The following is a 144179-nucleotide window of genomic DNA, read 5'->3' as shown; positions in this document are numbered from 1 at the left end:
GCTTTTATTATTCTGAGAGCTAGAAAGTGTTGACTGCTCTGAATATAAATGGGGATATTATATCATTAACTTGCTCCAAAAGCAGGGCCATTCACTCTGTAAATCACATGCAAGGCACCTAGTGGAGACACAATAAACCATAATGTCTTGAGAAAGAAAGCAACGGAATGGATAAGGAGATAAAAATTTAAGGCATTGTTAAAGAAGGGTAATCTTCGAAATCCTATTTGATTCTTTCAAACTAGCATTTGTTGATAATACAACCTCTACATTAGAAACTTTTTTAACTTCATAAAAAAAGCTTTGGGGGGAGGCAGCATCATATGGAATGCTATCACTAATAGGATTGCATAGAAACACAATCACTAACCTTCTATGGGTTGTCTAGGTTAGAAGAGCATTTCAGAAGTACCAGGGCTAATCTTTCAGCGATGTCTACTCTGCTTTGGCAAATACAGTCTTACCCAACCCGGGTGTACTTAAACAAGATGAACAAATGACCAAATGCTCTCAGCATTTCCAGATGTTGAAAGGTGAACAGTTTAGAATCTGGTTGTAAATTTCCAAGGAAGTAATCAGCAGCGAATTAAGGCAGAACTGTGACCACATGTGGCTGCCCAATGGTCTGGGGTTACATGCTCTGCTTAGTCCCCACTAGGTTGGCCTCATTGAAAGTTAATCCTCAGCTATTTAAGTGGAAAGTTTCAGAAAAATCTATTTTCAGAGCAAATGTTACGTGAGAGCTTCAGTGAGCCACTGCCCTCTGTTTGACAGAATATCCGACGGCCTGTTCATTTATCAGCGTGTCCGATTCCTCCACCATGCAGCAGCTGGGAGCCAGGCCTTGGAAAGGAACTCGGCTGACACGCTGCCTGAAGCAGGGTGGCCGGAGGCATCACCTGACTCTCAGGGCTGAAATGTGTGACACGAAAGAGCCCGTCGTGAGGACAGCTGGGAACAGGAGGAGTAAGCTCCTCTCGGCCGTGACGTCAAGCAGGATGTGCTTTCTGCTCCCACTTTCCTCCCAAATTCCGGGTGAGCTGACAAAGCCTAGAGTGTGAGTGCTATTTCTGTCTCCCCCGATCCTCAAACTTCCCCCACACCTCCCCAGCTGCTACATATAAACGCATGCCTGCATGCATGCTAAGTCACAGTCGTGTCCAACTCTTTGCGACCCTATGGATTGTAACCCACCAGGTTCCTCTTTCCATGGGATTTTCCAGGCAATAGTACTGGAATGGGTTGTCATGCCCTCCTCCAGGGAATCTTCTCCACCCATGGATCAAACCCTGAACCTGGAGAATATCCAAGTCTTTTGCAGCTCCTGTGTTATGGGCAAATTACTGCTGAGCCACTGGGAAGCTCTTATAAATGCATAGAACAGTCTCTTTTCTCTTAACTGAACAATCATATATTTAAAACACCTCTATTACTTTTTACTTTCCTACCTGATTTATTTCATTATTTAAAAAATTAGACAATAATCAGATCATTATAATAATCTTTGTAAATAAACAAACTTTTTCAAGCCCCTCCCTAATAGACCACCTACTTCAGCCATCATTTTTCTGATTATTATTTTTTATTGGAGCATAATTGCTTTAGAAACTAACATAACTTCGTAAAATACCTCTTTAGGTCTAGATTGCCCTTTAATTAGAGAATCCTGTATTATTCTTAAATAAAATGCTTGAAAACAAAGCACATATATGGAGGATAGTCTGATCTTTTCAATGATCCCATATTTACACATGTTTTCTCTGGAAAGACACTGCAATAGGTTTCTTGTAACATGATGCTGGGGCTGAGGGTGGGCCACCCCAAAATATGCTACAATGGCGTATTAATTATTTTGAATTGAAGCTGCTTCAGAAGCAGTGAACCCAAGAGGAAAATTCTGACCCTCTTCTGTCTCTCTGAAAAGCAGGAAATACATCTCTCATGTGAAAAGTGCACTCCCAGGGACTTCCCTGGCAGCCCGGTGGTTAAGAATCCACCTTCTGATGCAGGGGACATGGGTTCAATCCCTGCTCGGGGAACTGAGATCCCATGTGCCACATGGCAACTAAGCGTACGGGCCACAACTAGAGAGCCTGCATGCCACAGTGAGAATCCAGCACAGCCAAAAAAAAGTGCATTTCCTGCATCTGAAAGTAAGAGTCTTACAGCGGAGACAGAGAATTATAGCCAGGAAGCCTCCTGTTACTTTTTTTATTTACTACCCCAAACCCAAACTCTGTTTAGATTCTTTACAAATTACAGATGCCAAATCTAAGTTTCTTTATCCTGTCAATTCCTCTAATTGTTTCTTTGACAGCTCATACAACTCAATATCAAAAAAAAAAAAAAAAATCAAAAAATGGGCAGAAGAACTAAATAGACATTTCTACAAAGAAGACATACAGATGGCCAACAGGCACCTGAAAGGTGCTCAACACCAGGAATTATTAGAGAAATGCGAATCAAAACCATAATGAAACATCACCTCACATAGGTCAGAATGGCCATCATCAAAAAATCTACAAATAGTAACTGCTAGAGAGGGTGTGAAGAAAAGGGAACCCTCCTGTTCCAATGAAGAGAATGTAAACTGGAGTTGCTACTATGGAAAACAGTACAGAGGTTCCTTAAAAAATTGAAAACAGACTTGTCATATGATCCAGTGATCTAACTCCTGGGCATATGTCCAAAAAACATAAAAACACTAATTCAAAAAGATACATGCACCTCAATGCTCATAGCAGCACTGCATACAATAACCAAGACATGGAAGCAACCTAAGTGTCTATCAATCAATGAATGGATAAAGAAGATGAGGTATATTTATAAAATGTAATGTTACTCAGCCATACAAAAGAATGAAATATTGTCATTGGCAGTAACATGGATGGACCTGGAGTAAATCAGACAGAAAAAGACAAATATTATACTGCATCACTTATATATGGAATATAAAAAGATAATACAAATGAATTTATTTATAAAACAGAATGGACTCACAAACATAGAAAACAAACTAAAAGTTACCAAAAAGCAAAGGGAGTGAGGAAGGATAATGAGGAGTGTGGATTAAAAGGTACACACTATTATACATAAAATAGATAAGCAACAAAGATTTACCATGTAGCACAGGGAAATAAATGCAATATCTCATAATAACATATGCTAGAAGCTAATCTGACAAAATATATGTAACTGCATCACTTTGCTGTATGCCCGAAACTAACACAGCATTATAAATCAACTATACTTCAATTTTAAAAAAATATTGTTTCTTTGTTGCCACTTCTTAGGTCTCATTTCTATAAGACCTCCGTGGGCATGAGTTAAAATTTATTCCTCCTATGAATCTGTCTTGTGTCAATTTTATTATTAGTCCTGCCAGAAGAACTCAAGGGGCAGAAGGGCAAATTTCCCTTTCCTTGACATTGAATATGTTTCATTTATTTGTTTATATATAAAATAAAATTTAACTGGATATTATTTTAGACAGTTTAGGAGGTCCATTCTTAAAAATTGTTAAAATTAGTGAAAAGGCAAAATAAATATCCTAAACATAAAAGCTAAAATTATAAAGCTTCTACAAGAGAGTATTGGAGAATATGTTCATGACTCATGAGTCAAGATTTCTTAGTTCACACAAAGCAATAACCATAAAAGAAGACAAAAACAGACTTCATCAAAATTAAAAACTTTTGTTCATCAAAAGACACCATTCAGAAAATGAATAGGCAATCCACAGACTTGGAGGAAACACTGGCAGAACGTATATCTGACAAAGGATTATTATCCAGTGTATACAAAGAACCATGGCACTTCAACAATAGAAGACAGAAAACTAACTAAAAATCGGCAAAAGATTTGAAGAATCAAAAGCATATATGCCTGAAGGGCCAATAAACACATGAAAGAAATGGTCAACCTCATTTGTTCTCCAAAAATGCAAATTAAAACCACAAGGAGACAAGACTACACACCCACTGGAATGGCTACAGTCAAAGAAGCTGACACCAGCCATCAATGGAAGTGGGGATGGAGCTCCTGAATCAACGCTGTCCACGGAAGGGTAACTGACACGACTGCGCTTGGAACCAGTCGGGCAGCTTCTTCTGAAACGAAGCATATATGCGCCCTACAGCCAGCACTTCCACTGAGGCACTTATCCAATATAAATGAAAATTGACGTTCACAAAAAATACTTGTGACGTTTACAGTGGCTTTACTCGTACTGCCAATAACTAGAAAGTTTCATAGCGCCCATCAACAGAAAACTAGATGCTTACACGGTGGTAAGCAATGAAACTAGCAACACAAAAGAACAAATGACTGACACATGAAAGAATATGGGTAACTCTCACGAACAATATGCACAGTGAAAGAAGTCTTGTACACCAAAGAGTATACGTCATATAATCTCATTGACAGGGTGCCATAATATACAAAACTAATCTACAGTGGAAAACATTCAGAACAGGGGTTACCACTGGGCCTTGAAGGAGAGATTCACTAGGAATAGGAGTGAGAGAACTCTCTGTGTTCTGTGTCTTGCTAGCTTATATGTGTATATATGTTTGTCAAAATGCAATGAACATACTCTTAAGATGGTGCATTTCACTGTAGATTTTAAATGCTAATATTAATAATATGCCTCAAAAGTATTTAGGGGAAGTATACTGATGTCTTTGATTTACTTTGAAGTAATCACAAATAATAAGATGGGTTAATGCATTGATAACTATGTAATAAAGCAAGTCCAGTAATGCTAATAGTAGAATCTAGGAGCTGGGTATGACGGTGTCCCACAGCAAAATTCTCACACTGTTGCTACTTGCTTGAAAATTTTCACATCAAAATGCTAGAAAACATGAAAAAACATAACTATGAACTACAATACACACAAGAGTAACTTCTTATTTGGTCATTTATTAAGTTTCAAATTAAAATTATAGAAAACGGCTAATTTGTTCAAGTCCTAAAGACACAAGCTAGCAAAGTAATGCTCAAAATTCTACAAGCCAGACTTCTACAGTATGTGAACCATGAACCTACATATTTTCAAGCTGGATTTAGAAAAGGTAGAGGAACTAGAGATCAAATTACCAACATCCGTTGGATCATCAAAAAAGCAAGAGAATTTCAGAAAAACATCTACTTCTGCTTTATTGACTACACCAAAGCCTTTGACTGTGTGAATCACAACAAACCATGAAAAATTCTTCAAGAGATGGGAATACCAGACCACCTTACCTGCCTCCTAAGAAATCTGTGTGCAGGTCAAGAAGCAACAGTTAGAACTGGACCTGGAACAACAGACTGGTTCCAAATCGGGAAAGAAGTACACCAAAGTTATATATTGTCACCCTGCTTATTTAACTTAAATGTAGAGTACATCATGTGAAATGCCAGGCTGGATGAAGCACAAGCTGAAATCGAGATTGCCAGGAGAAATATCAATAACCTCAGATATGCAGATGACACCACCCTTACAGCAGAAAGTGGAAAAGAACTAAAGAGCCTCTTGATGAAAGTGAAAGAGGAAAGTGAAGCAATTGGCTTAAAACTCAACATTCAGAAAATTAAGATCATGGCATCCGGTCCCATCACTTCATGGCAAATTGATGGGGAACAAGGGAAACAGTGAGAGATTTTATTTTCTTGGTCTCCAAAATCACTGCAGATGGCAACTTCAGCCATGAAATTAAAAGATGCTTGCTCCTTGGAAGAAAAGCTATGACCAACCTAGATAGCATATTAAGAAGCAGAGACATTACTTTGCCTACATTACTTTGCCTACAAGTTCCATCTAGTCGAAGTTATGATTTTTCCAGTAGTTGTGTATGGATGTGAGAGTTGGACTATAAAGAAAGCTGAGCACTGAAGAATTGATGTTTTTGAACTGTGGTGTTGGAGAAGACTCTTGCGAGTCCCTTGGACTGCAAGGAGATCCAACCAGTCCATCCTAAAGCAAATCAGTCCTGAATATTCATTGGAAGGACTGATGCTGAAGCTGAAATTTCAATACTTTGGCCACCTGATACGAAGAACTGACTCCTTGGAAAAGACTCTGATGCTGGGAAAGATTGAAGGCGGGAGAAGGGGATGACAGAAGATGAGATGGTTGGATGGCATTACTGACTCGATGGACATGAGTCTGAGCAAACTCTGGGAGTTGGTGATGGACAGGGAAGCCTGGTGTGCTGCAGTCCATGGGGTCACAACGAGTAGGACATGACTGAACAACTGAACTGAACTGAAGACACACAAACAAGTTTAACTTTATTAAGCTCCACAAAGCAAGGCTCTTTGCCTGTTTAACTGATTAGAAGTACCCAGTCTGGCTGGCATATGAAAGAAAGAAAAAAAGTGAGAGTGTTAGTGGCTTAGTTGTGTCTGACTCTTTGCAACTCCATGGACTGTAGCCCACCAGGCTCCTCTGTCCATCAGATTCTCCAGGCAAGAATACTAGAGTGGGTTGCCATTTTCTCCTCCAGGGGATCTTCCCAACCCAGGGATTGAGCCTACATCTCCTGCATTGACAGGTGGATTCTTTACCACTGAGCCACCTGGGAAGTCCCACATAAAATAGACCACTGACTAAAAATAGAGATGTATCTACAGCTACCAATTGTCCGCCCTTACTTTTCCCATTAAATGAAAATGCCCATTTGGCACTCTCTTCATGCCCCATCTATGATTAGTCACTTCTATGCTGTTGGAACATAGCTCGAAAATGTAAAATGCCTCTATCAATGATTAATGATGCTCTTACCCATTGCGTGCAACTACTCAAGTGAGGAGATGCTGCTTCGCCTGACATTCACAGAAGGTCACCAGTGGCATTTAGGAACAAATACAGGTAAAGTAGTTGATGGTTCGTGGGTGCTGCAATTTCCCAGGATGGTACTCTGATAATCAGACAAAACCTCCTGTCACCATCAAGGCTTTGTTTATTTTCTTGGCTTCTAGCTCCCTCATACGTTTTAATCTATTCAGATCCTTGGAGCCACAAAGACACTTGTATGGTGTGTGAAAGAGTCTCTGGTTCCAGAATTAACTTTGTCTGTCCATAAGTGGAGGTAGTTAAGATCCCTATCCTAAAATGATGTCCCATTATGATGTGCAAAAGTCCAGTTATCAGCCATTCATAGTGGAAAACCATAGGACGAAGAAAAGAATCTGGCTTTGGAATCAGAAAAACGAAACCTGGCTCTGTTTTCCTGGGTTGTTTTGGGCATGGCATCTAAGAAGTGGGGAGAACTATTACTCCCCACTGTTTTCATGATGGAAGTCAGTGTATATAAAGTACTTGGCACAGTGCCTGACACACAGGTAACTCATTAACATTATTATTATCACCATTACGTTTATTGCTAGAGTTGCCATTTCCCTGGGTTCTATCTTCATATATTACTCACACTCAGAGCAGTGACATTTGAAGTCCACACTGTCTTTGTTTGATGGGGTTTCTTTCCTCTTTGGGGCCCAGGCAGCAATGATGGCATGAATCCCTTCTGTAGGAAGGACACTTCAAAAGAGGGAGTGGGTTGGCAGAAAGGCACCTGGCCTGTTTCACAGCTGTGTCTAAGGCTATCCATCCCAAATAGTTAACATTCCCCATACAGCAATTTTGTCCTTGCCAAGTGCCATATTGAAACAAACAAACAAAAAGTCTGTCCAAATGTAAAAAGGCAGTAAGAAGCAATGCAATGAAGCAAGCGCTGTATATGAAGGTTATTTAAAATGTGACATAATTTTTTACATCTGTTTCAAACTTCTAACCACCCTTCGTGCTTATACCTGCCAAAAGCCTGAGATAACAGCTGATGGCACCTTCGGGACCACTTCCAGGCCTCTCCTGCCTTCTCGTTCCTCATTTGCAGAGATGTGTAAAGGATTACGTGGGTCCACATCTCACTTGAAAGTTCAAATCATATTCACTTGCTTTTAGATCATCCCTTTGTTCATTTATAGAGCCAGGGAATGTTTCCAGGTTCCAAACAGGGAAACAGGGGCTATTAGGCAACATACCTATCAAACAACTACAACTTTATAGTCCCTGTAGCATAGTTACTAGAGAAACACAGCAAGACCAGGAAATGTCTTTAGCTATCAAGGTTATACTTTTATACAAGGTAATTGACACATAGATAAATAGATAATCTCTAAGAGCCTGCATAACCCAGCCTCATAAAATACACCAAAAATAAAACCACTAGGCCACACAAATATTTTATTAGCAGGTTTTCACAGCTCTGATGAGGTTTTCACTGATGACATCTATATTTTCTCATCTCAAGACATCAGAGACAAATTCAACAGTAATGGCACATTTCCATGATAGCAAGTTAAACAGTAGAGTTTCTAGAACAGCACAGGGTGTCTCCCACTGAAATTACAACATACCTCCACACACCAATGCTCAGTTGCCGACCTGTTAATCTTTGTTGGTCTGTAAAAATCCCTGGGACTCACTGAAATCCAAGGGTCTGAATTAGAAAGCCCACAGAGCATTCTTAAAAGTCAAGAGATGTTGAGTAGCTATTTGCTTACAGCCTATCTCATCCATCTAGAGATTGATCTCTGCCAAATTCTCCTCGATTCTGTTACTCTGTTATTTATGAGGACTGTGGCATCATGTTTCAGAAATTACCAACCAGTCAGCACTGATGGGTATGTATTTTTCTTGCTCACTCAGTGGCAAAACACATATATAATGAATTCTTACGAACTTTATCTCTTTCAGGGAAAGTCAAAATAACTGCTGACTCAATGATCTGCCACACAACATATTCCTGGATAAAAGAGAGGTTCCCCCCCCCCACCGCCACCCCATTCTTTACTGAAGTATTTCAAAACTTCAGCATTTCCAACAAGAACAGAGAAGTACCAAAGATTAGCAAAACAAGAAACTATGGTCCATGACTGAGAAATTGTTTATGAATATTTTTATACCATTTTAAATTTCCTCTCAATGGAAAGACAGCAACAGATTAATTGCCCACATGTCCGTTTGATAAAAAGAATTTTTTTAAACAAACTTATTTTACTTTTATGGCTGCAGATAGGAGTTATTAACCATCTGCCTTTGCATTATTTAAACATTATACAAGTAAACCTTTTTTTTTTTTACAGCCAGAAAACAGTTGTTCATAGAATTGTACATTTATTCCCCAATAATTCTTCTTTGCCACTTTAATAAGGGCTTAAAGTTACCATCATGTCAACTCTTTTTAAAATTCATTACCTATAATACTAAGAAAAACAGATGACAATACAATTATTTCATTGCAAATAAAGAAGGCTTAAAAGAGATTGTTTTAAAAACTGTATGAGCCGTAGGGAATTCCCTGGCAGTCCAGTGATCAGGACTCTGTGCTTTTACTACCAAGGTCCTTCCTGGGTTCAATCCCTGGTCAGGGAACTAAGACCCCATAAGTTGTGCAGCACACACATACACACACAAAAAAACCACTAGCAGTATCAATTATCTCCTCTTGAGAAAACAGTTACGAGGGGGAAATGACAATCTAAGTTATAACTCACACTGTTAAAGGAAATGAGGGTGACCAGTTGAAAGTTGCACTAATAGTCTTACATAGGCAAGGACCCTGCCGCACAGTAACAAAATACGGCTAAACAAATCAACATTTTACCTCTCTGCTTCTAGGAAACACAGGAGTGAGTAGGCCTGCAGAATCAGACACTATGTCATATGGAAAGACAATTCTTTGGTCTCAGACTTCTAGTTTCAGAATTCTGAGAAAATACATTTCTGTTGTTTAAGCTACCCAATCTGTGGTATTTTGTTATGGCTGTCGTATAGCAAACTAATGCAGAAAAGCTATTAATATCTTCATGATCCATGTAGCATGTACTGAAATAGCATTAATAATCATTTTAACAGTTTTATTAAAATTTATTCCAGATGTTTAAAAAAAAAAACAGTTCTTTGCTATATAAGGCAAGGAAATAGAGGAAAATAGGGGTAAAGAGAGGTGGAGAGATAAGGCTTAAGATCTCCCTTCAGATTTATTAAGATTACAGAAACACCCTGAGGCTTCCCTGGTGGTCCAGGGGCTAAGACTACATGCTGTCGAAACCTGGTCAGGGAACTATATCCCACCCGCCACAACTGAGAGATCCCACGTGCCACAACTTAAAAAGGGGGAAAAAAAGAACCCGTGTGCTTCAGCTAAGACTCAGAACATCCCCCAAAAATGTATTTATATATGTATGTATATATTTTTATTTAAATATCACTTTTTTAATAAAAAGGGGAAACACCCTAAGGAACAGAAATCAGAATAAACTAGCCAAAGCCAAATCTACACCGGAGACAAACTCTGAACGAGAGAGGGCGGCTCAGAGCTCTGCAGAGCGCAGAGGCCCTCCAGGCCCTCCGCTGAGGCTGAGCAGGGAATGCAGGGGAGGAAGCGGCTCAGGCCAAGAGAAGAACCACCTTCCGCACACGAGGTGATGGTGCGAAGCCAAGAGCAGTGCTTGTTCACAAAGCCAGGCTGGAAAACCTCATGACCCGCAGGGCACTTGACTAAGTACACCAGCGGGCTTTTCTGCAGCAAGGGGGACTAATTACTCCTAAAATCGGCACGTTCCAGCTGGGCTTAACAAATCTGAAAAGCAAGAATGGAAAGGAACAAACTGTTTACAATAACTTAACTGTGCCCCAGGAAAAGGGCTCAAGACCAAATACATGAATGAAAATATCCAGCACCCAACAAAGTAAAAGTTATATTGTCTAGTATTCAACTAAAAAATTGCCAAGCCTGTACAGAAACTAGAAAATGGGACCCATCATTAGGAGAAAAATTTATCAATTGAAACTAACCAAGAACTGACACAGAAAAAGGAGACGAGTGCTTTTAAAAAGCCATTCTATTTTCTGTATGTTCAAAATAACAAGCAAAGATATGAAAAATATTTAAAAGATGGAAATTAAACTAAATTTAAATTACAATGTAAAATATGAGAAATACATTATATGGGATTAACAGCAGGTTAGAAACTACAGAAAAGAGATCGCTGAATCTGGAAGACAGAAAAGAGAATTTTTAAAAATGAATGGAGCAGCAGTGAGCTATGATAAAAAAAATTTTAAGTATACCACATACATGCAAAGGAAGTCCCCCAAAGAAAAAGAGGGAAATAAAAAAATTATTTGAAGTAATAATGGTAATAATAAATAATAATTACTTTGAAAAATAATTGTTCAAAGTAATAATGGTTGAAAATTTTCCAGATGTGATGAAAATAATAAACTCACAAATCCAAGAACAATAATAACTCTAAGCACACGAAACATGAAGAAAACTACACACAACCACATGGTAATCAAATTGCTCAAAATTAGTAATAAAGAAACCAGTAAAAAGCACTCAGAGAAAGACATGTTATACAGAGGGATAATAAGGACAGGAGATATCTCACTGGAAACAAGCAAATTAGACCACAATGAAGCAACATCTTTCAAATACTAAAAAAGACAGACAATAACAGGTATTGAATGAAACTGGAACCCTGATATATTGCTGGGAGGAAAGTCAAATGGTCTAGCCATTTGGGAAACTTTTGTGAATTCCTTGAAAAGTTAAACACAGAGTTACTATATGATATAGTAATTCTACTCTTAGGTATATAGCCAAGAAAAACAAAATGAAAACATTTGCCTACACAAAAACTTGTACATGAATGTTTATAGAAGCATTATTCACAATAGCAAAAAAACCTGGAAATAACCCAATAATGAACCAACTAATGAATGAATAAATAAAATGTGATATACTAATACAATGAGAAACTATTTAACCATAAAAAAGAAACAACTATGGCATCTGCTACAATATGGATGGATCTTGAAAGCAAGCCAGATACTAAAAGTCACCTATTGTAAGATCCTATTGAGAAGAAATGTCCAGAATAGGCAAATTCTACATGGAAGAGTTTATTAATGTTTGCCAGGGGCTTGGAGAAGGTGGGCGTGGAGAGATTGTTAATAGGTAAAAAGTTTCTTTGGAAGGGGTGATGAAAATATTCTAGAATTACATAGTATTGATAAATGGGTTTCCCTGGGAGTTCAATGGTGAAGAATCTACCTGCCAATATAAGAGACATGGGTTCCGTCCCTGGGTTGGGAGGATCCCCTGGAGAAGGAAATGACAATCCACTCCAATATTCTTGCCTGGGAAATATCATGGACAGAGGAGCCTGGTGGGCTACAGTCCATGGGGTTACAAAAGATTTGAACACAACTCAGCAACTAAATTAAAACAACAACATGAATGCATAACTCTATAAAAACCTCTGAACTGTACATTTTAAAACAGTAACCTTTATGGTATGTGAATTATATATCAACAAAACCATCAAAATAAAAGAAATGGTAGAAATATATTATTATAGAAGATACATAAAAGCTGAGAGATAGGGTTACATCTGAAATGCTGTGTACAAATACTATTCATAAAAAATAAACTATGAAGAAATTTCAAAAAATAAATAAAAGGCAGAGATTGCAACATCAGATAAGAAATTAAGACCCAACCATATGCAGCCTACAAGAATTACAACTTAAAGACAGAAGTAGATTAAAAGGTAGGATAAGATACACCATGGGCTTCCCTGGTAGCTCAGTTTTTAAAGAATCCATCTGCAATGAGGAGATACAAGGAACATGGGTTTGATCTCCGGGTTGGGAAAAACCTCTGGAGTGGGAAATGAAAACCCACTCCAGTATTCCTGACACTTTATTACTATACATTAACATTAAGCCCAATTTGTGGTGATTTGTTATGTGGCAATATAAAACTAATATGCCCTTTCTTGGTAAGTAAAAAATACACACAGAAAATCAGTAAGAACATGGAAGATTTGAACAACACTATTAACCAACCTGATGCAGTTGACATTTATATAATACCTCACCAGACAACAGCAGAACATGCCTTCTTTTTCAGTGATCAAGGAATACTTACCAACATAGACCCTATTTTAGGCCATATTATAAATCCCAATAAATTTAAAAGGAGACAAGTCATGCAAAATATGTGCTATGACCAAGTAGAATTAAGTTAAAAATCAGTTAACAGAAAGATTTCAAAAATCTCCTAATATTAGGATCCTAAGTAACATTCGAGCTTCCCTGGTGCCTCAGCGGTAAACAATATCCCTGCAATGCGGGAGATGCCAGAGACTCGGGTGCTGTCTCTGAATAGGTAAGATCCCCTGGAGGAGGGCATGGCAACCCACTCCAGGATTCTTGCCTGGAGAATCCCTTGGACAGAGGAGCCTGGCGGGCTACAGTCCATGGGGTTGCACAGCGTCAGACACGGCTGAAGTGACTTAGCACGCACGCATGCAAGAAACATATATCTATTAATCAGTAATCCATGAGTCAAAGAAAAAAATTAAGAGGAAATGATCCTATAAAAAAGATTACAAATCTCTACAAAGACTGAGCAACTAGAGTATTACAAAGTTTTAGGTAAATGAACGACCAAATGTAGACTTAATTATTGCACTTAAATATTTTAACATGCAACTTCTATAGAAGATAATGAGCTTCTATCACAGGTGTAGATACAGGATTGTTATACTAGCAAGTATTTTTCCTATAGGCTGACAAAAAGAAGGTGTCTCTTAGCCTGATGGCAATGAAAGACAGAAGATAAATCATTGTTGTGCAAACCAATTTATTTAGTCACTTTAGACTGCCGTTATTTATGACTTGTCAGCACATGCTGTTAGTTCAATTAAATACAAAAATCTTAAGTTCTCTTTTTTCCCCACTGCCATTTCTTTTTTAAAAAAGACACAAAATTAAAGCATTAAAAGAATACTTTAAATGTGTTTCTATTATTTTACTCAGGCATTGTTTATTAAACATCTTGCAACAAAGGAAAGACTTACTCATTGCTTTGACTAGTTAAATTTAAACATTTACAGGGTCTGGATATGGAAACATAACTTGGAAGCTCTCCTTTCAGGGTAATACAAAAACAAAAATTTAAAACAAGGCCCTCAGAGAAAGTGTATGTTGCAACAAGCACTGAATTGCCAGGAAGCTAGAGATGGCAAACTCACAGCTATTAAAAAGTTGGATTTCTTGACTTGATATATTTCAGATAGATTATATATTCATACTTGTTACATACACAGTATGTGATATTTCACTTTGACTATATCACAGAGTTCTCATTATTTAACTACAATCAAACACTTTTTAAAAATCTTACTTATATCAAATACCAGACATATGGGGGCACATGTTGCCGTGGAAAAGCATGATATTTAGAGAGTCTGTCAAGAGAGTAATATCAAGCACTGTATATTAAATATATGTACCGCCTACCCCGGCCAGGCATAAAAGCCTGTTATTCCTAATTACGTTCCTCACTGAGTTTATACTTTTAAAGAAAAAAAAACACAGGCCACTAGTTCTGGGGCTAATTTCAGTTTTCAGTGAAACCATGTCTCAAGCTTCAAATGACATTATGTGGCCATCCGCCAAGGAATACACAAGTCCATTTTCTTTATTCTGTTGTTTCAGTGAACAGAAACTATATATATTCTGACAAACTTAAGAGAGTTTGACTGAAACTAGGGCTCAAAGCAGATATAAGAGAACATAACAGGGTGTTTTCAAATAGTTGCCTAAAGACAATGCCTCATTTATCCAATAAATCAAGAAAAGATAGCATCATCTATTCAATGGACAGTAATTTGACCAAACTCCAGAAGATAGTGAAGGACAGGAGAGCCTGGCTGCCCAATACATAAATATGTATTCTTTTTACACACAAACATCTGCTTTTTACACATTTTTACAACAAAAATTTGCAACCACCACCACATGAACTTCATTTCTTACAGACTCAGATTCATCATCAGAAACCTCAATTTTCACACTATAGTGATACTAAGGGCAAACGACACCTCCTGAGTGAGACTGTTTGCCCTGCACCAAATGGTCTCCAAGGACCACATAACCAGAGCGCCTTCACTTCTTTCATCATGAGTTGTCATTTCTCCCAGTGGACGGGCTTTCTCTGTACATCCCCAGCGCTCCCTCGCTCCCCTCCAATATTCTCTGAGCTTTAGGAATCAGCAGCTACACTTTACACACAATTCTACGATACTGACACTTTATAATTTCTCGATTATATGTACTAATCTTTTTTTTTTTTTTTACTGAAGTATTGTTGTTGTTGTTCAGTTGCTAAGTTGTATCCAACTCTTTGGCCCCATGGATTGCAGCACGCCAGGTACCCCGTCCTTCACTATCTTCTGGAGTTTGTGCAAGTTCATGGCCATTGAGTCGGTGATGCCATCTAACCCTCTCATCCCCTGCTGCCCCCTTCTCCTTTTGCCTTCAATCTTTCTCAGCATCAGGGTCTTTCCCAATGAGTCAGCTCTTTGTACTAGGTGGCCAAAATACTGGAGCTTCAACTTCCGCATCAGTCCTTCCAGTGAACATTCAGGACTGATTTATTCCTTGAAGTATAGTTGCTTTACAATGTTGTGAGTCAGCTATATGTGTACATACGTCCCCTCCCTCTTGGACCTCCCCCTCACCCCACCCCCATCCCACTCCTGTAGGTCATCACAGAGCACCAAGCTGAGCTCCCTGGGGTCTACAGGAGCTTCCCACCAGCTGTTTTACACATGATAGTGTATATACATCAATCCCAATTTATCCCATCCCCACACGGGTCCACAGGTCTGTTCTCTGCATCTGCGTCTCTATTCCTGCCCTGCAAATAGGTTCATCTGTACCATTTTTCTAGATTCTACATGTATGTTCTAATATATATTTGTTTTTCTCTGACTTCATTTTGTATGATAATCTATAGGTCCATCCACACCTCTACAAGTGACCCAATTTCGTTCCTTTTAATGACTGAGTAATATTCCATTGAATATATGTATTGATACCACATCTTCTTTATCCATTCCTCTGTTAATGGATTGCTTCCAGTTCTGGCTATTGTAAATAATGCTGCAATGAACATTGGGGTGCATGTCTTCTCAAATTACTATTTTCTCATGCTATATACCCCTTAGAGGGACTGCTAGGTCATTTTAGTTTTTTAAGGAATTTCCTTACTGTTCTTCCTATCAATTTACATTTCCACCAACAGTACAAGAGGGTTCTCTCTTTCTTAAGGATATCAACTCTGTGGCTTCGATTTATACACATGCCCTTTTTCCTCCACACTGCATGCCTTTTATCCTTTAACTCCTGATGCAAATAGTTCCCAACTTACGATGGTTTGACTTTGGACTTTTCAACTTTTACGATGATGTGAAAGCAATACATGCATTCAGTAGGAACCATACTTTGAATTTTGATCTTCCAGGCTAGTGGTGGGTGGGATGACACTCTTGCATGATGCTGGGCAGCAGTGGGGAGCTACAGTTCCCCGTCAGTAACACGATCATAAGGGTAAACAACCAATACCTTTACAACCATTTTGTACCCAGCCAGCCATCCTGTTTTCCACCCTCAGTACAGTATTCAGGATTACATAAGATATTCAACACTTGGTTATGAAATAGGCTTTGTGTGAGATTGATGTTGCCCAACTATAAACCAGTCTAAGTGTTTCGAGCATGTTTAAGTAAGCGAGATTAAACTCTGACGTTCAGTAGGTTAGGTGTATTATTAATAAGTGAACTTTCAGCTTACAGTATATTCAGATTATAATGAGTTTATTAGGATATAACCTCATCATAAGTCAAGGAAACTCTGTACTCTTGACAATACTGAGTATCTTATGTGTATTATTAATTTGATCAATAAACAATGATTTTGAATGTTTGAGAACAAGGCAAAACACCCACTAGACTACATCTAGTCAGTAAAATTCCTCTCTGTACTTCTTTTGTTCAAGTTATCTGCAATAAAGTTCTAATGCTGCAGATGAGAAATTAGGAAACAGAGCTTTAAAAAAATAAAGCTTTGAACTTAAAAACATCCAGTGTTCATATACTTTTGATAATTTAAATGGAAAATGTGGGAAAAGACAGGAGGAAGATAATATTTAAGTGTCAAGGGTAATGAAATGATTGTGGGGAATGGGCTCAAAAACTTTAATCTTTTCTTATAATGGAAAAACATTAATTCAAAAGTGTAATTTTTTGAAAATCATATACAAAAAATAGGCATTTGTTGCTATTTTGTATTAGATCTTCAATATCCCATCAAGTCAAAAATTGTTTCTCTGATTCTCTATGATTATAGAATTCTCAATTACCCAAAGAAAATCAGGTTTCTAGAACATACTTCTTTTTCCTTTTCAAATTTTTTGTTAATATGGCGCATAAGGATCTTTGTTCCCCGACTAGTGATCAAACCCACGCCTGCTACAATGGAAGCTCAGAGTCTTAACTGCTGGACTGCCAGGGAAGTCCTTAAACAGAGTTTTGACATGAATTTTCTTTTAACATATAGGTTGAGAACACAGCAAAGGATTTAAAAAACCGTCTGAAATGATCATCAGTTTAAGGTAGAGCAGGAAAATGACAAAAGAGCAAAGGAAAGAGTTAATAGTAAGGTGGAAGGAAAAGGGAAGAGGGACAGAGAGGTATACTAAAACACTGGTCAGGTGGAGCTGGTAGAAAACAAACCCACAAACCAAGCTAATGTGGGTAGCTGTAGCCCATGGTCTCCTAACCATCTTTTAGATCCATAAATTCTAAATATAAAGTTCCTTCTCTTACCAAAACCATTTTCTGGTGATAGCAAATAAAGACAAATAATTTCAAAGTAATTCACAATAAAATGTGCTTAAGATCAACAACTCACGATATTTACGTACTTGGAGGAAAAGGTACAATTTAAAAGTTTCTGAATTCCAAATCAATGCATCTAATAATATTTCATTTTGGAGATTAAAAAAGAAAAGCTACGAGTGAATTATTTATCCTTCACTAAAGACTAGCAGGCTTTTTCTTTTTAAAAAATCAATTAACTTAATATATAAGTGGAAATACAAAAACAAAGTTCTTACAGTTGTCACATGTTGATGTAAACATGTCCCATACTGGCAGGGACTGATTTTATTTACTCAACACAGAAAACAATAAGTATTTATGTGAGACTGACTTTTATCAGAGGTTAAAATTCACACCAGTTTCTGACAAAAGAGTCTAAAGATTAGATAGAAAAAATGATATGTGAAGGTATATTTAAAAGAGAATAGTGAATTGTATGAACATAATTTTTTAAAAAAAGGAATACTATTTGTCCTACACAGTTTCATAAAGGTATGGCATTAATAGTTATCACCTTTGGTTCTTTCTCATGTGACAACAGCAGCCGTTTGTTTAGCCGAGTGCAGCAAAAACCTTTCTGCAGGCTTCAGAATGAATACGAATTCCATTCATACACTTAAATGTTAATAAAAAAGAACTAAAAAACATGAAACTCAATAAACAATGCAGCATTTTAAACTTTAAATCTGTTTGTAAACAAGATAGACATAATAAACATTTTTTCTCTTTTTATATATTGCATATTTGATGCAGGCATATATATGAAGAGTTATATAATTGTGAATAAGTGAAGACAATTAGATTTTAATTTGATACTTTAAGTGTTCTTGATATAGTCTCTTTTTCCACTTTACTAACAGGAAAATTCCACAAGTAAGCTATTACACAGATATTTAATACCAAAACAGTTGTGTTGTAGCAATCAACCACATCAAGATATCTTTTAAAGTAAAAGAGAGAAAAATTTTATATTGTAATGGTAATGGATACTTTCTGAATCTCTTTTCAAGCAGAGTTATTTTGGTTTTTGAGATCATGTTATAATAGGTTGGTTGATAAACATATAATATCACCAATTTTCCATTAATATAGTGATTTTAAATATCATACTAAAAATAGAATCTTATTTAAAAAGCCTACACCAAATGTATTTAGATGAGAAAAAAAATCAGTTGCTAAAACTTGTAGGTCTCTTTTGGACTATGAGAAAATATGTGCCAGGCAGAGATGCTATACAGAAGAGTAAATATGAATAAATATTAATTATTCAAAGAATTAAAAAAATTATCTTTTAGAAGCGACACAGTGACTTCAATTCTCTTCCCCCCAAATTTCACATTAGAATATTGGTTCTCTTAATCTATAATGTCATATCTTTTTATTTTTATACAAATGACTTTCAATCTTAAGAGGGTAACAAAAATCTCTCAACTGACAATTACTACTATAAGAATATACCTAATAAAGTTAATTCCCTTGCTATTAAGGGGCAGTGCAAATGCGTTTTACATTCTAGCTAACAACTGCTTCTACCAAACAAGATAACAAGCTGTGGTTTTAAAATAAAAAATAACTTTGTCAAAATTAACAAGATAATTTTAAGAATACTTTGAAATAAATCAGTAAAATATTTCACATATATATCAGCTCTCCTGGATATACAGTACTTTGTTATTTGTACATAATGAAGACAGCCTACATATCCTAAAACAAAAACACAGGAGTATCCTGGGAAGATAATGGTGACAAAAGCAAAAGTTTTTGCATCTCTACATAAAACCAGGCAGAACAACAAAAAGAAAAACGAAAAACGATGGACAACATTTAAAACAAGACTAAGCAGAGGTATGACACCGCCTCAAAATACAAGCAAGTAGAACAAACCACTGACAAGTCTTAAGACCTTCATAATATCAGCACTTCAGAAGGAGAAAATAAAGGGAAGCCAGGAGACGCCCAAAATAAGGTGATGTCAGGTGAGACAACTTGAGACAGCAAGTGAAGGTGGAGGGGTTTTGCCTCTAATAACAGCAGGTGAGTTCGAGGAGAATAATGTCTCAAAGGAGCAGTTAGATCCTAAGCACTTTGGAAAGGAACCAGCCAGGGCTCCCTTCTAGGAGCCTGCGTGTTCAGCCGCTTATTCGTATCAGACTCTGTGACCCTATGGACTGTAGCCCACCAGGCTCCTCTGTCCATGGGAGTTCCCAGGCACAAATACTGGAGTGGGTTATCATTTCCTCTTCCAGGGGATCTTTCCCACCCAGGGATCAAACCCATGTCTCCTGCATCTTCTGCACTGGCAGGCAGACGTTTTTTTTGTTTTTTGTTTTTTGTTTTTTTAACCGCTGAGCCACCTGGGAAGCCCCCCTTCTAGGAGAGAGGTCCACTCAAAAGAATCACTTGGTTGTAGAATCAAAAGTGATCAGGACAGAGAAAATCAACAGACGGAAAAGAGAAGTTCAGGAAAACGTGTAAGAGAGGGGAATAGATCTAGGAACTCTCTGAAAACAAGGCACCATAATTCTGAACATCATTAGAGAACAAAAAATAGACAACAGAATATGAAGATAGAAAAGCTAAACTGAACTAGGTTTTTTGTGAAAGTTCAGAAAAATAAGTCCCACTATGACAAACATATCAAGGTCAAACCTATGCTATAGTGTTATAAATACAACAGAGAGATAAAGACTAAAGAACACAATAACCCCTCCAGACAATAACACTATACCAGAAAGACCCATGGAGCTTATCAAAACTATTACCTTATATTGTAAAATGAGATTAGTCATTAAGAAAATTATATTAATACAAGTCATAAAAGAAAATATGAATCAGAATTAGTTATGAGGGGACGGAATTCAGGGAAGAATTAAAAGGGAAAATATCACTGCAGAAATGAAAATGAAAATTGAAGAAACATAGGCGTGAATAAACAGATAATGCCTAAGAGAAATAGGTAAAAAGGGAAAATTTTTTAACTCAAAATGAGGATTAAAGAAAGGTTAGGAAATAACATATTGAAGATAAACAAAGACACATGACGAATAACAAGAAATCCAGAAGAAAACCAAAAGCAAGGGCAAGAGAATACTACAATAATTCAAGCAAATATTTGTAAAATTAAAAAGAATGTGAAATTACATGACAGAAGAATACACAGCATATTTGAAACTATCATCATAATAACTAACACCAACACATACTCTACCAAAAATTACTGGAGTGAAAGAAGGAAGAAAAACACATGATGATGGATATAAGCCAGCCTCAGGTATCACTGATTATAAACTGCCCTCACCCTTGTCTACTTTCTTTCACACTTTTCCACCTGTAATCAATTAGCCTAAACTCACACAGCAAAAACAAAAAAAGACGTAAGAGTTGAAAAAAGCAAAGACAAGTTAAAAATGCAAGTAATATCTGCTTAGAAGGACACTGAACACCACATTTGCCACTGCTCTCTCATGAAAGTCCACCGAAATGACAAGAAAATTTTGAAAGCTGAAGCACAAATAAGTGAGTGGAATTGACTTATTGGGTGAAGGTTGCAACTTAAAGGCCTGTAGAAAACTAAGAAGCAACTTGATTCTAAGCAGAAACCCAAGTAATGCTTGGTAATGAAGATCCCAGTTTCCTCCGAAGACAGTGCAAAGGAGAAAACATGAGAGCTGGTCTCACAAATAGGCAAACATTCGTTCACCAACGCCACAGAAGACTGGCAAAGCTCAAGCATGAGATTCCACACTCAGGCGTACCAGGCAGAGCTAAGGGCACGGTGAACCTACAGAAACAGGAGCGTTCATGAAAAGCCGAATCCCACCGATTAACGAGCCTCCCCCCTAAACAGGGCTTCCAATCAGCTTTTTAGTGTCTAACTTATGAAAGCAGGTAAACATCAACACAGGTTTAAGGAAATTTGAAAAAACATCAGATAGCAAAACAAACAAGAAAAATATTTAAATTGAAGGAACTAGAAGGCAAAAAGTAGAAGAAAACTTGAAAACAACAATTAAAATTAACATCCTCAGAGAGGTAAAATGTTACATCCACGAAGCCATCAAGCACAAGGGCCAAGCGAAACTAGACAGATTTAGCAGTTAAAGAAAAACAGTAAAGTCTCTTTAAACTCAGGCAGCTTATTACTTACACAGTGAAACACAGTAGTCAAAGGTGCCAAGCCGCCACGGCCCTTGGGTAGACTAAAAGTGAGAGTCGCTCAGTCGTGTCTGACTCTTTGTGACCCCGTGGGCTGTACCCTACCAGGCTCCCCCATCCCTGGGATTCTCCAGGCAAGAACACTGGAGTGGGTTGCCATTTCCTTCTCCAGTGCATGAAAGTGAAAAGTGAAAATGAAGGCGCTCAGTCATGTCCGACACTTCGAGACCCCATGGACCGCAGCCCACCAGGCTCCTCCGTCCATGGGATTTCCCAGGCAAGAGTACTGGAGTGGGGTGCCATTGCCTTCTCCCTTTATAGCCTACAGCTGTGCCCTAAGTGGGGCGGGATAGTCTCAGGTCTCCAAGAAACCAGGGAGGCAGATGGGAAAACTGCCTCAAGACATCCATTCACAAAATAGAGGACTTCCCTCAAGAAAAGGCAGATAGGAAAATGTTCTTGTGATGGCTCCTCACAAGACTGTCTGACCACACTCCAGGAGGATCGCACACACAGCACTGCTCCAAGACTTAGGCCAGGAGGTTCACGCTCTGACTGCACTGCTCACCAGGATACAGGCAAGTTCACCAGGACACTAGGGTGGAGCCATGGCTCTACAGACCCAACGTACTACTGCTTTTAAAAGGGAATATTCAGAGGGGGGAAGAAAATCTTCCAGATGTTAAAAATGATAGGAGAAAAAGTTTACATCAATGGAAGAACTGGAAGAGAATATTGAGAAAATATATGAGAAAGCAGAAGATGGAAAAGAGACAGTGAGAAATAAGAATTTAAAAATTAGGCCTAGATAAGCCACATCTTGGGAGCTTCCTCAGTGGCTCAGCAGTGAAGAATCTGCCAGCAATACAGAAGACTTGCAGGAGATGTGGGTTCCATCCCTGGGCTGAGAAGATACCCTGGAGGAGGGAATGGCAACCCACTCCAGTGTTCTTGCCTGGAGAATCCCATGGACAGAGGAGCCTGGCGGGCTCAGGCTCACGGGGTTGCAAAGAGTTGGACGTGTCTGAAACAACTGGGCACACATCCACATCTTAACAAAAGGAGTTCTAAAAATACAGATTAGAAAAAGTTAGCGGGAAGGCGCTTATCCAAGAAGTAGTATTAAAAAACTTCCCAGAACTGAATGATATGAATTCCCCCTTTAAAGAGCCTCTCAGTGATCAACTTGAGAATGAAAAAAGATCCATCCTATAACACATTATCAAGAAATTTCAGAATATTGGGAATAAAGATAAGACCCCAAGAGCTTTCAAAACAAGCAGGACACACATTAAGTATCAAGGTTCAAAATTACAAATGACTTCTCATTACCTCAGACGGTAAAGAATCTTCCTGTGATGCCGGAGACCTGGGTTCAATCCCTGGGTGGGGAAGATTCCCTGGAGAAGGGAATGGCTAACCACTCCAGTATTCTTGCCTGGGAAATCCCATGATCAGAGGAACCTGGTGCGCTACAGTCCATGGGATCGCAGAGTCGGACACAACTGACACTTCACTTTCTCAGTAGCTTCAGTGGAAGCTTCTCTGGAGGCTCAGCAGTAAAGAATCCGCCTGGAACGTAAGAGATGCGGGTTCTATCCCTGGGTCGGAAAGATCCCTTGGAGAAGAAAATGATAACCCACTCCAGTATTTTCGCCTGGGAAATTCTGTGGACTGAGGAGCCTGGCAGGCTACAGTCCATGGGTTGAAGTTAAAAGGCACTGTGCAATGCTGTAAAATGAAAGGGACAATGACTTCCAGCCTAATGCCAACACTCACATAATGCTTCATTTGAGGATATGGATAGAATTGAGACATGCTGAGTCACACCAATGAATCAAAACAACTGACTGTTCATGCAGTTTTTCACAGGAAGCTATTGGAAGAGGTACATCACCAATCTGAAGGGATAAACGAAAGAAGAAAGACAGGACTCAGTAAGTGGGATACTCAGCATGAGAGAGGTGAAGACCAACCGATCCAGAGTAGCGTAGGACAGGGAGTCCCAGGAGGAATGTTTTTAAAGGAAAAAAAAAAGATTATATGATATGTTTGAACCTACTAACAAAGTTAAGCTCCTGGACGGAGTCAGGGTATAATTAAAAGCTACTATAGAGAACACTGAGCAAAAGAAGGAATAAGGTCATTATAAAAGAATTCCAAAAAGCCAAAAACAAAAACTGGAACAAAAAAGGAAATCTAATGACAGGTACCACACAACCCAGCTGTGAATAATATTTACACAGTCTAAATAGTATAAATACTGAATGCTAATTTAACCAAAACCATCATGTATTGGGCTGGCCAAAAAGTCCGTTGGGGATTTTCCATGTTACAGAAAAAACTCAAAAGAACTTTTTGGCCAACCCAATAACTGCACTGTATTGTGAGGATGAGAGAGGAAGCTACATTTTTAGGGAACAGAAAGAGGGAATATAGCTTAATTTTCATATTCCAAAAGAGATCAATAAATAAAACCTAAGACTGAAATATTGAGGAATGGCAAAAAATAACTTTACTTAGAAATACAAAGATAATCTGTAAGAAGGCTAAAAGATTTGAAAGTGGTTACCTCTCAGTAGCAAGAGTTGGTACGAAAAGAATAGGGGAGTACTGTTTTTTGTTATAAGCCTTGGGAAAAAAATTTTTTGATTTAAAACTATCTGCATATTATTTTGAAATATAATAAAGCAGTAGGTTAAAGATAGCAACCTAAGTTTATAAGCCAAAGTGAACAATTCTAGAGAGTATACTTACCAAGTGACCCTGACAATAAAGCCTAGGTAAAATAAAAAAACTTGATTACTGTTCATATCTAGCAACTATATGGGACAAAGACAGCTTAGATTGTTTCATTTTGAAAGGGGAAAGGGGAAAGAAAAGGGGAAGGAAAGCCCTCAGAAATACTTGAACTCAAAATACTTGGTGTTGTGATGTGCTAAGTCGCTTCAGTCGTGTCCAACTCTTTGTGACCCAATTGACCATAGCCTGCCAGGCTTCTCTGTCCACAGAATTCTCCAGACAAGAACACTGGAGTGAGTTGCCGTGCCCTCCTCCAGGGGGTCTTCCTGATCCAGGGATTCAACCTGTGTCTCCAAAGTCTCCTGCATTGGCAGGCAAGCTCTTTACCACTAGAGACACCTGGGAAGCAAAAATACTTGGTAAGTTTTACAAATTTTATGGTATTTTCTATTGTAATCAGGATTTTATAGCAGAAAGGAAAGGAAGGTGAAATTGCTGTCATGTCCGACTCGTTGTGACCCCACGGACTGTAGCCTACCAGGCTCCTCCGTCCATGGGATTTTCCAGGCAATGGTACTGGAGTGGGTTGCCATTTCCTTCTCCAGGGGAATCTTCCCGACCCAGGGATCAAACCCGGGTCTCCCACATTGCAGGCAGACGCGTTATCATCTGAGTCACCTGGGAAGCCCAGTTATAGCAGAAAGGAACCTTATATATCAGTGAATGATTCATCTCAACTGTTAATAGATACTTATCCAAAGTTACACAGCTGGCTGGGGCAGAATCAGAACCTCTGTTTTTAACTCTCATACCCTTTTCATTTTATCACAAATAAATGATAAAATAATAACTAAATATAATTTTTAAATAATTAAATATCAAGGAAACCAAATCTCTCAGCACTTTTTTTGATTTAAAAAGGGAGTCTACTTGAAGATAAAAATACATAAAAATATCTATTAGTTTTAAGGTAAAGCATGTTGGTCTTTTAAACAAACAGATACAACGAAAGGAAAGTATCTGTAACCAAACTCTTTTCCTACTTTTTATGACATAAAACTGATAGTTTTTAAAACCTTCAGGCTGCCATCTATATTCTGCCTAAATTGTGGGTTCACTCCTGTTTTATCGATCTTGAAATGGCATTGAAAAATGTTTTATTGCAATTTGTATTACTGTCCAAATGATTCTTTTATTCAGATAGCTAATCATGCCCTAATGATTTGCTGAAAGTAGGTTTTGGCAACAAGATTTATAAGGAAAAGATATACTGCCCTACAGTTTTAAGGAATTGATGGCGTCCAACAAAAGGATTTGGGAGGCTTCGGTGATTTTTCATAATTAGTATATTACACTGGTCATTCAGGGATAGATAGGTTTTCAGGATATATCTTGAGCACGTGGATTAGTAGGAACATCAAAAAGTGGGCCAAGGCCTACTGCAAAGGACCCATTATACCAGATACCACCAATCATTTAAGATTTAGGTAAAGTTCCTAGTCAAATATCAGTATTACCTGATGATGAAAAATTAGACTGCCATTTTTTTTCCTCTTAGTCACTAATTAAACATTTTTTGTTTAATTAATTAAACACTAATTAAACTAATTTTTTTTACATTGGCAAAATGGAAGAATTAGGCATAAAATGAAGCAGCACTCATGTTTATTAATCAGTCTATTCCATGCTAAAATCTACACCATAACATTCCTACACCATAACAGCTTAAGATTCTGAACAAGACTAAACACCTTAGAGGTAGTCAATAAATACCTGAGCTGATGATTAAATGACAGCATTAGATCAATATATGGTGTTTACCCATTACTTAGGCATTTCTAAAATAACCTTATTCCTATTCTCTAAAGCCACTCATTTGCAAAAACCTCTCATGTCTTTTAACATTACAAAAAAAAAAAGAGTTGATTTTCCAAGGTAGTAATCTAAGCAGCCTAATTTGTTCAACTCATTCTTCCTCACATACTACCACTCTAGTCAAATGTACTCTAAAGCATTCTGCAGTGAATACAGCAGGCACACAATGCTTCATGAAGGTGGTGACTTTAATCAGCTACAAAGCACTCAGAGCTCTTTCTTCTCCTCTATGTTTGATCACACAAATGTCATCTACTGCATTTTATAATTAGTAAGTAGCAATAAAGTTCATTCTGCACCACTTTGCTATCATTTAACTTTTAGTGTAAGTGGAAATAGAAACTGATTTTTTTCATCTTGAAGCAGTAACTATGAGAACTATTTAAATCATACCCAGGTTTATCAGCCTAAGAGAAGCATTTCAAATGATACAAGCCTCTGTGCTTCATTACAAAGATTCAGCAAGAAAAAAGAAATGACAGGATTATTTAAAGGCATGTTCAGGAACAACAAAAATGAATTTGTAACTGCTACTCCAGTGTTTCATATATACTATTTCCATAAGTGAAAAAGAAAGTGAAAGTCAGTCAGTCGTGTCTGACTCTTTGTGACCCTATGGACTATACAATCCATGGAATTCTCTGGGCCAGAATACTGGAATGGGTAGCCTTTCCCTTCTCCAGTGGATCTTTCCAACCCAGGGATTAAACCCAGGTTTTCCACATTGCAGGCAGATTCTTTATTAGCTGCATCAGAAGGGAAGTCCAAGAATACTGGAGTGGGTAGCCTATCCCTTCTCCAGTGGATCTTCCCCACCCAGGATCAAACTGGGGTCTCCTGCATTGTAGGCAGGTTACCAACTGAGCTATCAGGGAAGCCCAAGTACTATTTCCAAAAGAGATCCTCTAAAATTTATATATAATTAAGCCAGCTAAAAAGACACAATCCCTCTAAGTTCTTTTGTGTATAAGGAAAATCCTCACACAACACTAACAGAACATGCCTTATAAATATACTATATTTGTTAGCAAATATAAAAACAACAGTTTCAGATTTATATTTTACAAAAAAAATTTATTTTAAGTTAAGAGTCTCTACCTACATTTATTTTGGTATCAAACAACTACAATTAGTGATGGGACAAAAAGCATTCATAATTGTGGCAGGACGTTAATCTATTTACAAAAACTATACAAAATTAGATTAATTATTACATCCACTTATCAAAACTTCCTGAAGTTAAATTCATTTTTGGAAATCTATCAAAAGTCCTCAGATCCAGAATGACAGTCTTAATGATTTTTAATTCATGGAATTATAGCACATAAGATTTTCAAGCAAAAACATCAGATGAAAGCCTGTACAATAAAATAGCCTCCTTCTCCTAAATGCCTGGAATGTAAATGAAAATGTGTGCCCTTTTCATTGAAGGAAAAAAACTGAACTAAGAGTTCAACAGTATCAAATACCTGTTAGAATGGCTTGCTTGCTGGAATTACAGTTGGACAATTAATTCGACGTTGTTAAAAAATGCTTTAAACTAAGTCCTTTTTTCCCCTTTTTTATAAAAAAGCTTTGCTCAGCCATTTTGGATCTCCGTCTTGTAACAAAAATGTTGTTCAGTTTTTACTAAGTCTATACCCATAAAAGGCATCTTCGAAATGGTACATATTTTAAAAGTGCATATAAACATAACCCAACTTAAATTGTTAATATACCTAGAAGCAATAATTTAATATTCTATTGCAAAATACAGGTAGCCTGAAGGCAACATGCTTGATCAATCTTTCATAAACTTTTTGGTTTGATGCCAAAATATTTCAAAATAAAGGAAAAAAATAACATGACTTTTTTTAGCTAATGGCTTTTCAGATATTAATTTGCAGATATACTAAATACTCATCTAACAAAGTATCTAATTACCCAATGATATGTGTCATGAATTCAAAAAACAACTACATAATACAAAAGTAACAACAACAACAACATGTATTTTAGACCTAAGATGAGTTTATCTAGTAAGAGTTATATGAGAAATATCAGGTAAGACACCAAATAAACTTTAGATACAAAATGATATGGTGTAGCATTGCTCAAACACATCCAATATTTAGACACAACTTAAATAAACTAGGCTGGCTTTTTTATATCACCAGCTTTCATCAGGGCCTTAATAGCTCTGGCCCTCATTTCAAGTTCGAGCAGCTCCAGCTGCTGCGCCGAAGGCTGAACATCTTCCGGCGGAGGAACAGTCAGGGTGGCGGCTTTGGGCTCCTTTGGACTAGACTCTGCAAGTCCCAGAATCTCGTTCACGCTTTTCTCAATGTCTTTCTCCAGGTCATCTATCTGACCAGCTTCACTCTGGACTGTATTTTCTGGGACCTCAGGAGCAGCTGCTTCTTCATTACAGGGGCCTTCTATGTCGCTGTCATAAGCATCTGCATTTATACTGAGTACATCGCTATCTTCCCCTTTGCCTGTAACACACACACAAAAGGGAAAGAATCATGTGACCTAAAGGTTCCAATCAAAATTTCCCTTCTATTTATATGTAAGGGATGCTTTGACCTCCCCCACCTGCCACCCTGGAGTCCCAAATTCCATAGCCCCATCCCAAACCCTTTTCCCCTGACTCCTCAACCTTTTTTTTTTTTTTTTTGCCTGAAGAATTTTAATTTTCTGACCAGGGATCAAATTCAGGCCCTGGCAGTGAAAGCACTGAGTCCTAACCACCGGACTGCCAGGGAATTCCCCCATCAACTTTGAAAACATCTAGTTTAATGTAAATCTTAATGTATTTTTCATCCCAATTTAGTAGAACATGGAAGCAATGGGAAATGTATACCATCATATGGATGTCCCTGACCAACTTTCCAAATTAAAATGTTGTACCACTTTAGACCACAGTGAAGCCTCGACATTACAAAATGTTGACACCTTTTGGACAGAATACTACTTATTACTGAAGTAAAATTCCATTCAAAAAGGAGCTTAAAGTACTCGGCCTTATAAACTATAAAAACAGAAAAATATCATCAGTAAGCTGGACACCATTCCAAATCTTTTCATATGCTTTTTCAAACACTTTGTTCTAAATCAATAAATTAAAGGAGAATGCCTAAGGCTACTTTCTACGATAAAATATCCTCATCATGAGGATTTTAATTAATGAAGTTAGTAAGCTATAACTTTTTAAAATGCATTTGTTATAAGACTTCTGTAACTGATGCTAAGATCGTGCATATAAACACAGATTGTAGCCCTCAACCTCTATGGTCTTGTACCATTACTAAAGTCCACAAGTTAGTTACAACTTTGAGTGCTCCTCTATACCTCCAATTTATTTATATTTTAAATTCCTGATATGTCTTTTAAAAAGAAAGTAATGATCCCCCAATTGTTAGCTTTGTTAATTTTCCTGTGGTGGGGAAAACATTTACAAAACATAGACTGACAGATGGAAAATTCTGATAATATAACGTATAAAAATTCTGCTCCATGGATTTTAAAATAAATGATTTACTGACCTTAACTGATTCTCCTACATCCTAATTATTCAAAAGCTACTTCCATTCCAAAGTTAAAGTAGAAAATGAACTAACAAATTATGTGTCCACAAATAGAAGTTTTTAAAAAAAGTTCCAATTTTAATCATTTAATGCCAAGGAATATTTTATATATCTTTCCAGAGCAAAAAATATTTCCATATAGCTACAGAAAAAAATGAATTGAGCCTTTTGTATAAATAATGCTTTCCATCTAAGTATTCTAATGTGAGACAAAACAAATTTAAGAAAAAAAGTGCTACTAAGTTGTTCCTAGTCTAAAAGTTAATTTTCATGCCGAACAGGCTTTACTCTAGAATTCTAAATCTCTAGTCACTGATTTTGAGTGAAAATACGCAGCCTGTTTAAAAGATTTTAAAATATAAGCTTTTAGAAAAATGTGATTTGGTTTTTCAGACTAGAAGATGTTGCCTGATAATGAATGAAGAGCAGAATGGAATGGATGACTGGGGAGAAAGGGAGAGTCTCAAAGTTGGAATACCTGAATTCTAATCCTTAGTCTGCTTTTAATCATATGATTTTGGGAAAATCCCTTACCTTCTCAGAGGTGCTCTCCTGTAAAAATTAAGGTAGATTGTCTTAGGATGTCCCCAAAGCCTAATTTTACATAGTAAGCTGTCTATACAAAAAGATATAAAATGGCAATATTTTAAACTGTTTTCCTTTTTTCTCCCCATAAGATTCAGGTATCACTTATCTTTCACTTAATATATTTGTCAGCTGGATAATAATCCAAAAGAATTTCCTACTAGCCAATGAAAGTAGCCAATGAAAAATAAGTAAGAAGTCAGTAAATCCTGCTCTACTAAAATTTTTTCACCAGAAACTCTTTATTGGCAACAGTTTTCTAGTATTATAATTGAAGTTCACATATTACTTTACGGGTCAACGTATAACGGATCAACAACTATAGAATCCCTTATACATTAAGTCACAAATGTTGAAGCAGTTGCATTTTTATGAAATTAGTTTGCTTTGAATCTAAATAAAAAATGAGCAAAACTTAAAAGATATTTTCATTAAATAAGGGGAGAATCTATTTTAGTAGATCCTGTAGATGTTTACATGGCAAATCATCAGCCTATATTTGCTCTCAAAAAAGACTACAGGGATATATGTGGGTGTGTAAAAGTATTTGTAAGTGAAAGTATATTATGTTCATCCTTTCTTTCCCCCTCTTTCAAACATTTCTGAAACAGCTAAGATCTACTGAGCTATACACTCTCACTTAATTCAGATCACTCTCTAAGCCTATTCATATAAGCTACTCAAAAAGCAGCCACAGCGAAAGAGATCCTCTGCCATAAACTTAAGATCCCAAGAAGGAGGAAATGACAACCCACTCCAGTCTTCTCGCCTGGGAAATCCCATGGAGAGACGAGCCTCGGTGGGCTATAGTCCATGGGGTTGCAAGAGAGTCAGATATGACTTAATGGACTAAACAACAACAAGTTCATAAAGTTATCAGCACTAAAGATTCAGGATCAAAATGTTTATACACACACTCCCAACGTTTCAAAGGAGAAAAATCTTAATGAAAAACTTTTTTCATTTATATTTTCTATGGGTTTGTTTCAAATGTTCTTAAAGAGCAGAGGTGGAGCTTGCTTTGCTTTTTTTTAAATCAGAAACAGTAGTATGCATAGTCCTCAAAGAAGAAACAGTTCTCTATGAATTTGCTGTTCTCTGTTTACACTTAAAATTATCGAAATCCAAGTGACTGAGTTCTCTATAGCACAGTATAGGTAAAAGCGCTCACAAGTCCCATCTGCCCATTACACCTGCACTGAAGAGGCCAAAGCTTTGTAGAATCTGTGTAATTGTATAATACAGAATGTAGAATCTGTATAATTGAAGTAATTCAGCATAAGTACTTCACAAATGTGAAAACAAGACAGTGACCTATACAATGTAACCTGACAAACTATTTAAAGGTCTAAAATCATACTTTGTTGTTTCACTAGTTTTTAACTTTCTTCATTCTACTGACTCATTTTTTAGATACAGTTTGCAAACACAAGAATGCATTTTCAAAGATAATTCACTCTCATCCTCAGTATCAGAAAATTGTAAGGTCTTTTTTTTACCAATTATGATCACTGGTGGCTCAGAGGTTAAAGCATCTGCCTGCAATGCGGGAGACCTGGGTTCGAACCCAGGGTCAGGAAGAGTCCCTGGAGAAGGAAATGGCAACCCACTCCAGTATTCTTCCCTGAAGAATCCCATGGATGGAAGAGCCTGGTGGGCTATAGTCCACAGGGTCGCAAAGAGTCAGACACGACTGAGCGACTTCACTTCATGATCCTACAATCAGAAGGGGTAAAACTTGTACATTCTTTCTAAACCAGTAACCTTAACCTAATGTGCCTTATTCTAAGTCCTCAAAATATCAGTGCAGTCATGGTTCAGTCCTTCTGGACCCCCCGAGCTCTGCATATGTGAAAGTTAAGTGTGTGAGTGTGCATGCGCACACATGCACATCTGTGCACAAGTGTGTTCAGGGGAGTGAGAACCCATTTAAATTGTAACAGAATTCTACAAAGGAGCATTTTCACGCTTTTATACAGGCTTAGGAGTCTGAGAGTAACAAAACAATCTCAGGGAAATTATCTGTACTCCTCTAAGAGAAATAAAAACAGTTTCAATGTATGCATGATGCTAAAGTAAAGTCATTGAAATCCACCAAGAAAAATAAAAGACATGGGGGTTTGAGGTAAAATAATACAAATATAATTTAAAATATTAAGAATTCATACTATTAACTGTTAAAAACATGACTACAAAAAATCGCTGGGGGAAGGAGGAAGCATAAAATTAGACCAATTACTGAAGTTATAAGGCAGCAAAATAACTAAAGTAACTTAGACATGTACATATATACAACATAATATTGCTCAGCCATAACAAAGAATGAAACAACATTATTTGCAGCAACATGGATAACACCCAAAAAAGATGTCCTTTTCATTACAGGCAACTGGAATGCAAAAGTAGGAAGTCAAGAAATACCTGGAGTAACAGGCAAATTTGGCCTTGGAGTACAATACAAAGCAGGGAAAAGGCTAATAAGAGTTTTGCCAAGAGAATGCACTGGTCATAGCAAACACCCTCTTTCAACAACACAAGAGAAGACGCTACACATGGACATCACCAGATGGTCAATACGGAAATCAGACTGATTATATTCTTTACAGCCAAAGAGGGAAAAGTTCTATACAGTCAGCAAAAACAAGACTGGGAGATGACTGTGGCTCAAATCATGAACTCTTTATTGCCATATTCAGACTGAAATTGAAGAAAGTAGGGAAAACCACTAGACCATTCAGGTATGACCTAAATATAATCCCTTAATGATTATACAGCGGAAGTGACAAATAAATTCAAGGGATTAGATCTGATAGACACAGTGCCTGATGAACTATGGACGGAGGTTCATTTCATTGTACAGGAGACAGGGATCAAGACCAACCCCAAGGAAAAGAAATGCAAAGAGGCAAAATGGCTGTCTGAGGAGGCCTCACAAATAGCTGTGAATAGAACAGAAGCGAAAGGCAAAGGAAAAAAGAAAAGATATACCTATTTGAATGCAAACTTCCAAAGAATAGCAAGAAGAGATAAGCAAGCCTTCCACGGTGACCAGTGCAAAGAAACAGAGGAAAACAATAGAATGGGAAAGTCTAGAGATCCTTCAACATACCAAGGGAATATTACATGCAAAAATGGGCTCAATAAAGGACAGAAATGGTATGGACCTAACAGAAGCAGAAGAAACTAAGAAGAGGTGGCAAGAATACACAGAACTGTACAAAAAAAGATCTTCACAACCCAGATAATCACGATGGTGTGATCACTCACCTAGAGCCAGACATCCTGGAAGGTGAAGTCAAGCGGGCCTTAGGAAGCATCACTATGAACAAAGCTAGTGGAAGGAATGGAATTCCAGTTGAGCTATTTCAAATCCTAAAAGATGACGCTGTGAAAGTGCTGCACTCGATATGCCAGCAAATTTGGAAAACTCAGCAGTGTCCACAGGACTGGAAAAGATCAGTTTTCATTCCAATCCCAAAGAAAGGCAATGCCAAAGAATGCTCAAACTACTGCACAATTGCACTCAACTCACATGCTAGTAAAGTAATGCTCAACATTCTCCAAGCCAGGTTTCAACAGTACATAAACCATGAACTTCCAGATGTTCAAGCTGGATTTAGAAAAGGCAGAGGAACCAGAGATCAAATTGCCAACATCTGTTGGATCATTGAAAAAGCAAAAGTTTCAGAAAAACATCTACTTCTGCTTTATTGACTACACCAAAGCCTTTGACTGTGTGGACCACTATAAACTATGAAAAATTATTCAAGAGACGGGAATACCAGACCACCTGACCTGCCTCTTGAGAAACCTGTATGCAGGTCAGGAAGCAACAGTTAGAACTGGACATGGAACAACAGACTGGTTCCAAATCGGGAAAGCAGTACATCAAGCCTGTATATTGTCACCCTGCTTATTTAACTTATATGCAGAGTACATCATGAGAAACGCTGGGCTGGAGGAAGCACAAGTGGAATCAAGATAGCTGGGAGAAATATCAATAACCTCAGATATGCAGATGACACCACCCTTATGGCAGAAAGCGAAGAGGAACTAAAGAACCTGTTGACATAAGTGAAAGAGGAGAGTGAAAAGGTTGGCTTAAAGCTCAGCATTCAGAAAACTAAGATCATGGCATCTGGTCCCATCACTTCATGGCAAATAGAAGGGAAAACAATGGAAACAGTGACAGACTTTATTTTGGGGAGCACCAAAATCACTGCAGATGGTGACTGCAGCCATGAAATTAAAAGATGCTTGCTCCTTGGAAGAAAAGTTATGACTAACCTAGAGAGCATATTAAAAAGCAGAGACATCACTTTACCAACAAAGGTCTGTCTCGTCAAAGTATGGTTTCTCCAGTAGTCATGCATGGAATGTGAGAGTTGGATTATAAAGAAAGCTGAGCACCAAAGAATTGATGCTTTTGAACTGTGGTGCTGGAGAAGACTCTTGAGAGTCCCTTGGACTGCAAGGAGATCCAACCAGTCCATCCTAAAGGAGATCAGCCCTGAGTATTCACTGATGCTGAAGCTGAAGCTCCAATACTTTGGCCACCTGATGTGAAGAACTGAATCATTTGAAAAGACCCTGATGCTGGGAAACATTGAAGGCAGAAGGAGAAGGGGATGACATAGGATGAGATGGCTGGATGGCATCATAGACTCAAAGGACACGAATTTGAGTAAACTCCAGGAGCTGGCGATGGACAGGGAGGCCTGATGTGCTGCAGTCCATGGGGTCGCAGAGTCAGACACGACTGAGTGAATGAACTGAACTGACTGGATGGACCTAGAGATTATCATACTAATGTGAAGTAAGTCAGAGAGAGAAAAATAAATATCATATAGTATCACTCATATGTGGAATCTAATTTTTTTAAAAAAGATACAAAGAACTGACCTACAAAACAGGAAAAGACTTACATACATCAAAACAAGCAGATGGTTACCTGCTTGTTTTCCAAGGGAAAACTTGGAGGGGAGAGAGAATTCAGGACCTTGTAATGAACACACATACACTACCATATATAAGACAGATAACCAACAAGGACCTACTGTGTAGCAGAGGAAATTCTACCCAACATTCTGTGATAACCTAAATGAAAAAGAATCTAAAAAAGAATGAATATATGTAAACACATTCATAACTGAGCCAATTCTGCTGCACACCTGAAACTAAAACAACCATAAACCCACTACACTCCAATAAAGTTAAAGTTTTTAAAAGTAAAACAAAGTAACTTTAAAATATACACAAAGAGGGACTTCCCTGGTGGTCCAGTGGCTAAAACCCCATGTTCTCAATGCAGGGGAACTAGGTTCGATCCCTGGTCAGGGAACTAGATCCTACATTCTGCAACTAAGGCCCAGCACGGTCAAATAAATAAAAACTAAGACTTGGCACATAGCCAAATAAATAAAAATATATAAAGATTAAAATACTTTAAATATATATATACAAAGAAACAAGAGACATTACAGAATTAACTACATTAATTCTGCTCCTTTATATAATCTAGTAACATGAGTGGCCCCTAAAATACTAAATACCATTTAGAGAATTTTAGAGAAAAGCAATATAATTGAAGAAATGAACCAAATAACCTAAGGGAAAGGACAAAAGAGTTTAAGAACTTGGCTAAGCAAAAGTTAGAGGAAGACAAAGAGTTAAAATATTGATATTTTTCAATGAAAAAGCAATAAAGAGTTCAAGGACTTATTGAGCATTCATCTATTATGGTTAATCCGCTAGCCAACTACTCACAAATATAAATTCTATTCCATTTTCTTCTGATCTGTGTATGTTCAACTTTTCTTTTGTTTTCCTGCTATCTTCTTTCCTACCAACCTGAATCATACCCTAGTCAAACTCTGTACTGACTCTTTGCAACCCCATGGGCTATACAGTGCATGGAATTCTCTAGGCCAGGAAACTGGAGTGGGTAGCCTTACCCTTCTCCAGGGGATCTTCCCAACCCAGGAATCAAACCCAGGTCTCCCACATTGCAGGCGGATTCTTTACTAACTGAGCTATCAGGGAAGCCCTCAATGGACATGAGTTTAAGCAAACTCTGGGAGATAGTGAAGGACAGGGAAGCCTGGAGTGCTGCAGTCCATAAGGTCACAAAGAGCCAGGCAGGACTTTGCAATTGAACAACAACAACAACACAAACATGGGATAAAACCATAAAGGGAAAATATTTGGCAACTAAATAGAACACCTACCACTCTTTACATATTTTACTGACAAGGAGAAAAATTATAACTATGAAAGACCCAATCACTTTAAAATTTAATGGAGTTTCAGTATTTTAAAAAGGGAACATACAACATAATACAAAAAGCTAAAATACAATACTTGTACTTTTACTATCATCTATAACAATTTTCAATGCTTGAGAGCTACAGAGATTCCCTAAGCTCGATAAAGGAAAATATTTTGTTTTAGATTTGCTTTCTGCTATAATAAGTTTTAATTACCCAATGAAAGTAAAATTAGAAGAGTTTTTAAACATTTTGAGTAATAAAAATAAAAAAGACTTTTAGGTTATGCTACCATGTTTAAACCTTGATAGGGCCTGTAGTATTCCATGTGCAAATAATTCAACTTATCAGAATACTTTTAATGCATAAAATGAAACCGTATCTATGTTATGAGTGACTACATGCCTGTGAAACTTTTTGATAATGAGTTATTAAATTAAGCCAAGAGACAAACCCTAGTACAGGGAATAATTAAATATCTGTCTGAATTTCTGCTAAAGATGGGAAATTGAGCAAACATATCTAATTCCCTTCCCCATCAAGGATCCACTGAAGTTGACAGAAGAGCAGATACTTAAAAATAATAGCTAAAAACTGTGAATTAACTGAGGGTGAAACTAACAAACATCAGTCCTTCCTAAGGAAAGCACAAAACAGAGACTCCACAAAGGGGGAAAAAAAAATCAACAAATAAAGCTAAAAAAATGTGAGACTTCTGAGAAAGAAAATATAGACTACAGATAAAATTATAAGACAGGGCAAACTTATAAGAAAATATTAGCAAAATACATTTTTTAAGAAAACAAATGTAAAAACATATACAATGTCTGGGTATTGTTAGAAACAAGTAAAAACACAGATAAAGGATAGGAATGGGTCTAGCATTTCACAGAGTATGAAATACAAAAGTTCAGTAAATATATGAAAAATACTCAACATAATTTCTAATCAGGGAAATACAAATTAAAACATTAAGATATTATTTTTTACTCATTAGTTTTAAAAAAAAAAGGAATTTCACCTATCTGCCAAAAAAAAAATAATAAATTGACAAGACGCAAAAATGATCAAGACAAACTGTTAAGTCAAAAAAGTAACCTAAAGAGTTGTTAATAATGGCTTCCTTCCAGAGAGGGGAGTACGAGTAGAAGAGGAAGAGAAGAAAATGAGTTTTCCAATTCCCCTCTATGAACATATGTATTTCTTCAACCATTTCTAAGAATACAATTTTGTAAGAATTTTTTAAAGAAGTTATAATATTAGATAACAAGAAAGGGTATCATTTAGAAAGAAATTTTGCTGGAGTTTTATAAAACGTAAGTAAGTAGTATGAAATTGACACAAAAATAAAAGCAAAGCAAAGCCATAGCCAAAGACACCACAGGAAGCTGTAATTCCCTCTCAGAGTCTTGGAAGTAAGGAAGAGATGGCTTTGGAACAAAGAGTGAGAAAATTAAACTCACTCTGAAAAGCTGAGCCAAATGAACCTTTCTTATCCTCCCCTTCCTTGCCACAGGCCCAAGCACTCTACTGGGAGGCCTACCCCATGTACTTACATTAAAGAGATCTGGTAGCAAAATATAACTAAACAGTTACTGAAGAAGCCCAAACTGGCTACTAGAAAAACTAAAATAAATGAAGGACCAAGATGAACAAAGGAAGACAAAGAAAAGGTGGAGATCAAAATATATTCTACTAGAGGAGAACAAGGGGTTGGGAAGTCTAGTTAGTATCCTTACGGAGCCTGAAGTAGATCTGCAACTATAAAACAAGTACAGAATGCAATGAAAAATGACCAGAGAAAAGAAATACTAAAATTTAACATTACAATTATCAAGAGCAAACAGTCGATGATTATTGGAAGATAATATTTTTTAAAAAATAAAAAACTTTCAGGGACTTCCCTGGCAGTCCAGTAGTTGGGACTTCACCTTCCAATGCAGAGGGTGTGGCTTCAATCCTGGGTCAGGGAGCTAAAATCCCACATGCTTCCTGCCCGCCCCCCCCACAAGTCACATAAAACAGAAGCAATATTATAACAAATTCAATACAGACTTAAAAAAACTTTCAAAATGAACAAAATAAATAAAAATATATTTAAAATATGCAATAGAAGTCAAGAAATGGGGATGACCCACAAGTCCAACAACCTAATTATTTCAACAACTACTGAGCACCTACTATGTATAAGACATTGCTTTAAACACTGAGAAAACAGCAGTGAATTTTAAAAAGTCCCTGCCTTACCATTAAGTCATTCGAAAGACATTATAAACCAACATAAGGTACTATGGAAATAATAAAGCAGCATATGCAGCTCAATATCACACACACACACTCAATCAAAAAGGCAGTGGAGCTAAATGGACATTTCTCCAAAGAAGACAAGGATGACCAAGAGGCACATGAAAAGATGTGAAAGGCACATGAAGGGCAAGAGGCACATGAAAAGTGGTGCCTCAACACCACTAAGTACTCAAGAAATGCAAATCAAAACAGCCACTATAAAGAACAGTATGGTGGCTCCTTTTAAAACTAAATATAGAACTACCATACGATCCAGCAATCCCACTACGGGCATATACCCTGAGAAAACCATAATTCAAAAAGACACACATACCCCAAAATTCACTGCAGCAAAATTTACAACGGTTAGGACATGGAAGCAACCTAAATGTCCATAAACAGATGACTGGATAAAGAAGATGTGGTATATATATACAATGGAATATTACTCGGCCATAAAAAGGAATGAAACTGAGTCATTTGTAGAGATATGGATGGACCTAGAGCCTGTCATACAAAGGGAACTAAGGAGTAAATAGACACGTAAATGCCGTTATTAACGCATATACGTGGAATCTAGAAAAACAGTTCAGATGAATCTACTTGCAGGGCAGGAAAAGAGACGCAGACGTAGAGGATGGACATGTGGACACAGCAGATAGCGGGTGTAGGCAAATGAGGAGACCAGAACTGACGTGTGCACACTAGCACGTGTACCTAGCGAGCGCCCGCGGCATCGCCCAGGGAGCTCAGTTCAGTGCTCTCTGACGGCCGAGAGGGTGGGACAGGGGTGGGAGTCGGCGTGAAAGGGAGGTCAGGAGGGACGGGATATATGTGCACTCATACCTGGTTCATTTCATTGTACAGCAGAAACTACACAACACTGTAAAGCGATTATACTCCAATTAAAAAACAATGACAGCAGCAGAAAGCTTTCATACAGTCAGCATTTTGATCTGATACAGTAACAGCTGAGCAGAAACTTGAAGCAACAGAACAGGTCGGAAAGCAAGAAGAGAGGGAATGAAGAAGGAAAATGAAGAAATAAGAGAAGAAAATTGATATGAAATGAAGAAGGCCTTCACACTCAAAGGGTCTCCCAGGAGCATAACACCTAAGACACATTCTGTGAAATATCAGAACTCAAGAGTTTAAAAAAAAATCTTAAAAATTCCCAGAGGCGGAAAAGAAACAGATTTCCAAGAAAAGATAGGTTCAAGAAATCAAGCACATTCTTAACAGCCATTGTGGACAACAGACTGCAAAGGCTACAATGTGCTCACAAAAAATGGAAGAACTATATACTGTGTGCCTGAAGGACACAACATTGATTCTAAATATTCCTGTTAAAAAAACTGAACATGAATCTGATTCAAGACTCTATTTCTAATTACCTATTTATAGAAAAACAATGTTAAACGAAACACTGAGATGCAATCAGCAAATTCAAATGGAGAATCTAACAATCCCAATTCTTCAAGAAATAAACTACAGAGAGGGAGAAAAGGGGGACCACACAGATTAAAAAGAGGCTGAATGTTATCCAATTGCAGTGTAGAGACCTTATTAGGATACTGATTCTTACATAGTTGGTATACCTATGGCTGATTCATGTTGATGTCTGGCAGAAACCAACAAAATTCTGTAAAGCAATTATCCTTCAATTAAAAAATAAATAAATTTTAAAAAGAGTAAGGATAAAATAAAGATAACTTCAAATTATTAAAAAATAAATTTAAAATAAAAAATGCTATAAGACAATTAGAGAAATTTGAACGTTGGCTATCTCAAGATTAAAATTACATTATCACTGTTCCGTAACCCCTAATGAAATAATGGAAAAAGACAATACTAAATAGCTACTAAAACCACTAATGGAGCTTTCCTGGTAGCTCAGCTGGTTAAGAACCTGCCTGCTATGCGGGAGTCCTGGCTTCAATCCCTGGGCTGGGAAGACCCCTGGAGGAGGCCATGGCAATTCACTCCAATATTCTTGCCTGGAGAATCCCCATGGACAGAGGAGCCTGGTGGGCTACAGTCCATGGGGTTGCACAGTCGGACATGACTGAGTAAGTACAGCACAAAACCATTAATGCAAGGCTGATAACACCTGACCCAACAGGTCAATCTTAATATCACAATGTCTACCAATGAATGACTAGGTTAAATTTGAACACTTTCTGAATATTATCTGATACTTAAGAAATGCTACTTTTAAGGTATTCTGATTATGTTTAAAAACTGAGCTCTTATCTTTAAGAGATACACTGTTACTAAAATATTTACAAATGAACTGAAAAGATATAGGATTTGCTTTAAAATAATATAGCAGGTAGGAAGCAGGTAGGAATGTGGATGAAAGAAGATTAGACACTGCAGGTAATTACTGAAGATGCAGCTGAGTATATGGGAGTTAAAATTCCTACTTTATTTTCTATTTATGCTTGAAAATTTCTAAAAAAAGGTTTTTAAGTTGATTCTTATTTAGGAACCAAACATCAGGTTTTAAAATGTATATGTACATTTTTTTTCAGTCGCAAAGTCATGTGTGTGTGTGTGTGTGTGTGCTAGAGAAGAAAATGGAGTACTGAAATCCAATATTCCTATCAAGCAAACAGAGTTGGTTACTAGAAGGGTTGAGCTTTTTACTTTGTTTTCTCTTTTAATAAGTTTTTCTCATCTGACTTTAAGTTATTCATGTTTAGTGGTTATGCCATTTAGAACAACACATTTTACCAGCCTTCGCTCTAGAATCTTAACTCTCCAAGGCCTCTGGCATTATCAATCTGCTGGAATCTCATTAGTAACAAAGCCAATGATATATTGGACAGCAGTGCTGTGCCTCCATGGATTTCCTTCTTTTCTTAGACTACACATAACTTTGGTTTTAAAAAATTTTAAGTTATAAAGAACACATTTTAAATATATTCTAACTGTAGAAATTCAACTTGATAACTTTTAACATTTTTAGTGAGCTTCAGCCTATTCAAGAAGCCAAAACGTTCCTTTCTGAAAAAGAAACAGAATTGTTCTCTTAATATGTAAGAATAATCTTTTCGGAGAAGCTTTCAATCCTTCTCTTAGCAAAACTAACAGACTTTCAGGCAGTGTTTTAAACTACTGACTTAAGTTTAACTGCATCATGTTAACCATGATATTAAAAATTAATCAATTATTTTCATAAAGAAGAAAATGCAAACAATTTAGTACAGACAAACTGTCTAGTATTCTACCAAACCCCTTGAACTGCCCATTGAACTTCTGGATAAGTGACTGCCTAATAGCCTGTAAACCTAACTTTTAAGAACCACAAATCCAGTCTTCAGGAAAGAAAGGATATACGTACACTTACAGCTGATTCACATGCTGTACAGCAAATGCCAACACAACACTGTATAGCAATTATCCTCCAATTAAAAATAAATTAAAAAAAAAAATAGAACCACAAATCCAGAGATTACTCCAAGAATAAATAAGTATCCACTCAGTATCTATCACATATGAGCTATAAAGACCACAGAAGCAGGCTTTACAAAATGCCACAGGTACTGTGTGTGTGGTAGGATTTAAGACACAACTTTTGCCTTCATGGTGCTTGTATATGCTTAAAATATGAATATCACACTTAAAAGTGATAAATTGTGCAATATGAAGTATAACAGAAATTCAGAGCACATAAGGCAATGGTGAAAAATCAAGGTGATCTTACAGACACGTATTATGAAGTAGGTCTTAAAGCCTAACAAGTGATATGGACAGGGAAGGAACTCCAAGTGTGAGGGACAGGGTGGACAAAGATATAAAGTATTAGATCTAAACTCAGTACATGCTGAGTCTAACAATAAAATGCACATATGAGAATACAGAAAAGGGTAGTATTCAAAATTATTGCCTCTAAAGACATCACCAATCCAGGACAAAATGCACAACAGGGACCTCCTGCTGACCTTTTACAATGGATCACGTGGTGGTTATTTTGGGGTCGCACTGGGGTACAAAAGGCTAATGTGAGAGATGCCTATCTTTCCTCTAGTAATCTAAAACATATTTTTATGTTTTAGGAAGAACATATTTTTAAATATGATTCATCATTTCTCCTACTGTTTGATTAGACAGACTTGTAATAGAATAAAAGTTTGATCTCAAAATCTAGGAAATTATGAAAACATACAAAAGGGTTAAAAATGAAGACCAAATAGCATATTTCCAAGCACTGATGCTTAAAATCAGGCAACTGTTCTCCCCCAGGATTTGTTGGAACTTACAAATTTAAAAGGGCATCACACTCAAATATTCTCTGCTAGTAACATCTCAGCACTTTACATGTTGCCTATCCAAGGAAGGTACGCTCAAACTCATCATCTATTCACAATCTGCTGTTTCTGCAGCACTGCTTTAGTCTGTTTAAATTGTTTAGCTTGTTAAAGTTTAGAAAGAGATACTAAAAACTTGATTCTAATTTTAGATAATGTGAAGTTATCTTTTATATGTGCTTCCCTATGGCTCATCTGATAAAGAATCTGCCTGCAATGCTGGGAGACCTGGATTCAATCCCTGGGCTGGGAAGATCCCCTGGAGAAGGGAACAGCTAGTATTCTGGCCTGGAGAATTCCAAGGGCTGTATAGTCCATGGGGTCTCAGAGTCGGACACAACTAAGCAAAATATTGATTCTAACTTTAGATAATGTAAAGGCATTTATTATACATAGAGTCATGTAGAAAGCAGCCAATCATTATCAGTATGGCAAAAACAGTGGTAGTGTATTTCATAAAGAAAAGAAATAGAAATCCTACCCTAAAACTAAAAACTCTTTCATTAAAGGAGTACGAAAAATAACAAACCTGTCAGTTTCACCCTTATTCTTTCCATAAAGTGAGTAGTGAGAGTCTTTGGAAAAATAACTCTGGTACTGAAGGTGGATAATGTAGTAAAAAGTGCCCTGTATGTTTTCAGAATGGTTGGAGAAAAGGTATAATCTCATGGGTAAGGATAGTTAAAGAGTGTAAAAAGATGCTAAAAAATAAACTTTATCCAAACACTAATTATCCAAATGTGGAAATATCCAAAGAAATACAAGCTACAGAAGAACCTCAATTCCCACTCTTCCCATTGCCTGAAAAAAATTTCCTGGAGGAAGCTCAGAAAAGCAGGGGAAAGTAGAGCTGAGGTTTCTGCAGAGAAGGAACTCTAAAATATGGATTCCAGCCCACATTTAAAAATTTTTAAGGGGAACAAGATGGAGCAGGAGTAGGTGGACACAGCACATCTCTCTCCACGAATACATCAGGAACACACCTTCAGACACAGACGTGCATGCAGAACACCAGCGGAGAACAGACAGGAGGACCTGACCAGCGGAAAAGAATACACAGAACCACACAAAACTCAGCAGGACAAAGGAACTAGGGCGAAAAACAGGAGTGTTAGTAGGACTGGACCTGCCCTCTGCAGGTGGGGGAACTGAAGCAGGGGTCTGCTCCCCACATCGGGGCAACTGTCTGAGTCAGAGGAGAAACATTTAAGGCTGAGAGTGAAACAGCTGATCTGTGGCAGCCTAAACGGAATGAGAATCAGACAGTCCTTGCCGCAGTCATACATACCCTGGACAGGGATGCAGGTCCCCTGGAAGGGGCAGCAGCTGGGAGCTGGAGTTTAGAGATTGTGGAGCAACCTCAGGGCGAGGGCTGCTGTTGACTGTGCAGAGACAGAGCGTACGTGAGGGGGGAGACAGGTGGGAAATGCCTGTGGAGGAACGCCGGGCAGCCATGGAAGCAAGGCGATACTGCTGAGTCACGCGTAGGGGGTGGAGCCAGCACCACAGGCTCTCCCTCCCCACACGCCAGCATCGGCAGCTGAAGGAGAGAAAGGCTGGCCCATCAAACACCCGAGGCACTGAACTGCAGAGTAGGACCCCACCCAGGGGGGCCCCTTTAAGTGCCCGATGCGCGGATCTACAGAGCAGGACCTCAACCAGGGGGGCCCTCTATGTGCCTGACACACCAAACAGAGGAGGACTCCGAGCGAGGGAGCCCTCTAAGTGCCTGCACGGGTGGAGCAATGGAAAAAGACTGGCCAAAGAGGCCTTCTGATGGCCAGCTACAAAAGGCCTGAAAGAAGACTCTGATGGGGCCATAACTCCCGCGCAGGAGGCAGTCCGTGTCCCCGCACACTTGGCGCCGCCAGGGTCCCCGCAAGCCAAGCCGCTGCGCCACCTTCACACTCAACTCTCACTGGGGCAGAGCTGCCACAGGCAAAAAAGTCTTGCATCTGTGTGCACAGGGTGGCTTCGGTCACGTCCAACACTTTGCGACCCTGTCGACTGTGACCTGCCAGGCTTCTCTGTCAGGGTGGCTCCCCAGGCAAGAATACTGGAACGTATTGGCTAATACTGGTTGCCATACCCTTCAAGAGCACTGTATTTCCTGCTGCCCTAGCCAGTAACTCCCCTGAGTACCTGCTGCTGCCAGAACCCATGTGACCCAAACAGGTGCATCACCTCCACACGGGGCCCTCACAGGAGCAAACCCAAGTCCTCCAGGGCAGCCTCAGGAACAAACCCCAGTGGACAACCCACATGCAGAGGTAGAAATAAAACCACAATTGAAACCCAGGGGCAGGGTGTCTAAGGAAGAAAACCCAAAACCTTCCCACCAGCTGTACAAGCTGCAGATTAAATCCACACAATCAACTAGGCAGACTCTGTGTCTATGGAATATATAAAAGGACATTGAGATCTCCCATAAAAGAAAACGTACTAGTTCTGATAGCTGTGGACATTGGAGGCAAGAACAGACAGGAGTGAACCAGATTAGAATCTGAGCTGCCTCCACAGCAGGTCCAGAGATAGCATAGTGTTGGAGAGCATCCTAGGGAGGTGAGGTGGGCTGTGCTTCCCAGCAAGGGAAAGGACTCTGACAGCAGTGACTCAAGAAAAACATTTATTATTCTTATGTTTCAACTTGTTCTGTAGATTCTTCTGGAATTTTTTTCCTTTTATTTTTTCCCCTCTATTGTAGTTATCGATTTTATTGGTACGATGAAATCTAATTATGCCTTTGATCTTTTTTTTCCTCACATTTTTTATAGTTGTAATAAACCTCTTCCTCTACATTGGGCTTTTGCAGTTCTGTGGAGTTTTCTTTTTTTTTTTTTTTTTGTCTTTTCTCTGTTTTTAAATTTTAATTCTTTAAACCTATTATTTTTTCTACATTTATCCCTTTGTTTGCTTTTCCTACTGCTTTCTCCCTTGCAGTTAATCTTTAATGTTTATAAATCTTCTTTATCTGTCTCTATTTAACTCTGCATATCTATTCTTTCCTCATAACATATTTCTTAGTTTTATTTTCATTGCTCTGTTCTCCAATTAGCACCTTGTTTTAGTTTTATTTTCCGGTTTGTGTTTTAGTTTTGTGCTGTTTTGTTTTATTTTAGTTGGAGGCTAATTACTTTATAATATTGTAGTGGTTTTTGCCATACATTGACATGAATCAGCCATGGGCGTACATGTGTCCCCCATCCTGAGCACCCTGTCTCATGCATCGAACCTGGACTGGCGATCTATTTCACATATGGTAATATACATCCATGTTTCAATGCTGTTCTCTCAAATCATCCCACCCTCACCTTCTCCCACACAGTCCAAAAGTCTGTTCCTTATATCTGTGTCTCTTTTGCTGTCTTTCATATAGGCTCATCGTTACCACCTTTCTAAATTCCATATATATGCGTCAATATACTGTACTGGTGTTTTTCTTTCTGACTTACCTCACTCCTAATAGGCTCCAGTTTCATCCACTTCATTAGAACTGATTCAAATGCAATCTTTTTAATAGCTGAGTAATATTCCACTGTGTATATGTACCACTGCTTTCTTATCCATTTGTCTGCCGATCGACATCTAGTTTGCTTCCATGTACTAGTTTTTGTAAACAGTGCTGGAGTGAACATTGTTGCTTTTAATATTTTCTCTTTGTGTTTGACCTTCATTAATTTGATTAAAATGTGTCTTGGGGTGTTTTGCCTTGGATTTATCCTGTTTGGGACTCTCTGGGTTTCTTGGACTTGGGTGGCTATTTCCTTCCCCATTTTAGGGAAGTTTTCAACTATTATATCCTCAAGTATTTTCTCATGCCCTTTCTTTTTGTCTTTTTCTGGGACTATGATTCAAATTTTGGGGTGTTTAACATTGTCCCAGAGGTCTCTGAGGTTGTTCTCATTTAATTATTTTTTCTTCTCTGCTTCATTTCTTTCCAATGTTCTATCTTCCACCTCACTTATCCTGTCTTGTGCCTCAGTTATTCTACTGTTGGTTCCCTTCAGAGTGCTTTTGATCTCAGTTATTGCATTATTCATTATTGATTGACTCTCTTTTTATTTCTTCTAGGTCCTTGTTAAACATTTCTTGCATCCTCTCAATCCTTGTCTCTAGTCTATTTATCTGTAACTCCATTTTGTTTTCAAGATTTTGGATCATCCTTACTATCATTATTCTGAATTCTTTTCCAGGTAGACTGCCTGTGTCCTCCTCTTTGGTTTGGTTTGGTGGGCATTTATCATGTTCCTTTACCTGTTGAATATTTCTCTGCCTTTTCATTTTGTTTAGATTGCTGTTGTTCTCACAGTTTGCTGGAGGAAGCCCATCTCTGGGGCTGAGATTGCCCCCTGCCTTCCGGCTCTGGCTGTCCCACACCTGCCTCTCTGCCTCCGGCAGAGGGAGAGGCTGGTCTGCAGCAGGCTAGCACTCCTTTGGTATTCACTCAATCCTTTGTTCCGTGAGTGGGCCAGGCTGGGCCTTAGCTACGGATTCTCGTGGGAAAGTTCAGTTTGTTTTTTTTTTTTCCTCTCTCTGGCTATCCCACAGTTTGGGCTGCTAGCTCACATTAGCTCCCTCAGGTTGTTCTCAGGGCATTCAGGCCCAGTCCTTACCCTAAGCATGCAACCCGTGCCTCCCTGTCCAGCCCCTGCTTGCTGGTGGCGGACGTGAGCGTCTAGGCTACTTCTCCACTGGGAGTTGCGATTAGGCACGTATTCTGTGGGTTTGTGTTTTTTTTCCTCCTGGTTATGTTGCCCTCTGAGATTCCAAAACTCCCCACATACCCGCCAGTGAGAGGGCTTCCTGCTGTTTGGAAACTTCTTCCCCTTCACGACTCCCTCCCAAGGACAGGTCTCCATCCCTAATTCTTGTCTCCCCTTTAGTCTTTTATATTCTGTCCTACCTCATTTTGAAGAGAATGGGCTGCCTTTCTGGGTGCCTTGTGTCCTCCGCCAGCATTCAGAAGTTGTTTTGTGGAAGTTGCTCAGCATTCAAATGATCTTCTGATGAATTTGTAGGGGAGAAAGTGGTTTCCCCATGCTATTCCTCAGCCATCTTAGGACTACACATTAGTTTTATTCTTAACAGGTATATATAATTTTTGGTTTCCTTTGTTTTCAAGGTGAATCTACTGTATTTTTGTTGGACTGTTTTGATTTTGCTAATGGGTGTGTATATATATATAGTCAAGCTTTTTAATGTTGTTATACACCTCTGCCTCTAGGTTGGGCTTTTGTAGTTCTGTGGCGTTTTCCTTTTTTTTTTTCCTTTCTTCTTTTCTCTTTTTTATAATTTTAACTTTTAACTTTTTAATGCTATTATATTTCTTCTACATTTTTTCCATTGTTTGCCTTTCCTACTGTTCTTTTCCCCTTGCAGTTAATCTCCAATATACATAAATCTTCTTTATCTACCTCTATTTAACTTTGCTTATCTATTCTTTCTTTTCTTTCCTCTCAACATATTTGTTAGTTCTGTTTTCATTGCTTTACTCTCCACTTGGCACCTTGCTTAAGTTTTGTTTTCCAGTTTGTGCTTTAGTTAGCTTTGTTCTTAACTGGTAAATATAATTTTTTTATTTCCTTTGTTCACCCGGTCAATCTACTGTACTTTATTTTTGTTGTTTTGGTTTTGCTTATGGGTATATATGTATATGTGTATATTCCATTATTTTAATTATTATTTGTCTGATTTTGTAACTGCCATTTGTCTGTGGTTCATCTTTGGCTTCTCATTTTGGGGTATTTGTTTTAATCTCACTTAATGCCATAACGAACCACTTGTACAATCTTCGTTCCTGACCAGAGATCAAGCTCTGAGTCTTTGGAGTGAGAGCACTGACTCCAAGACCCTAGATTACCAGAGAACTAAGCCTGCTGCTGCTGCTGCTGCTGCTAAGTCGCTTCAGTCGTGTCCGCCTCTGCGTGACCCCATAGACGGCAGCCCACCAGGCTCCCCCGTCCCTGGGATTCTCTGGGCAAGAATACTGGAATGGGTTGCCAGAGTATCAAATAGTGAGAATTCACACAATGGAAACCACCTGAATACAAGACCCAACCACCCAACCACCTATTGCACCCTGTGCAGTACATCTCATCTAAACAACAAACAAAACAAAAATACAAACCCAATCATCAGCAGACAGGATTACCACCTCACTCAGCCTTGCCCATCAGAGGAAAAACAAACAAACAAAAAACTCAGCACATACCCCCCCATATGAAGCTTACACAAACCACTGGACCAACCACAGCAGGGTAGAAACCAACAGGAAGAAAGAATTCAACACTGAAGTCTGGGAAAAGGAGACCTCAAACACAATTAAGTTAAAAAAATAATGAAAAGGCAGAGAAATACTACACAAATGAAGGAGCAAACTAGAAACACAGAAATTCAAACAAATGAAGAGAAAATAGGCAAACTATCTGAAAAAGAATTCAGAATAATGATAGTAAAGATGATCAAAAACCTTGAAAACAAAATAGAGAAAATGCAAGAATCAATTAACAAAGACCTAGAAGAATTAAAGAATAAACATACAAAGACAAACAACACAATTACTGAAATTAAAAATACTCTAAAAGGAATCAATAGCAGAATACCTGAAGCAGAAGAATGAACCAGTGAGCTGGAAGATAAAATGGTGGAAATAACTTCTGAGGAGCAGAATAAAGTAAATGAATGAAAAGAACTGAGGATAGTCTCAGAGATCTAAAGACAATATCAAATGCACCAACATTCAAATTCTAGGGGTCTCAGAAGAAGAGAAAAAGAAAGGGTATGAGAAAACTTCTGAAGAGGTTATAGTTGAAAATTTCCCCAACATGGAAAAGGAAATAGTCAGTCAGGTCCAAGAGGCACAAAGAGCCCCATACAGGATAAACCCAAGGAGAAACACATACTAATCAAGCTAACAAAGACTAAACACAAAGAAAGAATATTAAAAGCAGCAAGGGAGAAGCAACAAGTAACATACAAGGGAAACCCCATACGTTTAACAGCTGATCTTTCAGCAGAAACTCTGTAGGCCAGAAGGGAATGGCACCATATATTTAAAGTACTGAAAGTAGAAAAATCTACAACCAAGATTACTATACCCAGCAAGGATCTCATTCAAAATTGATGGAGAAGTAAAAAGCTTTTCAGACAAGCAAAAGTTAAGAGAATTCAGTACCACCACACCAGCTTTACAACAAATGTTAAAGGAACTTATATAGTCAAGAAATACAAGAGAAGAAAAAGATCTACAAAATCAACCCCAAACAATTAAGAAAATGGCAATAGGAACATATATATCAATAGTTACTTCAAATGTGAATGGATTAAATGCTCCAACCAAAAGATATAGATTAGCTGAATGGATACAAAACCAAGACCCATATACATGCTGTCTACAAGAAACGAACTTCAGACCTAAAGACACATATAGAATGAAAGTGAGAGGATGAAAAAATATATTCCACGCAAATGGGAAGTAAAAGAAAGCTGATGAAATAGACAGCTTTTGTCCTCATATCAGACAAAATAGACCTTAAAATAAAGAAGATTACAAGAGATAAGGAAGAACACTACATAAGGATCAAAGGATCAATCCAAGAGGAAGACATAACAATTGTAAATATCTATACACCCAACATAGGAGCACCTCATAAAACAGAGAGAAAAAGGAGAGATTGACAGTAACACAGTAGTATAAAAAGGAGAAACTAACAGTAACACAATAATGGGATTCTTTAATACCCCACTCACAGCAATGGACAGATCATCAAAACAGAAAATAAGGAAACACATATGATATATGAAACATAAATGATACATTAGATGAGATGGATCTCATTCATAACTTCAGGATATTCCACCCAAATGCAGAAGAATACACCTTCTTCTCAAGTGCACATGTAACATTCTCCAGGATAGACCATATCTTGGATCACAAATCAAACCTCAGTAAATTTAAGAAAATTTAAAACCTATCAAGCATCTTCTCTGACCACAATGCTATGAGACTAGATATCAATTACAAGAAAAAAGCCATAAGAAACACAAACACAAGGAGATTAAACAATACCTTTCCAAATAAACAACAGGTTACTGAAGGAATCAAAAGGGAAATCAAAAATTTTCTAGAAACAAATGACAGTGAAAACATGACAACTCAAAACCTATGGGATGTAGCAAAAGCAGTCCTAAGAGGGAAGTTTATAGCAATACAATTCTACCTCAAGAAACAAAAAAAAAAAATCAAATAGACAACCTAACTTTACACCTAAAAACAACTGGAAACAGAAAAACAAAAAAACAAACAAACTAAAAACAAAATTAATAGAAGGAAAGAAATCATAAAGATCTGAGCAGAAATAAATGAAAAAAAAATGAAAGAAACAATAATAAAGATTAGTAAAACTAAAAGCTGGTTCTTTCAGAAGAAAACAAAATTGACAAACCTTTAGCCAGACTCATCAAGAAAAAAGAGAGAAGAATCAAATCAACAAAATGAGAAATGAAAAAGGAGAGGTTACAACAGACAATGCAGAAATACAAAGGATTATAAGAGACTATTATGAACAACTATACAGCAATAAAATGGATAACCTGAAAGAAACGGACAGATTCTTAGAAAAGTTCAATCTTCCAAGACTGAAACAAGAGGAAATAGAAATTATGAACAACCCAATTACAAGCACTGAAATTGAAGCTGTGATCAAAAATCTCCTAAAAAACAAAAGCCCAGGACCATATGGCTTCACAGGTGAATTCTATCAAACATTTAGAGAAGAGCTAATGCCTATCATTCTTAAACTCCTTCCAAAAATTGCAGAGGAAGGAACACTTCCAAACTCATTCTATAAGGCCACCATCACCCTGATACCAAAACCAGACAGAGATAATACAAAAAAAAGAAAACTACAGGCCAATATCACTGATGAACATAGATGCAAAAATCCTCAACAAAATTTTAGCAAACAGAATCCAGCAATACATCAAAAAGCTCATACACCATGACCAAGTTGGGTTTATTCCAGGGATGCAAGGATTCTTCAATATACGCAAATCAATCAATGTGATACACCATATTAACAAATTGAAAGATAAAAACCACATGACCATCTCAATAGATGCAGAAAAAGCCTTTGACAAAATTCAGCACAAAATTCATGATTAAAATTCTTCAAAAAATGGGCACAGAAGGAACCTACCTCAACACAGCAAAGGCCATATGTGATAAGCCTACAGCAAACATTATTCTCAATGGTGAAAAACTGAAAGCATTCCCCCTAAGATCAGGAACAAGACAAAGGTGTCCACTTTCACCACTATTATTCAACATAGTTTTGGAAGTCCTAGCTACAGCAATCAGAGAAGAAAAAGAAATAAAAGGAATCCAGATCAGAAAAGAAGTAGTAAAGCTTTCACTGTTTGCAGATGACAAGATACTGTACATAGAAAACCCTAAAGACAGTATCACAAAATTACTAGAGCTAATGAGTGAATTTAGCAAAGTCACAGGATACAAAATCAATATACAGAAATCAACTGCATTTCTATATACTAACAATGAAAAAAACAGAAAGAACTTAAGGAATCAATCTCATTCACCATTGCAACTAAAAGAATTAAATATCTAGGAAAATACTTACCTAAGCAGGCAAAAGAACTGTACACAGAATATTATAAGACACTAATGAAAGAAATCAAAGATGACATAAACAGATGGAGAGATATTCTGTGTTCCTGGGTAGGAAGAATCAATACTGTGAAAATGACTATACTACCAAACACAATCTACAGATTCAATGCAATTTCTATCAAATTACCAATAACATTTTTCACAGAACTAGAACAAAAAATTTTACAATTCATATGGAAACACAAAATACTCTGAATAGCCAAAGCAGTCTTGAGAAAGAAGAATGGAGCTGGAGGAATCAACCTTCCTGATTTCAGATTATACTACAAAGCTATAGTTATCAAGAGAGTTTGATACTGGCACAAAAACAGAAATATAGACCAATGGAACAAGACAGAAAGTCCAGAAATAAACCCATGCACCTATGGGTACCTTAATGTTGACAAAGGAGGCAAAAATATACAGTGGGGCAATGACAGCCTCTTCAAAAGTGGTGGTGGGAAAACTGGACAACTACATGTAAAAGAATGAAATTAGAACACTTCTAACAGCATACACAAAGATAAACTCAAAATGAATTAAAGACCTAAATGTAAGACCAGAAACTATAAAACTCTTAGAGGAAAACATAGGTAGGATACTCAATGACATAAAACAAAGCAAGATCCTCTAGGACCCACCTTCTAGAGTAATGGAAATAAAAACAAAAGTAAACAAGTGGAACCTGATTAAACTTTAAAACTCTTGCACAGCAAAGGAAACTATAAGCAAGGTAAAGAGACAACCCTCAGAATGCGAGAAAATAATAGCAAATGAAACAACTGACAAAGGATTAATTTCCAAAATATACAAGTAGCTCATACAACTCAATACTAGAAAAACAAACAACCCAATCGAATAGTGGGGAAAAGACCTAAACAGACATTTCTGCAAAGAAGACATACAGATGGCTAACAAACACATGAAAAGATGCTCAACATTGCTCATTATTAAAGAAATGGAAATCAACACTACAATGAGATATCACCTCACACCAGTCAGAATGGCCATCATCAAAAAGTCTACAAACAATAAATGCTGGAGATGGTGTGGAGAAAAGGAAACGCTCTTGCACTGTTGGTGAGAATGTAAATTGATACAGCCACTATGGAAGACGGTATGGAGATTCCTCAAAAGACTAGGAATAAAACCATATATGACCCATCAATCCCACTCCTAGGCATATACCCTGAGGAAACCAAAACTGAAAAAGACACATATATCCCAGTATTCACTGAAGCACTATTTACAATAGCTAAAATGTGGAAACAACCTAGATGTCCATTGACAGATGGATGGATAAAGAAGTTGTGGTACCTATACATGATGGAATATTACTCATCTGTTAAAAGGAATGCATTTGAGTCAGTCCTAACAAGGTGGATGAACCTAGAACCTATTACACAGAGTGAAGTAAGTCAGAAAGAGGAAGATAAATATCATATACTAATGCATATATACGGAATCTAGAAAAATAGTACTGAAGAATTTTTTCACAGGACGGCAATGGAGAAACAAACATAGAGAATAGACTTGTGGACATGGGAAGAGAGGAGTAGAGGGTGAGATGTATGAAAAAAGTAACATGGAAACTTATGCTACCATATGTAAAATAGATAGCCAACGGGAATTTGCTGTATGGCTCAAGAAACTCAAGCAGGCGCTCTGTATCAACCTAGAGGGGTGGGATGGGAAGGGAGATGGGAGGGAGGTTCAAAAGGGAGGGGATATATGTATACCTATGGCTGATTCATGTTGAGGTTTGACAGAAAACAAGAAAATTCTGTAAAGCAATTATCCTTCAATAAAATAAATAAATTAATTTAAAAAAATACAGGTAAGCCAAAAAAAAAAAAAAATACAGGTAAGCCAATTAAAAAAAAAATTGGACCAAAAAAAAGAGAAGAACCTCTATGAGGACCACATATTTTATAAAGGACACATGATCAATGCTTAATATAAAAGACTGATATGAATCTATACAAGTAATATAAACAAATCTAAAGGCTAAGGGAAATGAACCAAAATTTAACTCAGTTTTGGTAAGACCAGAAAGAAAAACATTCTCATGTTTTTCTACCCCAAAAGCAACTCACTCTTTGGGGTAGGTGGAAGAATATTAAAGGACAAATATAACTAATATTCTATTTCACTTTTATCTTCTTTTTAAGAATCTGTACACATTGGACAGGGTGGAAAAGAAGGAATTCTTTTAGCCAGCTATCCATTCACTTATTCAAAAGAATATGAGTATCCACTATAGACAACCAGTGAAAGAATTTTAAGATATAATTCTTTACCTTACAGTATCTAAATTTAGGTACCCATAAATGTTTATTGAATTAAAAACTATTACTAATTATTGGGCAGTGTTGTAACAGAAGTAAATAAAATAGGCAGTAGTGGTATCAGTGAGGTGATAATCAATTCTACAGTAAGGGAACTGAGGAAAAAGAGTGAGGCAAGCGTAAGTAGGTAAGAAAGGCCTCACCAATCTGGAGATGTCTGAGCTTAAAGAGAGCCTGGTAGCTCAGTGGGAAATAATCTGCCTGCAATGAAGGAGATGCGGGTTTGATCCCAGGGTCAGCAAGATTCCCTGGAGAAGAAAATGGCAACCCACTCCAGTTTTCTTCCCTAGGAAATCTTATGGACAGAGGAGCCTGGCGGGCTAGTCCATGAGGTCACAAAAGAGTCAGACACAAGTTAGCAACTAGACAACAATCTTAAAGAACAAGTAGTTCAACCTTAATAAGAGCATACCATTGGTGTGAACAAGCATAAATATCAGATCTGAACAAACTGCAAGACAGATATTAAAACTTCTAGTTCATGGTGACAGATTTCCATTCGTACTGTGAGACAAGCTGTGAACTAGACATATGATACAGCAACACAGTTCTGGCTTCAAAAGGTGACTTCTCTAGGACTGCAGTACAGTACGCCTGCCTTTAATTCCCAGTAAATCTCTAGATTGAGAGACTTATGAACTATGAAAATGGCAGTGCTGATTAGTTTAGAAAGACCAAGTAGCAAGCATCTGATCAGGGATCTAAGCGCTCTGTGGAGACTGGCATGGTTCTCTTGGGGAGGATCACACAGGTATAAGGCATAGCAAAAGCAAGTCCTTGACTTGAGAGTGCTTAGAGTGGCCTTTCTATTGGAGAGGAAAACCAAGATGAAGGAAGAGGGAGTTAGGGGGAAGGTGACAGGTCACATCACGTGGCACTGTCCCTACCACACCATACCATATAGTACCAGCCATCAGAAAGAAGGAAGGACTTCAGATTTTGTTTTGAGATGGAAAGATTTTGGAAGACTTTGTGAAGAAGAGTGACATGACCATTCTCACTGTTAAAGACAATCATGCAGACTGCTGTGTAGAAAAAAAGACTATAGAAATGCATAGACAGCAACAGAGGGGTCAGGATACTCTAAGAATCAGCACCAGAATAATATGGCTAAGAAGAGGTGTTTGGATTGGCTGGATTCTGAATATTCTGAAAGCAGAGCTGACAAGTTTTGCTGATGGAGAAAAGAGGACTCAAGAATGAATTCAGGATTCTCCTAGCGGTCCAGAGTTTAGAACTCTGAGCTATTAAAAAAAAAAAAAAAGAACTCAGCTTCCACTGCAGGGGACATGGGTTCTATTCCTGGTTGGCGAAAGAAGATCCTTTAGGCCATTTGGTGCAGTCACAAAAAAATATGAGTTCAACGTTTGAAAAATATGAGTTCAATGTTTGTGTTTTATTTGTTTGCTGCTCTGCAAGCAAACAAGGGGTGGAGGGTAAGGGAAGGATCTAGAATTTATTCTGGGACATATTAATTTTTAAGATGCATATTCAACATCGATTAAGTAAGCTGGATATACAAATGTTGGAAAGAGTTCTGAATTGAAGAAATAAATTCATAGATATCAGTACTAAAACTATGTAAGATCACTAACTGGGAATGTATAAAAAAGTACCAAGACACTCAGCCTTCAGAAGCCAAGTAGAAGGGAGTATAACGCCACGGTGACTAAAAACAAAGACAGTGTCAGGGAACGAGAACTAATCAAAGGTGTCACACACGGCTGGTAGGTCAAGATGAGGACTCTGCATTGACCAAGAAATAGCTGCTGGCAAGGATTCACTAGAGAGTAGGACCCTGATAAAAGAGAATTAACAACTACAAGTCCCAGAAGGGAATGTGGTCACTATACAAATAGAGGGGCTGGTTCCAGCAACATAAAGAGTTCAAGCACTTTAGTGGGAAGAAAGGGGAATATATAAGTTCAAGTACAAATAGATATGAAAATTTAATTTACACATCTGTTTTCCTTGACTAGATAAGTTCTTATGAAGCCAAGCCACACTGTATTTATCTTTCTACCCCTGGTTCCCAGCACGAAACAAGTTGTTTGTAGGAAGAAGGGATCAGCCTTAAAATTTGAAGAGATGCTATTCAGAGAGAGATTGAATTCACTGTCTATAACCCAAAGGACACAGAAGGGCCAAGTGCATAGAAGTTACATAAAGGCAGATAATGATCTGACACAGTGACACTTTTACCCATTAGAGACAGCCAGGATGATACTAAGGGGATGCAGCAGAAAACATTAAAGATGATAATAATGGTAGAAATATTGTAACAGTGGCTGATATTTATGGAGCAGTTACTTTCTACAAAACATTTTATTTCTCTAAAGCACTACACAAGTATAAGTCCATTTCATCCTTATGCCAAAGTAGCAGAACAGGCATTCATTTATTATCTCCATTTCACAAATGAGGAAACTGAGGAACAGACAATTTAAGTAACTTGCCCCAGTTTATACAACTTATGTGGCAGAACCAAAATTCAAACCCAAATATATTTTGAAAATCTATGCATTTAAACCTTTCGTACTACCTCTCAGATCTTAACAAAATCAGAATGACCACAAAACCTTCACAGATTAGAATGCTGATTCAGGCAAACATATCTTCTAGGTCCCTTAAACCCACCTAAATAAATATAATATGAGGGAGACAAAGACCCAAAAAGTATTTATTAAAAGTGGATAGAAATTCAGAGAATAAAAAACAAGCCAAAGACTGTGAGAAAATATTTGCAAAACACATTTGATAAAAACTGGTATCCAAAATATATAAAGAACTCTTAAAAGTCAATTATCAAAAAACAAAGGACCAAATTTTTGAATGAGCAAAAGATCTGAAGAGACAAGTTACCAAAGAAGAGATACAGATGGCAAAGAAGCACGTGAAAAGATGCTCAACATCACAGACCATTACAGTGGGTACTGCAAAGTAAAACTAGACAACCATGACAAAGGCCAAAATGCAAAACACCGGCAGGCACCAGATTATGTTACAATGATGTGTAACACCAGGAACTCTCACTCATGGGAACGTGAAATGGTACAGAGCTTTCAAAGACAGCTGGGCTGTTTCTTACAAAACTAAATTTGGCATTTGCCCAGAGTTGAATACTTATGTCCACACAAAAACCTGCATACAAATGATTATAACAGCGTTAGTCACGATTGCCAAATTTGGAAGCAAGATGTCCTTCAGCAGGTGAAAGGATAAGCAAACTGCAGTACATCCATACAATGGAAGATTATTCAGCAGTAAAAGAAATGAGTTATCAAATCATAAAAAGACACAGAAGAACCTCAAATGTGTATTGCTAAGTGAAAAAAGCCAATCTGCAAAAACTATGTATTATATGAGCTCAGCTGAATGACATTACAGAAAAGACAAAACTACAGAGACAGTAAAAAGGCGGGTGGTTGCCAAGAGTTTAGGGGAGAGAGAGAAAAAAGGAATGGATAGGTGAAACTATACTGTATAACACTATGATACATACCTTATTATAAGTTACCAAAACTCATAGCAGGTACAACACAAAGAATGAACCCTAATGTAAACTATGGACTTTAGTTAGTGATAATGTATTAATATTGCTGCACCAATTGTAACAAATTTACCACACTAATGCAAGATAATATGGGAAACTGGAAGAACTGGTGGGTATATAGGAGCTCTGTAGTTTCTACTCAATTTTTTTGTAAATCTAAAGACATTCAAAAATTTTTTTAAGTATTACTTTTCAAAAATAAAGTTGTTATTTTTGAAATTACAACTACAAGCTTATTATGGATCAATTAACTACAAACTTATTATGTATCAACTATATGATATAGCAACCAAAACTGCTAATTATATCATAGGCTATGGATGCTAGGTACATAAAAAGTTCAGAACCTGCTGACAAAATCTGATTTCAAGCCTAGTATTTACTATCTTCCCTTTGGGAGGAGAGCTTCTACATAAGGGGTTACTTTTTCCACTGAACTGGATGAGAACATAATGATCAAAAAGCACAGAGGATCCAAAGGGGATTCAAACATCTGAGGTTTGGCATATGTGAACTCCAAAGTAGCTGAGAGACACACTTCCTTACAGTGTGTCTTGGATATTATCAAATGCATCACGAGATATAATGCTTAAAATGAGCAAAATTTAAAGAAACATGGAAACAAACATTTCTCTCAAAATACTGAATCCAAGTCTTCACAATTTCATTCTCGATAAAACACACACAGAGCATTACACATTCAAAAATCTTGCCGGTTTACTTTAAAAAAAAAAGAAAAAGAAAAGAAATACAGAAAAGTTTCACATTTAAATTCAACAGGGGGCCTTCAAAAGGTACAGGAAGAGTATGGGCTAATTTGCCATATAAAATGTAATTTTCACCCTTTCATTTAACTACTACTTACAGAAAGAGACAAATTAAAAAGCAGGGAGGATCATGTTCGGTGTCACTGCTGGTAATAACGTGTGAAAAAGCCCAAATGAATGAAAAAAGAGATGTAAATTCTTAAGCCACACCAATGGTTATACCACAATCTCTTTTTACTTCACCAAATGCTGAATTGGGTATCATTTTCCCAGAACAAGTTTTTTCAAAAATCTTTAGAGAAGTTAACTCATGTTGAGAAGCCGCATTCTGTGAATACTTATTTGTTAGAGCCAGTCAAGGGGATAATCAAGGGCTAGCAGGAAAGGAATCAGATGCCAACTTTGAAAACAAACCAGCACTACAAGTGTACACATGCTTTCTGCTCTCACTCCACAACAGCCTTGTAACGCTTTCCTTTCAGCCTCCCTCAGCTCTCTAACATGCCTGCCTGCAACTGTGGGCTTCAAATGTAGAGGCTCTGCAGAGTTCATTTGCCAATCCAGGGATTTCTTCACAGAAACCTCCTGGCCTATAAATGCTACTTAATTAACTGATGATCTCCATTCTCTCTTTCTTTACTGAGCAATAAAAGTCTCTGATGACACTTTTCTCATTGTCTTTGCAGTTTTTTATAACTTTTACTTATTCCTCCATGGTTGTGAAGTTCTTTTCAGCAAAAATCAACCCCTTTGTAAGAGAAAATTCATTTCTTCATTCTTTTTTATTCTAGTTCCCCTCCGTACCTACCTTCGCTTCCCCTAGAGCAGTATTACCTCAGAACAATAACAACAAAAGTAGTAAGAACAAAAATTAACTGAGTTTTTCTATTTACTTTCACCTTAAGGATTCAAATAGTCTCATACGGTTTCTTTGTGTAGTATCTTTGCTAAACAATGGAAAAACCTCATATCACATTTAATTTTTTAGAGGTAATAAATGAACACTTATGATCACCATCAATCCTTAATAACAGTCTGAAAGAGTCATGTCTCAACTTCATTGTTTACATAAACCTATCAGTGAAAACATTTTTAAGTACCTGTCCCACTACATATATTTTTTACTTATAAATTAATATACAATTAATATGAACTATTATAATTACTGTATTTAACTGAAAATTTTTAAAGGAAGAAATTTAAATTTATTAGTTTTTATGTATTTTTTCACTTAAAAATTTCTGGTATTTTCATTTTATATTCTCAGGGAGTGTGTATAATTATACTTTGTTGACCAGCAGTCTGAAAGGCTGAAAGTATCTAAATTTCATCACATGGTTTAACCACTGTGAACAATTTTTCCCTATTAAAGTCTACTTTTCAAATTCTTGAAGCTCTCAACAAGGTAAATTCTTAAAGCTATCATTCACTAACTCCTGAATTAGAAGGCCAAAATATAATTGCGTGAGGCAACTACATTAATTAAAAAAAAAGTGACAAGACTGAGTCTAATCATAATAAAAGTCTGTGTGCATTTTTTTTGTTTGCATGTCTTTCTCTAATAGATAAGAAGAATAATTTTCACATGAGAAAGTTGATGTAAAAGATGCAAAGTAAAATGCAGTCAATGTCTTATTAATTTTGATCATTTTATATACCATGTGGTTACATTACCTATAACTGTATTCAAATAAATGTATTTGAAAACCATCAAACTTAAAAGACTAAAAGTCAAGCATCTTTTTCTCTAACAGAAACATGGAGAGAAAAAAACTGTATATCTCATTATTCTTCCATTAAACAATTTAATAAAACAGTTATTAACATCTTCACAAGTGCCAACACTGCACTAGGCACTGGTCTTTAGAAAATTTGATAGAAAGGAACTTCAAGATTAAGGTCAAACATCCAAATGTTTAAACACTACTTGAATCTTCTCTACAGCAGCACCACCAAGTGGCCATTTGTGTGACTTGTGTGAAAACACCTTCAGCAATATAGATGTATCAGAAAGCAGAATGCATTTTCTGATACATCTGATTCTTTGAAATAAGCAAATTGAACCAACCACATCTAATAATAACCTTATCTCCTAGCCCTACTTTTATTCTCTATTAGAACAAGCCTAATCAGTCTTCTACATAGCAGCCTTTCAAATATTTTAAAGGAACTACTATAAATCTCAACTCTTCTCTTCATCCTATATATACAATTTTAACTCAGTTATTTAATCATGTAGAGGTAAAAAAAAAATTCTCATAACAACTTCCAAGAAGGAATACAAACATAAGAGCTTAATTCTTGCAGTCACAAAGGAGAAAAATTTGCAAAATTACACATACTCCAGTTATAAACTTTAAAGCAACAATTTAAATTGCTTTAATATTACTGAATGTCTTAAATTTATTTATTTATAGATAAATATATGAGAGTTCATTAATATTAGCAAAGATTTGTTTTATATTTGTAAAATATTTTCAAGGTATTAAATAACTTTGAGGGGCAGACAGAGAACAGACTGGTGGACACAGAAGGAAAAGGTGAGGATGGGATGATCAGAGAGGGTAGCACTGAACCGCACACATTACCCTACATGAAACAGAGCGCTAGTGGGCAGTGTCACAGCTCCGCGTGACATACGGAGCTCAACCTGGAGCTCTGCGACTGCCTGAGGGGTGTGGGGGTGGGAGGTTCAGGAGGGAGGGGATGTATGTATACTTCTGCCTGATTCAAGCTTTATATGGCAGACACCAACACAACACCGCAAAGCAGCTATCCCCCAATTTTAAAAAAGGCAAAAGAGGAAACTGTAAAGCACGTAAGCTGAAAAATAAATATCTTTGACAAACAGCAGTTGCATTTTTTTAACTGGAGCACAAATGACCAATTTAGAAAATTTATATAAACCATTCTTCTACCCTTTTGCTAAAAATGATTTACAACACTAATCCTAATGCTATTTTACTACAGTATCAATCAACTGGATTATATTTACATTTAAATGTTTTCTCAGTGAAGGCAGAAGTTAGTGTACAGTCTGATACTCATCTCCAGCACAGCCAGTTTCATAATGAATTTCCTATCAACAAGATAAATAATACCAGTACTAGACAAAGAAATGCCAATTTCAATTTACCTAATTCATAGTTACTATTTCTCAATATTGAGTATTTCAGAAGCTGAAAAAATTGAAAAGATAATTTAAATAACTTGCCAATATCACATACTATTAATAGGGCATAATACTAAGATTTATTTTATCCTGAAAGAGCAAAGAGAAAATTCAATGCTGCTTTATATTTTGGTCTACTCAACAGTTACTTTAATACTAAGTAAGCTTCAATGAATTTTCTTAAGCGGTCAAGCCATTAAATAAAATGACAATGCATTCACAAGGAGAATTATGTTGTTTTTATTAACCAACTGTGAGCAAAAATAGAAGTCAGAGATAACAATAAATCAATTTTGAAAATCTGCATATTAAAAATAGACAACATTAGTTCATTTAGAAAAAATGCAGTCTTTACTGAGCCTACCAGCATTTCTGTTTCTTGGGGTACCTGAACTTCTTGGGTAACTCCCAGCAAGTTACTTACTCTCTGGTTCAGATTTCAGTTTCACTAACATTCGTCTGTAAAGTGTTCCACATAATTGAATCTTCTAAATAATTTATAATATATCCCATTATGCAACAAAATTTACAATTTTAACCATTTCATAGGCCTTTGTCTAAAATTCAGTCACAGTATGCACAGGAACAGAACTGCACAACAGTACTGCAGGGCTTGGATCTCCCGTTTCCTCACCCCTGCAGGCTGTCACTTACTGATGACTGTGTTCCCGATGCTTCTGATGCTGAGGTGAGAACCTGAGAGTGTCTATCACTATCCTGAGCATTAAAAACTGGGCTTTGTGGCATCGGGCTACTGAGTTATTTTTCTCTCCTTCTTTGCCTCCACTGCCAATTTTCAAATGACTGAAGTTATCATTAAAAAAAAAGAGTCAGAGCAAAACAGGCTGTTGGCACCAGAAAGGGAATTCTGAAGAGAGTTCCAGGTGCCGGAACAAGGGAGCAGAAAAACCCCTCCCCGTAGACAGCGGCACCAGCTAATTTGTACAATGGGGTCTCCATTCCTTTTTCCCTGGGAACAAGAATCAACCTGCCCATTCTGAACTTCTCCATCCCTTATATGGCATTTTTCTCTCCACAGATAATCTAGTAACAGTCTCTACACCACCTGCTCATTAAATGCAAAAACAGAAACAAAGGCAGAAACAACAGCAGTGTTGTCAAAATACACACAGGGTACAAGAGTTAAATGATTATGACTACACTATATGAAAATGATGTGTGCTTAGCATGTATTTATACACGACAAACATAAATAAAACTATGAATCTGAGTTTACACCTGTGAGGAGGCTAAAAAGAAGCAAGAATATACTGAGAAGAAGTAAGAATACAAAGATATAATTTTGTCTGGCTATTAAAGAAGTTAACACAACAGGACTTCTGAAAAGCACTGGAATTCTCAAAATCATCAGAAAAATATATACACGCCAGAATACATAAGTTAGAATTATAGAAAACTTAGATTTTGTTCTCTCTACATGCGAACTGAAGGAATCACAAAATTAACCAACTTCTTTCCCCCTTTCTTAATTAAGCGTTGGTAACACAGGCCACAGCTTGAAAGAAGAAATTCTGCCTGAATAAACTGATGACCTATATCTCTCTACCAAGGAAATTCTTATGACTCAAAGTTTTAGAGAAACTATTCCAAGCCATCAAAGATTAGCTGCCTATGAACTAAACAACATAACCCTTTTGGCCGCAACAGACTCTCATGGCTCTGAAGTAATTTTATCAGGAAAATGGAAAAATGTGAGGTAGTCTTTGAGGAACTAATAAAAATTTATTTTTACATTCAATTTTCCCTACCAGGCATGAGGAAAAAACAAACAAAAAGACATCTAATAGATTAGCCCTACTGATCTACCTGGCTTGAATAAGTAACAAATACCACTTTACTAGTGTTACAAAAGTTACCTGATTTGTAGAAAACAATATATAAGGAAGAAAGTAAACAAAGACAAAATATCAAGGAAAAAAAATAGAGAAAAAATAATCCTATAAAACTTTTTTCCTTCACATAAAACCCACAGTTATCCAGTCAACATATCTACAGTATCCTGCAGCTAAGAGTATATAACAGATTATTGAAATAAAACTTTTCAAAATGATACCTTGCTTGTGGCATTTGTACCCACATATTACTAAGGCAGAACCACTCCAATACCTGAAGGAGTCATGAAACAAAAGATGTATTCCTTACTCTTGACCTCAGACCAAATAAATTATTTTCTTTCCCTATTTATAAAATGAGGGAAAACTAGAAGACTATGAAAATTTATTGTTGGTAAAATGCTTATAATTTTTAGAAAAAGTCAAGTATGTGATCCATACCTTGTTTTGATTCCAAACCTTCGGGTTGCTTGTTCTCTCTCAGGGATGAAGTAGAATCTACACAGCTGTCTTGTCTGAGGAATGAAAAGTAAATAAAAACAACTTTTTAAACAATATTCAAGGTCCTAGAATTAAGTTATACACTTGAAAAGACACAATGAATCCTTCTCAGTCCCCAGGGTACCATTCAGTACACTCTGGAGACAGAAACATGTATACAAGTGTCAGAAGCAGTAGCTACAAACTACTACAATTTAAGTAGTATACTTCTTTGTAAAATCAAAGAGCAAACCTGGGAAGAATACCAAGGTAATTTTTTCTCCTTTCCAATACTCTGCAGGGTAGCTAGTGGGAGAAATCCTAACTCACAGAAGAATCCAGTAATTTTTCAAGTTCAACTGTTAAATTTAATGGGCACTTTGGCATTCAAATCATTTTACAGTCATCTAATTTCATACCTCAAATGCTTTGATGTTTACAGTATGTGGGAAATACATATTTTATCTGTAACATACATATGTTATCAAAGTAAATTGATTATGTTTAAGATGCCACTAAAAAGTTCTTGATCCACTATGTTCTGCAAAAGAGTTCAACTAATACTTTTTCTTAGACAGCACTGTACCATCTTTATACTGATGTTACAAATACTTTTCAGAAAGTCAAGAAATTAACTATTATGAATACTCAAAATGACTATTTTCTTTAAAATATGTGTCTATCACCTTCTGAGAATGTTTATACACACTCTAAGACTAACAAACTAAAAACATCTAGGAAAGTTACCTATTCACAAAACTTTATATTCACTTAATAATAAATTCCTCAAATAACTAAAGGATAAAGATGTGATTATTTCCTTGAGAAGTTTACAATTTTCTTTCCGGTCAACACATTTGGCTCTTTTAAGTTTGTTTTGTATTGAAATTTTACTAATACAAGTACAAACTCAAATAGAGATTATAAAAATATTTTAATCTGGTATTAATTGTGACATCTTAGAGATTTAATATTGAGATATCTCAATTTTTTTAATTTCTTTTAGTCTAATGTTGATTTTATTCTTTCACTAGAATGACTAGCAGATCCCAAAGAGGATATCAACAAGACTCCCTGGCAGTCTAGGGAAAGATTAAATGCCAATACACTACATTAAAAACTTTGCAAAACTAAAGTTAAAATATGCCATCTCAAGCCTTATGTCAAATTAGATTTTATCAACTGGGAACCTTATTTCTAAGTATATTCCTTTAGAGAAAATGTTTGTTTGCTCTTAAAATTAAATGGCATTTATTTCTCTTCTAAACACATAAACCTAATTTTTAAAAAATGACTTGAATAAAAACATAAAGTAACATCACCATTAAAAGGACCTTAGGTATACACAAGACCTTAATAGACAGAACATGACTCATGTAAAATTACAGCTGAGAATGTATAACCTGTATAATGAGGAATCATCAGACAAAGCCAAAGTGGGAATGAGTAATATTCTATTAAAAGTGGGGAGGGAAGTTAAAGTCAATGTTATAAAAAACAAAGATAGGCTGTGGAAACATTCCAGGTTAAAGGAAGCTGAAGAGTAGTGACAATTAAATGTAACCACTGATGTGAGGCGTCTCAACTAAAGTGGAAGACCATTATAAAGGATATTATTGAGTCAAGAGACAAATGGAAATACTGATGGCAGCTTCAATAAAACTATTTTATTGATGTTAAATTTACTAAAGCTGAATTTACTGAAGTTAACAATGTATTGTGGTTATATGAAAAAGAATATCACTATTCTTAGGAAAAATGCAGTGTAGTATTTAGAGGTAAAATGTCATGATGTATGTTACTCAGCCTTAAATGTTTCAGAAGGAAATACACAAGTATATAAACAGAGTATGTGCAATGGGATAAAACATTAATAACAGATAAATCTAGGTAAAGCATATATAAATATACTTCTTATATTATTAATCTTATTCCTGCAATATTTTAATAACTCTGAAGTTTTTCCAAGTAAAAATTAATAAAGCAATGAAATGAATTATTTTATGAATTATTTTAATTTTATTTTTTATTTTCTCTGTGAAAGTTCCTTGAATCACCTTCAGATAAAACTAGACCCCTCTATAAAACTATCTGCTGTCATAAATAGTTTCTTTTACTGCCCAAAGTGAACTTTTATAATGTTCCTTTTTTCTTAAGTTGGATTTGATCTGGCTGTTGAAGAAAGTCACCAAAAAAAAAAAAAAACCTGCAGACAGTAGAGGCAGTACACCGCCTTGTGGCTGAAAAGTGAAAAGTTAGATGCTTTTACATCAGTATCATCTGAAGCTGAAAAAAAATCCAGACACAGATTTACAACTAAAACTACCATATACATTCAGAGTTCTGTAATACAATTTAAAGATTTCACTAAAGAATATAAAAGGCAAGATAGAAACAAAATAAGAAATGTCTTAAAGTATAAGAAAATTATGTGTACATACATCTTATTTCCAGCTTTAGGAAAATAAAAAATGTCACCCCCAGATGATAAAACATACTGTCAGAGGTAGGAAAACTAGAGGAATTCCAATTTATATTTAAATGACATTTAAATATCTCAAACATTTTAAAACCATGTCAGAATTCTGTAACAACTGGAGAAGAGGTAAAGGAAGGAGGGAAGGAACACACGGCTGGCTTGAGTTTAAGGATCTCACAATGCTTTTTGTACTCTTTTTCATAAAGAAAAAAGAAAAAGAGTTTTAATTTTCCCAATTCTCTTCTACCATCTGCACTGCTCCTTAAAGCAGCTTAACTTACAGTCTTGACCCTGAATTATAGGAAAGCCCTATGTCTATCCTTGGAATTTAAGTTCTCAAACCAACATCAGTCCACCTCTCTTTCTTTTACCTCCAATACAGTTCTGGGCAGGATTCTTTCTTGTAACTTGAATGAGTTTGTTTTTAAATCAGAGTAATACACTGGGGAGATCTGCAGGACTTAACCAAAAAGAACCACACGTGTGAATTACTAAGGTTTATGTTTCTAAAAAAAAAAAAAAAAAATCAATCTCCTGTCCAAAAGAAAAATACTGGGAAGAGACCTCAACAGAAGGATAAAAAGAAAGAGAACTGCATCAGAAGGATTCTTCCCATTCTGGCAAAAATCAGCTAACAATCAGGCAAACTAGCCTAGCAATAGGTAAAACCCTTGGTTCTTTCCGCTATCCTGGGAGTAAAATAGAGGCTGAAGGAAGCCAATCTACCAAGCAAGGAGTTTTGTACTATTAAAAATGAGTCACAGGCAGAAACTAGAGAATCCAAAACAATTTTGAAAAAAAATAACAAAATTTAAGGATGCACACTATCTACATTCAAGACTAAAAGGCTACGGTAATGAGGACAGTAATGGTATTAGAGAAAGGATAAACATCTAGATTAATGAAACAGAAGAGAATCCAGGAACAGATCTAACACATATATACATGGTCAATAGTTTAAAATAACATAAATGTATACCACAGCTCTGTAGGTCAGAAGTCTGGGCGGGGTCTTACTGCACTCAAATTAAAGTCTCTACAGACTGCCTTCCTTTCTGGAGGCTCTAGGTGAGAATTCACTCCCTGCTCATTTGGGCAGTCAGTTCCCTGATAGGCGAGGACCAAAGTCCCTGCTGCCTGGCTGGTTGCCAGCTTCCAGTCACAAGGTCCCCTCAGGCACATCTCTTTGACCTACTCTTCTTTCCCTTTAAATTACTCAATGGGAAGATAACTGGGATAACCTGCATAATTCAGAATAATCTCCCCATCTCAAAGTCCTTAACCTTAACCAAATCTGCAAAATCCCTTTTGTCAGTATGCAAAAGTAAGACATTCTCAGGTTCTAGAGACCAGAGAATCATTTTGCTGCCTACTATATGGCCTCAGCTGGAGAAAGGATAACAAACAATGGTACATCCACATTGCAGAATACCAACTACTCATCAAGGAAAAGGAAGGAACTACTGATACACACAGCAACATAAGCAAACCTCAAATGCACTATGCATAAAAGAAGCCAGGCTCAAAAGGCTATATACTGTACTGATCTATATGACATTCTGGAAAAAGAAACAGTTTAAGGACAAAAATCAGATCAGTGGTTGCCAAGGGCTGGAGACGGGAGAATGAGTGGACTATAAAGAGCACGGGGGATTCTGAGTGTGATGGAGGGGTCCTACTGTGGCTGCGGTGGTCGATAAATCTGTCCAAACCCACATAACTATATAATTTTTTTTTAAATGAATTTTGTTCTAAATTACACTTTTAATATTTTTCAAATTGCGGTACTGCCAAGCCTTAGAACAAGTTCACAAAAATGAAATCACACAGTGCTCAAATGTAACCCTCGAACACCATGGAAAGGAGCAAAACTATTTTTCTCAAAGGGCCTTTTCCAAACAGCAAATTAATCCATACCTCTAATGCTTCCCTCAGCAAGGTCATTACTCGAGATAGCAAAATTCAACCCTTGTTTCCATTTCTGTTTCCCAAATAATGTAATTCTAAAAATCAGTTACCACACTCCAGTTTCTCTGATCCACGACTCTCTAAGAATTTGTTCTATAAATTGCCTCTCTACAATTACAAGTTTTTGTAAATAAGGCAATTCTCTAAATGGGGGGCTCTATTCTACACAAAAGTCACTAAAGGAAACAGAGGTTCTCCTCTTTCTTCCATCCCTATACTTCTGCTTTCAAGACTTTCCAGTTTTAAGTTGTATGAGATCACTTTCTAAGTGCTTTATTTAAAGGGGTACAAGTAAGACATGCAAACATTCTACTAACACTAAATTTGGAGTCCTATCCAAGTTTTAAGTCACAATATTGTCAATGATTAGTAGTATTTTCTGTGAAGGTTTTCTGAAAAATTAATCCTATTATTTCGATAGCCTGCCTAAAGATCACAGCCTAATAACAATTTAAAAGGACATAAGGACATAAGTAGGGTACAGGTAATCAATGTTCTTTAGAATACATACTGAGTTTAAAATAACAGAGCATAATGATGGGTATAAAGAAAACAAAGACATGGACTATACAAATAAATAAATAAATAACTGAGCATAGCATAATGGCAATTTAACAAATTGATTGCATTTGTGGGAGAAAAAAAATCCTTCTATGCTTTAAAATAGTTTTCTCTTAAACTATTTTTGTAATAAATGAAAAAGCTAGAAACTTGTAATAAATTGTTTTTTTAAAAGGCAGTAACAGTAAAAAATAATAATTAAAAATAACAATGAGTTATTTTGCTTTCTTTAGGGTTTCATAAAAAGAATTTGAGGAAGGGAATCCCCAGTACTCAACAATGTAAAGTGGAATTTTAAGAATTGTGATTGTTACAAATTCAAAGTTAAAAATTCCAGAGCAAATACAGCAACATTTTTTCACTGCTTCTCAACAAGTACTATTTTAAGCACTTTATAATTTTTTTCTGATTTAATCATCATCACAATCATATGAGTAGGTACTGATGTTACCCCATTGGCCAAACAAAGTAATTCAGGCCCAGAAAGGTTAAGTAACTTGCCAAAAGTCAGATATAGTAAGGTGTGGAGGTCTGCTGTTAAAAATGCAGGTTTAGTTTAACTCGAGAACCTTCATTTTTTACATTTATGTAGACTTTCTCCTACATAAAGATTTGGTTCTCCAAGTGGTAATACTAAAAACTGTATGTAGTCATTATCTGTATCTCAAAGTATCAAGTTAGTTTTCATTCAAAATTTGACCCCAAGCTTCACAGGAAAATACTTATTTCTACTGGTAAAACTAAGATATGCTATTAAACCAAGATGGAATTATTATGTTACAGTGGAAATTTTCAATGAAAAAACAGACAAGAGCAATGATAACTGGTAACCAATAATAAATCCCAAATGAATCAAAGATTTCAACATTTTAAGAAACCATAAAGTACCAGAAGAAAGTATGAAAAATTTATAATTTCAGAATGGAGAGGCCTTTTCCCCAAAACCCCAAAACCAAAAAAACTTGATAAAATCAGACTATATAAACCTGAAATACTTATACATGTGCAAAAATAAATAAATAAATAAAAGCTATGAGCAAAGTAAAGCAACAAGCAAAAAAAAACAACAACAAACAATTGGAACCCATATCACAAACAATGGATTTTAAAAAGACCAAAACCCTCTACCCACATACACATAAAAGGTAAAAAAATGACAAAGAACTCATAGGAAAAGGAAGTTCAAACAGCTCTGTAACATAAAGAAAGACAGTCAATTTCATTCACAGTAAGAGATAGCTTAATTGGTAAAGAATCCACCTGCAATGCAGGAGACCTGGGTTCAATTCCTGTGTCAGGAAGATCCCCCAGAGAAGGGATAGGCTACCCACTCCAGTATTCTTGGGCTTCCCTTGTGGCTCAGCTGGTAAAGAATCTGCCTGCAATGTGGGACACCTGGGTTCAATCCCTGGGCTGGGAAGATCCCCTGGAGAAGGGAAAGGCTACCCACTCCAGTATTCTGGACTGGAGAATTCAATGGACTGTATAGTCCACGGGGTCGCAAACAGTCAGACACAACTGCATGACTTTCACTCCACTTCTCACTTCACTTCACGAGATTATAGATTAAAATTCCCAGTGCAGTGTTGGTGGTATAGTGGTGAGCATACCTGCCTTCCAATAAGATACCCTTTCTTTACCTAACAGATGAACAACCATCAAAATGTCAGATAACATCATTAGCTAAAGTATATGAAAACATATACTCCACATTAGTGGGGACAGGTATAAATTAGTTTAAATTCTGTGAAAGTCAATTATGGCAGTTACCTATTAAAGTTTCAAATGCCCAAACATCTAATCCAACAATTAATTTACAGGTATTTATGTAATTACTGAAAAACATGATTACTTACATACAGATATATTCATACCATATGCAGTAACAAAAGATAGTAAACACTTAAATGTCCATTGACAAACTTTTGCTATATCCAACAATGGAATAGTACACAGATGCATGTGTGTATACATATATACATGTATGTGTATGTATATATATGTATGTATACACACACATACATACACACACACGTACAGGAAGCCTTATATGCACTAAGTAAAACAAAATCCAAGAAAAGGCATACCTTTAAATGGAAAAGATTTAATGGAAAAAGGTACAGAACAGTTTGCACAGTACACTACAATTTGTGTGAGAAGAAAAAATATATATACACTTACACATTTGTAAATGTACAGAATATCTCAGGGAGGATACACAAGAAACTTGTTTATTGTGGTTGCCTATAGGAAGGCACTCAGAATGGGAAACAGAAAAAAGAGTGAGACTAGTTTTCACTATATACTTTTAAAAATCATACTATGTACATGTGCATGTATTTACCATTTGAATAAACAAACTGTTAAATAACAGACACAAGACACATGGCTATGTGGGAAAATGTCCTTATTCTCTGAAATGTCAAACATAAACATTGAGAATCAATTTACTTTATAGCACTTCAAGAAAACAGATGAAACAAATATGAAAAGTAGTAATAACTGTTACATCTAGGCAATAGTTATTTGGGGGTTTCATTATACTAGTCTCTCTACTTTTCTAGATAGATGACACTTTTCATAATAAAAAAGTAAAAACAATCTAATACAGTGAAATCACTTTTTTCTAACTCAGACAGGTGGTATCACTTTACTGGAAAAGAAAAACTTAACACAGGGAAACATTTAAAAGTTACATATATAATTCAAGCATCTTAGGTTAACATAAAACAGGAATGAATCTTCATTCACCAATCTTTGGATAAGAATCCAAAGAAGAGTTCAGGCTCATCCTACTCACATAAGCCATTGTCTACATCTCTACTTTTGGCTTATTTAAAACAGAAAACTCTTGAGTGCAGAAAAAGATAACCCTATACATATATATATATATATATATATATATATATATATATATATATATATATATATATATATATATATATATGTACAATGCCACCCAAACTTTTACTGCTGTTATCCCACAGCTAACAACAACTGTACTTTGAGTTTTCCCAAAGCATTCAATGTGATCAACTAATCTTTTCATACTGCTATTTCGTCAGTTTTTATATGTAACCATATTATAAAATTACAGTAATTGTATTGGAAATAAATACAAGTGACTCTTGGTAAGTAAAACCTTCAAATGGTGGGAAAAGTGCACTGGCATAAAGAACAGGCATTAACAAACCAGATTAGTGTACTGAACATCAGTGGATTTATTTTTCAAGTGAAATGGAAAAGACTATTAATACAAAGAATTAGGTAAGCGATTAAGAAAATCTTAAATTCTTTTAAAAAGTGATAAGGAAAGAGCAGAGAATAGGAAAACTACTTGCTTACATCTAATCCAGTGCTTGAGCACCAAGACGAGGCACTAAAATGACTGATGAAAAAAGAACAGATAGAGTTTAAAAATTAGGTTTCTGTAACACAAAGAATACAATTTTTTTGTGTGTAGACAGTTACAAAATCAGAAAATGCTTCCAAAGACCCTCAAAATTCTCTAAAGGAAAACACAGTTACAATTCAAGCCTATATAAGACCTCTGAGAAGCTCAGGCCTTCCCATTCCAAGAAATATATAAAGATTTCAGAGAGGTGACCATCTGCTAGATATTTAAAAAGAACTGGATCAAGATTTGCTTCAAAGTTATCAAGCTGGCAGAAGCTGAAAGGAGGAGGTTTCCAATAATATGGGAGGGAACATACTGAATAATAGGTATTCAAGGTTCATTGTACACTGAAATTTTTCATGAGTTAAATAAACAAATAAATAGTTAAATAACTGTTACAAAACAACTTCATTCATTCCAGAGTGGGTCATGTGAGTTTGATGAGTCACAGGTCAATTTCTGAAGGTATTATTCCTAGTAAGGCTTGGTCTTAGGTTTACTTGATGCCTCTTTTGTATCCACTGATAATGCTTACTTAATCACGTACTGTAGATTCATGCTGCCCATTAATTCTATGCTCCAGAGCACTGCGGGCTTCCTTGGTGGCTCAGACAGTAAAGAATCTGCCTGCAACGCGGGAGACCTGGGTTCATTCCCTGGGTTGGGAAGATCCCCTGGAGAAGGGAAAGGCTACCCACTCCAGTATTCTGGCCTGGAGAATTCCATGTACAGTCCATGGGGTCACAAAGAGTCTGACACGACTGATCAACTTTCACTTTCACTTTCAGAGCACTATAAACTTTATTCAAATACTTTATTCCACTGAAACTTAATAACAGCAGTTTATGAAGCAAGTCTTTTATTCCCAACGAGTTCAGTTTTATTGACTTATTGATAGGTTAGCATTTGGCTGAGTACTACTGCCCCTTTGAAAGTTACTTATACATACATATTCAAGGAATACAAGAGACATGAATTGGAACAAATCAAACTCTGAGTACTCACTCTAATGACAGAGAGCTGAACCCACAAGACAGCTATACTTCATCAAAAAGGGCATGGATGCTTTCCCCTTACCAAAAACAGAAGAAAAATAAATGTTTTTTTATTCAACCAACAAACATTATCAGAGTTCTACCACATATCACTATACAATGATACACATACCACAATACAAGAATGGTCATAAACACAATTCTAGTTGTTGTTCAACTTATACGTATTATGGAAAATCTCCTACCTAAGACCTGTTTAGGAGTATATTATTTTTCCAAAAAGTTAAGTATCCAGAACTAGAATTCAGTAACTGAAGTTCAGAACATGCCCATCCTGTGCTAAGGAGCAGTGACTAGAGTTCCAGAACACTTCTGGAGAATCTACTCTGTGGTATATTTTAAGTTTGAGAAGCTGGGATTCTAAACTTCTCTGCCTTCCAGAACTGGGATAGTATCTCAATATTGCTTATTATCCGTAGAGAAATACAGCTGCATTTCCACTGACATTTCCCTCAATATCATTCACTGAAAGCATATTAATTTAAAATTCATAAAAGTATTTATGAGAACAATACTAAAACATTGCTAAGATTTCCCTAAAGTGCTTGTATTTTTATTTTTATGTGAAACCACAATCCTGGTTATTTTATTGCACTATTCAAGACTTAAATTTCATTACAAACATATTCTTTAGTGCAATCATCTCACAGTATATGCCAAGCTAATACCGGTTCTCATTTTTAGTGCTACTTGAGCTACAATAAAGCTTCTTTTCCAAATGAAGATACTACTCCACATGCAGGCATATTATCTTATTTACTTAAAACAGATGTTCTTGGTAAGCAACTTGCAACTGGTAGCATATACAACTCTTGTCACGATATCTAAGTTTTAAAATGCTGCAAAATTATACATGCTAAGGTTTTACACCATCTCAATACAACATAAAATTGCTCACTTATTTACCTAAGGTGAACGAAAGTGACAATCGCAACCCTCACCTTTCTAAAAATGAAGATATTTAGAAACTATAAATATCCTATCTTCATAGTTGCTACATCTCATTTCTATTAAAATTGTTATAAGTTAACACTAATTTCAAGTGTTAAGTAGTTCACTGTCAAAAATTTCTTATAACTACTATTTTTTTGTTACTTTTGAAAGTAAAAAAGAACTATCGTAAAAAAGAAAGAAAGAGAACTATTGTAAACTAAGTATGAGTAAGCAATCAAAATTTCAAAAAGCAATAGAAATCAAAAGAGTTTGGAGGAAAAAACATGTATTTGAAAGTTGACCTTAGAATATAACAAACATATAAAGCTGTTTGTTTTATAAACATATAAATCATATAAAACTGAAAATACCATTTTAAATTTTTTTAAATTGTGCATATAATGGAATATTACTCAGCCATTAACAAGAATACATTTGAATCAGTTCTAATGAGATGGATGAAACTGGAGCCCATTATACAGAGTGAAGTAAGCCAGAAAGATAAACACCAATACAGTAATACTAACGCATATATATGGAACTTAAAAAGATGGTAACGATAACACTATATGCAAGGCAGAAAAAGAGACACAGATGTATAGAACAGACTTTTGGACTCCATGGGAGAAGGAGAGGGTGGGATGATGTGAGAGAATAGCATCGAAACATGTATATTATCAAGTGTGAAACAGATCGCCAGTCCAGGTTGGATGCATGAGACAAGTGCTCAGGGCTGGTGCACTGGGAAGACCCAGAGGGATAGGATGGGGGGGGGGGTGGTTCAGGATGGGGAGCACATGTAAATCCATGGCTGGTTCATGTCAATGTGTGGCAAAAACCACTACAATATTGTAAAGTAATTAGCCTCCAACTAATAAAAATAAATGAAAAAAATAAAATAAATAAAAAATAAAACAAATAAAACTGTGCATAAACATCTGTGTGTACTGTATTTTCAAACTGTAATGGTTTATGAGAAAATTAATTCACATAGAGCACATTAAATACCACACACATATACACCTCCTACTGAAAGGTGTCATTTTACAGCTCCTTAGACAGTCCCAAGAATCCTTAATACTACCTCCTTTGCCATAAGCACTATCGTAAAAGCACATAAGTTGCTCATTAAAAGAAAACATCACAATTTCCATGTGCTTTTAATAATAAAGACTGCTTTATCCAGATCTATTTAAAGTTCTTTGTGTTCATCAAAACTGGGATAAAAAGGTAAAAGTATATGTCCCAGTTGATAAGACCCTGAAAAACTGACAGAACTGGTTCCAAGGCAAACCTGTGGCCTTTATGCATTTTCCCTTGAACCAGAGTTTCCTTTTCTAGACATTCTGTACATTAAACACACAGACAAACATAGTGCTATGTGGCACAGTGAAACACACACATGCCACGCAAAGAGAGAGTACCTACACTCAGCTCTATTTTTTTTTTTTGTCCCCCCTCAGGAAAAGCTGATCTGATTTCTAAGCAATTCAAAAATCAAAATTTTGGTGAACTATCACCTGATTTTTAAAAGCTGGAAACCATCTGAAACTTCATTTAAATTTTGAGCAAAATATCTCTATGGCTACAGGCAACAATCTGTAACCCTGGCTTTATGTCAAGTACCTTGCATTAGTTTTCTATTGCCTCTGTTACAAACTACAGAGGCAACAGTGGCTTAACACAACATACCTTACATCACCTTATAGTTCCAGAGGTCAGAAATCCCAAGTGAGTCTTGGGACACTAGAATCAAGGCATAGATAGTGCCGCATTTCTTCAGGAGGTTCCAGAGAAGTCATCTCCTTGTCTTTTCCAGCTTAAGATTACCTGCATTCCTTAGCTTTTCACTCCTTTCTCCATCTTCAAAGTACATCACCCCAATCTCTGGGCTTCCATCATCCCATCTTTTTAGCTGCCTTTGACCAGCTAATTACTTTCTACCCCTCATGCTGCATATGTGTGGCTTTTTGTTTTTTTCTGGTCTAACTGCATTTGCTTGAACCTTCAAGAAATGTTGAAAACGAATGATCTTGTCTGATTCCTCATTTTAGTTCACCAAGTGGGTGGTTAAGTCTGGTCAAATGGTCATTACTGTATCTGAATAGTTTTCTATATCTCTTTTACCTATAGTTTATATTAGAAATGACTGCTGGGCATTATCAAAGGCATTTTTAGCATCTATTTATCTGAACTTTTCTCCTTTAATTTATTGAAATGAATTACACTAAAAGACTTTCTAATTAAGTCTGCTATAAATTCTTAGAGTAAATCCTACTTGGTTAGTAGTATAATTATTCACTAATACACTGCTGGATTCTAAATGCTAATGTTGTACTTACAATTTTTACATCTATAGTCACAAGTGAGAAGGCCTATAACCCCCCATTTTTTTTGACACTATGTATGAAATTTGGAATATTAGAACTATGGAGAAGTCATAAAGTAAATTGAAGATCTTTTCATCTTTTTCTAGGGCTTGGACTAATTTAAATAGCACAGGTGTAATCTATTTGAAATTAATAACATAACATTATTGAACATTTTATTAGCTATAAACACGTTACAAGTATTGAATATTGTAAATAATGCTGTGGATTCACCTTGTCTTTTTCAACAGATCTCTTTACCTTTCTAATTTCTTGTTTGTTAATCTCTTCAGGTTCTCCACTTTAGGAAGAAGTTAATTTGGTGAATGTGTATTTTGATAGAATATCCATTTGCTAGCTTCAAATGTGTTTATACAATGCTGCATGTGGTTTCTCACTATTCTTTCAAATTCATAAAATGCATGACTCTTCCTTCCTCACTAATCTCAATTTTAATTGCTCTCCACTTATTTCCTTAATCAGATCGAAGAAGAATTCATCTTATTTTCTTGTCTTTACAAAAATCAAGTTTATAAATTTATTTATCCTTCTATTTTCTATGTCTTTAGTTTTAATGTTTACCTCTGTTATTCTACTTCCTTTTGATTTGTTATTTTTTAAGTTCCTTTAAGATGTGAACTAAGTTCCTGGACTATTCATTAAGCTTTTATCTCTTCTATCTGTATCTTCTCTTTAAACTCAGCTTTCAGACTTTCCTGGTGGTCCACTGATTAAGAATCCACCTTGCAACGCAGGGGGCGTGGGTTTAATCCCTGATCTAAGAACTAAAATCCCACATGTCGCAGGGCAACTAAGCAGATGTACCACAACCAGAGTGCCCCATGCACCTGAAACTACTGAGCCCACATGCTCTAGAGCCTGTGTACCACAACAAGAGAAATTATGTGCCACAATCAGAGAAAGCCCATGTGACGCAACAAAGACTCAGCACAGCCAAAATTAGAACAAAAAAACAACAAACCCAAAAATAAACAAAAAGAAAACTCAACTTTGTAATACTAACAGTCAAACATAACACATGAATTCCATTGAATTCTGGATCAGAATCAATCAGCTAATTAATTAAAATAAATAAATATGCTATAAATTTATTTTAGCAATTGGGGAAATTTTATATGAACAATGTATTAAATGATACTACTTGAAATACTGATTATTTCTGAAGAGTGATGACTGGTCTTATTTTTAAGAAGAGCACACTGAATTGTTTAGGCATGAAATGTTATGACATCTGCAACTTAGTTTTTGATAGGTTATGAACTGAACTATTTGCTCACAAAAAATTCATATGTGAAACCTTAACTCCAGTACCTGAGAATGTGACCATTTTAGAAATAGGGCCTTTAAAAGCTAATTTAAGTTAAAATAAGTCCAATAACCTCAGACATGCAGATACCACCAACCTTATAGCAGAAAGCGTAAGAAAAACTAAAGAGCCTCTTGATGAAAGTGAAAGAGGAGAATGAAAAAGCTGGCTTAAAACTCAACATTCAAAAAATGAAGATCATGGCATTAGTCTCATCACTTCATCACAAATAGATGTGGAAACAGTGGAAACAGTGACAGACTTTATTTTCTTGGGCTCCAAAATCACTGCAGATAGTGACTGCAGCCGTGAAATTAAAAGACGCTTGCTCCTTAGAAGAAATGTTATAACAAACCTAGACCACATATTAAAAAGCAGAGACATTACTTTGCCAACAATGGTCTGTCTAGTCAAAGCTATGGTTTTTCCAGTAGTCATGTATGCATATGAGAGTTGGACCATAAAGAAAGCTGAGCGCTGAAGAATTGATGCTTTTGAACTATGGTGTTGGAGAACACTCTTGAGAGTCCCTCAGACTGCAATGAGATCAAACCAGTCAATCCTAAAGGAAATTAGTCCTGAATATTCATTGGAATATGAGACTAGAGCTGAGAGCTGAGACTAGAGCTGACTAGACTAGACTAGAGCTGAGAGTTAGAGCTGAGACTCCAATACTTTGGCCACCTGATGCAAACAACTGACTCCTTAGAAAAGACCCTAAAAAAAAAAAAAAAACAAGAAAAGACCCTGATGCTAGGAAAGACTGAAGGCAGGAGGAGAAGGGGACGACAGAGGAAGAGATGGTTGGGTGACATCACCGACTCGACGGACATGAGTTTGAGCAAGCTCCAGGAGTTGGTGATGGACAGGAGAGCCTGGCATGTTGCAGTCCACGGGATCGCAAAGAGTCGGACACGACTGAGTGACTGAACCTAACGGACCGAAGGCCATAATGGTTGGCCCTAATCCAGCGTGACTGGTGACCTTATCAGGGGAGAATAGCACACAGAGAGAGACAACAGGGAGACACACAAGGGAAGTCAACCAAGGGAAAGGGCAGCAACGGGGTGGCCATATGCAAGTCAAGGAGAGAGGCCTCAGAGAAAAGAGCCCTGTCAGTTCCCTAATCCTGGACTTTCCTCCAGAATGGTGAGGAAATAAGCTTCTGCTGTTTAACCCAGCCAGGCTATGGTACTCTGCTCTGGCAGCTCCAGCAACCGAATACAAACAGTTCCTGGGGAAAAAGGATAAGTATAAGAAGAGAGAGAAAGCAAAACTGGCAAGATCTTACTGTTGCTGAATCTAGGCAGAAAGTATATGGATGTTCATCATATCATTCTTTCAATTTTACAAAAGTTTAAAGTTCTCCAAAATATAAGCTGGAAGCTTTCAAAAATAAAAAGTTCGGGGGAAAAATTTCACCAGGAAATTTACACACGTACACACATATACATATAAATTTGTATTTGTCTGCTAGAGCGGTCATAACAAAATATCAAGACTGGCTGGCTTAAGCAATAAAAATGTATTTCTCACAGTTCTGCAAGGTGGAGGTTGAAGATCAAGGTGTCTGCAGGTGTGCCTCCCTCTGAGGCCTCTCCCTGACTTGCAGACAGCGTCCACACGGCTCTGCTCTGTGTCTGCCCAGCCCTGGGGTCTCTCGGGGCTCTCAAATTCCCTTGTCTTATAAGGACACCAGTCAGACTGGACTGACTTAATCACCTCTTTGAGCTTCCCAGGTGGCTCAGTGGTGAAGAATTTGCCTGCCAAGCAGGAGACGCAGGTTCAGTCCTTGGGTGGGGACGATCCCCTGGAAAAGGAAATGGAAACCCATACCCATATTCTTGCCTGGAGAATCCCATGGACAGAGGAGCCTGGCGAGCTATATAGTCCATGGAGTCGGAAAAGAATGAGAGATGGTTCAGGGACTAAACAACAAACAAATCACCTCTTTAAAGACCTAATCTCCAAATAAGGTTATGTTCTGAAGTGCTAAGGGTTAGGGACTTCCATATATGAATTTTGGAGGGACACAATCCAACTCATAACCAGATCGTTATCCTTGTCCTTACAGTCTTACGTCTTTAAATAAAAAAATGTTACTTCTATCATTTCTTCAATTCTTTTCTAGCTATTTGTTTCTCTTTCCAGGATTTCTAGTATGTTCAAGACAGGTCTAAAACTGTCTTCCAGGTAACCATGAGTTAAACACAAGGATTTACACTCTCTGTGTGTGGTTTCTCTCTACTATTCTATATTTATTTATTCAATTTAATTTCTTAGCACAATGATGTAGCTAGCCTCCAGTCATGGCTAATCTGTTGTTTGTCTCCTAAATTTAGGAATTCAGAATTGTTTTAGTTCCTGAAACTACATTTGTGTTCTAACTCTACTTCTTTGAGAGTTATCATTACTTTGCTAAGGTTTCCCTTCCTCTTGCCTATTAATCCTGTGTTCCACAGAAGCTACCTGTTCAATGTATTCAGCCTTATTTTCCTCTCCCAAATTGCGGAATTCCTTGAAGGTTCTTGCCTACTCATAACTGTTCCCTCAGCATCCAAAAAGGTCAGACTACTATTATCTATTAGAGTAAAAAACCAGCACGTAATAAAAAACATGAAACTTTTCAGCACCAAGTACCGAACATGTTAACTAAGAACCCTCTGCTGAAGCACTGGAATGAAGTTTATACGAGCGTGCCCACCAGGTTCAGTTCAACTCAAAAGAAATTAACAGGACTGAACTGACCTCTGAGCACAAAGTAAGCAGCAAATTGTCCAGTCAGCAATGTGGGCTAAGGCCAACATTTTCCCACATTATTTCCCTGTCCCACCTTCACTGTTTCACAGTGCAGTGTATCTCCCTATTCATAATTAAGATTAGTAACAAAATAGTAAAAAAAAATTTTTAAATAACAAACAAGTCACATTAGTGTTGTTCAGCCATGTCTGACTCTTTGTGACCACATGGATCATGGCCCACCAGGCTCCTCTGTTCATGAAATTCTCCAGGCAAGAATACTGAAGCACATTGACATTTCCTACCCTAGAGGATCTTCCTGACCCAGGGATTAAACCTGCATCTCTGGCACTGGTTGGTGGATTCTTTACCACTCCACTACCATTTAATCCCAATTATCCTATTGGGGCCAAGTATTACCCATATTTTACAAATGTACAAAGTGATTTCAGAGAAGGTTAAGTGTTTTAAAGCCAGGTCCAGTTACATGAACACTTAAAGTCTCTTCATAACTAATACTCCTTCTACTTCCGCATTCATTTGTGTGATCTCAGGCACACAAATCTTTCTAGACCTTATCTGTCATCTGTAAAATGATAATACTAATACCACCCACCTCACAAGGCTATTGTACAAACCCAACGAGTGAATGAAGGCAAGTACAGTGATTAGAACAGTGTCTGGCATACAATGCTCTTAATATTATTACTTATTTGGCGTCCTATAGCTTACAAATATGATTTTTTTAAAGCCTATATACTCAAATAACTCAAAAGAATCTCAATGATCTGACACTTATCAGGTCCACAAGCGGCTACTATGACAATTTTGGGTAATGTCTGTGATTGCTTAACCTACTCACTGCAGCATTTAAAAGCTAACATGACCTGTCTCATGGTAACATTGTAAAACTCGGTTCTTCACAATAGTCACTTTGAATCTAATCACCTTTTTTTTTTCATTAGAAAAGTTCAGAAGTCAAATACTGTACTTTGTTGTAATTTTTAAAAAAGAAACAAATTTCTAATCTAACTAGATATCCATTAAATGGCTTCTAACAGTAGAAAAGTAGCATTAGTGTTCAGGTGTGAACAATAAAGGACTTAACCTTGAAAACACCTCAAAAATTGGAAAAATAAACACATTTAAACAAAGGCAAAATAAAAGTAATCAAGCAAAAGTTGATGCTCTGTAAAAAGCATCAAGAAACAAGATGATTAAGTTAGATTATTTAAGAAACTAAAATGTAAAAATAAAAAGTGACAGGCTTAAACTAGCTAAACTAGATGAGCATACATATAAGCAATTTAAAGCTACATATTTTGAAGAAAAGTCAATAGCAAGACTGTAGAAATGTGTACATTTTATACTTTGTGGGTAAGTATAAACCATCCTATGACATTCTGAGGCAAGATGAATGTGATGACCAAAAATCTACTGATTATGAGGCAGCCAAGATACAATGATTTCTTTAGTGCTTCAGTATAAGTAGCTGATGCTCTCTCTATAGTTATAATATGAAATTAAATTGTCTTTTTCCAGTGATACTTATCCAATAGCACTGTATTAGAAATGAAAATATACTCAGGTTTCAATTAAATATGTGCTACTGATTTATGTTACTGTCTCTGGTTATGTTTTCATTTGGGCTACTGCCTACAGCCAAACTTTGCAAACACAGATGCAAGTCAGTCTTTGGTGATGACCAAAAAAAAATATTTTAGTAAAAAATCGGAACAGATGATAAAATTAGTGGGTGAAAGTTTAATAAGCCCACGGCGGAGCAGAATAGCCTAGAAAATTAGCATGTCACTTCTTAATTAGTTGGCATTCCAAAACTTCAGCTATTTTTCATCATCACAATAGTCAAATTAAATGTACCTATATTAAACAAAGAACTGACTCATTGGAAAAGACCCTGATGCTGGCAAGATTGAAGGCAAGAGAAGGGTTAGGACGACAGAGGATGAGGTGGCTGGATAGCATCACCAACTTGATGGACATGAGTCTGAGCAAGCTCCTGGAGTTGGTGATGGACAGGGAAACCTGGCATGCTGCAGTCCACGGGGTCGCAAAGAGTTGGACACCACTGAGCAACTGAACTGACTGAACTGATATCAAATGAACCAGCTTACTATCTGATCCATGAAAAGAAGCTATTATCCCCAAACATTAAGAGGTATATAAGAGAATTCAGTGAGATAAAGTCTTCTACACTATTAACATGTTTGTTATAGTTAAGTACTTAATAAACAGTGGGTATCAGTAGTAGTATATATATTCAAATTCCAAGTGAGAGATGTGATTCTGCTTCAGTGTTGGCACTGTTATAGTCCTGTTTCTGAGTAGTAGTGTAATAAAATTATCTTAATCCTCAAAGCAATTAATTCCATCCTCACAAATCAAAAGGACCAATCACTACAAGTAAAAAAATCAATCCAACATTGTTGAATCTCTTTATATAACTATAACACAGAAAAACAATCACATTCTTGAGGTAAGAAATCACCAGAGATGATAAAGCAATTCTGAAATTACAATAAATGCTTTTAACTTACTGATTAACTAAATCAGATACCATCTTAGAGCCATCATCTGTTTCTTCTTCCATTTCAGAGTCCATACCATTGTCACCTGGTGAATGACATTAAAAAAAAAAAATTGAAAACACGCTTATAAGACAAAAAGTCAGAGCAACTTATCATTATACAGAAGGTTTCATCTATACAGTGACAGATTAAGAAACCTGATAGCTGTTGAAAGATAACAGTTTTAATTAATATATTTAAAATGTCTTTTTAGGTATCTATCCTATTTATCTATTCTATAAATGCACAAAATGTATATAAATGAGAATATGTATATATACATATATATACTTACAGACTATACACACACGTACACATCTTTTATCAGTTACAAATTCCATTAAACCATTTTACATTTTAAAAAAGATGTTATCTCTAGAAATTGAAAGTCTCCATTTTTTTACTCCTTCTCTTGTAACGCTAATACTAAAATCCTTGAAGAGTCAAAAAAAAAAAAACCCAGCTTAAAAGTCCAAAATTCTATAGGTAATGTATCACAAAGAGTCTTACTTTAGGCAGACAGACAAATGTCAGGAATTTGCAAGAAATTATTCTAATTTTGCATTTGGTTCTTATTAGAGCAGAAATGGTATTCAATGGATAATTAGAAGCAACAAGAAAGCAAAAAACTAAAAAATATCTTAAGAGAAGTCTTTGCCTTCTTAATAATTAATTTTTTACAGAATTTTGGATAAACTTTTTTCTTTTTTTTCACACAAACTTAAAAGTTCTCACCTATATAACTGATTTGGAAAAACCTCACATACATCAAAAAGTCCATTCCAGAGATGCTATTCGAAGATATAAACTATAATTTTGTATAAAGAGAAGTAAAAATATTCATTAATTAATGACTAAGAATAAAGCTGAAGTCAAGTAAAAATACCTCATGATTTATGCTAAACACAGGATTATATATCTATAGTAAGTTACCAGAAGGTAGAAATATGCATTCTTACCCTCAAGAATCTTCAAAATTTTTTTTTCAGAAAGGAGCTCTAGCTGTTCCTGGCAAAGTCTTTTAATTTCTTCTATTGAACAGTTCTAAAGAAAATGATATTTTAAAAAATGCATTTATATAATACAGCATCAAAGTAAACTAGAAAACAACAAGCATTTAAAAAACAAAAAAAGTCTTGCTTAGCAAAGTTGTGCAGTCAAACCAATGAAAAGTCACAAAAATCTTTTTTATGGGATAAAATCTGAAGACCTGCCAGTTAACAAGCAAACATTATAATTTATAGTTTTAATTGGAATATATAAAATCATGTTTACTATGAAAGAACAAACTAAAGAGTGAGTCAGGTGCCCAGATACTGTTAATAGCAGCCTATTTCAGTTCAGTTCAGTCGCTCAGTTGTGTCTGACTCTTTGTGACTCCATGAACCCCAGCACGCCAGGCCTCCCTGTCCATCACCAACTCCCGGAGTCCACCCAAACTCATGTCCGTCGAGTCGGTGATGCCATCCCACCATCTCATCCTCTGTCATCCCCTTCTCCTCCTGCCCTCAATCATTCCCAGCATCAGGGTCTTTTCAAATGAGTTAGCTCTTCTTATCAGGTGGCCAAAGTATTGGAGTTTCGGCTTCAGCATCAGTCCCTCCAGTGAATATTCAGGACTGATTTCCTTTAGGATGGACTGGTTGGATCTCCTTGCAGTCCAAGGGACTCTCAAGAGTCTTCTCCTATTTATGTTAGGTTAATACCACTAAAGGCTTAAATATTCAAGCCCTGGCTCCATTCATCTTAGATATATATGTTGCTGGGTTTAACTTGTCCAAGTCTTTTTCCCATATCAGTAAAATTACAACACCACATATGTTTCTGAGAAATTTTCAGAAATAAACATAGAAAAACATTTATGAATTTAATGAAATACAGGCTATTACCAACTGTCATTGCATACTGTGGTCTTCCCTGATGACTCAGTTGGCAGAGTATGTCTGCAACGTGGAAGACCCGGGGTTCAATCCCTGGGTTGGGAAGATCCCCTGGAGAAGGAAATGGCAACCCACTCCAGTACTCTTGCGTGGAGAATTCCATGGAGAGAGGAGCCTGGTGGGCTACAGTGCATGGGGTCACAAAGAGTCTAACATGAGAGTGACTAACACTTTCACTTTCTTCCTTTTATTACATACTGTTACACAGCAGTATACTACTTCTTAAAGCAAAAGAAAAGAATCAGTGTATGTCTAATCTAGTTACTTAAATTGCCAATATTTAATAGAATTATTCCCAGAAGGTCAAAAAATTCCTTACCTAAATACAGTAAAGTGTCCCATTTCTTTCTGGCAAATTTTTCAATACACAAAGCCATTATGGTTCTGCAAAATCCCTTTATCTTTTTGAAGTAGCTTAGTTGAAAACATACAATTATGATTTCCATTAAGTAAAATGACTGCTACAAAGAAAGTTTTGTATATTCCTATATAGTGGGGAACCTGCTAATGTATGTCATGAAGTACCTTTAACACATCAGGAAGCATCTTCTGTAACTTCTTCTCTCCTATGATACAGAAACACTGCCGAAGCATTTCTTTTTTGTCTGATATATAGAAACTAACTGGTTTTAATGCCACAGTCAGGTCTAATCCACCTTCTTCAAGGTCACTGTGCTCTGCCAAGAATAACTCTTTTTCCAGAGGTGGCAAAAGATATTTGGTCTCCTAAAATTAAAAGACATAAAGAACCATTAAATAATAAAAATACATCTATAAAATCATACATCATTTAATAAAATCTTTATTAAACATCTCCAAATTCTTTGGTTGCATAAATCAGTTATTTAAAACCACAGAAAAGACTATTTAATTACTCAGTATTCTTTGACATTACTCTCCAGGCTGTAATTATCAGCAAATTGATAAAAAGTGAAGAAATATTAATATCTTACAACACACAAATGGAAATATACTCAATACTGAATAATTTTCTACAATTTCAGACTTCTGAAGAATACGATACTCCTCCAGTAGACCATTCACCCAAGAACTTTTTGTATGTATGGTCATTCTTCTTAATTCTTAAAAAGAAACAAGATAGCAGCAAAATGTTACAAATCACATATATAATTAAGTACCACTGCTTACCAGAAGCTACTGTCATTTTTAAAACTGTTAAATATCCAATCATATTCAAAGCAGGCAAGTAATTTAAGATAATTCAATCAACTTTGCCTCCTATTTTCCAAATCTATCCAGTCTCTCAAGTCTACTGCCAGAATGTTGATCCAAGACAACATCCTTTTTGCCTAGATTACCCCCAGGTGGCATGAGTGATAAAGAACCTGCCTGCCAAGAGACGCAGGTTCGATCCCTGGATGGAGGAGATTCCCCTGGGATAGGAAATGGCAAACCACTGCCATATTCTTGCCTTGAAAAACCCATGCACAGAGGAGCCTGGTGGGCTACAGTCCATGGCCACAAAGAGTCAGACGCGACTGAGTGAGTGAGTTCACACACACTGGACTCCCTACATCTAATCAAATCTTGCCAATCTGTTTTGTATACTGTCACCAAAATGGATTTTATAAATGCACACATAATCATCCTATTTGTAAGACTTCCCAATGAAGTACTTCTCATAAAAGTACAGTTTAGTTCTGCATGCAAATGCTTATACAGTCCTTACTACTGGTCTTCTCATAACAGAGTACTAAAAATATGCAAGCTATTTAAGGTAAGAATGGTGATATCCAAAAACGAAATCAAACGATGCTTGCTCCTTAGAAGAAAAGCTATGACAAACCTAGACAGCATATTAAAAAGCAGAGACATCACTTTGCCCACAAAGGTCCATCTAGTCAAAGCTATGTTTTTTCCAGTATGTATGCATGTGAAAGTTGGACCATAAAGAAAGCTGAGCGCCGAAGAATTGATGCTTTTGAACTGTGATGTTAGAGAAGACTCTTGAGAGTCCCTTGGATTGCAAGGAGCTCCAACCAGTCAATACTGAAGGAAATCAGTCCCAAATATTCATTGAAAAGACTGATGTTGAAGCTGAAACTCCAAAACTTTGGCCACTTGAAGCAAAGAACTGACTCACTGGAAAAGACCCTGACGCTGGGAAAAATTGAAGGCAGGAGGAGAAGGGGATGACGGAGGATGAGACGGCTGGATGGTATCACCGACTCGATGGACATGAGTTTGAGCAAGCTCTAGGAGTTGGTGATGGAAAGGGAAGCCTGGCGTGCTACAGCCCATGGGGTCACAAAGAGTAGGATACAACGGACTGATTGAACTGAATTGATCCAAAACTAAACCTAGAAGGAATAGAAAAACTGAATATACCTACAACTATCAAAGAAAGTGGGGAAGAAAAAAAGATGAGAGGCATTAAGGAAAAAACACTACCCCTAGAAAAATTCACCAGACCCAAACAGCTGTATGGTCCAACAGTCAAGTACACTCTTGAGAGAAAGATATGAACTACTCTGGAATACATGAAAAAAAAAAAAAAAACTGTTACGTTTTCCCAGCTCAATCCATAGCTCAATACTAAAACAAAACAGGGTAACTACAAAAATAAAAACCATAACCTGATTTAACTTAACATAAACACAAACGTATTTAATAAAAATACTGAATTACAGTCAAGTACAACCACCAAATCAACAAATCAAATAGGATTTATCTCAAAAAGCAAGGACAATTCAATTTATCAATAAAATTACATTATCAGATTAAAGGAAGAAAACTGTATGACCCCTCAACAGAATGCCCTAAAGGTATCTGATAAAACTCCACAAAATCTCAGAAAACCAGAAATTAAAAATTTTCTTAACTTGATCAGATATCTTTCAGAACCTATGACAAATAGACTTACTGGTATAAAATTTAAAAAACTGTTTCTTCTACAAAAAGGAATGGGAAAAGAATGCCTGCTAGGAATGCCTGTGTTCAACACTACACTAAAAGATTGAAAAAAAGAAAAAAGCCTTAGATAATGCAAAATAACAAAAAATAAGAAATATCACGGCTGACGAGTTAACGAAGGGGCTGCGTATCAAACAATTAATGAGGAAGCATAAAGAAAGCCTTCCATTTCCCATCATTTGTGTTGTGTGTATTTAAAGCATGCAGTCCTGTAATTGGTTTTTTGTGTTTTTATTTTTTTCCTGCATCTTATAATGTGAGTAAACCTTTTTTTTTTAAATGGCAGTATTTTGCCAGGTTGAAGGGGCATAAAGAGGGGTTTTATTTCTTTTGTTTTTTTATTTATTTTAATTGGAGGCTAATTACTTCACAACACTGTGGTGGTTTTTGCCATACATTCACATGAATCAGCCATAGGCGTACATGTGTTCCCCATCCTGACCCTCCCTCCCCCCTCCCTCCCCATCCCATCCCTCTGGGTCATCCCAGTGCACCAGCCCTGAGCACCCTGCCTCATGCATCGAACCTGGACTGGTGATCTAGTTCACACATGATTATATACATGTTTCAATGCTATTCTCTCAAATCATCCACACTCACTTTCTCCCACAGAGTCCAACAGTCTGTTCTTTACATCTGCGTCTCTCTTGCTGTCTCGTATATAGGGCCATCGTCACCATCTTTCTAAATTTCATATATAGCGTTAATATACTGTATTGGTGTTTTCCTTTCTGACTTACTTCGCTCTGTATAATAGGCTCCAGTTTCATCCACTTCATTAGAACTGATTCAAATGCATTCTTTTTAATAGCTGAGTAATATTCCATTGTGTATATGTACCACAATAAAGAGGGCTTTTATAATCAGATACTGGATTCGAATGTAGGTGTTATTAAAAAATTGCTAACTACGGGTAAACTTCCTTAATCTCTTTGATCCTCAATTTTCTCATCTTGTACCAAGTAGATGAAGAGAAGTAAAGCGGGGCTTGCAAGGGCACTGAAAGCTAGTTCCTGAACCAAACTTTTCAGGGAGGCTAAGGTGTCCACCCTGCAAGGAGATCCAGCCAGTCCATCCTAAAGAAGATCAGTCCTGGGTGTTCATTGGAAGGACTGATGCTGAAGCTGAAACTCGAATACTTTGGCCACCTCATGCGAAGAGTTGACTCATTGGAAAATACCCTGATGCTGGGAGGGATTTGGGGCAGGAGAAGGGGATGACAGAGCATGAGATGGCTGGATGGCATCACCGATTGGATGGGCATGGGTTTGAGTAAACTCCGGGAGTTGGTGATGGACAGGGAGGCCTGGCGTGCTGCGACTCATGGGGTGGCAAAGAGTCAGACACGACTGAGCAACTGAACTGAACAGAAAGGTGACCACAGGAGTGGAAGGAGCTACAGGCAACATGGGTCAGACGATCAGCAAAGCCAGAAAATTTAAGTTCAAGTCGTGGGAGTGTGGTGTTCAAGGGAACTTAGGAACGTGCACTTCATCACCGGATCCCGTAGGACCGCAGCGCTAACAGGAGCGAGGGCAGGCTACGCATCCCGCAGTCACATCCCGCTCTTCGCCCGCCTTCTGAAAACGCGGCCGCTACGAGAAGCGGCGAGAAAGACGCGCACGCACCTGCTGCAGGGAGCCGGCGACGCTGGAAGATGAGTCAGTGCTTCTCCGCTTCCGACGCTCACCGCGCTCCACGCTGCTGCCACCCCAGCAGCTGCTGCCGTTCCCGCCGCCGGTGACACTTCCACTCACGCTAGTGTTGCCACAGCAGGTGACGCTCCCGCAGCCGCTTGCGCTCCCGCAGCCGCTGGTGCTTCCACTGCCACTGCTGCCTACGGCGGGGACCAGGTCGGGCGCCGCGAGGGCCGCCACTGCCTCCTGACCGCTTCGTTTGCGCCGCTTCTCCCTGGAAGACTTTTTTCCCGTCATGATCCCACTCTAGCAACCATCCGGTGAAAGACGCCGTCTCCAGATAGACCAAATGCCTCCCGCAGCGGCAAGTTGCAGGCGCTGGCGTCGCAGATTGACGTCACTTCCGGTCGCGCCGCAAACGTTGAGAGTCGTTTCTGAAGGCTGGGTGGGGGCTGATCAAGCTGCCTCCGCCGCGGGTGAGCACTGCGGCCGGATGTTGGTTGTATGTTTCCATATACAAAGAACCATAGGTGGAGCGTTACAGTAGCTTTTTGCCTTGTTGATACTGTTTTTCGATCTTTGTCAGTATACAATACACAGTAAGGTGAAGGTATATTGTTTGATCTTATGATTTCATTTGTCTTTCAGTTTTGGTTTGACACAACAACAATGAGGCAAATTTAGGAGAAACTCATCATCATCATCACATGGACAATTTTTTGTTTAATGTATTTTAAGAAGTTGTATAAGAGCAGTCTCTTGCTTCTTTATTTTTCCCCATTAACACTACTTTCTAGGCATGATTCATTTTCACTCCTGAAGGCACTTGGCGCTTTTATTTATCACTTCTCAGTTTATTTAATAGTCAAATACTGGTGTCTTGGTTATTGACCGTCTGGCGTATGTCAGAAAAATGCCGCCGTAAATAAGAAAAAAGTTACATTATTTTGTAGCCCCAAAAAGAAACTGATCAAAAGTTATCAGCACGATATTTTTCTTGTTTTATGTAATCGAGTTTGTTTGAAAAAGAAAGGCTGAGGCAATTTAAAATGTCACCGATACACTATTATAAAGTATATGATAAGATTAGTTTTAACTTGGATTCTTGGCTTACAATGTTGAATACTGTTCCACCGATTAGAACGTTGTTTCCTCATGCTCAATAGCCTGATGTTGTTTAACCATTTACCTACTAAAATAAGTGTATCGACCTTTTAAATGTAAATTAGTTCTTTCTGTTGAGGAATGGGGAGCAGGAATACAATACTATTGGCATATCAGTGTTCCTACCTTTTCTCTCTTCCTTCTTTCCTCATAAACTGCTGTTTCGTTCTAGCTCTTGGTTTTTTGAAGGGGAGGAAGCAAGAAGAGTTTAGGAGTGAAGGTGACAAATAAGAGAATCCCAGGCCATTTTTTAAAGGGATTTGAAGCAAGAAGTGCAAAAGAAAAAGAGAAGTGGATGAGGGCAGCAGTGGAAGAGCAAATTTGGGGAGTTCCTCTAGACATTATGTATTTCTTGCATAGAGTGCGTGAGGGACAAGAAAGGGACAAGTGAGTTTTTAAAAATAGATTATGGATCATAGTTTTATGACTGTTAACTTTGCAGGCTGCCCTGTAGGATTTTGGATCTAAACACAAACCTGGTTTTAAAATCAGAGATCAAGGGCTTCCCTGGTGGTACAATGGATAAAAACCTGCCTGACACTGCAGGGAAAACGGATTCAATCCCTGCTCCGGATACATGCCACAGAGCAACTAAGACACAGCTACTGAAGCCTGAGCATCCTAGAGCCTGCTCGCCACAGGTACTGAGCCTGTGTGCCCTAGAGCCTGTGCTCCACAACAATATAAATCACCACAGTGAGAATCCTGTGCCTAAGTGAAGAGTAGCCCTCTCTCATGGCAACTAGAGAAAGTCCAAGCAAAGCAATGAAAACCCAGCATAACCAAAAGTAAATAAATAAAATATTACTCCATGAGCTATCACCTCACATCAGCCAGAATGACCATCATCAGAAAATCCACAAGCAATAAATGGTGGAGAGTATGTGAAGAGAAGGGACCCCTCCTACACTCATGGTGGGAATGTAAACAGTTACAGCTTCTATGGAGAACAGGACGGAGGTTACTTACAACACTAAAAATGGAGCTACCATATGACCCTGCAATCCCACTCCTGGGCATGTATCTGGAGAAAAACATGATCTGAAAGAACACATGAACCCCAGTATTCACTGCAACACTGTTTAAAATAACCAAGACATGGAAGCAACCTAAATATCCATCAACAGAGGAATGGATAAAGAAGATGTGGTACACATATTCAATGGAATATTACTCAACCATTAAAAAGAATAAAATAATGCCATTTGCAACAAAATGGCCCTAGAAATTGTCCCACTGAGTGAAGTAACTTAGACAGAGAAGGAAAAATATCATAGGGCACCCCTTACATATGGAATCTGGAAAGAAATTATACAAATGAACTTACTTACAAAACAGAAACAGACTCACAGAGAACAAACATGGTTGCCAGAAGGAAGGATGGGGGGGAAAGAATAGTTAGGGAGTTTGGGGTGGACATTACACACTGCTATAGTTAAAGTGGATAACTGACAAAGACCTATAACCCATGAAACTCTGCTCAATGTTATGTGACATCCTGGGAGTTTGGGGGGAAATGGATATGTTTATGGGCTTCTCCGGTGGCTCACCAGTTAATCTGCCTGCAATGCAGGAAATATAGGAGATGTGGGTTCGATCCCTGGGTCAGGAAGATCCCCTGGAGGAGGGCTTGGCAATCCATTCCAGTGTTCTTACCTGGAGAATCCCATGAACTGAGGAGCCTGTCAGGCTACAGTCGTGAAGTCACAAAGAGTCAGACACAACTGAAGCGATTGAGCACACATGCCCATATGGATACGTGTGTATGTATGGCTGAGTCCCTTTGCTGTTCACCGGAAACTATGACAACATTGTTAATCGGCTATGGTGGAGCCCTTGTTATCACCTGTTCTTGGGTGTCGTCCCCTTCTTTTTGACCCCCAGGGGGATTTTCTGTGCATGTGTGAAGTCTCCCTTGCTCCAAAGATGGGAAATGTATGATCTCGTGATCTTTTACTCAAACAGGATTTAGCTCTCCTCTGTTCCTGCCTTGACTGTTACCTTAAAACGTCTTCAAGAGGCAAAATCTGGCTATTTACCCTGTTTCTGTTGTTATTTCTACTTTGAAGTGCAAGCACTTCAAATATCTAGCCTGGAGCTCACCTGCCCACTTCCTCAGGAAATGGAAACAAGAAGCTAGTTGTGAATGTCTAGCCTGGAGCCCATCTATCTCCTGCCTCATGATGGAATTGCCTATCTTGTAGGTCAAAACTGATTGTAAGTTGGCAGTTTCATATGGTTCAACCCAATATTACAGAAGTTAAGAGGCCCAGCACTAAATATTGTTATGAACTTAAAGCTCTGTGAGCAAACACAGGACTGTTTTTCTGCCTGAAGACAAATACATGGTAAGGTGGACAGAGAGTGGGATTTATATGCATTTTTGTAACTACTCTTCAGCAACTCAGTAAGCATGAATCACAGTGGTTGTCTGGGGATAGGATGCGTTAGTGCTGGGGGCAATCAGTACTTCTCTGGAATTTTGTAAAGATTCACTAGGTGAGAAATTTGCTCTATCTTAAGTGTGCTTAGTTGCTCAGTCATGTCTGACTCCCTGCGGCCCCTTGGACTGTAGTCCACCAAGCTCCTCTGTCCATGAATTTTTCCAGGCAAGAATACTGGAGAGCAGGTTTCCATTTCCTCCTCCAGGGAATCTTCCCAACCCAGGGATCAAACCCGCGTCTCTTGCATCTCCTGAATTGGCAGGCGGGTTCTTTAGCACTGGCACCACCTGGGAAGCCTGTCTTTCATCTGCCAGGTAGCTCAGGCAACAAAGAATCCGTGTTTCCATTCTGAATCCTGCTAAGATTGGCAGCTTCTTCCTTTGTAATCTACTGTTTTCCGTACGAGCAACCAAAACTCACTACTGCAGGCTCTTGCTCAGCATCTTCTTCAAAATATTGTTAGTTCTCATAAACGAAAGCCAAGTATTACATATCTTTATAGTCTCAACATATAATACAGTATCTGACACATGCTAGAGACTCCATGCTTGTCAAACTCTATTGAGAAGTGGTGGATCCACACAGAGCTTCTTTCTGTATAGCCACTGTGGTAAACTGCATTCATGGCTCCAGGTCTTCACCTCTATCTGTAGTTATGCCTTTTTCCAAGTAATTTGATAGTGTCCTTCTTCCACAACTAGAGACAAGCAGAGTGGAATCAGTTGTATGACTTACTTAAGCTAAGGGGATGTTAAGCAGATGGACACCAGAATCTCAACAAAAACTTGGGCCATTAGGATGGTTGTGCATGTACTTCCACCATCACCAGACTAGTCCATTGGCCCCAGGAGAAAGGTGAGACAAGCAGAGCTCAGCTGTCCCAGCTAAGCTGTCAAGTCCAGGCTAGGGCTGAGTCATGAATGAGCCTACCCAGGATCAGCCAAACCCCAAACTCCTGGCTAAATTAATGCTGATAACTTTTGTAATTGCTTTCTGTGCAGTATTACTGTGGATATAGTTAACCTATATGCATTCCTTCTTCTCGTTCAGTCACTCAGTTGTGAGCAACTCTTTGCGACCCCATGGACTGCAGCATGCCAGGCTTCCCTGTCCTTCACTATCTCCCAGAGTTTGTTCAAACTCATGTCCATTGAGTCAGTGATGGCATCCAACCACCTCACCTTCCTTCTAGACATCCCCTTCCCTTGTGTGAGGTTGACCAAAAAGTTAGTGTTTTTCCATAAGATGTTGCAGAAGAAACCGAATGAAATGTTGGGTCAATCACAATATTTCTTTGATAGTTATTAGAAAAGATATTTTCAAAGCTGATTTGATATCAAATGAGTCACTATTCAGTGCCACAGCTGTAGAATGGATAGTTGTGGAGTTAAAAAAAAAATTTCTTTTTGGCCATGCTGTGTGGAATGCAGAATCTTAGTTCTCCAACCACTCAACCCCTGTCCCCTGCAGGGGAAGCACAGAGTCTCAACCACTGAACTGCCACTTATTTTTATATTCTAACAGATAGACCTTTGTATTTCATGGTGAGGTTCTGTGGTATTATAAAGAAGCATAAGGATATTTGTGTTTAGAGTTCCAACCAACTGCTTTTATTAAAATATCATCAGGACAACACCCCCCACCCCCACCATCAACTACGTGGGCACATTCTCTCCCTATTTTAGCAATAAAATCTAATATTTTTCTTTACCTTTTGAATATTCTTTGTATATAGCAGTCACTTTCATTGTTAGGAAGATAGTAGGCTTGCTTGGTTATCTTTGAAAGGAATGCTTGGTAAACACATTATATATAGCAGATATTTTACTAGGCTTTTACACAAATACCTTATTATTCCATTCTATGCAATCTCAACGTAGAGATGTGTAAACTGGGACTTAGTTTAAGCAACTTGCCCTAACTTATTAGTAAGTGGTGGAAAAGTCATTGAACTATATGGATTTTTAACTCCAAAGCCAGCACTCTTGCTATATTACACTGCATCTTGGTTGCTTTTACTACTGAAAACTTAAATGATGTAGATGTAAGCAAATATTTCTTGAATTTATTAGTCCCTTTGAAGACACAAGAGTGAAAGTAATGTGACTTGAGGGCTTGTTTCAGGCCAGCTTTTTCAGTATCAACCTGTATCTGTATATCAACCTGTATCTATGTATCAACGTTACATACCACTACCAACCATCATGGTAGCTATTATGATCAAGCAAAGTGGCTACTCCAAATTGAGAGTTTTCTCTATACTGATATCCAGTTTTGCCAATTTATTAAATATAGTTTTGTTGTTTTATTACTACTGACTTGTCAAATAAAGGTTTACTTGATCTTTTTCAGTATCTTCACCTGTAAAAGTAAGATTACTAGCAGTACTTTCCCCATGGGAATAATGATAATCTTAGGAACGAGCATAAGGTAATTGCTTGATGAATGCTGTTCAGTTTACTTAAATTTGTCTGTTCTTTGCAATGCTGCTCAACTGGTTGATTTTAAATTCAGTAGCAAACCAATGAGTAAACATTGCTATATCACATTCCTTAAATGTAGAATGATATTATCTCTATCAGAGCATATCTAATGAAAATATCATTACCATGTGATTGTTACTTATTATAATGTGTCCAGCAAACCCAAGGGCAAGTTTTAAGTCCCAGGACTTCATCTTAGATCTAGGATCAATATCAGCCTGCCAACTTTAGAGAAGGATGCCAGTCAACTTTCTCCTCTAAAACTTCCATCACCTGCTTTCTTCTGAAGGCTAGTTTCCTCTGTGACAGGCACCACAGTGGTTCACTTATTGCCCTCAAAGTCAAGATCATGCCTTTCTTAGTATCCCTGGAAAGCAAGCATCCTAAACTTAAACATTAAACAAATAAAATCTGATAACCATTTTGTTTTTCCAAGTGGAAAAATAAAATATTTAAGAACAGGAAAACGTAAAAAAAAAAAAAAGAAAAGAATATTCCCCCATTGTTGTTGAGAAGGTAACTAGAATGGTAATTGTACCATTTTTATTCTCCTATCCTGCCTTAGTTAAGGGAAGCAAACATCATTAAGGAAACTCAGTTATGATGCTATCAAGTTAAGAAAAAATCACACAAGCAAAAAGCAAGTACTCATCACCTCTCAATATTCTTGCCACAATAGTGTAATTTCAATCTAACCAAGCCTTTGATTTAGCTTTCTGTCTACAGGAAACAAGTGTAGCAAGCAAATGTGAAGAGGGCCACCAGCGATTGCTTTCCCTGGTATTCACAGCTTTGTGTAATCCACTCTTCTTGAGTAACTTATTTCCAACTAGTAGAGTACCTCGGTGTTGAGAGGATGTCATGTCTGTGCTTAGATTATAAAGATTCTTGTTGGTCCTGTTGGCACTCTCCCTCTCACCAACCAGTTGAGCCGCGTTGCAAAGAACAGACATGAACGACTGGCCATGTCAGGGGGGTCCACAAGGCAAAAAACTGATGGCAGCCTCTGGCTAACAGCCAGCTAGGAATTGAGGTTCTTAATTAAAAAGAACTGAACACTGTGCAAGTGAGCTTTAAACATACACCATTCCTCAATCCAGCCTTCAGATGAGACCCCAGCCTTGGTGGGCTCCTTGATTGAAGCCTCATGTGAAATAAAGCAGCAGAGGAGCTAGCTAAGTTGTGGCAGGATTCTTCACTCACAGAAAATCTGAGATAACAAATGTGTGTTATTTTAAGCCACTAAATACTGGAGTAATTTATTAATAAGGAATAGAGGATTATAACATTATTATCATTTTTTTTTTTTTACAAATTGGGACTTCCCTAAGTTTCTGAGTTCCCAGTGCAGGGGTCCCGGGTAGGATCTCACAAGCCACAACTAAGACTCAGTGCAGTCAAATAAATAATTTTTTTAAAATAACATTTTTTACAAATAAAACAGGAGTACATCACATTCTGGATTGGCCAACACACTTTAAAGTCAATTATATTAAAAAAGAAGAAAAAAAAAAAAAAAAAGGAGGGCTTCCTGGGTGGTCCAGTGGTTAAGAATTTGCCTGGCACCACAAGGGACACTGGCTAGGTCCCTGGTCCTGGAAGGTCCCACCTGCCCCGAGGTAACTAAGCCCATGAGCCGCAATTAATGAGCCCATGTGCTGCAACTACTGAAATCCACACATCTAGGAGCCTGTGCTCCGCAACAAGACAAGCCCTCACACTGTAACTGGAAAGTAGCCCCGGCTCGCCTGTGTCAGCAACAAAGACCCACCACAGACAATAAATAAATTTTTTAAAAATTTAAGAGATATGCTGCTTCAGACTGAGACCAAAGAGCTATATAACCAAATAACTAAAAACAACATAAAGCTTGATTATTTATTAATAGATTAGAGCCTTTAGAACAAAAATTTAAAAGACATCCTTAAGACAATGAGGAAATTTGAATATGGGCCAGATATTAGATATTATGAGATTATTAATTTTAAATATGTAGTACTAATAAGAATATTCTTTGAAATATTTTTATTCTTATAAGATGCATAATGAAGTATTCAGTAGATAAGTGTTATTTGTAACTTATTTTTTAAAATAATTTCAAAAGAAAGTATTATCAAGAGAAAAAGCAAATATGGAAAACGTTAACTGCAGAAACCAGTAGGCAAGTCCATGAGTGTTCACTCTATTCCTTTAACTTTTATTTTCTATAAAAAATTGAACCACATGGAAAAATGTGAAAGTGTTCAAAACTGTATTTATAATGACAACTACATTATGTGTTATAGACTGAATCAGTTCGGTTCAGTCGCTCAGTCGTGCCTGACTCTTTGCAACCCAATGAATCGCAGCACGCCAGGCCTCCTGTCCATCACCAACTCCCGGAGTCCACCCAAACCCATGTCATCGAGTCGATGATGCCATCCAACCATCTCATCCTGTTGTCCCCTTCTCCTCCTGCCTCCAATCCCTCCCAGCATCAGGGTCTTTTCCAATGAGTCAGCTCTTCACATCAGGTGGCCAAAGATTTGGAGTTTCAGCTTCAGCATCAGTCCTTTCAATGAACACCCAGGACTGATCTCCTTCAGGATGGACTGGTTGGATCTCCTTGCAGTCCAAGGGCCTCCCAAGAGTCTTCTCCAACACCACAGTTCAAAAGCATCAATTCTTCAGCGCTCAGCTTTCTTCACAGTCCAACTCTCACATCCATACATGACCACTGGAAAAACCATAGCCTTGACTAGATGGACCTTTGTTGGCAAAGTAATTTCTCTGCTTTTTAATATGCTGTCTAGATTGGTCATAACTTTCCTTCCAAGGAGTAAGCGTCTTTTAATTTTATTGCTGAAATCACCATCTGCAGTGATTTTGGAGCCCAGAAAAATAAAGTCAACCACTGTTTCCCCTCTATTTGCCATGAAGTGATGGGACCAGATGCCATGATCTTAGTTTTAATGTTGAGTTTTAAACCAACTTTTTCACTCTCCTCTTTCGCTTTCCTCAAGAGGCTCTTTAATTCTTATTCACTTTCTGCTGTAAGGGTGGTGTCATCTGCATATCTGAGGTTATTGATATTTCTCACGGCAATCTTGATTCCAGCTTGTGCTTCCTCCAGCCCAGTGTTTCTCATGATGTACTCTGCATATAAGTTAAATAAGCAGGGTGACAATATACAGCCTTAACTTGCTCCTTTTCCTATTTGGAACCAGCCTGTTGTTCCATGTCCAGTTCTAACTGTTGCTTCCTGATCTGCATACATGTTTCTCAAGAGGCAGGTCAAGTGGTCTGGTATGCCCATCTCTTTCAGAATTTTCCAGTTTGTTGTGATCCACACAGTCAAAGGCTTTGGCATTGTCAATAAAACAGAAGCAGATGTTCTTCTGAAACTCTCTTGCTTTTCCGATGATACAGCGGATGTTGGCAATTTGATCTCTGGTTCCTCTGCCTTTTCTAAATCCAGCTTGAACATCTGGAAGTTCATGGTTCATGCATGTATTGCTGAAGCCTGGCTTGGAGAATTTTAAGCATCACTTTACTAGCATGTGAGATGAGTGCAATTGTGCGAAGTTTGAACATTCTTTGGCATTGCCTTTCTTTGGAATTGGAATGAAAACTGACCTTTTCCAGTCCTGTGGCCACTGCTGAGTTTTCCATATTTGCTGGCATATTGAGTGTAGCACTTTCACAGCGTCATCTTTCAGGATCTGAAATAGATCAACTGGAATTCCATCACCTCCACTAGCTTTGTTCATAGTGATGCTTCCTAAGGCCTGCTTGACTTCACATTCCAGGATGTCTGCCTCTAGGTGAGTGATCACACCATCGTGATTATCTGGGTTGTGAAGATCTTTTTTGTACAGTTCTGTTTATTCATGCCACCTCTTCTTAATAGCTTCTGCTTCTGTTAGGTCCATACCATTTCTGTCCTTTATTGAGCCCATCTTTGCATGAAATATTCCCTTGGTATCTCTAATTTTCGTGAAGCGATCTCTGTCTTTGCCATTCTATTGTTTTCCTCTATTTCTTTGCATTGATCACTGAGGAAGGCTTTCTTATCTTTTCTTGCTATTCTTTGGAACTCTGCATTCAAATGGATATATCTTTCCTTTTCTCCTTTGTTTTTCACTTCCCATCTTTTCACAGTTGTTTGTAAGCCCTCCTCAGACAGCCATTTTGCTTTTTTGCATTTCTTTTTCTTGGGGATGGTCTTGATTCCTGTCTCCTGTATAATGTCACGAACCTCCATTCATAGTTCATTAGGCACTCTTATCAGATCTAGTCCCCTCAAAATATGTGAAACAATCCCATTTGGATGGTATTTGGAGGTGGCGCTTTTGGGAGGTCATGTGATCTGGAGAGCGGAGGTTGCATGAATAAGGGGTCTCAGAGAGCTCCCTCCTCCCTCAGCCGTGCAAGGACACAGGAAGAAGACAGCATTAAGAGCCAGGAAGATGGCTTGCCAAACACCAAGTATGCCAGCACCTTTATGTTGGACCATCTAGGCTCCAGAACTGTGAGAAGTCGCCAAACCTATGGTGTTTTTGTTGTAGCAGTCCAGACAGATACTGTATATAGTTTTCTATAGAAGAATGCACTAGAAATTAGAATTATAAATTATTTTAAAAATGATTGAACAGTATTTCCTACTGTCAGGGGCAGGTGAATAATTTCTATCTTAAAACCTCGAAGAATGATTATGTCACATTCCTCTATACAGTTTATCATTTTTCACAAAATAATCACAACAGTGATAACTGTTAAGGAAGCTACAACCCAGTCTTTTCTTCAGAATTATCTTTGTGAAGAATGTTTTTAGCTATGCATCTTCAATCATTTAAGATTACAAGAGACATAAAATTTTTTGTTGTATTGTTTATAAATTCAGCTAGTCATGAAGTCATAACAACATACCTGTTTATTTTTTTGGCTGCACCATGTGGCATGTGGAATCTTAGTTCCCCTAGATCAAACCCAGTCCCCCTGCAGTGGAAGCATGGAGTCCTAACCACTGGACCAAATGTTAGGGAATTTCCTAACATATTCTTTTTTTTCTAACATATTCTTTTTAAAAAGGTAATGAGAGAATGCAGTCATGAAATTAAAAGATGCTTACTCCTTGGAAGGAAAGTTATGAGCAACCTAGATAGCATATAAAATCAAGAGACATTACTTTGCCAACAAAGGTCCGTCTGGTCAAGGCTTTGGTTTTTCCAGTGGTCATGTATGGATGTGAGAGTTGGACTGTGAAGAAAGCTGAGTGCCGAAAAATTGATGCTATTGAACTGTGGTGTTGGAGAAGACTCTTGGGAGTCCCTTGAACTGCAAGGAGTTCCAACCAGTCCATCCTGAAGGAGATCAGTCCTGGGTGTTCATTGGAAGGACTGATGCTGACTCATTGGAAAAGACCCTGATGCTGGGAGGAATTGGGGGCAGGAGGAGATGGGGACGACAGAGGATGAGATGGCTGGATGGCATCACCAACTTGATGGACATGAGTTTGAGTAAACTCCGGGAGTTGGTGATGGACAGGGAGGCCTGGCGTGCTGTGATTCACGGGGTCGCAGAGTTGGACACGACTGAGCCACTGAACTGAATGTGAGAATATCCTGCATGCTACAACTAAGATCTAGTGCAGCTAAAAAAAAAATCTAATGCTAGAGGGACTGTAATAGTTATGAACTAGAGGCAAAGATAACATATCTTTTGCAGGCAACTATTTCTAATGCAATATGGACATTAACCACAAGACTTTTATCACTGGAAGTGATTTGACAGCATTTATCAAAGTTTAAAAAATGTGCACTGATTTGACCCACCCACCACTGTATCCAAATATACAATGTATCCTAAGGAATTTGTATGAACTTTGTATTGGCATAGCATTGCTTAACAGTTGGAAATTGGAAACAATGTCAGATAATAGGAAATGGGCACATGGATATAAAATAGTTATTTATTAAGATGGAAATATGTGTACTAAATGTTAAGTTAAAAAATCAGGTTATTGAACAATGTGTATCATACAATCCTTTTTAAAAAAATAAAACATGTTTACATACCCATTGATATGGCACAAGGTGTTAAGTAAGAATAGTTTTCTCTGGGTAGTGGAATTATAGCCAATTTTTATTTAATGTGTGTTGGTCTTATTCAATGAATGTGTATTTTTCTGTTTAGAAAAAAATAATCATGGGAAAAAGTAACTTGGTAATCTATTCTTAACCAAGACTCTACGTCCTACCGTTATACAAAGGTGCCTAGTATTTCAAAATATTGCAGATAAACTGTACTTAAATTTGCATGCTGAACAAGATGTTAAAAACAAAGCACTGTATTGTAAACAAACCAGGCTGAACCAGGTTATACTCTTAATGTCGTCATTTAACCTGGACTTAACCCCTTAAATCCCGATTAGGCAAAAAGCAAAGCATGGGTTACTAACGGAACCAGCAAACAATATTTAAAGTCTGGGTACACACCAGAAAATGGCAATTTAATACTTAGCAAAATATATGTCCCTTCAATTTACATTTTACCCATTCTGTTTTGATATGCCAGAAGTTTTACCTTGAATTAATCCAGACAATTAAAATGGTTTCCTTCCTTATTTGAGTAAAAATTGTTCTTTTTAGACTATAATTTGGCATTAAGTCAGGAAATTCATGGTTCTATATACCATAAATGTTGGCAATAATGCTCATTATTTTAGATTAGGAATAGTCAAACTTCTCTCAAGAAATTGAGGTCCTCTTAAACAATAAATTAGTAATTAATGGATTGGTTCCTACTTGGTATTAGTTGCTGGGATGTTCATAGACAAACTTGTGATATGCTCCCCTTCCCAACTCGTTCTCTAGGAAGTATAGAATGGTATGTACTTTTCCTTTTTTCCATCATGATTCATCCCACCATCTTTACTTCTGAAAACAGAAGTAACAGCATCCTACATTTAAGGAGATTTGGGAATTAAATATCAAAGTGTTCAACACAGTACTGGGAACATGTTTAGGGACTCAAAAATACTAATTTCCCATGACAGTCTCTGCAGTTGCAAATAACAGTTTGATATACTATTGCTTGCACAATTGCCTAATATTCAACACATTCCAAACTTCCTCTGATATATAGAAATGACCAAAAATAAACAATCAGATTATTTTTCAAACTGGAATAATGAAGTTATCCCAAATAGTGAAGGGGAAAAGAAACTGGATCATAAACTTGTAGTCAATTTGGGGCTTCATCTGACTGAACTGATACCTAACAAATTTGCTTTCAGATACCTAACAAATTAGTAACTTGCTCTCACTTCATCTAAAAATAAGCCATTAAACAAACTTTCTATTTACAAAGGACTTAAATGAAGAAATTATTTTATATCTTCTCAATAAATTGGATAATTTATAACAAACATAATTTTAATTCTAAAGCATTTGTCCTAAAACAAGACTTTGAAATCAATCAGTGCTGTTGAATCAAGCAATGAAAATGAATAGAGTGGAAATTAAATAAAAGACAACCACCAACAAATAACAATCTGAGGTATACAAGTATAACAGCAAAAGCAGATTACATAAGTAAAAGCCCTTTTCTTCTAGGTGGCTAATGTAAGGGAATTCTGCCACTGTAGTTGTGTTGTTGGTGGTCATAACTCATTCTTAATTTATCTCTAAAGCTCTTAAAAACCTGCCCATATTACACAGGAAAATTTCAGAGTTCATCAGTGCAAAAATTTTATTTCTCCTTTGTTTCCCCTCTCCCCACTATTCCACTTTACAGGATCTGAAATTTTACTTAATCCACACAGCATTTGTTTCATCATCTGTAATCAGTCATGTGAAATGTGAAAGAAAAAAAACACTCATCAAATTAAAATCTCAGTCCCCTACACCACCGTTACAGTAAATTTAGGATAAGTCTACAGCATTCACTTACTTTAGCTGGTTCTGATACTGAGGCATACTTTTTTATTTGAGAATCAACACCTAAAGACTTGGCTAATTGTACAGCGTTGGAATCATCACTGATAAGTGTCCCAAGAGCCACAAGAAGTCTAAAAGTGGCTTCGAGGTCTTGTACAACTTCTAAGACTGTGCTAATTACTGACAAGCACTGAGCTTTCCCTTCAATGTTATGGTCTTTATGAAAACACACAGAATAGTTCAGGGTCAGCGTAGCCAGAGCAATGTGAATGTTCTTATTGCTCCCTGATTTCAGTTCTATTGCATGGGACAACAGCGATTCCCTCTGGGACATCATGAGCTTTTGTCCTGCCTGGCCAACAAAACAATTGCAAAAAGTCCTCAGAGCAAGCAGCTGGTTTGCTGGCTTTCCTCTGGGGTTCAGAAGACTGATGAGATGGCTGCTGAACCGAGTCCCTTCTTTTTCATTGCAGAAGTTCTCATTAACACTGGGATGTTTAATTGACAGCCGAAGAATGTCAAGGGCAGGAAAGACAATATCTGTGAAAAAGAAAAATTTATTGTTAAAATTTTGTGTTAACTGATTTTTCATATTTCTAGAGGCTGCAATTATTGCTCTAAGATCACATCTGCTTTAAAACATGGTAACTCTCCTGGGTTGTTAAGATAGCTTGACATACAGTGAGTATTCAATAAATACTTGTGGAAAAAAACAGTATTGGGAACTCGCTTTTAAAAAAATCCTAAAACAAGACCAAAGAATTGAGGAGGGAAAATTCTCTATAAAAGAATTCCAGCTGACAAATGCTAATAGGATGCTTATATATGTTGGTGGAGAGATACACAGTTAAGGGACTGGATAGACGCCAAGTGAATGAATGCTCTCTTCATACTGTTGAGAGCATACCAAGCGTTGAAGAATTGATGCTTTAAAACCATGCTGTTGGAGAAGACTTTTGAGAGTCCCTTGGACTGTAAGGAGATCAAATCAGTCAATCCTAAAGGAAAGCGAAAGTCACTCAGTCGTGTCTGGCTCTTTAAGACCTCATGGACTATATAGTCCATGGAATTCTCCAGGCCAGAATACTGGAGTAATCTCCTCATTCCCTTCTTCAGGGGATCTTCCCAACCCACGGATCGAACCCAGGTCTCCCATATTGCAGACGGATTCTTTACCAGCTGAGTCACCACTGAAAGGTGCTGATGCTGATTGAAGCTCCAAAACTCTGGCCAGCTGATGTGAAGGGCTGACTCATCGGAGAAGACCCTGATGCTGGGAAAGACTGAAGGCAGGAGGAGAAGGGGACGACAGAGGATGAGATGGCTGAATGGCACCACTGACTCAATGGGCATGAGTTTGAGTGAACTCTGGGAGATGGTGAAGGACAGGGAAACCTAGCGTGCTGCAGTCGATGGGGTTGCAGAGTCGGACACAACTGAGTGACTGAACAAGAATGAATGCTCCAAACAATCTTATTATCACTTTTTCCTCCAATAAATCAATCATATGAAAAAATAATAGGAAAGATGGTACTTTGGAATAAAAAAGAATTAAGTAAATTAAATAAGAGAAAAAATACTTGGAGCAAATGTTTGTAGCCTATGTTTAACAGGTCACAAAGAGTTTCATGTATGACTCGCAGGGGATTCACAAATGCTCTGGAAGAGTGTACAAAATGGTCCATGTATGGGGATCATCACACTACCTTCAGATTCTCATAGGTATATGACCAGAGAAGACTATGGACTAGAGCGGTACAGTGAATCCTGTTAAGTTTTCTTCAATGCAAATTTCAACCACCACCTTAACTTTTATTTAATCTAAAAACACCAGTAGTATGGATAGGAATAAAAAGATATACTCTCTGCTTCCTGGTTACATTTTTAAAAGTATTTTTGTACCTTCAGGCCAGTTAACAGCTTTCCATAAAATCTGAAGTTGCTGGGCTGTGGGTTTTTCTGAAGAATTATTACATATTAGAGACAGTATCTTTTCAAGAAGTACCAAGTCATCCTCAGTTAACTTCTTCTCTTCAGATGCAGTTCCATTAAGTTCCTTTAGTTTGCCTAGAACCAAATGCAAACCATCAGTATTCTCTAAATGTAATTAGCCACATACAATACATAAGTGCCAACGTTTTCAAGAAGAACACGCTACCACACACCATGGGGAGGTCAAGATTTTTCACAGCAACTATCAAAGACCATAAAATAAGGCCTGTGAGTATTTTTAAGCTAAGTACAGTATAGAAAAAGAAAGGTTACTGTGATGATTTCTTTGTTATCCTCTAAGATCTTCTAAGCTTTTTGAGTAAGTTTTTAAGTATACTATATTTGTTATCATTTTAAATGCTTTTCAAAGCAGTATTAGATAGCACATATAAGTCAATCCCTTACTTTCTTACTGAGAAAATTTATAACTTTTAGTCAACTAACATCAACTTCTATGACTGCCAATGATATAGTCAAAAAGCTTCACGCATGCTAAGTAGCTTCAGTTGTGTCTGACACTTTGCAACCCTATAGACAGCCTGCCAGACTCGTGTGTCCATGGGATTCTCAGGTAAGAATACTGGAGTGGGTTGCCATGCCCTCCCCTCCAGGGGATATTCCCAACCCAGGAATTGAACCTGTGTCTCCTGCATTGGCAGGTGGGTTCTTTACCACTGGCACCACCTGGGAAGCCCGGTCAAAAAGCTAAATGTGTATTTGTATTTAATTAACTAACTTAGTTCCATCTGTACATTTGACATCACATTATTTAAACACGTTTAATGGAAATATTGCCTTTCCCGCCATATTCACACTTCATGAAACAACTTTCAAACTCTTCACATGCAACTTCAATATCAGCATCCTTGTCATCATTAATGTTACTTTGAGTCATCCAACATTATTTCATCAAAAATCTTTATCTCAAAGAATAAAGAAGTTAAAATTTCAAAATTTTTACCATTTGTAACTGGAAACTTGGATCTGTTTCATTATTCTTTGGCATTAAAAGCTGTTTAACAGAGTATTAAAACAAATCTTATTTAGGGAATGCAAATAGTAAGAGATCTTTTAGATCTCTATAAGAGTTTAAAAATGACAAATTGCCTAAAAGTGTGTATACATTTCTTTATTGTTAAAAAAAGCAATTAAGAAAAGACCTATGGATTTTTATAAAGATGTTATGAAAAATAATGACAAAAAATAAAGCAAAACAACACCCCCCTCCAAAACAGTAACACCACTGTCGTATATTCAGATATGTACGTCATCTCAATAGACTTTCACCATAATCTTTGTGGCAAACATAGTAATACTCTTAGTCAAAAGCAAACAAAAAGAAAAACCCTAGTCATTTTGTTTGGAGGAAAATAAATTAGCAGAAAAAGTAATCAAAGCCAACTGAGCAGTTTCAGATTTACAGACAAGATCTTTGCTTTTTAAATGCTTTGCTTGTTTTATTTTTTTTCTGCAAATAGTAAGAATTTAGGGGATAGGATTGATATTTTTCCCTTTTAATATTTTTTCTCAGTAAAGTCATCAAAAAGTATTTACTTAGATTTGTGTAAGGTTTCTTATAAAGTATTAATATCCATTATCAGGTTGTATATTTTTAGTTGACTCAGTTGTGTAATACCAAAGTATAAATCTCTATCATGTAAGCACCTGGTTCCCAGCATATGCTTAGGAGAGAAATAGCCTTGAGAGAGCATCTCAGAATCTGTGGATATGTGAGAAAAGTACTTAATTAAAACACACGTACTTAAATGTTGTATGAAAGTGAAAGCCACTCAGCCATGTCTGACTCTTTGCAACCCCAGGGACTACACAGTCCATCGAATTCTCCAGGACAGAATACTGGAATGAGTAGCCTTTCCCTTCTCCAGGGGATCTTCCCAACCCAGGGATCGAACCCAGGTCACCCGCACTGCAGGTGGACTCTTTACCAGCTGAGCCACAAGGGAAGCCCAAGAATACTGGAGTGGGTAGCCTATCCCTTCCCCAATGGATCTTCCCAACCCAGGAATTGAATCGGGGTCTCCTGCATTGCAGACCGATTCTTTACCAACTGAGCTATCAGGGTATACTAATGCATATATATGGAATCTAGAAAGATGGAACTAATGAACCTACTTGCAGGGCAGCAATGAAGGTACAGTGGGGGAAGAAGAGGGTTCGATGAAAAGAGAGAGTAGCACTGAAACATACACATTATGATACATAAAATAGACAGCTGGTGGGAATTTGTTGTATGACCCGGTAAGCTCAAACCTGGTGCTCTGTGACAGCCTAGAGGGATGGGATGGGGAGGGAGGCGGGAAGGAGGTTCGAGAGGGAGGGGTCACATGTATGCCTATGGCTGACTCACTTGGATGTATGGCAGAAACCAATACAACATTGTGAAGCAGTTATCTTCCAATTAAAAATAAATAAATTTTAAAAATAAACTTACCTAATATTTGTGTAGGGTTTGCTTGGTCAAAAGTGACAGCCTCTTTTTTAGGAAAATAAATATTCACTGTCTTAGATGCAGCTGATTGGTAGGCACTGTTCCCTGTTTACAGAATAGAAGGTGAAAATCACTCAGAATGGCCAAAAGCAAGATTTTTCTGACTTTTGTCATCAAAATTAGAGATATAACTATTCAGTGCAAGCAGTAACAACCCACTTCAGAGAAAGAAAACAAATCTATAAGATTTTATATACTGCATATATTTGTTCATATAATAAATTTCAGTTTTGGGAAAGGGAGCTTAAATGCAAACAAAGCCTTTCCATTTCATATTTTCTACTTCCTCATATTTTTAAGATTCAATCTAAACTGAAAGTTTTTAAAAGATCAAAGAATACAAAACAATTATGAAACTTTCCAGTTTCTCCTTCTCTAGGAGAAACTGACCTCTCTTCTCATTCCAAATGATGTAGTAGGCACTGTCATTTTCTCTAATCATTTTCATAAATCACTCCCAAGTTATAAGTTCCTGAAGGGAATATGTATTTACTTCTTCAATCTCCATTATAGTAACACTAACTCTGTATCTGATGATGAACAAAACATAGCCACCAGATGAAAACTCAGTAAATAAAGTTAAATGAAGCTAATTCAATGAAAATATAATTTAAATCTAATTTATGTCTTACTTTCATTTCATATCTTAATTTATACAATGTTTTTGTTCTGATGTAAAATTAAGGTATTGTGCAAAAATGTAAATAAAACATTCTGATCTTCTGAGTATATTAGAAGTAGAAAGGGGCAAGTTAGATAAATGAAGAATGAGTTAAGTGCACAAAATTAATTGTAATTGCTTCCAAAGATAAAAAATTTTTGACATGATCAAAGACACTGCCTGTACTCCCGATTGTTAAAGAGTCTAGATGTGGTAAGGAAATTGCAAATCAAATATCATCCAAACAATTAAGCACAATGAAAAGTTCTCTGGAGGAAAAGTACAGGATGCATTGAGAACTTATGACAGAGAAGAGAATCTAGCAAGAGGCCATATATGCGTGTCCAAGAAGTTTCACTAAGGTCATTTAGTAAATACTATATAGCAAAATTAAATAAAAAAAGAAAAAGGAGGGGAAAAGTCAAACAACAATTAGTGGTCTAAGTAGCAATGCAAAAGGTGCAAATATTCCAAAGGAGAACAACATGTACCAAACTCTTAAGGTAGAAAACAGCATGCCACATTCAAGACACTGAAGCAGGTCAGTACGGCAGAAAAGAGGCAGAAAGGAATGTGATGCAAGGCAAGAGAAAACAGTCGACGGGGAGCTGCAATAGCGCTTTAATCGTGGGAGGGGCATAAACAGAGGACCACTGTGAGACCAATTCAGAGGCCAGTGTTCCATCAGTCTAGGTGAGCCATGACAATGGCTTAGATAAAGGTCCAGTATATAAAAATTGTTAAAAGACTTTAATTTCTGAAAAATGGGAGGAAATATGTGAATTTAAGACTTTTGTAGTATAACAGCTACAACTAAGATTACTAAGCATTTATTTTGTAGAAAATTATTTTTATATATTTTGTAATTTTAAACTCTTTTAACTCTAGAAAGTAGATAAAATTTTGCAAATGAGAAAAAGACAGAAACAAAATGACTTGCTTGAGATAAAACACATAAAAAGTAGTGGAACTGAGACTTCAATCAAAGCATTCTCACTCCAGAGTCCTTAATCTTAATTAATCACTGTTAAACTTCAATACTGCCAGCCAATGTTACTTTTACAATGAAAAAAATAGCTTACAAAATAATATTCCAACTTAGCTCTCAAGTAGAGTGGTGGGTTTATGAACTTTTTATTATGCTCAATAACATGTCACATATATTCTCTATATTTCTCATATAAAATAATAAACAGGTAGACAACGATACAGAGTGGATAAACAACAAGGTCCTACTGAATGAACAGCACAGAGAACTGTATTCAATACAAAAGAATTATATTCAATAATTCCACTAGGGTGATAAACCATAATGGAAGAATATGAAAAAGAACATATATTGATATATAACTGAATCACTTTGCTCTAGAGCAGAAGTTATACGACACTGTAAATCAACTACACTTCAATAAAACAAATTAAAAAAAATAATAAATAGGGAAATATATATGCCAAGAGATCTCTCAAACTTTCAAGAGGTGAACCACAAACTCAGTTCTGCATTTTGCTGGCAGTCAATACAGAGGGAAAAAGCATGCCTGCATATATTCAACAATGATGAACGAGTAAGATGTGTTGGAGTCTATGCTAGATACTAAGAATAAAAAAAAACTTGCTCAGGGGAAAGCCAAATATTCCAGGCCTAAATGGTAAAAGCAAATTCCTTTCTGAGTCCTCTCAATGTGTAATACAGTAAATAACATTCTAAACACATTATGTAAGAATGAACAGGAAGAGATGGGAACAAACCAAGACTTTGTAAGGATACTGAGGAAACCAGCCTTAACACAGAACAGCATTTTTCCATCCTGGTTGCATATAAGAAAATTATCAAACTACCCTTGCTAAGACCTTAACCCAGAGCAACATTAGATCTAGTGAGCATCACTGAGGATGAGGCTGAAGGACTTTTTCTAAGCTACCCAGATGATTCCAGCATGAGGTAATGACACAATTCTGAGAACACACGAAAAGTGTTTGGTCTTGATTTACTGTATAAAATGTTTTCCAGCAAGAAAAAGATGCCAATTTTCTTAAACTTTTATTACATAAAAGTTCTAATGAACTTTAAAAATCTAAAAACAAGAAAAGGAAGTGAAAAGTGTGTACCTGTAAATGGATCGACTCCAGCCATGGCAGTTCCCATACTTGCAGATCCTGGTACATACCGACCACCACCTAAAATGCAATAATACTCATAGTAAGCACAGGGTAATGGCACATTATACTAAAGTTCAAACTGCTCCTTCTTTACACAGAATGAATTATTTTCATTACTAGTTACACTTTCAGAATGACATTTTAATAAACGGGCTTAATAAATGGGTTGTAAATTTAATACAGCAAAATGCTTAGAATATTATCAGGCATGTAGTTAGATTCCAATAAAATTAGCCAGAGAAGTTATCCTCAAGTAATTACATGCCTTATATACTATAATTATCGAAGTTTAATGAATTACAAAGGCTATTAGACTGGAGAGAGAGTCACAAGTTTTCATTATAAAATGTGGACACTATTCTATTGAAATACAGACACAGGGTTCGATGGCATATAAGACAAACGGAAAAGAAGCTAGGTAACAGTCAGAGATCCAATGATAAGAGCCCAGTCTCACATGTGAGAATACTTGTAGCTGCTTTATTGACAATGGAAAGAAAAGAAACAGGAAAAACAAGTATAGAGAATCAGCAGAATTTGGAGATGTTCAGAGTCCTGGATCAGCTTTTGTGGGAAGAAGGAAGATGAGCTACTTATTATTCTAGCCCTTCTGATTTTAACATTCAGGAGTTGGTATAACCAGTGCAACAGATACAGAAAAAGCAAACAAAACTAAAAAACAAAACTACAAAGGTGAATGGCATTCATTAAAATAATGAAGAACACAGAATAAGTGGATTTACTGAGTTTTCATGATATGCTGGCTAGCAAGCTAAGTATCTTATATGCAGGAATTCATTTAAATATTAATTAGGTATCATTGTTATTCATAAAAATTCACGAAAGGAAGGATCAATAATTTGCCCAAGGCATTATGAGGCAGAATGTAGTCCTACATTCTGTGGTTTTCAGACCAATATGAATGAGAGTCACTGGTTCAATATGCAGATTCCTAGGACCTGCCCATAAATGCTTAGTGGTACTCCAAATTAACTTCATTTTAGAAACCAATGGGGAGCTTTTAAAACTACCTAATTAGCAAACCACATCCAAGACCACTTAATTAGGGTCTTCCCTGGTGGTCCAGTGGTTAAGAATCCATCCTGCAATGGAGGGGATATCGGTTTGATCCCTGGTCCAGGAAGATGCCATGGAGCAACTAAGCCCATGTACCACAACTACTGGGTCTGTACTCTAGAGCCTGGGAACTGCTGCAACGACTGAGCCCATGTGCCACGATCACCGGAGCCCCGCACACCCTAGAGCCCAGCATGATCTGCAACAGGAGAAGCCACTGCAATGAGACGCCTGCGCACAGCAACTAGAGAGGAGCCCCCACAGCCCTGCAATTAGAAACAGCCGATGGACAGTAATGAAGACCCAGCACAGTCAAAAATAAATAAATAAATATTAAAAAAATTAAAAAAGACCACTTAATCAGAATTCCTGGCTAAGGGGTCAGATTTTAAGTATTTTTAACCTCCTCACTAATGTAGTGTATCAGAATTTTTGTGGGTGGGAACTTGCAATAACTAACTTAAACAAGCATTCCATAAATAAGGAAAAAAAAAAAGAATTAAGATTGACCTTAAGTTGTAAGCAAGATGCAGAAATCTTCTGGCCCCAGGGCTATTGGTAAAACTGGAGGTACAACATCAATAATAATAAGAGCTAACATATATTGAGGGTTTAAACATTATTAATATATTCCAGGCATTTTGCTAAATGCACTACAGAATTTTTTATAACATCTCAATATGGAAATGTTGTTATCTATCTTTTTGATAACTGTGGATCAGTTAACCTATTACTTCAGAATTCTCCTGGATTTTTAGTATGCTATCTTGCATATCTCCATAATCAGTGAATCTTCTGAGTTATTGATATTATGCAACAGTGAGACATGCTCCGGTTACGATGGCCCCAGTTGTTCTCTTGACTTTGTTGGTATTGTTTGAAGCTTGGTATAATAGTCTTTCTGTTCCAAAAAGAGCTGCTAATGAGATTCAGGAACTCTGTTGTTCTAAGTTTCAGGGCATCACTGTACCTGAGTATGCCGACAGAGAAAGTGATCATCTGATCTACTCTTCAGATCTTTCCTACCTTTTCAGGGTCACCAAAGACTTCCTTAATAGCCATCATGCTATCACAACATTTTGCTTGATAGTTGGTTTCTGTAGTATACTGGTACACTGCACAGGGTAGAGCTATTTGCATCTGGGCCACCAATGCATTCTCAGGAGAAGGGAAGCCTAGTGAGAGCAGTTCATAGCTTCAGGATATGACCCAAGGTTGTGTGTTGGTCCCTTCTATGGTTTAGATAGGGCCATATGGTATCACTTTTAGGGCTCACAGTACTAAGTCTGCAGGACCAATAGATACCATAAACGCTATGAATCTCTTCCCAAATTTGGTACATTGTCCAGGAACTCTGGCTGAAGGTCCAACAACAGCATCATAAAATACATCAAATGCTACTCTGAAAACAGAGATTCTTCAGTTGCATTAAAGTCCAATTTTTTTTCCAGTAGTGTTGATGCTGAGGCATGCGTACCTTTGGTAAATAAAGTCACTTTGAAGAGCTACACCAACACTTCCAGGGCTTCATGAAGGTCATTAATAACTTAGATTAGGAAGACAAATCCTGGGTAGCTGGGTGGACTGTCTCCTTCCATGCTAAAGGCAAAATGTGCCTGGGCAAACTTCTTGATTGCACTGCTCCAACATCCAGGACTCACATTGGCTCCTTCTCTGCTCATGATCAGTAGCATCTCGCGAGTGACAGCACTCATGCTGTGTCTTGGGTGGTGGATTCCCCTATTATCTAATTTCACAGATTAAAAAAATAGGCTCAGATAGGTTAAGTAACTTGCCAACTTCTCATAAGTGGTAGAGCCAGATTTTGAACCAAGGTCTGTCTGACTCTAAAATCTAGGCTTTTAATGACGCTGCTCTCCTTTTAGGAAGGACCACTGGAGTAAATGATGAATTTTAATAATATGTTATTAAAAGTCAGGAGGGAAAGCTAGAAAAGTATTCAAGGAAAAGGAAAAAAAAGAAGTTAAAAAGGAGATTCACAAAATTGGAAATACAGATAAGGGAATTACCAGTTAATGGATTATATCTTCAAAATGTTAAGCTACAGAATGCAAATATTACATATTTTAGGAAGAAAGACATATTGCTCAAAACTGGTTCCCACCTGTAAAAGGATCCGCTGCAGGAAGGGTGTTAGAAGATCCTGATGAAGAGCCTGGGACATACCGACCGCCACCTGTGCATGTAAACAAAGGAAAATCTGAAGCAAGTCAAAATTCTGACTTTCATAAATAGCACACTGCTTACATCAGAAGACTCCGAGTGTGGAGAAAAAAGAGCAAGGCAACAAAAGACAGAATAAGAGGAGTTACCGTCAGAAGTCTTACAGTTGGCTAGTAAAAAACTAAAATTTCAGTGATTCTCTAAGTTTTGTTTTTGTTAACTTTAATACTTTTTATTATATTTTAGCTTCTGCACTTAAATAGTAAAATAACTAGGAATCCAAATATAGAAAGATAAATTGGAATTGGTCTCTGACCTAAATAATACACCATACAATCAGTCCCTGTTCCTATACAAATTCACTAGAATTCCTGCTGCTGTTGCTATCAAAACCACAGGCAGCAAATGTTAATCTTTTAGAGAACCTCCAGGTTCATTAATTCATGTGTCAAATAGTACATTCAGTGAGGAGATCCAGCAGGGAACAAGATTGCTTGTATCCACTGAAGCTTACAACCTACTAGAGAAGAAAATTACAAAGGGGACGAGTGCCACAAAGGAAGCAGATTTCCCATTTATTCCTTTACAAATGGGCGGTGTGTGTGAGTAGGTTCTGTTAGGATCTCTAAGGAAATAATTGGAGGCATCTACCAAAGATATATCTGAGGATGCTGATAGAGTTTCAGAAGAGCAAAAAAGCGGAGACAGTTAGATTTCCAGACACAGACAGCTGCTTTAACATCTGTCCTCTATCTATCCCACAAGACAGCTTATACAATACAGTACTCTTTTGTACTGTAGGCTGATATTCCAACCAGAAATATCCAGATATAAGCTTTCTTTTCCCTTTTTCTGTCAAGTGCATCTGGGAGGGTTCCATTATTTGTAGTTCTGTAGTGATTCAGTCTGATACCGCTGTTTAAATCAACATGCAGCTGAGATTAGCTCTATGATGTGAATGAACAACAGAATTTTGAACTAGAAGGAGAGAAGATGATTTAGGAGCATGAAGCATCTGTGAGGGAAGAAGAAAAAAAAAAAATCTGAGACAAGAACAGAATGCGCAATCCTTGTAAAATGGAAGAACACCAGCACATGAAAGATGAGGTCAGAAATGACAGGAACCAGAATGCTGTTCAAGCTGAAGTCTGGGCCAGTGGGGTGGAGGACAGTGCTATTGTTAGAGATAAGGAGCAGATTTGATGGGCAGAACAGAGGCAGTCTGTTGGGTGGGGATAAAACTGGAAGCAATCATCGCCTTCTCATGGGCTGGTGGAGAAGAAAAAAAAAACTTCTATTTAGGGCTGACCCTATATTTAAGACAAGAGGGAGAATTGTATTTCCTCCCAAACCACAGCCTTGGTTTCCAGGACCTAGAACTCAGGCTAACACTTCTAGAATTAAACACCACTTGAGGACTCAAAACTAACACAACTGGGGTTTATAATACTCCTGGTATGAAAACCTAATCTTATTTATAACACTTTAAACACTGTATACTATGTAATAAACAAGTGACTTAAAATGAACATGAGGAATACAAATAACACATGGACTAAAATTACCCACATTTCAGTTCTAGATTTGATGCATAACTAACCAGTTTAGCCCCATGTGAAAACAGAATTTCCATTTAATAAATTTCACCAAAATAACATGAAGTAGTAACATAAAGGAACTTACAAGCTTCTTTTCATTTCAAATGGCTGAATTAGTTTCTGAATTTTATTTAGTTTACAGTGTGGCTGTATTTTTCAAAGAGAACAATTTACAATTATTTCTATAAATACAAAATTACTATATAATTTGAAGCTCAAAGATGTAAATCTGAAGCAAAATCCTGCTGTAGATCTTGTTTTTTATTTTTTTATTTAAATAGTTAACCATAATAGGTGTTTAAACACACACACAAAAGATAATCAACACTGATGGGAGTATTAATATATAAGACTTAATACAAACCCTAACTTACCTGTAAAAGGATCTGAAAAACTGGTGTTCCCGAGTCCCAACATTTGACCTTTTGTGTTATCAATAATAAATTTAGCGACCTGATCCAAAAACATAGGATTCAAATCATTCTTCTGTAAGAAGTTGTATGCAGCTAACCAGGGATCATCAGTGATATTATATGGCAATTTATATGATGGTCCACCTTCATTGACATCAATTGAGAAAACATAATCAAATTCCTTAAATGGGAATATAAAAAGGAGATAAATGATTACTGTCTGTTATATACTAAAGACATATATAACGCAGAGTTATTTTAATAATGATAGTGTTAAACTTTCTCCAAAGCACAATATTAAAACTTCTACTAGGCAGATACTGATTAATAGCAACCACCTGCATGTGCTGTAAGAATGACAGTTCACTGGGGCAGACTTAGGGGACGGATTATGACAACACATTAACTGTAAAACCAAGATTGGTTGGCAATTAGTTGATCTCAAGGCCAAAGGTATTAGCTGTTGAAAACATGTTCATAAAACACATGCCGGCATCATAAGCACAGCCCTGCAGGGTCCCTCATGGCCTGTCAAGTTAAATGTAGCTAGGCATGGAGCATGAGATGAAAGGTGGTGCAGAGTGCCAAACCCAAAATGGTCGGGAATAGCTTATGCACCCAACTCCCAAAAGGCAAATCACAGCCAATGCATCCATCACAAAAGGAGCTCTCTCTGCAGGCAAAGATACTTTAAAAAATCTAGTCAAAAACTGAGAGAGAATCTCCCCATTGAAATGTATTTTTAAATGTCAAAATACCAAAGAAAATTTTATTAGCATGGGGAAAGGGAAACAAAACCATTAATTTGTCAAATGCTTTAAGAAAGCAGAAGTTGACATACTTTCCCTTCATATAAAACTTTTCCGGACGTTGGCTGACTAGCACCAGAGGACCCAACAACATCACCGATTTTTATCCACCTCCTTTCATTAACACTCCACTGGTAGGCTTCGACTTTCTCTCCATCTCTGATTAGACGAGTCTGTCCTTCTCTAGTACCTTAAAAAAGAAATTGTGTGAGTCAGAATGGCAGAGTAAAATTTACAAACATGTAGATTGAAAATTTTTAATGTTAAAGTTTATACATAAAATTTTTTATTAAACATTTTAAAGCATAATTCTACTAGAAAATGGCCAAAAAGAAAATAATGCTTCAAAGGAAACTCTATTAAATAAAGGATGATTAAAAAGATGTGATTCTACTAAAAAAGTAGCTGGCTAATCAAAAATAAAATGAGTTTTATTAATAAATGTCTTCTGACAATACTTCATTTCCGTAAATGATTCTCCATTCTTCTAGCTGATCAGGCCAAAAAGAGAAGAGTGATTCCTTTATCTCAACTCTAATCCTACAGCAAATCCCGTCAGCTCTATCATTAAAATACAGCTAGAACAACTAACTCCTCTCACTATCTCCAATGCTACCTATTGGTACAGGCCACCATTATTTCTCAGCTGGACTGATGGAGGGGCCTCCTACTATAGACCCTGGAGCCCCCTAGAGTCTTATTTCACTGGCTGTTTATTGTGATCATTATATTGTCCACACGGATGTTGGCAAGATTTGCTTCTGAGCCTCATTAGGAACTTTACCTCAAAGTCACATTCTCACAAGGCCGTCAGTGGCAGAGACATCTAGCTGTCCTCTAGAGATTCCTGCTCCTATTCCAATGGAGTCCCGAGATTACATATGAGTAATGGTTGGTGGAATCTGGGTGGGTGTGATATCAGTTCAGATCAGTCGCTCAGTCGTGTCCGACTCTTTGTGACCCCATGGACTGCAGCACACCAGGCTTCCCTGTCCATCACCAACTCTCCAAGCCTACTCAAACTCATGTCCATCAAGTTGGTGATGCCATCCAACCATCTCATCCTCTGTCCTCCACTTCTCCTCCCGCCTTCAATCTTTCCCAGCATCAGGGTCTTTTCCAATGGGTTAGTTCTTCGCCTCAGGTGGCTAAAGTATTGGAGTTTCAGTTTCAGCTTCAGGGTGTGATATATGCTGGTTCCAAACCTAGTCCATCATCTTCTACCCTCCCCTCTTATCCTATCTAGTGGTTGAATGTCTAGATTCAAGGTCCAAGGGGACCTTGCAAGCACCTGCTGAAGATGGTGATTTCAGCTTGGGCACCTGAATGACTTAGAGGAGTACATACTCCAAGATACCCTGTCATCAACTGAACTCTAAATGTACAACAAATAAACCTTGTCTTGTGTTAAGCCACTAAGGTTTTAGGATTTACCTGTTGTAGCGACTAGTGCTATCCTAAGTATCCTACATTTCCTGACCACTGAATTAATAACTCCTATTTTTTATTAAAACTCAGCTCCTGCTTTACTGTTCCCATAGAATTTATTATCTGACATACTTGTATATCTACTTACTTTTTAATTATCTGCCTCCTCCTGTAGAGTATACATTTGTGACAAAAGAATCTGTATTCTGCAGTTTAGAACAATGCCACGCACACAGTAAGTACCTAGTAAATATTTACTGAATGTGTATATATGTATGGACAGAAAGATTACATTCTTGCAAACAACTGTAAGAATATTAAAAACATGAAATGATATGACCATATTCAAACTTTGGTTTCAGAAACCCAAACAGCTTTTTTAATGTGGGTTGTATCAGTTGATTTACTGAATTTGAAATTAGAAATGAGAAGAATAAAAAATATATTTACTTCATGGAAAAGAGTAACTGATCCCTTTGTTATTGTTCAGTCATTAAGTCGTGTCTGAGTCTTTTGTGACCCCATGGACAGTAGCCCAGCAGGCTCCTCTGTCCATAGGATTTCCCAGGCAAAAGTACTGGAGTAGATTGCCATTTCCTTCTCCAGGGGATCTTCTGGACCCAGAGACTGAACCTACGCCTCCTGCATTGGCAGGCAGATTCTTTACCAATGAGCCACCAGGGAAGCCCAATAGATCCATTACATATTGAATAAGTAATAGTTTAATGAAAAATTAGTTTTAGAAATATAGTAAGAAGACTGGCATTGTAGTATATTTTTGTAAATCTCTTTACCGTTTCTCTTAAGGGAAGAGAGCTGGATTATCATACCTGCCCCTGCATTTAACCTTTGTAATCTGTTGTTTGGTTGAAGCATATTAAGAAAATCCCGCGTCACACAGATAATACAGTTGAAAAAGAGAGGACTGGTCCAATAGCCTTTTCAGAAAAATGTGGATATTCCACAGGGGCAGATCTTAAAAGGTTACAAATTTAGAATCTAAAATCCTATCAATGAACTTGTCATGCTCTATTATAATAAAATTCATTGGTCCATTAAACTCTGAACAATTCTCTTACTCATTTATGATTCTGTTAGAACACAAACTGGTCATCTGGAAAACAGTGATTAAATCACTGATCTATGCTGATCTTCCATATGACTAGACATTTTATTATTCAATATTAAAAAGTCGCATTTGTTAGTATTATCACTGATGTTACAGTCTTTCAAAATTTCAATTTTCAGTTGGAAGTTTGAATTTTATCTTTGGCAACAAATACTGTCAATAGTTTTCCTTAAAGGGACATTCTCATTTCGTTCATTTTCCAAAAAAGGCCTGCTAGATACCTAAGTCTGAATAACTTCAGCTGCTCTTTGAAATAAAAGTGGCATTCCATGAAAAAAGGGAAAATTCAGCCTGCAACTCCAATGACTGCAGAAGTACTTATCCCAGAGGCGTGTGGTGCTCTGCTATACTGTAGGTGTACTTTACGTCTTGTCATCCAGAATGTGAAAGACATGTACTAAAGGGCCAAAATGCAATTTTTAATGCTTTTTCAACTGCTTAAGAGCAGATGCATTTTTTCTTGAAAACAACAACTGCATGCCAGCGAAGAACACCATGACTACCTGAACAGTTTGGTGCCACTGCCTCGATCTGTGTACTAAGGAGCCAGCAGTTTTACCCACCACTGCTTTTATACCATAAATGCAGATGTTAACCCAGTGTTAAAAGTCAAATAACATTTTTGTATTACAAAACTAGTTATGACCATATGGATATCCTGAAAGGATCTCAGAACCTCCAGGGATCCATGGACCAAGGGATCATGGATCCATCCAACACAAGGTTTCATTTGAGACAACCACTATCCTGCTTTTAAGCTCAATGATGCCTAACTCATTAAACAGACATTGCATTATTTATTTAAACTCATTTTTTAGTCTATACAGCTTCTCAGACAATCAAGTCAACCAAAAGTTATTAAATGAGTGACTTCTGAATACTTACCATATATACGAACTAAGTATTAAAAAAAAACAAACAAAGATTCCTGTTTATGGGGAACTTAGCTCAAAGTCTTTAAAACTATGAGGAAGAGGCAAAAAGAATATGGTTTCTCATTGTGATTATGCATAATAAAAATTCTCAGAAATTGGTACCTGGCAATGAGAATACTGAATGACTTCACAAAACAATCTTTTTTTTCCTGTCACTCATTATTCCAAAAGGCAAACATGGTACCGTTTCTTACTACTAGATACACTGAAATATTTACCAGGTTCATTCAGATGTTCCCTCCCAGGAAGTTGCTCAGCATTAATGTCCCCTAAGTCACCAGTTTTGGAATCAATGGTTGCTTGAGAGAGTTCTCTTTCAAAAGCCTTGATTTCCTCAGCACTTGCTGTCCGATCCTCTGATTCTGTAAACACTCTAATAATACCATCACTGTAATGAAACAGAAACTGATTTTAAGTCATTACCACAATGTATTAACATTATCACACTTAAAAGATCCAAAGCAAAAATAATCTGTATATGTGAATATGAAAAATGTTACTACTTATTTATTGCTGAATATAGAACTATGCTGATTTCAGCACACTACTCTCTACTTTCCAAAGCAACAGAAAGGATGGAAAAAGACTTTTTAAGAAAAAAGTTACTGGCAAAGAAAAAGAGATATATATTTAACACAATTTTCAACTCCAAATTAAACATTTACCATCACAAAAATCTACAGATATAGTATACACTCTCAAAGTTAGCATTACTGTATATTACAGTATACAGAAAAGTGGTGAACTGTTTCACTTACAAAGGGCTCAAATGCCCAACATAAGGCTTAGAAAATACTAGATGCTCGATATCCATTCATTAGAAACACATGGAACTTGTTCTTGCTATGCCATTAATTAGCAATGTTACCCCAAAAAAGAAAAAAAAAAATAACTTCACCTCTTGACTAGATGGCAGGCCCAATTTCTATTCTTGGGAAAATGACTTGGTTTCCATAATTTCTCTCTTCAAAATTTTGTGGTGAGGGAGGCAAGTTACCCACTTTCAACTGTATTAATCTCATTCAGCTGTATAGTGAACTTTCTTACTTAACCTTCTACTAACAGTAAATGTTATCACTTTATTTATTTTTCTTCAAATTCAAATTAAGTTTAGGGTGAAAATTAACTAAACTAACATAACCCTGACCCAGCCAGGGAGTAATAGACATGTGCTTTAGTAGACCCTGTATTCTCTTATGGCTGTCCCTCTCTCTTTCCTCTTGCCTTCAATGCCAGAGTAGTCTGTGATCCTTTCCTTTATCCATTTCTTCAAAAAAGTCTTTGTCTCCTCTTACTACCTTTTTCTATCATTTTCTATCAAAATGTGATGTCAAAAAAGTCACTAGTAACATCTTTCAAAGCAAATCCAAAAGCTTTTCTAGCTTTTCATTCCTTAACCCCTCATGTACTTACTGACACTGACCACAATTGGCCTCCAAAATCTTTTTTTTCCAAGTTTGAATTTCAACATCTGGATTGTTTTATCTGTTTTTGGCTACTGGCTTTTCTTTCTCTATCCACAGTGTACCACAAATTCAGCCTTTAGTACTGCTCCTCCCCTTCTGTTTCGTCTCTCAGATGCCCTATCCCTGGTCTCTGGAAGTTTGCTCCTAATCTTGATCTGCAATCTCAGCTGTTACACTGGGATCCAGTCCAATTGCCTGATATGTGACTTAACAGCACAGATCCCAGGAGGTTATCACCTTTCTCACCAGACCAGTTCTCGCACTTCTCCATTTTTATTAATGTGGACTTCTACTCATTCAAACTTTGAAACTTTATCCTTTCCTTTCATCCCCTTTCTGATCATTTTCCCTCTGCATTACCTCATTGTTTGGTCTTTTATCCATTAATACTGTGGGGGTAATAATATTTCATAACTTTACATCCCACTCCTATAGATGCTTATTTGGTTTCCTGTCCACTGTCACCACTAGTTAAATCTAACCTACATATTTAGTAATTCCTAAGTTCTGTTCATCACTTCTTACTCAACAGCTATAACTCTTTAACCCCAAGCACTGAATCTAACAAATGCCAAGCATTCCAGGTTCTTCATGATTAAGCCCCACCCAACCATCTTACCACTGTCAGCCACTGCTCCCTAGAACTGGTCCTCCACCATCAATCCTTCATCTCCCACACACACCACTCCTGGTCCCATGCCATACTTTACTTGTACTTCTATTTTTGACAGAAATTTTCTTTGCTGTTTTTATTCATTATCTTTCAAAACCCAATTCAAATTTCTTCTCCAAAAGGTTTGCCCACAACAATTTGTAATTTCTCTCATTTCAAGTTTCAACTGTACAACCTGTAATACAATACTAATGTAATATATCAAGTATCATTAATGCAAAAGCTGTTATACCTACTACTGTTTTGTTTAGTAACATAAATATGCCTGTGATCTCCCAGTTAACCTGAAATTCTATGGCTTACCTCTGTGCACCCTACCTAAGGCCTAGACACACATTATTGATTGATTGACTAGAATGTGAATACCTCGCACCAACCACAATGTCACCATTGCCCAGCACACAGCAGCACCATATAGACTGAGCTGGAAGTCGGATTATTTGAGCACATTCCCCATGTTTCCAGATTCTCAGAGATCTGTCTTCTGCTGTTGTCACAAAATCTAAAATCAATGAATACGGGAAAAATTAGCCTGAATAAATAAAATTCAGTACATTTACATACACTACCTTTCTAAATAGGTATACTGATTTTTAAATCCCAAAGTACTTATAAATTATAGTTCTAAATTTTATGTATATGTCACTTATACCATATACAACTTCAAAAAATTACATTTTTGTATAGTCACATCTTATTATACTTTACACCAATAAATTATGTGAAATCTTTCTTCAGATGCCCAAGAACTTTTTACAACACAACCATCAAGTCTGAATTAATATAAAGATGATCATACAGTTTTCTTCTTAGGAAAAATATATTTATGAAATAAAGTTAATATATTATTCAAGTTACAGTTAGTAAACTGAAAACTGATTTAAACCATTAGCACTCTGCACCACCTCCCCAATCTCAAGATGGGACAGAACAACACTCAACACAGAATTTTAAATATGTAGTATAAGACAATCTTACCTTTACAATTTGGAAAGACAGATATGCTATAAATATAATTTGTATGACCATAAAATACTTCAAGACACTCGCCAGTGATTTGCCACCTTCTAATACTAGCATCATTTGCACAGGAGAGAAATTCTGTTTCACTCAAAATTGCCAAGCCTCTTACACAGTCTTCATGCCCTGTATTAAAATATATATATATATATAAATCAACAAAAATGGATCATTTGGTTGATGGCTTTATGTATTTTAATTTACTAACACTATTGAACATACCAGTTAATATTTAAAACTGATTTTCAAGTTAGAGAAATACATTTTTTTCCATAGAAAAGCACGGCAGCCAAAATTGGTAGTGTAGTTTTGGCAGTATTTTTTAATCACCAGTCTTAGGAAGTTATTTTATATTTACCATATCTTCTCTACATTATTTCTTAGAACCCTCCAGAAATAGGATTTTGATCCACACGATTTTTTTTTCAAAAGAAAATCCTTTATTTATTTGTTGGCTGCTCAGCACACGGCAACTTAGTTCCCAACCAGGGATCAGACCTGATCACCTGTGGTGGAAGCATGAAGTCTTAACCACTGGACCAACAGGGAAGTTCCCCCATGATTTTTACTTGAGAATTCATTTCAACTTTTCTTTCCCAGTAACAAGAGTTATTATTCATAACATATACAATACTCAAATATAACAGATGAATAACAAAGTAAATAGCCCCTCAATTTCTTACTACATAATACTAAGATTAGTATTTATAAAGCACCAAGAAAAGAAAAACCAGGATTATAAAAAAGATTTCAATTATTTAAGAGTTTGAAATAAAATCTATCATAGGATAAACTTTACTCAAATGTGAAATAGGTTGAGAGAGATTAATTTATCTAAAACCACACAGTTAGTGGCAGAGTTAAAGCAAGAATTCAAGTTTCCTGCCTCTTATTCCTACCTCTTTTGATTCAAATAACCACTTTTCTTACTCTTTTGATTCAACCAAAACATATAAAGCCAAACATTGCTGCTTTACCAAGGGAAATATTTCTTGATTTATATTAATGCAGGCATTAAAATGATAAAATAAAAATTAAGGACTTGATTTTTTTAAAAGGGCAAGAATTTATTGAATCAAAACTTGTGTTAATTGTGTAACCAGATATATATACGTGTATGTATATTTAATCCTTTCAAAGGACATTAAATGTTTTTAAAAAGTAATAAGATTTCATTTTTTCAATATTAATTGAGGCACTGTAGATGTCGCTACAATGTTTTTTAAAAGGACAAAACATTTTCAGAAGTTTGTAAACTAATAAAGGAGATCAGACATCTAAACCTTTCCCATGCTCAGTATTTGCTGATTTAGATTACCTATAACAGATTAATAAAACCTGACACATATAGTGTATGTGTGGAAGCAGAAACAGGGATGTCTGGTTATAACTCATTGTCCATTCCCACCTACAGGTAGTTTTATCTGCACAAGGGACTTCTCGCAGTATTATCCAGGATGTTGATAAACTTTTAAGGAATAAATAGGAGCAAGGAAAAACAAACAAAAATCACATCAAAAATTTAAGTGCCACACAAATAAATCATCAGTACTAGTATTAGACAGCCGATTCCTCATTTTAGGAGTTATTTAATAGCTGAGGTTTTACAAGACTACCCACCTAAAAGTACAACATAAACAAAGCCTGAAAATTCTTATTATTAAACAATGTATTTCAATATTAATAAAAGCATGAGTGAGGTTGTCCTCACATATGAAGGTAACTCAATTGACCCATACTTAGTAAGACTTATGCTTGGAAGTTTCAGGCTAAGTTGTTCAAATGACAACCAAAACATAACTGAGTACCAAAAATTACATAAATAACATACACAGAAGCACACAGCTATGTTAGAGCTTATGAAGTAGCTATTCATTAGCCCATATCTGGTTGTCTTATGACAGATCTCAGTACAGCTTTTAAAAAGATATGACATATTAACTGTAAGAAAATTTGTACTCACCCAAATTACATGGCTGAAATACACTGATGTTTTTCAAGTATCACTTTAAAACTTCTACATTAAAAAAAAAATCATCTGGACAAATATGAAGCAATGAGATTATAAAAGCTGTCTACTGCGACCTTACCAGAAAAAGTCCTCTCGCATCTTCCAGCTTTCCACAGTTTAATAGTCTTGTCTGCTGATCCAGTTAACATTAGGCCCTGTTCAGGTAATATCTTTACTGCCCAAACTGCAGCTGTATGACCCTGTGAGGAAAATGGGTATTAAGTTAAGTTGCCGCAGAATCACCATATTTAATTATTTTATCACATACTCACATAGAACTACTGTACCTGTAAGGTCATCATGCATTTGTCATTCAGCCAGACTTTGGCAGTGGTGTCCCATGAGCCACTAAGTAATGTCCCAAATTTGCCAGAGGAAAGACTACAAACTAAAGGAAAAAAAGGTTAATTAACATATTTTCATAGAGAAAAATGCTCAATCTTGCCAGTTACTAAAACACTACAATTTTAAATACACTTTATGAAGTGGGGGTATTTAGCTAATTAAGGCTTAACTCAATGGAAATACAGAAGAGCACAGACTCTGGTGCCAGGCCCCGTGGACCCAAGTCCTAACCATGTCATTTAGGAGCTGTCTGACCACAGGGATATTATTTAACATCAGATTCCTCATCTGTAAAAGGAGGGAGCAGGATTAAGTGGGTTGCACAACCCCTTCCAGTTCTAAGAAACTATACAGAAAAATAATGCAAAAGATTTTGCAACACTATATAGTTATTTAGGGTCAACATGACAAAAAACTATAGAGTCAAGCTAAGTGTTCAACAGTAATGAGACGGTTAATTAAATGCTTTATCTTGATGTAAAACTGTACAAGTTAAAAATTATAAATATGAAAAATTATCTAAAAACATGGAAACAAAAAAGTCAAGAGTTCTGATTTAAAATGGCAGACTGTCCGCAGTAATGCTATAAATGGTCTTAATTTACAAGGACAAGGAAGACAAAACAATGTAACTGACTTAGCAAAAACGAAGAGGTTACACAGAAAGATCAGAAGCAGAGTAACTGACCCACAAAACTATGAGACTTGGTGTCTGCTAGGTTCCAGAGGACAGGGCTGAGCAGAGAACCGAAGAAATGAGAACAGCGATTCCAAGCCTGCACACAATGCAGTGAAACACTAGAACTCTCCTCTCAGCCTACAGTGTCACGAAAGTACATCCTCACCCACTGCAGGAAGGAGACTGGAGGTTTATCCTCTGGAGGAACTGCAACTGAGTTTCTAGACTCGGGTCACCAGGCGTAATAAACAGCTGGAATAAGGAGCCCCAAGAAACACAGGGGGAATAAGCAGGAAGTCTCCATCCTAAAATGTGGTACCTATACCTGCTCCCACAAAACCAGCAGTCAGGCATATATTGATCCCCATCCACCTAGGCAAGAGGCAGGAGCATTCTTAGAGGACTGAATAATGTTAAAGAACTCCAGATGCAGACATTTGAGAGGATTTCCATCTAAAAAGTCAGGCCACCACTCAACCTCTAAAAAGACCACCAATCACCAAGCTGCATCCACATGAGAGAAAAAACCAAAACAAAGAAACAGAAAAATAAGGGGGGAAAGGGCTTGAGAGATCCATAAGAAACAAATCCAATTTCAGAAAGCGGAAGAAAAATCTTCAATCTGATATTATTTGCAAACGGGTATTATATAAAAAAAGAATGAATGAGAGACCAAGAAAAATAAACGCTAAACATAGAAGAATCAAACTAAAAAACCGGGGGTGGGGGGGGAAGTCTGAGAATTGGACCCAAAAGGCAAAGATATAGAAAACAGGAAAGGATAGTTAAGAAAGTTAGAAAATAATTTTAGAATGTCAAACATCTAAGTAACAGAGATTCCAAAAAGAAGTAACTGGGGAAAGAGGAGAAATTGGGGTAGAAAACAAAGAAACAGTACAAGAAAGATTCCCTCAAAGTGAAGGTCAAGATATCCAGACTGAATGAACCTATTAAAGTGTCCAGTGAAAGGCACTTTAAGAAATATAGAGATGCACTGTGATATTTCATAACATTAGAAATAGAGAAGATCCCAAAAGTTTGGGAGGGGACCAGAAGTGTCCCATAGAAAAGACAGGGGAAATGGCATCAAACTTCTAAATAACACCATTCACGAAAAGACAACAGAGCAATGCCTTCAAAATTCCGAAGTTAAATGGATTTAACACAGGATTCTACAACTAGCCAAATTAACAGTCAAATATAAGACTAGAATAAAGCCATTTTCCAATATGCAAATACAAAATATATTTAACCCCCAAGTTACAGCTTCCTTAGGAAGCTGCAACAGCTGTATTATAATTAAGAGTAAGTTAAGAATGATGAAAACAAGGGATCTAGGAAATAGGGAAATCTGGAGATGACATTAACCCAGGGAGTATGAATGCAACAGGTAGCTAAAAGGTACCAAGAGGGAGGTTTCCAGGAAGCGCATGGAACATGTAAAGATTTTAATGTGCATGGTAGCCATTAGTGATATTCATAAAATATTTTCTGCTCTTTACCTTCTAATCAAATTATAAGACTGAACTTCTTCAGTTCCTTTGGCTTTAGGCATGTTACATGACTTGTTCTGGCATTGAAAACTTAAGCAGAAATCATGTTACATCCAGGTAGAAGCTTTAAGAACAGGAGCTTAATTAGGCCATGCTCCTCCCCATGCTCCAGCATCTGTGAAAGCACATGCTGCACTGGAGCTTGTCATCTGGATACCTGCTGCATTGGAGCTGCAAGAAGCAACGCCAGCTGACTGCATTAAGCCACTGTGATAGTGGGGCTGTCTGTCACCGCAACGTCACCCAGCCTACCTCACAGAGTCAGGACTAGCAGCAAAAGCGAGGCACCGCTAAAGCAAGTACCTGAAATATATGGGACTAGTTTAACAGACAGGCGATGAGGAGATTGCTAACACAGAAGAGAAGACCCATGATCCTTATTACGCAGTAAGGAACATTTGGTAAAGCTGCCACCGGCATTAACTCAGGGCACGATAAACTTGTTATCTAAAGGAAGAGGCTGGAAAATGGGACTCCAGCGTTAGGTGTCATTTACTATTGGACGCATCTGGCTAGGTAGTAAAAGAAAGGAATGAGATCAAGAACTGGTCGGCTCCCAAGCAGGAATGAAGAATCCAAACCTAGGGATTTGCAGAGCTGGAAGAGCCAATTGCTTCTCAAGCTCAGATGAAAAATATAAACCCTAAAAGTCCTTTCAGCACCAAAGGACAATTGACATACAGCTACATAACAGGTACAAGTCAGAAACACGGCCATCTGTCCTGCGCAGTACCAAAACTTCCAAAGAGATTTAAAGTATTTTCAAAGCAAAGAAAATTAAGGTTGTTGCCATGAAAATAAATGCTTTCAACTGGGAAAATAGCTCAGGGAAAAGAACCTAAAGGCTCAGCTTTTCCAGTTAACTAATGTAACTGGAAAGTGTTATACATATGTTGACTAAAAAACAGTACCACTCTACCATTTAGAACATAAAATTTGGGCTAGAAAGCTGACCAAAAAACAACAAGACATAAGGATGTCAATCATTAATTTCTTCATCTCCGACTCACTGATGTAGTATTTTTCAAATTAAAAAGAAAAAGTTAAAAACAAAGAAATGACACTGGCCCCAAATCATCAAGCAACTTAACAAAATAATAAAAGATAACCTATGATAAAGAAGAAATAAACCAAGCAGAAAACATACCCTTAAAATATGAAGCAATATTTTTACTGCACAGGTTTCTATGAGAAACACCTTTACAAAATCAAGATACATATGATTACATAAAATAAACCTTTGAATCACAAAAGCAGGAAAACAAGAACATATATAAAGCAAAGAAAGATAACGATATGAAAAAATATTTGCAATTTGTATTGAAGGGTTAATAACTAATTTATAAAGGACTTTTAAAATAGTCAATAACCCTTTATTTTATGGGCAAGAATATAGCTCTCACGGGGACAAGATGCCAATAAGCCTTCCATATTTTAAAAAATGCCCCCTCCATAATGAGAGATGTAAATCACCCCATACTAAAATGTCATTTTTCACTTATCATTTTGGCAACAATCTAAAAATCTGACAACATATTTGACTGGTAAGGGAAGAAGGGACTCAAATATCGCTGCTGGAAATGCAATAAAGGTTATGACACCAAATGAAGGGGTTTGGCAATAACTAATAAAATTACATATGCATTTACCCTTTGATCCAGAACTGGATATCATACCTAAATTACACTCACACACACACACAAAACCCAACCAAAAGACATTTGTATGAGCAAAAGATTGGAAATTTAGATATCCATCAATAGGAGACCAGTTGAATAAGCTAAAATAGCTTTAGTATAGCTACACAATGCAATATAATGCCACTGTAAACATGAACAAAGGTTTCTATATACAACAATAAAGCATTCCAGGACAGTATCATCAAGTAAAAACAGCCAGGGAAGAACACTAAATGCAGCATGCCACCTTCTGTCTAAGAAAGGGGTGATACACACATACATACATGTTTGCTGTTTTTTTTTTTCAGAAAGAACAGAGCTATTAATAATAAAAAACCAGTCACTTAAAGGGAGGGGATATATATACAAAATTATGGCTGATTCACGTTGCTGTTTGGCAGAAACTGACACAACACTGTAAAGCAATTTTCCTCCAATTAAAAAATAAATTAAAATTTCACATGAAAATAGAGTAATACAAAAAACTACTTATAAGAAAAGGATGATGTGAGAAAGCAATACAGACTTCTCTGAACTAACTGTGTTAAACAGATTTTTCTTTGTAAACTATGTTTTATATATAAATTATAATTAAAAAACAAAATTAATTAAAAAAAAATCCTGGATCACGACTAAAATTGAGGTTTCTAAATACTACTTCCCACTAAAAGAAAAACATAAGGTTCTTAGCAAAATTGCTGACTTCAGGTCTAGAACATTCTATAGTACCAAAAGTAAGAGCTTATCAAGAAGCCACAGGGGTGTGGAGAAAAGGGAACGTTCTTGCACTGTTGGTGGGAGTGTAAATTGATACAGCCACTATAGAAGATGGTATGGAGATTCCTTAAAAAACTAGGAATAAAACCACCATATAACCCAGCAATCCCACTCCTAGGCACATACCCTGAGGAAACCGAAATTGAAAAAGTCACATGTATCCCATTGTTCACTGCAGCACTATTTACAATAGCTAGAACATGGAAGCAACTTAGAGGTCCATCAACAGATGAATGGATAAAGAAGTCGTGGTACATATACACAATGGAATATTACTCAGCCATAAAAAGGAATGCATTTGAGTCAGTTCTGATGCAGTGGATGAACCTAGAACCTGTTATACAGAGTGAAGTGAGTCAGAAAGAGAAAGAAAAATATTGTTATTCTAATGCACATATATGGAATCTAGAAAAATGGTACTGAAGAATTTATTTACAGGGCAACAATGGATAAACAGACATAGAGAATAGACTTCTGGACATGGAGAGAGGGGAGGAGAGGGTAAGACGTATGGAGAGAGTAACATGGAAGCTTACATTACCATATGTAAAATAGATAGCCAACGGGAATTTGCTGTGTGGCTCAGGAAACTCAAAACAGGGGCTCTGTGTCAACCTAGAGGGGTGGGATGGGAAGGGACATGGGAGGGAGGTTCAAAAGCGAAGGTATATATATACATCTATGACTGATTCAAGTTGAGGTTTAACAGAAAACAACAAATTCTATAAAACAATTATCCTTCAATAAAAAAAAAACAGAAGCCGTCATAGGAACCAATTGTTTAAAGAAGCTTTCAATTGGGACAGTTTGAGAATCAAAAAAGAAAACATGATGTTAGGGAATCAACTCATTCTGAAACCATTGAAAGAGGTGGGGGTGGGCAGAAGGCAAGCATTTACCCTGTGTTTTCTGTGTGAGTGTGCCACAGTTGATGCAGAAGGTTCTTAACAAAAAATGCTAGGTATTAAATCCAGAAATAATGGCAGAGTTAGAGTAAATTATTTTTTTTGAGGGGTCAGCAAGCTACGGCCTGTGGGCCACCTGGTTTTGTATGGTGCACAAACTAAGAATAGTTTTTATATTTTTAAGTGGGTGACAGGGAAAAAAGGCACTTCTTGACATATGAAAATTATGACATTCATATTTCAGTGTCCATAAATAAAGGTTTACTGAAACACAGACATGTTCACTCATTTATTTACTGTCAATGGCTGCTTCTCCACACAACAGCAGAGGTGAGCAGTTATGAAAGTGACTGCATGGCCTGCAAATCCTAAAATATTTACTATCTTGCCCTGTACAGACAACGTTTGCCAAACCCTATTATAGTGCTACATATTGAACTAATTACAAATGAAATAGTATATTGGAAATTTCCTTTAAAATAACGTTGTGGAAGGGGCAGAAGATGAAACCAAATAGGCCATGTGTTGATAATCCTTGCTGCTTCTGCTGCTAAGTCGCTTTAGTCGTGTCCGACTCTGTGCGACCCCATAGACGGCAGCCCACCAGGCTCCCCAGTCCCTGGGATTCTCCAGGCAAGAATACTGGAGTGGGTTGCCATAAATACATGGGTGGAAGAGATCATTATAGTATTTCTCTTAAAATACGTTGTCTCTACTTTAAATACATTAGAAGATGTCCTTTAAAAAGTTTAAAAAACCCTGGAGAAGGAAATGGCAATCCACTCCAGTATTCTTGCCTGGAAAATCCCATGATGGAGGAGCCTGGTAGGCTACAGTTCATGTGGTCGCAAACAGTCAGACATGACTGAGCAACTTCACTTTCACTTATTGGAACCATAAGCCATGATCTTCGTTTGTTGAAATGTGTGGACATGGGTGATCATAAACTGATTATCATTGGTGACTGGAGGTGGTGACTCCAATTGCAGCTGCTCTTCCGTGTGGTTTCATTACTTGAGCGAGTTACACATCCCCTATTCCTGGTTTTCAGCTACTGATCCAACAAGTGCTTTTCCCTTAATGGCTGTTAGTTTAAACCACGAGAAGCAATTTGCTTTCATTTGGCTAGACTAAAGATACTCATTCACCATCCTGCCTCAGGTGTATCAACTCTGCCACCCAATGTAATTACAATTTGGTCTGCAGGGACCTTGATCACCTTTTCCTTCCACAAAATATCCCACCGGCTGAACACTGATGATAAATGGGAATTCCATCTAGCAAGACATTTGCATTGTCAGGTGGTGAGAAATAAATTCCAAAAAGAGTCAGGGGCCTTCCACCTCAGTGAAATTTCTAGTGATGCAATGGTTGGGTGCGTGTCAAAATAGTTTTTTTTAGACAAGTTATTGGCATCCGGCCCCTCCTACAGCCAAAAAACCAGGCACAACATAAAATTGTCCTCTGGATTTTGGAGCAATGTAGTCCTCATTCGGGTGTGTCACTCTGGCTTATTTACTCTCAGGCCCAAGTGACCTGAAAAGCTGCCTGTTTTGAGTGGGACCCAGAGCAAGAGAAAGATTGGCATCTGCTATTCTCTGCAGATAAATCCCTTCCCTCCTGAGTAACTGCTGAGCCGCTGGATTTACACCTGCAATGACCCTATTTCCAAAGAAGTTCACATCCCGAGGTTCTGGATGGGCACAATCTTGGGATACAGTTCAACCCACACAGGGAGAAATGCTTCCAGGAGACACAACGATGATTCCATCAAACTGGGAGCTCAGCTCCCCAGCCACTTCGGGCTCTCATGCCTCCAGAATCAACAGGCAGAGAAGGGCATTATCCTATTGGCGTGGCTGGTTGAATCTGACTATCAAGAGGAGATTGGGCTGCTACTACCCAAATGAAGATAAGGAAGATGATGGGAATCCTGGAGATCCCTAAGGCTACCCTGCCTGTCGATGGAAAATCCAATGAAGGCAGGACTACTAATGGCCCTGACTCTTCAGAAATGAAAGTTTGGGTCAGACCAGCTGAGGTGGCTGCTGAGGGTGCGGAACGGGTAGTGAAAGACAGTAGTTGTAAATAGCAACTACATCTGCGTGACCAGTTGCAGAAATGAGGCCTGTAATTATGAGTATTTCTTCCTCAATTTGTTGTACTGTGTTGGTAGCTTCATACACAAACTTGTATATTATGGATAGATATATAGTACATATAAAGTAAATATTTTTGTCTTATCTCCTTGTAATGTAACATAAGATGAATTAAAAATAGTTAGCTTTAAAAAAAAAAAAAAAGTTAAAAAAAAAAATCTGTGTCACTCTGTATTGAAGATTTTCCATACCTACACACAAAGCATCTTGCAAACTCCTTAAAGGAATTAAGTTTAGAATGCTTATGGGCCATACTATTTGCTTACAATACCCCAAACTATTCCAGAAACAATAAGAGCAACAACAGAAAGTACACATACTGCATTGATTAACTGTATGATTTTATAACAAAGAGCTGTTAAGCAAACACAAGTCCAGGAATACAACAGAATCAGAAATATACACAAATCACAGAAAACACTATTCAAAAGTATTAAATACTCTCAAATAATGATACCAGACCCCCTACATACATTCCTTCTGGGACTTGATTTGCTGCACAAATACAGAAATGACAGTCCAAAGATAAAGGTAGTGCTCTCAGTTTTCCTGAGTAAATGAATTCCTTGCAAAAGAAAGCTGAAAAGCCAAAATTACAAAGCATATAAGACCATAATCTCTTCCTTTTATAAATGAAATCTTTGCTTTTTACATATATAGGTATGTCAGCCCTTACTGATAACAATAAGTCTGTAACAGAATTTGCAGAACAATGATTCAAAAGGTTTTCTGTATCAAGCCACAGTGACAGTAAAAAAAAAAAAAAAAAAAAAAAAAACTAGGGAAAGCAGATATAAGAATTTTATCTTCAAAAAGATGACACTTATTCAAACACAAAAATGTCAAAGTGTTACACTCACCAGTGTTTTTGTGACCTTTTAGTACATAAAGCGGTGCTGGACTCTCAAGTGAAAAAATGCAAATATTGTGGTCATTTCCTCCAGTGGCGATTAGTCCATGAGGGTACACGTCACTTGAAGGTATGATGCATACACAAGAGACAAAATTGGAGTGGCCACTCATACAGTGCATTTCTGTAAAGCCCCTGTTAGGACTGAAAAGACATGACAGTTAACAAGATATACATTGGTTCCCTTACTTAATTTCTACTTATCAGCCGTTGTTACCCTAAGGAATCTCTAGTGAAGTGAAACATTCATGCAACTGGGATAATGGAATCTACTATCTATAAGCCTAAAACCACTGAGGACCTTTTCATACTATGAAACATTAACTTAGTATCCATTAGTATGGTGTGTGTATGTACATAGCTAGACTATCACACTCAATATGTGAACTAAAGGGACTAATACAGGGATGTATAAATGACTGCTCTAGGGACACAGGATATTAATAACTGCCTGGGGATTAGAATAATTACCAAATTGTTTTACATATCGTTCACTTGGCATCACTGCCTTACATAACAAGACAAACAACAGATATAGATATATATACCACGTGGAAGGCAATAAATTAGCTGCTGAGGGGAATTAAAGAATTATATTTATGACTCAAGTTAAATCAAGGAGCTTGTGGTCCAGCTAAAGGAGCTAACACAAGTGTTCATAAAGAGGGAAGAGTCCTAGATAAATACTGTACACACACTTGTCTATATTCATTCCTTTTCCAAACACCATTACAACAATACATATTGTTTTGTATAATGCATATTTTGTTTCTATCTATGTTTATTTTAAGAAAGGCATTAAACCCACAAGGTCAGAGAGAATAAGAAAAAAAAGGAACAATTATAACATTGAATACTGAAAACTGACAGAAAGGTAGTAACAGCCTTAGGATACTTGAATAAAATGAGTTCTAAGCAGGAACAGGGAAAGTAAGAGGCCCTAATTTACCAATGAACCCTCAAAAAGCTCAAGAATGAGCACCACTACGTATCTCTAGGAAATGGGGACAAAAAAAGGTAGGAACTAGAATTAGGAAAGCTAGTTGAAAGTCTTCAGAGTCACAAGTGGAATCATTTCAAAAAATTTTCAAAGGAAGGTATTTGGTAGTAGTTATTCTTTTTTTCTCCAAATCTTTTCTTTTTTAAATATTTTATTTTAAATTAGAGGATAATTACCTTATGATGATATTGTGGTGTTTCTGCCATACATTAACATGAATTGGCCATAGATATACACATGTAATAGGAGCTATTTTTAACTTGTCTATTTTGGTGTGGTTTTTTCAAAATGTGGTTTCAGAAACCATTTTATCAGTAAGTCTAAAGAAATGTAAAAGATAAGACGTCTCTAAAAGTCTGTATTTTACAAAGTACTAAATCTATCTAAACGTGTCCCTTAGCACGCTCTAGTATCAATGTTTGTGTGCAGTGTTCTGTGAAGCTCTTGGCAGAATCCAGACTTGGTTCTTCTTTTCATCTTCCTAAGTTTGCAGCACAGTATTCTACATGGTAATCACTAAGTACTTCTTGAATCAGTGGGGAGAAAAAAAATGCATCAAGGAAAAAAAACAAAACACAAAACTGCCCCTTGTACCCAGCAAAAGCCTGAAGTTTTTTCTGCAGAAAAGTCTTTGGCTGGAAGGAGAGGGTGGTGACACAAGCCACAGTTGAGCCTTGGGGTATGGTGGCGCATGGGTGAAAAATCCACCTGTGATGCAGAAGACATGGGTCAGCAAGATCCCCTGGAAGAGGAAATGACAACGAATTCCAGTATTCTTCCCTGGAGAATCCCATGGACAGAAGAGCCTGGAGGGCTATGATACACGGGGTCACAGAGTCGACACAACTGAACACACACACACCCTAATACTAAGCACAGAATAAGAATTACTAAACATTTGGGGGTAATATAGTGAACAAAACCAACAGGGAGGGGAAATAACCAATTTAGAGGAAACAGACCACTCAGGGAGAAAATAACTTAAAAAAAAAAATCAGCATTAGCATCCTTAGAGATATAAGATATTGCAACCATGAAACAAAAATATAATTTCACAAAAAGTCAAGGCAATTTCTGAGAAAGTATAGTAGAGAGAGAGAGAAAAAAAAGAGATACACAGAGAGAAATAAAAAAGCAATTTAGAAACAAGTTCAATATATGAATAAAAAGTTCCACAAAACAAGTGGGAGAAAATGGAGATGATGAAACCAAAGAATTTAAGAAAACGTTCCAGAACTTATGGATATGAGTTTTCACATTCAGAGGCCACATTTAATGAACCTGAAAAATGAATGAATGTAGACTGTCTTCCAGAGAGAAAAAAATAATAGGTCAAGAGTCACAATGACTTCAGACTTACTGTAACACAATGAATACAATGGAATAATGGCTTCAAAATTCTGAAGAAAACTTATTTGGAAATTACAGTGCTACAAACTTTTAAACTATTACTCAAGAAGCTAGGCAAGATAAAATCATTTTCCAAATGTAGGTCTTAATACACTATCACTGCACTGTATTTCAGGAAGCTTCTGGAGGATGTGTTCTAATAAGATGTCAAGGAAGAAAACCAAGAAAGTTTAAGGATAATTGACAGAAGAAACCCAACAGAAGAGTCCAAAAATGGCTTCTTAAGAGGACAGTGAAAGAAGATCCCTGGACTAGTTGTGCACCAGAGGCAGACGATTAGCTGAGAAAGAGAAACTGTAGAATATCCAAAGTGTCTAGAGGTCTTGAAAGGAGATTTAGACGATTAGCAAACAATATAAAGTTGAATTAGTGATACATTCATAGAAAATTAAACAAAAACAAAAAAACAGGACAATTATTAACTACAAGGAAATCATAAAATTGATGAGGAAAAGCTACCATAGTTTATTCCACACCTCAGGTGTAGACAGATTCTGTTCAGTCACAAAATACTGATTTAGTCTAAATTAAACTATGAGGGTCGGGGCATAGAAAGGATGCCTATTTGAGGTGGGTTGGCAGAAAGCAGAAAAGAGAGCTATAGCTATATTTTCATATTCCCTGATAAGAACTAACAGAAAACATTAAAACAGAGAACTAAACAAATGTTTAAAGAAATAGCAGTATAGCACTTTATATATAAATATGGAAGAAAAATGAAAAAATAAGCCATTAAAAGACATGAAAATTTTGCCTCCAAGAAAAGGGAATTGTGGCTTGGAGGGTAGAAAGTAATGGCTCTAATTTCTTAACAAACTCCACCTGATTAAGGACCCAAGTGCTGAGTAAGCATGAGGGAGAAGTTACTCCAGCCTTGGCATGGTCAGGGAAGATTTAATGAATGAGGCTGAATCTGAAGTTGGAGTCTTTCAAACATGGATAGTTTTCAAAAGACAAAGCAATCACTGGTGTGATAGACCTGGGAAATCCAGTTTACTGTGAGGTGGGATTCCAGAGGCTTGGAGCCATCTGCAATAATGGCATGTTGACTGGTTCAGGTCAATGGACAACCAAAAAATAAAGTCTCCAATCTGATGCACCTTCAGAAGGCCTGGAGGCTTTCTGGGTTTTCAGAGGTTCCTTGTGAAAGATAAGGCATTTGATTTAGTCCACACTAGAATAGAACTATTTTGCCTCATTGAAACTAAATTTCCCCTTCATTACCAGTCCATCCCTACATTATCCACCCTAATCCAGAACCCTATCAACAATGCACATGAGAAAACAAAAATGTGTACTCTCTGACTCCAAACGTTTACTGCACTTTATTAATTTCATTAATATCCTATGAAATAAACAGAAATTGTCAGGATGTTAGCCTTGAGGACACTTTGCATGACACTAAAGGTATGGCTGAGACACTAGTTCGGCTGCCTAAAGAGTGATTATGAGATGCTTTATGACAGCAGTTGGAGCTGAGAGGAAAACCACCTTATCACACCAAACACACTTTTGAGCCCTGTGCCTGGAAATACTCAATCAGTGTTAGTTGAAAACCACATAAATTCTAAAAAACAAAACCAAAAGACAATATGAATTGAGTGAGAAGAACTAGTTATTAAAAAGAAGATCACTTCAGCTCAAAGTTCCTCATGTTTTTGTGATCCAGTGATTTAAGCTCTCGGCAATCGAGCACAGTCCTATAAAACATGTGAAAGTTTAAGGATTCAGCTATTCAACAGATTTCAACTAATACAACAAGCATTCTTTAATGACTCCTTATTGCGGCACTGATAACCTACTGGGCATGTGCTTCTACTGAATTCAACGTTAAATGCAGAAGTTTAGTCAGTAATTTGTACTCAAATACACAAGAAGTTACATATCAGTGTTACCAAGCGGTTTGGAATATCATAAATCTCGAACAGTTAGAGAAGACCTAATCCAGCTCAATAAAGGAGTTTGTTCTATAAATCCCTAATTTTTCTTGGCTGCATGACTGCAAAAGCCTCTAAACAGATCTCTTTCCACATTCATCCCTTTGCAGTTCATTCTCCACATGAAGCTAGCAGAAACTTCTCCACAGGTAAATCAAATCATGCTGCTCTCTGCTGAAACTCTTTGGGGGCTTCTACCTACTAACTCCTTTCCTCAGCCCTCTACCAGGCATGTCCTGGCTTCTGCCAGCCTCTAAGATTTGCCTGCACTTCACAGCTCATTCCCTCTGGAACACAGGGACTTTTCTCCTATTCAGTCCAGAGCTGAGTCTGCTCTTCCTACTGTCTACAGTACTCTTCCAATTGACTCACTTCCGTTCCTCATTCCCTTGACTACCTCCAGTTCAGTGCTTTTTAAGAATTAAAAACCCAAAACACCTTCCTCAGAGAGGCCTCCTTCTTTAGCATCTCTCTCCACTCAACTCTATATTTGTTTTCTTCACAGTACACATGCCAAAGTGTAATTATTTGGTTGTTTTCTTCATCCATCTTCTCGCCCAGACTGTAGCTAAGATATATAAACATACGAAACTTGTCTTTTTATTCTTCTTCAGGATCACAAACAAAATGGAGGCTCTCAATAAATAATGATCATCTGAATTTATGGATGAAAATGTATGGTTTCATTGAATGAAATATCTGATGCGAGAATTACTACATAAACTAACTCACCTAACTTTTCCCTTTCTAAAAAGAAACCTGCCTTCTAGGTCTTAAATTTCTTGTTCAGTTCAGTTCACTCAGTCGTGTCCGACTCTTTGCAACCCCATGGACCACAGCACGCCAGGCTTCCCTGTCCACCACCAACTCCTGAAGCACACTCAAACTCATGTCCATTGAGTTGGCGATGCTATCCAACTATCTCATCCTCTGTCGTCTACTTCTCCTCCCACCTTCAATCTTTCCCAGCATCAGGGTCTTTTCGAATGAGTCAGTTCTTCACATAAGGTGGCCAAAGTATTGGAGTTTTAGCTTCAACATCAGTCCTTCCAATGAACATTCAGGACTCATTTCCATTAGGATGGACTGGTTGGATCTCCTTGCAGTCCAAGGAACTCTCAAGAGTTCTCCAACACCACAGTTCAAAAGCATCAATTCTTCGGCACTGAGCTTTCTTTATAGTCCAATACTCTCACATGCATACATGACTACTGGAAAAACCACAGCTTTGACTAATTGGACCTTTGCTGGCAAAGTAATGTATCTGCTTTTTGATACGCTGTCTAGGTTGGTCGTTAACTTTTCTTCCAAGGAGGAAGCGTCTTTTAATTTCATGGCTGCAGTCACCATCTGCAGTGATTTTGGAGCCCCCCAAAATAAAGTCTCTCACTGTTTCCATTGTTTTCCCATCTATTTGCCATGAAGTGATGGGACCAGATGCCATGATCTTAGTTTTCTAAATGTTGAGCTTTGAGCCAACTTTTTCACTCTCCTCTTTCACTTTCATCAAGAGGCCCTTCAGTTCTTCTTCACTTTCTGCATAAGTGTGGTGTCATCTGCGTATCTGAGGTTATTGATATTTCTCCTGGCAATGCTGATTCCAGCTTGTGCTTCATCCAGCCTGGCATTTCTCATGATGCACTCTGCATATAAGTTAAATAATCAGGGTGACAATATACAGCCTTGTGGTACTCCTTTTCCTATTTGGAACCAGTCTGTTGCTCCATGTCCAGTTTTAACTGTTGCTTCTGACCTGCATACAGATTTCTCAGGAGGCAAGTCGGGTATGCTGGTACTCCCATCTCTTTCAGAATTTTCCACAGTTTGTTGTGATCCACACAGTCAAAGGCTTTGGCATAGTTAATAAAGCAGAAGTAGATGTTTTTCTGGAACTCTCTTGCTTTTTCAATGATCCAGTGGATGTTGGCCATTTGATCTCTGGTTCCTCTGCTTTTTCTAAATCCAGCTTGAACATCTGGAAGTTCACGGTCCAGGTACTGTTGAAGCATTTCCTGTTACAACCAGCTAAATCAGGGCTAAACCCTTGAACTTGATTAATCTCTTGAAAATCTTTTAAAGGCAGTGGGCTTTCTCTCAAGAAAACACCCTCTCCCCACATCCATAAAACAGTTGAGTTTTCTCCCCTCAAGTCCATCACCTAACTGGGACTAACAAACTCTGAGTTGGATAACGTGGAGAGGAGCCAAGGCACCTTCCTGCAATGCAATTTTTGAGAACCTTAATTCTCAAATTTGAGGGAAGACTACAGAGCAAATTCTTAGTAAGAAGAGGATTTACTTCAATCACATGCCAGATGCTTTTACACTACCTCATTAATGAGGGTGCACCTGGTATCAAAAAATTTTCAAATAGAAAACACGGGAAAATCATCGTTCACAAACTGAAGCCACAAAAAATAAAAGGTTCATCCAAGGTCACTCACTTTTTTAGTGGTCAAGTTAGGGCAAGAAAGTAGGTCTCTGTTCCCTTAACCCAGCACTCTTTTCACATAAATCTCACAGGTTTCTTACACGGCGTACCCAGAGTGCCAGTTACCTCAGAAATGGGAGGGAGCGCGGATCGCAGGGAAGGCCAGAAAGAGAGCGAAGAGGGCAGGGAGGGGGCACTCTCTTCCTGGACTCCGCAGGAAGCTTGCAGCACAACTGGGAGCTAACGGGACTCGGGGCGCTCACCTGTCTGGGACCCAGAGGCGGGTGGTGCGATCTCGGGACACGGACACAAAAGCCCCCGGTGGATAGAGGCAGCATACCAGGCCCCTCACGTCCAGCTCGTGGCCCGAGAGCGAGCAGCTCAGCCGGTACCTGCAGGCGCCGCTCGCCATGGCCCTGGTGGGTCCGGCGACCGGGGCCGGGGCACGGCGCGAGATTGGTCAGTCAGAGAGGCCGGGCGGGCGGCTGGAGAGCGCCTGCAGATGAGGGACGCCGGCCCCGGAAGAGCCCAGGGGCCGGTGCGGAAGGGCGGCAGGGAAGGGGCGCGCCGAGCGGGCCGAGTGACACAGCAACCCTGACATGCACACCGGAATTCATCATCGGCCTTAGCCCGCCATGACGCAGAGTGTGTGCGTCCTGACTGCTGAGGCCAACGCAGAGGCGACGGTCGCTTGGACCGCCAGCGAGGAAGAAATACCACCGCCGGCCTCTCTGTCTGGGCGCCCGAATCTGGTTCTTTTCTGAGCCTGAGTCCTCTCCGAGCTCTGGCTGAGCTTTTTATTTCGATACCGGATATGCTCCGAACTACAAATCCCACAATGCCACGCGTAAAGCGGGGCGTGAGCCCCAGGAGCGCCAAATCCGGGTATTTTAAATCTTGGCCCGCCTGGCTAATTGAGTTCGCTTCACGTGTAGTCTTGGGAGCAATCTTACTCAGATTTCCCCAAACTCT

General features: G+C 37.3%; 2 protein-coding genes across 3 annotated transcripts; both read right to left on the bottom strand.

Annotated features, from left to right (window-relative positions):
• Positions 1–27615: 27615 nt before the first annotated feature.
• CAAP1 (caspase activity and apoptosis inhibitor 1) lies at positions 27616–91736 on the bottom strand. Its single transcript, XM_065907874.1, has 6 exons — positions 91340–91736; positions 87303–87503; positions 85797–85881; positions 84808–84883; positions 65383–65456; positions 27616–29039 (listed from the first exon to the last, which is right to left on the bottom strand). Exons 1-6 carry the CDS (start codon positions 91643–91645, stop codon positions 28693–28695), a joined length of 1089 nt encoding a protein of 362 aa, XP_065763946.1. The 5' UTR covers positions 91646–91736; the 3' UTR covers positions 27616–28692.
• Positions 91737–103375: 11639 nt separating this feature from the next.
• Positions 103376–143810, bottom strand: PLAA (phospholipase A2 activating protein). 2 transcript variants are annotated; one of them, XM_065907813.1, is made up of 14 exons: positions 143471–143809; positions 136381–136574; positions 127711–127811; positions 127503–127623; positions 125371–125538; positions 124759–124894; positions 122472–122641; positions 118794–118951; positions 117914–118133; positions 115883–115954; positions 112630–112698; positions 109803–109904; positions 107261–107425; positions 103376–105898 (listed from the first exon to the last, which is right to left on the bottom strand). In XM_065907813.1, the coding sequence occupies exons 1-14, from the start codon at positions 143617–143619 to the stop codon at positions 105333–105335; spliced, it is 2391 nt and encodes a 796-aa protein (XP_065763885.1). In that variant the 5' UTR covers positions 143620–143809; the 3' UTR covers positions 103376–105332. The 2 variants fall into 2 exon arrangements, with proteins under 2 accessions (XP_065763885.1, XP_065763886.1); XM_065907814.1 differs by lacking the exon at positions 115883–115954 and having other exon boundaries at positions 143471–143810.
• Positions 143811–144179: the final 369 nt, after the last annotated feature.

Source organism: Muntiacus reevesi, chromosome 17 (assembly GCF_963930625.1).
Source record: "Muntiacus reevesi chromosome 17, mMunRee1.1, whole genome shotgun sequence".
Lineage (NCBI taxonomy): Eukaryota > Metazoa > Chordata > Mammalia > Artiodactyla > Cervidae > Muntiacus > Muntiacus reevesi.
Note: the sequence above shows the minus strand (reverse complement) of the source record. Positions and strands in the feature narration are given on the sequence as shown.

Bases quoted from the DNA above. Each gene is read 5' to 3' on its own strand.
- CAAP1 (XM_065907874.1), bottom strand. From the start codon at position 91,645: ATGACGGGAAAAAAGTCTTCCAGGGAGAAGCGGCGCAAACGAAGCGGT. The intron at 65,457-84,807 runs GTAAGTTAAAAG...TTCATTCCTCAG, and splicing joins GTATCTGATTTAGTTAATCA to ACAAGACAGCTGTGTAGATT. The intron at 29,040-65,382 runs GTATGGATCACA...TGTGTGTTACAG, and splicing joins AGGTTTGGAATCAAAACAAG to GCAAAGGGGAAGATAGCGAT.
- PLAA (XM_065907813.1), bottom strand. From the start codon at position 143,619: ATGGCGAGCGGCGCCTGCAGGTACCGGCTGAGCTGCTCGCTCTCGGGC. The intron at 136,575-143,470 runs GTGAGCGCCCCG...ATGTCTTTTCAG, and splicing joins CGCCTCTGGGTCCCAGACAG to TCCTAACAGGGGCTTTACAG. The intron at 125,539-127,502 runs GTAAGGTCGCAG...ATTTTAATACAG, and splicing joins ATGCGAGAGGACTTTTTCTG to GGCATGAAGACTGTGTAAGA.